Raw genomic sequence first — 144,179 nt, 5'->3', positions numbered from 1 at the left:
AAACTGAGTTTGACTTCATCATGACTGTACACATCTCAGTAAGGGCGAATATTTAAACAAATCTGCTGGATATTATACTGTAGCAAGAACATAATACCTAGTGAAGTAATTTTAAGGGAAAGATTAAACCTTTTTATATTTTTGTTCAACTAATTTGGCAATCATTATTATAGAAACAGAAGTCCTTATAAAATAAGTACAAGTCAGCTGTTATTTATCAGCTTAATTTTCTTTTCTACAAACTGTTCGTAAACACTTTGTTTCAATCATTTTTTTTTTATTAAGTTTTTAAGGATTTTTCAAGAAAAACATACATATTTTAGAAGGAAAAACATCTTTTGACCAAAATTTGCTTTTAACCAGATAATTTATTTTTAATTCTACCAAACAATATATGCATGCTTTTAAAAATCCAAAAGTAAATATATCTTAGCATCTCACAAATCTACAATGACTATACTTGCAGCAATTTACATCATCTAATTAACATAAAAAACACCTTTCCTTCTTGATTAGAGTTACTGAGTGAAGCCACCTTACTGTATGTCCTATGAGAAAAGTCGCCAAAAAAGGCCAAGTTATTGGGCGGCATCAAGCAAGAAAAACAAGTGAAGAACTCGAATATATCCAATACAATTGGGATATTGTTAGGGAGCATAAAGATTAGACTTTGGAGTGATGGAAAAAGGTCATGTGATCTGATGAGTCCAGACTGAGCCTATACCAGAGTGATGGTATACCAGAGTCAGGGTGAGATGAGAAGTGCATGAAGTGATGCACCCACCTCATAGTGCATAGTGTCCACTGTACAAGCCCCTGGAGACAGTGTTATGATCTGGGGTTGATTCAGTTACTCAGGTCGAGACTCAGCAACGTTACAGTATGTGACAATAAAATGAAGTCAGCTGACCACCTGAATGTACTGAATGACCAGGTTATTACATCTATGGAGTTTTCCTCTAAGCTATGGAGACTCAGATTGTGAAAGAATTGTTCTAGAAGCATGAGCAAGAATCATTGGAACACATGAACTGGACACCACATAGTGTCCACCACAAAGCTAAATGCTTTAATATATATCTCCTACAGTAAAACCCAGTTTTGGGGAACCAATGGTATGGACAGTGTAGTTGGGAGAAATCGTCATGTCCTTGGGTCTCAAGAGCTTAGCATGAAGTCTATTTTGTTTCAGTTACTGTTCACCGTAGGAAACATGAGAGCAAAATTTTTCAAACTTTTTGCAGAACTAAAGCGGTTATGACAGTTTCAGTTATAAGACACCAAAGTAAAAAACATCCACCTCAATGAATTCCAAGTGTATCTTCAGGCTGTCCACACGGGGCCGTCCTCTGTAGGAGTGAGCGATTCCTAAGTGATGAGAACTCCAAGCAGTAGGAGGACATCAGCTTGGATCAGACAGGTCAGGGAGCAGAAGTATCTCGGGAGGTGCTTGTATAGCCTGATGGAGAGAATGAAAGACAGAGAGACAGCAAGCAGGGTCTACCGCTTCTAGCTGTGATGGCATGAATAAAAAGCGAGAGCTAGCAGGAAGGAAACACCAGCATGAGGGCATGGGCACACAAAGGATGAAGCCATGGTTACTCTCGGGTACAGACTGTGACCTAAGAAAGTTAAATGTGAATTGAGTTTCTCTGTTATGACACATGGTCACTGGTCACTTAAACAAGAACATCTGAACACCTGCTAATTCATGCAATCGTCAAGTTGTCCATAATGTGATACGGTGTAATGCAAATACAAGTCAAGAGCTTCACAGATCAGAAGAATAAGAGGAAAAATAATCAGTATGTGGATTTGGTATAAATATTTCCAAAAAGATTGTGTTATTGTGCATGAAATGAGATGTTCATGCACAATAACGATCTCAGAGTGGAACAAAAGAATCATGCAATGAGCAGCATATTTGCAGCCACAAGCTCTTTCATGATGATGATGATGAGGAGAAGGAGGATGATAAAGGTTAAAGAGACGAAGCTGACAGACAGGCTTCACTTTGTTTATCTCTAATAATCACTCTTTACAAGCATGGTGAGCAGAAAATTGAGCATCTCAAAATACACAACATATCAACCCTTGAGGCAGTCGAGCTGCAAAGGCAAGAAGACCAAATCAGATTTCCATTCTATCAGCCAGGACCAGCAAGAAGATGTTTCAGAGATAAGGAAAACTCTGTGCCTGTTTTTTGTTTCCAGTCTTCAACTGCATTGAGTTATTTTCTTTAGTTTCGACTCAGATTCCTTCCTGTTGAAGTGAAGTTTAGGTGGAAAAAGTGTGTGAACACTGCATAAAAATATTGTATGACATCTTAGGACGTGACGATATCTGGGGTGTAGGTCAGTGTATCTACAGTTTGGTAGCCCTTAAAGCTCAAAGCATTATTTTCTGCAGTTTTGCTGTTTTTTTTTTCTTTCTTAATAAACATATATAGAGCTCAGGATTGTGCAGGACAGTACAGAGTGATGTAATCTTTTATTCAGCACAGAATAGGCAATATGATGAAATATGATGAATTTATTGTTGATTTAGGTTGTTACTATAAATAAAAAAAATAAATAGAATAATAATAATAATACAAATAATAATAATATGCTCATTTTAAGTTTTCTAAATTTTTGCGATGTCAAGCGGCACCGAACCCAGCCAGGCAACAATGCATAGGTCAATAACAATTCAAATATATATACAGTATGGGCTTATATAGAAGCCATATTGGTGTGTGTTAACAGGAAGGCTTCAGACTTTGCATTTGGGTTTTCAGATATGTCAGATAAAACAAAAGTTATCATTAGTTTCATAAATGGTCAATTTTACCAGGACCAGAATATAGAAATGACATCGCAAAACTGTAGAAATCTGAAAATGAGCATATTATTATTATATAAAATAATAATTAAAAAAAACTATTTAAAGTTTTAACGGTTTAAATAGGAGTACAACAAACCAAACCTAACTATTATATTGATTGCTTACTTTTAGACAAAAAAAATTAACCATTTCTTTCTTGAAAAAAGTGAAATGATCTGCCTGAAGAATCAAATTTTAGTATACTTTTTATGCGTGTACTAAAATAAGCTTAATAATACTGTATCTGGTTTGTTGTAATCTACTTCTCTGAAAATTGTAGAAACATTTGACTACATTGACTCGTTCATCGTCTATACCGCTTTATCAGGGTGGCTCGGGGCCTGGAGCCTGTCCCAGGAGACATAGGGCACGAAGCGGGGTACACCCTGGACAGGGTGCCAATCCATTGCGGGGTTCACATACACTAGAAGCAATTTGGAAACGGCAATTAGCCTAATCTGCATGTCTATGGACTGTGGAAGGAAGCCCACCATCATGCATAAGAACATGCAAACACCATGTACCTGAGGCAGAGGCGGGACTCGAACCCCGACCCTGGAGGTGCATGGCGACAGGGCTGACCACTGTGCCACCCATTTAAGTAGATGCAAGATATTTTCACTTCCAGTAATTTTTTTTTTTTTTTTTGCAGTGAACTGTGCTTAGTGTTATGAATTTACCGCACCGATTGGTCTTGTATTACCAAATCATGAAACATGACAACATCTACTGTATGGCAAGAAGTAAAATCTGTCATTCCTGATTAATTTGTTGAAGAACAGTTTTAAATTCCATAGTAATTATGTTAGTAGTGAGATATTTATATGACGTCGGTCCCTAATTTAGTGTCGCGCATGCACACACTGTAAAGCGTTAAATAAAGCATGTGTATAAAAGTCTGGAGTTCAACTCCACAACCCTGAATCCTCCAAATTACTACATCGAGCGCAGACCGGAGTCCCTGGAGGTACGAAGTGCAGTGTTTTGAAATGTAAACATCTGAGGAGCTTGTGTGTTTATATACAGAGCTTTGACTGCTGAAAGGCTCATTTACCCTGGGATGTGTCTACAAACTCCCCTGGGGTCGATGGTTTGTGTGTTAGTGGGAGAAAAAGATTGCACACAGGAGCAAAGAGGAGCTCCGCGGGGCTGCCGAATGTTTACAGCGAAAGGACCTTCCGACACATCCGGCTGAGTTTGGAAGCAGGAAAGCAGGAGCGGTCAAGAAGGACCAGAGTCGTTATTCCGAGATCAATCCGAACCGGACAGTTGCTCGGTACAGCCTTAGGCACCTTGTTCTCATTTCTTTTCACTGCTGACTCGTGCAGGTTCGTACCAACAGCCAATTAAATCGAATGCATTCCCGAGATCGGCACCGTTTGGAGCTTCATCTCATTTCCAAACTTTCCAGTTGATTGGACATGACTATGTTGTGTTCAATTACATTTTGTGCTGTTATTTCCTTATGGAGTGATTTTCAGCACCAGTGTAAGTGTGAGGTATAACCTGCCATGTAATCTCAAGTCTGAATAATCGAACAACTCTCCTCACTCAAGTGAGTTATTTGTTTGTAGCGTGTATAGACACTTTAATCATTGAACCGTTGTTTTGGGTCCACTGTGTTAAAGACCATTGTTTAATTCCAAGTTTTCAATCTTTGAAATGTCTTCTAATGACACCCGAATATGTTCTTACACACAGGCTGTGCATATAACTTTCACCACCAAGTTCTTTAGTCACTACTTTTTTTTCCTTTTTTTTTTTTTTTTTTTTAAAGTGTTAGTACATTTTTCTACAGTAATTATCCCCAGGAGAGGGTACAAGGCTGTTTAAGATTTCGCTATGTGGAAGACGTTCCTCTCACTTGGGCAAACTTATGAAATCTTAAAAAAAAAGAAGAAAAAAACAAAAAGAAAAACAGAAAAAAATATATATATCTTTTGGCTACAGTAATATCACGCATGTTGGGGATGTTTAAATGCCGGCCGGACCGAACCAAAGTATCACGCTTGCCCAGATATCCTGAGCCGAGCCATATGGGTGAAGCGTAGGGAAAATAGCACAGATGCAGTCTTGACAAATTTATTCTGAGATTTGAAGTAACATCTGTACCAGCAGAAAAGTTTTTTAGTAATGTTGTGACAGTCTGCCAAAGTTTCATAATCTTTCCAAAAAACGTTGCTTATTGCAGATTTACGAGGCACTAATCTCTTTATAATTTGATTTTACAAAACCAAGCAACATTTTACAACTTCTTGTTGAGGGCTTGTCATCAAAACCTGTAACTTGAATCACTTCAGAGATACGGAGTTCGGCGGCATGGTGGTGTAGTGGTTAGCACCGTCGCCTTCTACCATCAGGGTTGGAGTTCGATTCCCACCTCAGAGTCCGTGTGAGTCTGTGTACTCTGGTTTCCTCCCACGGTCCACATATCCTGTATAGAGGGTCGCAAGGGGCCCGGAACACCCTGCGAAGTCACTAGCGCAGACGTCACTTCCTCCGTGCGTTACCATGATGACATAAGCACCATGTCGCTGCTGCCATGGATATTAAATATTGAATATTCATAGGGGAAAAAATGATTCCGTATTAAACCATATACTATTAAAACGTTTTTAACTTGTAAATAATTTATTGATTGATAATAATAATTGATTAAAGATCCATTTTTTTCACACTCCAGCGCGATGTCCCATAAGTCATAAGACGCAATGCCTTATGGGACATTTTTCATTCCCTTTTCCGGTGAAGTGATCCCTACATCGTTCACAGTTCCTTTGAACTGAACATTTTCGCTCCCTGCACTTTGAAATCACACTTAAATGGCTGAACACTCTGTGAAGTATACTTCACAGAGTGTTTTTGACCAATTGGAACACACCTGTGCTCATTCACACACTATGGGCAATTTAAGAATGCCAATTATCCTGATCTGGAGGAAACCTGGAGGAAACCCACCAAGCACAGGAAGAACATGAAAACTCCCAACATGCAACCTAGAAGCCGGAATCGAATAGCGACAGTGCTAATCACTGAGAAGAAGCATTCCTTAGTAGGGACAGTGATAGCCGTTACTATTCCTAAACATCTTACCACCTACTGTAGATACCTCGACATACAGTAAATAAGCAGTTTTAGAAAAAAGGTGTGTTCCTTTCTTATACTTTTAAGAAATTATGGCCAGTTCGCCAGTGTTTACTGTAAAAGTTTGTACAAGTTTATATGTTTGCAAGTTAAATTCAGAATAAAATCAAAAGAATGTGCGATGTACAGTACAGTACTTACCATAGCGAAACAACGTTCCTCCAGGACCAAAGTGCTGCATGCAACATAAATTAACAGAAACTAACTAGCTAGCTTAGCGACCTAATTAGCCAGCTAGTTGGGACAGGACAGATTGACAGGGAACTATCGAAGTTTTTTTTTTTTGTTTTTTTGTTTTTTTACAAAAGAGACAACATAAAGTGCAAAAATGTGCAAACCTGCACAAATTTGGTGTAAAACTGATTCACATTCTGAGTGAATGCAGATGGTCTTATACAGTTTCCTGGGATTTGTAACCAAGCTATGCCAAGCTACAAGAAAAAAAAACTGCACTGCGAAATAGACTTTTATTTATTTCCATGTTGAAGTTTATTTCGCATTTCAAAGTATCATGAAAATACAGTATCAGATACAGTATAACCCACTCCGGAACCGTCTCAAAAACCTTTTCATAAACAAGCACTAAAACTGTTCGGACTCGACAGTCTTTTTTCCCTTTCTGTTATTTTAACATCGAAGGACTCAATAATTCATTGATTTGTTTGTTTAAAATATTTCGAGACAATTTGGAGGTTAATATATCCAAGCTTAGCTGTTGACGACCTTCACTCTCTGGCTTTGGCGGAGAGGATTTGTCTTTAGCGTCTTTAGCTCTGGTGTTCTCAATTGCTAGCCCAGCGCTGCTGACTTGGACCTCACCTAAAGCTCAGCCAGCAGGAAGAGTGCAGTGCCAGAAGGATTAGAAGAGCTCAGTAACAAAGACTGGCACACACACTGCTGGAACAGTCCGCTTATACCATGTCAACTCCAGGACTTCTGCTGGAAAACGTTCTAAGGAGGATCTGTCCATTATTAACTGAAGGACGGATTGAGGCTTTTTGAGGGGTGGAGAGAATAAATAAAGTTGTAAATCATGGTTTCTGAGCTTGTGAATGCGTGTGTCTGGTGTGTGTGTGTGTGTGTGTGTGTGAATCGCAGGATGAGCTGGATGCCAAGGAGGCGTAGCTTCTCTTAAAAAAAAAAAAAAAAGTTTATCCCGACCAGTTTCAACCGGTTAATGCGATGAGGAACGAGATGATGCCACTTGCAATATATTGCGTTAAAGCAGAGCAGCTTCTGACCTCTACTGGGATTGGAAAAGTAATTGCAGTTGGCTAAACACTCAAACTCTGAAACCTAATAAAAAATAAACTCTCAGGAGCTTCCACGCTTTTATTCCTTCTGTTTCGCCAGCTCTCATTGTTCATTGACCTTTTGATAGCTGTGTGTGTTCAAGTCCATAAAACCTGGTATAAAACAGGACTCAGTGATGTTCCACCTCCCCCTCCAGGGCGAAGAAAGGCTAATGTGAGAACTGCAGGGAGAGAGCGAGCAGGGCGTCGCGAGGGCGAGACGCCAAGCGCTGCAGCCGCTAATGGTGTACATTCAGTACAGCCTCAACCGCACTCCGATTCCTCCAATAAAAATCCCAGTCCTCCATTCTTAGCCTGCAGAAAGTGACACTTTATTGACTAGCCATCGACCGCTAGGTGCTGGGGATGATGTTTCTCTCCATCTCTGCCTTTTTCCTCACATGCCCAGGGTCTCTCGTCTCAGAGCACCACCCTCTGCCTAGGCATTGGTTTCATGTTGACTTTTTTTGGGTTCGCTTTGTTTCTCGACGTCTCTGTGCATCAACTTTTCTCTCTCTCTCTCTCTCTCTCTCTCTCTCTCTCTCTTTCTCTCTCTTTCTTTGTTAACTTACACACTCGTCCCAGTGTTCTAAAGTGTTGTGAACATAACATGTGATCTTATTGGCTATTTATATCAGTACTAGGTATCTGGTATCAGTACATGCAAGTTTGGGCAACTGGGCAGACATTTTTATGTGCTTGAACAAATCACTTAAGCATACCACTAGTGTCTATGACTACTGATATAATAACACAACTATAAAACACACAAATAGCAGACTATAAAAGCCATAACCACTACGACATAAAAATAAAAAGCATCTTTGTTAGCCGGCCCAGTGGCTTAGTGGTTGGCACTGTTGACTTACAGCTTCAGGGTGAGGGTTCGATTACGGTCTATGTGTAGGGAGATTGCATGTTCTCCCCAAGCTTGTTAGGTTTACCCTGGGTACTCTGGTTTCCTTCCACATTCCAAATACATGCAGATTAAACATGCAGAGTTCCAGTAGTGTGAAAGTGTGTGCAATGGATTGGCCCCCCATCCAGGGCACCCTAAGTCTTCGAGGATAGGCTCCAGACAGGATACAGAATAAAGCAGTATAGACAATGAGTGAGAGAAGAATTTTACACAGAAGGGGCTTCTTCCCCCTGTTATACCCAACTGCGAGCTTTGCATCAGCTTTTCTCGGGCACACGATCTGCTTCGCGGTGGAACACGAATGAGGATTTCATTTCTCTCCTCGTTCTTCCACTCTAATCCAATCGATGATGATATCCCTATTTCGACCTCCTCTCCATGCTCTGAGTGTTTCTGCCTGCATTTTGGCAGTTGTCTGCCATTTTGGAGCACTCCACAAGAGCCGCCAGCCGCCGGCCTCAGGAGCACTCCACAAAATGAGACGGCCTCGCTCAGTGACTCTCTTGTCAGCCGATTGCCATAATTACATGTGCAAATGGATTATTGGCGACATCCTTATGGTGTGTCAAGCGTGGAAAGGAAACGTGGAAAGAAAAAAAACGGTTTCCTAGAATACTGTATCTTGCAGAACTGGGCCACTTGTGAAACACTGACTGGGTCAAAAAGGACGTCGTCTGTGCTCGGGAATTAGCAGTGAGAACCAGATTGGAGTGTACTAGTGCTGTTGGCATTCTTGTCAGTGTACAAAAGTTTAGAAAGTTCCAAAGTTTATTTTATTTAGTAATTTTAAATAAATTTTCTGCATGAAAGGTTGCATGAAAACTTGAACTTTTTCTCTTATTTATTTATTCATTTATTTTTTAAGAAATCTCCCGAGTTTGAGCAAAGCAGTTTCCAAGCAAACTGTGGGAGAAGATTTCCACTTAAGTTTATCAGAGGGTTCTTCCGTGAGTTTCCTAAAATCACATACGTGCATTTAAGCCTCCAAGGACTTTTCTTGACAAACGAGACATAGCGTTCGGTAGGGTCCAGACCATGAACCTTAAACAGTCCGGGTTCGATTCCATTCTCAGGGTCTGTGTGCATGGAGTTTGCATGTTCCTACAGGTGCTCTGGTTTCCTCCCCAAAACTAGTTTAGATTAATTGCCATTTGTAAGTTCCTCATAGTGTGTTTATATGTGTGTTCCTTGCTATCGATTGGCTCCACATGCAGAGTGTACCTCGCCTTGTGTCCTGAGTCTCCTGGGTTTGGGTCCAGGCCCTATAGACAGTGAGTAAGTGAACGTGGACTGCAGAGAGAAATTCCCTTGCTTTGAATTGTAAAACATGAACACCTACAGTACTAAGATTGTGGTATTCTGCCTAAATATCGTTAGATCAATAGGCTGAGTTGCAGTTACTACATTGATCAGCTATAAAATTAAAAAGATTAACATTAACATTAAAACTACCTAGGGTTTAGACTTGTGCCGTTTGTGCCGCCGGGGCATCTCTGTCCTCCAGCACGTGGCTCCACAAGACCTCTTGGACTGTGCTGCAGAGGATCTTTGCGCCCTTGTGGATTGGACTGAGTGATGGAGATCTGGGTGGTTTGGAGGCTGGGTCAGGGACCTTGCGAAACCTTGCCTGCTGAAGGCCGTGCATGAAAGGCTTTGGTGCACTTTGTGTTCTGGTGACTTTCTATCATGGTCAGTGTTGACTTTTTTTTGCTGCATTGACTTTTCTGTAGTATCCGACTGAATGGGCTGGACTTTAGTATCCTGAGTATGGGTGCATAATTGAAAATTTATGTTATTAAATTCACGTGACTGCTTACGGCTTATCCACATATTCATATAGTACAGCACTATATATATATAGCTTCCTCATATTCCTCATAATTATATTCTGTTTAAAAATTTGTGATAATCAATGTCTCTGATTAACCTTTCCATTAATTGATGGTTGAGAAGGGAGTGTAGTTCTCAAATGTTAGCATGGGTTAAGAAAAATGCCCTTCAGTTTTTAAGATCGGAGTTTAAGATGTCACACTCTACTGCATGCCAGAACCCATCAGTGTACAGTAGCATGACCTACAGGCACAGCATCCTCTCTCCTGTGTCAGCATTGTGCTATTGATCGTGCAAAATATCCTGCCCTCTTCACTCTGCCCCAAAGCTTTTGACCCCTCCATGTCCATCAAGGGCTTGATTCTGTTGTAATCACAAGTAACACATCTTGGCATATATATTATATATTTTTCATAGTCGGATATAAAATTCCATCATTTGGAATTAGTGAAATCATCACTAATTCACTCATCGTCAATACATCAGCTTTATCCTGTATTCAGGGTTGAGGGGGACCAGGAGACTTGGGGCACGAGCCGGGGTACACCCTGGATGGGGTGCCAAACCATCGCAGGGCACAAATATACACACTCACATACTACAGACAATTTGGGAACGCCCTTTAGAATAATCTGCATGTCTTTGAACTGCGGGAGGAAACCGGAGTACCCAGAGAAAACCCGTCAAGCACTGAGAGAACATGCAAACTCTAATCGCGACAGTAGCTAGCCACTAAGCCACCAAGCCATGGCCAGGGAAAATTAGCTACGCATGGGGGTTGCTCAGTGGTTAGAGCATTGGACTACTGATCAGAAGGTCCCAGGTTCAACCCCCACAACTACCAAGTCGACACTGTCGGACCCTTCAACACGGCCCTTAACCCTGTATAATGAGATACAAATGTAAGTCGCTCTGGATAAGGCTGTCTGCCAAATGCCTTAAATGTAAATATCCAAGTTCATTAAGTCCAGTTAATGACCTGCAGGGAGAGTAAAAAGTGAACGTTGCATCGATTGCTTGTAAAATTTTATCCATGTTGTTGTCAAAATAATGCTTAGTGCTTTTGACCACACGGAAAACCTAGCCTCTCGCTCTCTCTCTCTCGTTATGAAGGTCATTTTTCTCCAAACAGTGTGTCTGCCAGATAGGTAACCACTATTCATCATATATGTGACAGGTTTTGTGAAGCTTTATCATCTGTCACTCTTTGTGCCACGCTTCCCCCCTCTCTCTCTCTCTCTCTCTCTTTTCTTCTTTGTTTCACCTGATGAATCCTGTCTCATTTACAGCAAACCATTTTTACTTTTTGTCCGAAGACGGTACTAATGATTTGGAATCCGGTGCTCATGTTAGGAGAGTTGAAAGCATCATAAATCATTAAAAGAATTTTTTTTTTTTTTCCTTTCAAATCTTGCACATTTTTAAGGGTATGTTCATTACTAAATATAAACCACGGAAGCAATTATCTACGGCAAGGTTTTAATCTCTAATGAGCATCAAAGAGTGTTGACCTAAATGTTAAATGCAGCTTAGCGTAGCCTAGATTGTGAGTTGCACGGCTTTTGCAAACCCCTCGACTCTTAATTCTTAAATGGAGCAGTGTGGGATGAAAGCAGCGGGGGTGAGCGATCGACCACGCTTCTGGTCAGCAGAGATCAATACGAAGAGAGCAGCCATCTAGCAGCAAGGAAATAGGGATAATTGTTACAGCTTCTCCCTTCCTTCTTCTTCTTCTTCTTCTCATTTTCCCCCCCGGCCCATGGGATTTGCCCTGCCCTTGGGGAAAGACACCTATTTTAATACGCTCCAAGGCTCGAGGTGTAGATTAGACGCTAATCCTATGGCGGCTCAGTTCTTGTGTCAGACAGGCCACTGGATGCGTTAAGCTTTAACTCCGAAATGGATCGTTCAGCCTCGCAGCTCGCGCGTGTACCGCTCCGCACGGACGTATCGATCCCAAACTTCAGTTGCCACGAGTGTCTGCGTGACAAACAAATCATATCGAGTCATTCCGAATAATACCAATATCAAATTTAGTTGCGAATCAATTACCGGCCACTTTCTAATAAAACAATACAGCGTCCAGAGTTTAGTTTCAATCCCAGCTTCAAGGACCTCTCCGATATCGTTTCACTGGAACAACGCTCCTGTGGTTATTCGATTTGGTAGAAGAGATTGACTGCCCGTTATTTGAAACAGTCTTTCTTTTATTTTCTCTTCTATTTTTTTTCCTTGTGATGGTGATGGATACTTGCCCTTTTGACCAGAAAGGACAATCTGAGGTATTTTCAGCCTTGTGGTTATTTCAGTATCGTTTTCATGGCTCGAGGTCTTTCTGCTTGGTGATAAAAAAAATAATAATAAAAAAAAGATGCAATAACACTTTTGAAGAAAAAGTTTATTCACCCTTCGGAATGTTATTAGAGGAGGTTAGTGCCCTTTTTCTCGGATACTAAACATGATTACAGGTTAATAAATCAGCACCTTTAATCACGGTTTCTGGCTCAAGAGATTATCTTGATTAACTGTTAATTTTTTTTTCATTTGTTTCCTTTCCTTAAAGGAAGCATGATGTATGTATATACTGTATATTATCTGTATGTATAGATATAAATAGTTGACTTTCTCGGGTGTGTGCCGTTTTGCACGCTTCTGGTTTGACCTTGTGACCTGCTGGAGATTCGTCCCTGGTCGGCATCTCATCAGCAGACAGACATCACGACACACAGGTCTCAGTTTACAGCCAGAACAGGGACAGATAATCCTGATCATGATCAGGGTCTTACTAAACGTGTTTGCTCTGCCAAGTCCTGGAGATGCAACAAGAGCTGAAAGAATAACACAGGGTCAGAGAATAACCTCTAGACAAAACTGAAGTGAAGGAAACTTTGTTTAATCTGGAACTTTGGTTTAAATCTCACCGTCTGGAGCACACATCGGCCATGGACACATAGACATAATGTAAAAAAAATATATATGTACATTTTGAAATACCAAAGGAGTCCGAATATTTTTAAACTTGCTGATCAGTGATACAGGTTTAGATGCAAAGGTGAACGAGGTTGAAGAATAAAATTCCGGCAGTCGATGTACTGATGTGGAACTCAGACAGACACTTCAAAAGCTTCAAAAGAAAGAAGCTTGTCTTCTTCCAGACCAAACAAGTGCACTTTACAATCCAAACAGACAAAACTTCATCGTTACAGACGACTGGCAGAAAAAGAGCGCGATCATCCAAAGGTCGCTTGCGTCACTCTCTTTCTCAGACTTCGATCCTTGAAGAAGAGAAAACAATTTAAATTCCACTGCATGCGGGATTGCTTTTCTGCCCGTCCACTGATGGGGGCCAATATGTGATAGTGAGCGGCCTTAAGCTCCAGCCACTCGCGGGAAGCCGTCGTCTGAGCAGCAAGTCAGAACTCATCAGGAAGGAATGAGGAGAGAGGCTAGAAAAAGATCAGTGGGGGATTTTGACCAGACTTGAGATTGCTGAGAAGAGACAAAGAGGGAATTGGAATTGTGTCGTGCCGCATTGTGTTGCTGTGCTTTATTTTTTATTTTTTCCCACTGCACTTATAAACGTCCTGCCATCACTTTCTGGGTAATTATTACCCCGTATTGCATGTACCTTATTCGATTCCTAAAAATTGCCTCTTCTCAGCAGGGAACGAGGGCTCGGCCGAGAACGGACAGAAGGAGACGTCCACCTGCGATATCTGCCAGTTCGGGGCTGAGTGTGACGTGGATGCAGAGGATGTATGGTGAGTTAAGAAAAATAATAAAAAAAGATCATATTATAGCAGAATTGTACATCTGTGATTGACAGTGTTGTTTTACTCATCTTTGCCAGAATGTCTAATGATGTTGTGTCAGGAGTAAGTACAGCAGAAAGCAGTTAGTGTAGTGTTTGTTTTTCCACAGTGGTGACTTTCTCTAGTTTCCTTGATAGGGTTGATGTTACAGTTGGCATTGGAAGACTTTGCAAAGCACCAGAATGTAATCAAATCCTCTGCGTTTGCTTATCTCGGGGCAAACTGGACCAGTGCTTTGTATTTACAGGTCACACTCAGGAGAAAGCAATTTAAAAGTTACCTCATGTGGAATTGTTTTTCAGCCCATTTACTGTACTGATGTAGACTAATAGGTGATATTGAGCCGCGATTGTGGGAAGCCATTGAGGTCAAACTTGGTCATGTAACAAAAAAAGTGATGCGTTATACAGTAATTTCTATTGTATATATAATACCTTTATGATTATTCTACTGTATAGTCAGGGTGGGTTGAGCTCAAGCCAACATTATATCGTTTTTTTGTGTCGTTTTTTTAAGTCTTGTGTTTAAGCACCTATTACAATTTGATTCGAATATGCTTGCAAGTAAAAAGTAAAGATTGTTGGTGATGGATTTTCACCCAAGCAGACCAATTTACTGAAGCAACTCGGGTACCGAGCCAGTAGTGACTCTGTCTAATCAGTGGGACTCCAAGGGCACCGACTGCTTTTCCAAGTACTCAGGACAATCTGCCCCAATCTGCCATTAGCCCCCGATTTGATATGCCACAGCAGGACATGCTGGCTTCAGCTGGCTGACAAATAAATCCTCTGCACTTAAGGAGCCAATGGTCAAACCGGGGACAAAAATAACTGCAGTTCTGAGCAATGGTACATCATCGACCAAAAACAAAAAAGATCTGTTTCAGCAAAAACAATTGAATTCCAGTTTTTCTTTTTTGCAATGTTCATGACTTTACAAACAGCCTCTTATTATATAATAATTTACACTATTTTCACCAATCAGTCATAGCATTATGACCTCTGACAGTTGAATTAAACTCCAATTATAGGTCAACAAACCAGTATCAGGATCATGACCACTCAAGCCTCACTCGTGCCTGCAGGGCCAAAAACGAGCCGCTCAGTCCAATCCCACAGAAAAGCCAATGCAGCAGAAATCGACAAAACAGTCAATGCCGGCTGGCCACAGTAGAAAAGTTACAGAACACCCAGAGCACAACAGCTGACCATAAATGGGGCCCAGCAGCAACCAACCCAGCCTACAAACTCCTCATAAAAAAATCTATCAAGCATTATTTTCTTAAGTACACAGCGATACCTCGACATTCAAATGTAATCTGTTTTAGAGGCGAGTTCTTAAGGCAAAATTTTGTAATGCAAAACGGATTTTCCAATGGGAAATAATGTAAATGCTGATAATCCGTTCCAACCACCAAAAATATTACCAATACAGTTAAACCTTGGATTACAAGCATAGTGCTTTTTTTTTTACATGCACAAAAAACACGGTCATGGTCACAATGTTACAATAAACAGAACACGCATGCTTAGCTGTTTTTTGGCTCTAACAAATTTTAGCAAAATGTCAGTTTTTAAGGCAAATATTTCTTCGACAAGACATTTGTATGGCGAGATACTACTGTACTTGAGTTTTGCTAGAGTATTACTTCTTCCTTTGAGTTTATGTGCACTTCATGCAAGACCACTGGAAATGTATAGAGAGGAAATTAGGTAGGGGGAAAAAAGTAATATAATTTATTTTTTTTTATTTATTGTTGTACATTTTATCATGGCAAAACAGCTTTACAAAATAAAAAAAAAGGTATAGAAATAGTATAGAATTATATAGTATTATAATTATCAGTCTGTCCCTGATGAATAAGCCAAGGTGATAGTGGCAAGAAAAAACTCCCTCAGATTACAATAGAAAGAACAGAGAACCCATAGTAATTTGGGTCGAGCTTGTATCAGTCCCAGGTACAAACCAGTTTGTGAGAATTTCAGTCCTATCGAATTATTGAGTGACTGCAGTCACACACTATTACAGAAAAACTGCCTGCATCAGCCGCGTCCAAGACCATCTCCATGGTCAAGTAGATCCGTCCTCAATCACCACAAAATTACTGATTACTGCCAGACCTGTTGAATCAATAAATCACTTAAGTAGAACCTCTCTGACAAAGTGAACCATGCTAAAATATCTTTTTTTTAAAAGGCAACACGATCTAAAGAAATTTCAGAACAGATGAAAAGCAAAATAATTTACATGTATCAGTCTGGAAAGGGTTACAAAGCCATTTTTAAGGCGTGAAACAATGGTGAACCTTCCCAGGAGTGGCCGATCTACCAAAATTACCCTAAGAGCACAACAGCAACTCATACAGGAGCACATAAAAGAATCCAGAACAACGTCTAAAAAACTGCAGGCCTCACTCACCTGAGTTAAGCTGAGTGTTCATGATTCAACAATAAGAAAGAGACTTGGGGGCAAAATGGCATCTTTGGGAGAGATTCAAGGTGAAAGCTACTGCTGACCAAAAAGAACAAAAAGGCTCGTCTCACATTTACCAAAAAATCTTATCTTGATTATTCCCCAAGACTTTTGGCCAAGTTTCTTTGGACTGATTGTCCTGTTACATCTGGTATAAAACTAATGAAGCATTTCATAAAAAAGAACATCATACCAACAGTCAAACATGGTGGTGGAAGTGTGATGGTCTGGGGCTTTGCAGCTTCAGGACCTGGACGACTTGTCATAATTGATGAAACCATGATTTCTGTGCCTTACCAGAAAATTATAAAGAAGAATCATGACCTCAAGCTCAAGTGCACTTGGGTTATGCAGCAGGACACTGATCCGAAACACACCAGCAAGTCCACTTCAGAATGGCTTAAAAAAAAAATAATAGAAGTTAAGAAATTATGTCTGGACTTAAATCCAATTGGGAGCCTTAAACAGGCCGTCCATGCCCAAAAACCCTCAAATGTTGATGAATTAAAGCAATTCTACAAAGAAGAAGGGGCCAAAATTCCTCCACAGCGATGTGAAGGACACACAATTGCAAATACTTGATTGCAGTTGTTGGCGCCAGGGTTGGCGCAATCAGTTATTAGGTATACAGGACAATTACTTATTAACATACAGCCAGACAGCTTTTTTCCCTTAATAAATGAAATCATCATTTAGAAAGTGTATTTTATATTTACTTGGAATAACTTGATGTAACATCACTTAAGTAGCATTTTGCCAAAAAAAAAAGTGTAAAAATCAGGAAGGGGACTTTATGGCACTGTACACAACATTTAAATGGTAATTAGATACTATAATAACTAAAAAAAAAATCTCCTTGAGAAAAATCAGGCATTAGTGTCGTCGAATCAAATCGAAAATCTCAGTGCCTGAATATCAGATTGCGAGTCTTTTTCTGATTCAAGCTCTAGCAATAACCGTGTGAATTGAATCTTTTGATGAGATACTGCGATGTTCCATGTGTGCTATGCAGTTAACATTTCAAATTGGTCCCTGAATGCTTCTTTGAAACTCAAAGACTGACATGAGATGGATGATTGATTCGCAAGCGTATCACATAGGATGCAGGAATGAGGGAGATAATGACAGTTTCATCTCCGTTAATGGAGCCAACTTTGCTCTACATCATCAAGAGCTCATTGATATTCAGCAGGTTTCGCAGGGAACCCTTGTCTCGCAACAGCAGGCAATCAGCACAATCAAGCCCTGTAGAGGTCATCAGACATTCTGCTTTGCTAACAAAACTTGTCAATGGGATTTTTGTACAACTAATTATTTTGATAGTTAAACCAACTGATTTGTATTCTGGCCCCCTGGCTTGGAGATAGATCAGCTAGATGGTTCATGTCACTAAACAAAATGGATTGACATTTCAGTCAGGGGCCGTTTTCCAGATTTTAACCCAGTAATCCCGCTGTCTTTAGAACCCTGCTGATTTTCTCTTCTTTAATCAAGAAGTATGTCTGTGTGTGGACTTCCATACAGAATAGAGACAGAGAGCTAACTTCCAGTTAGGCCTTGTGAACCTCTACATAAGAGAAGTCTGACTTACTGCCTGATGCATTGTTTATATAGATAGATAGATAGATAGATAGATAGATAGATAGATAGATAGATAGATAGATAGATAGATAGATACAGTGGAACCTCGGATTATGAGTAACGCGGTTTACGAGTGTTTCGCAAGACGAGCAACAATTTTTAATAATTTTTTACTTGAAAAACGAGCATAGTCTTAGTTTGGAGTGAGCCAACGGTTTTTCTCTCTCTTGCAGCGGAATTGTAGGTAATCGTCTCTCCTGCTTCCACGCTGTGTGTGTGTGTGTGTGTGTGTGTGTTTGTGCACACATTAATAGACAGACCGTTTTTAAAACCGTTCAAAAATTAGCAAGGAACATCGCTAGTCACACTTACGTGAGCGCATACTAACAGAATCACTACTGTAAAGTAAAACAACAACAACAACAAAAATTAAACATACACCCTGCCTGCACAAACGAAAACCCTTATCTGTCGGGATTTATTTTTACATTTTTTTAAGGTAAAGTACAGGTCAATTTGTTTTATTTTTACTTTATATTTTGTATTAATTATATTTATGTATTTATTTTTTTGGGCTGTAGAACGAATAATTTAAGTTTCCATTATTTCCTATGGGAAAATTTAATTTGGTTTACGAGTGTTTTGGAATACGAGCCTGCTTCCGGGACAAATTAAGCTCGTAATCCGAGGTTTCACTGTATATATTTGTAAACATATTAACAAGTTCCGTTCCAAGAGCTCGTTCCAACAAATACTGTACACTATGTACTAGGATACTGACACAATTTCCTATACACAGTATAAAATGAACATGTTCCATGATCTTGTCTTTGTTCTTTAGGATCGTGAACGATTCATGTTAAAAGAACATGCTTTCCACCTTGCTCCATTCTCTCAATTATTTTCACTTTTTAGCAGTACCAGCTTCATCACCACTGCTGTGCGCTAAGTTCCTAGCAGAAATTGCCGTTGGTCTTTCGGCCGGTTCGTACCATCCGATCCACACACCAATTTTATACCAGATGCCCTTCCTGACACAACCCTCTCATTTTATCTGGGCTTGCACCAGTACTGCATCCATTGGCTGGGAATTGAACCCTGGCCTTCTACAAGACAGGTGAGAACCCTACTGTACGGTACCACTGAGCCACCAATGCCCTAAATTCGTCATGGAAATTAATGAATGATTAATCATCAGCACCCCTAAAGTTAAGTCTCACTGCAGGCAATCAGAGAGTCTTCATTGATCAGGTCTAATGTTTTCTGACTAACGATAACGTCACAGGAGTCTAAATTCAAGGCCGTTGTGAGTGACTTAGAGTTAATAACGGATTTTTAATAGAAAGTTCCAGCTGATGAATACTGAGCATTGTCAATGGCAGAAGTGCCCCTGAAGTGCCTGAAAGGATAAGATGTGGGCATGGACCCCACCTTCCTCTTTATTAGGCCATTAGGGGAACTCCTGCGTGTTCTCTGATAAGCCTGTTGGCTCTATAGGGCTGTTTCTCGAACCAGCAGCAAGGGAGAAAAGCGTTTATTCTTAATGGGAATGGGCTCGTTACAGACGCCCCTACACACACACACACACACACACACACCCCTAGCAGCCTCTCCGCTCATAGCTCTCCGAGGGGAATTACATGTTGGCCTTGGCTAAGATTTAAACTGTTATAGAATTAAACCGCCAAGTAGCAGCGCGAGAGCAGAGATATTACGCCTCACTGGAACGAGACGGTCCCTCCCCCCCCCCTCCCCCCGCTCAGAGTCTTTCTCTCACTCGCTCAGTGATCACCCGATTCCACTCGTTTATACCAGATCCGTAGGGATGGTCCCACACCAAGCGCTCACTCGGTTACACTCCAGCTGAGGATGACGCACACACACCCTTTTCCCCTACTGTCTCTCTGCCTCTCTCTTACTATACAGTATATATATATCCGACTCCCTTCCATTTCTCTCATCTTCTCTCATTTTTTCTTTATTAATTCTTTGATCTTTTTTTCCTCCCCTATATTACTTTTGTTTTTTACTCTCTTTTCATTCCTCACTTATTTTGATCTCTTCTTTTCCCCTATAAATCTCTCTTACTTTATCTCACTCTCCTTCTCTCTCTCTCTCTCTCTCTCTCTTTCTCACTCCCACAATACTCCGATCCTTTCACACCTTCTCTTTATTAATCTCTTGATTTCTCTCTCCTTCTTCATCATTTTGTTTCCCTCTCTGTCTCTGTCCCATTGTTCTCATCCCTTCTTTTATTTATTTCTTTTTGTCTGCCTTGTCTGTCTGTCTGTCTGTCTCTCTCTCTATTTATGTGTCTTTTTGTCTCAGCCATGTTTGGTTTTATAATTTTTTTTCTCTTTCTCGCTCAGTCCATCATTTCCCTCCTCTTTTCTCACTTTCTTTTTTATTCATTTATTCATTGATTTAATTTATCATTATTATTGTTATTTTTTCCAATCCCTCCTTATTTCTCTCTTCCTCTCTTTCTTCTCTCTCTCTCATTTTCTCAGTCCATCTCCCCTTCTCTCCATCCTTCTATGTCTCTCTGTCTCATTCTCTTCTTTGTTTTTCTCTTGTTCTTACTCTACCTCATATTCATCCTTTTTTACTTTCTCTTTCCTCTTCTTTTGCTTTCTCTCTCTCTCTCTCTCTCTCTCTCTACTTCCATCATTTCAGTTTCCTTGTTTATCTGCCCGTTTGTCTCATCTCTTTCTTTCCAATTTCTTTCATATTCCCCTCTCTCTCTCTCTCTCTTTCTCTCTCTCTCTCTCTCTTTTTCCGAGTGCCCTATGACAGGATTACGGCAGAAAACAATGGAGCGAGGGATTAGAAATGAAATCAATGCTCTAAGCTGCAGTAATAATGTTTTATGTGTCTGTTCACACACAGCTCGAGCCTCACAATGAGCGCTTTGTAAGACAAACCAGACTTTGTTTACAAAGATGACACTGGTCAGATAGAGACTGTGTGTGTGTGTGTGTGTGTGTGTGTGTGTGTGTGTGTGTGTGTGTGTGTGTGTGTGTGTGTGCGTGTGTGTGTGTGTGTGTGTGTGTGAGTGAGTGGCTGTAAAAGGACAGGTGGACCAACAGGAAGCCTGCTGGCGAAGTTTAGATAACAGGGAAACCACATGGCTCTTACAAATCAATAAGACATATCCCTTCACTCAACCAGACAAACACACACACACACACACACATGCGCGAACAGATACACACAAACACAGATCAAACTGCCACACAAGTGCACTGAATTACCTAGGAAATTTAAACTCTCCAGGATTGACAGTTTACGTGTCTCACGTCTCACTCAAACAAAAAATTCTCACCCGTGTGTGTGTGTGTGTGTGTGTGAGAGAGAGAGAGAGAGAGAGAGAGAGAGAGAGAGTTGTTGACGCAGTGCAGTTGCAGTAGCACTAGTGTTTCGAGAAAGTGAAAGGCAGCATTAAATATTAATACTCCAGACACATTATCCTTTATGACCACCACAGACGGTCACTCTGGAGAGCAAGAGTCTCTTAGCCTTGTGTGTGTGTGTGTGTGTGTGTGAGAGAGAGAGAGAGAGAGAGAGAGAGAGAAAGAGCTGAAGCCGTTTATGACATAGTCCACCTTTGATTTTTTTTTTTTGTGTGTGTGTGTGTGTGTGTGTGTGTGTGTGTGCCTTCGATACAAAAATAGAGTGGTGGGAAATGCAGCAAAATAAACTACTGTAGCTTTACAGATTAGACTTAAACACCGGCGCTCAGTCACACAATGATTCCGTCTGCCAGTCATGTATCAGCAGCACAGTGCTTACAATCAGGTCAGGAGCGCTAACAAAGGGAACACCCAGGCTGGTTCGAGCTGACAGGAAGTAACTCAAATAAGCCCTGTTTACAAGCGCGTTCAGCAGAAAAGCATCTCAAAAATCGCAAGACGTTGAACGTTCTGGTGTACAAGATCATGTCCATTACTGTCCGCCAAGAGCAGAAAGAACTGGACAAAAACAACCTGGTCTCGAGTTTCTGCTGAGACACACAGATGGCCGGGTCAGAATTTGGCACCAGCAGTAGCTGACCTCCCTGGTGGTAACAGTCCAGGCTGGTGCAGGTGGGTAACAGCGTGGGGAATGACTTTCTGGCACAGCTTTGACATCTTCATATCAATCAATCAATCGAAGCTGGACTTTTGAGTCTTGATGCTGACCGTGGGAACAGATCCATCAAAACTGGATGAGGAACATCACCTGTTTTTTCCACTATCCAGAGTCGGTGCCCTTCCTGACAGCTTTATTGATAGGCGTGGAGACCAACATGGTCACTAACATCACGTGTTTCATGTACTGATATATGTATCTGCCGGAAGCTCTTGACCTGTATTTGCACATGTTTGGCTGCTTGGATCATTTTAGGAAATGAAATCAGAGGTGAAGTGCAGAGAAATTAGTGTGTCTGGTGATTGTGTGTCACATTAGATATCTGGATAATTCTCCCACTATCCTTGCTACAGATCTTTATTATCACCATCAAGAAATTTTACATCAGTAATTCTGTTCTGTACCCGAGTACACGTTGATATTTAGATTTATCTATAAAAAATAAAACAACTGTCTGTCTGTCTGTCTGTCTGTCTGTCTGTCTGTCTGTCTGTCTGTCTGTCTGTCTGTCTGTCTGTCTGTCTGTCTGTCTGTCTGTCTGTCTGTCTGTCTGTCTGTCTGTCTGTCTGTCTGTCTGTCTGTCTGTCTGTCTGTCTGTCTGTCTGTCTGTCTGTCTGTCTGTCTGTCTGTCTGTCTGTCTGTCTGTGTGCAGCCAGGTTATATTTAACACACCCCTGCCTGGGAAGCTGTTATGCTAAAATAATAGCTAATAATGCTGCTAGTTCACAGTGACTTTCTTGCATAGCAACAAGGCCCTTAGTGAAGGAAGTACTATTTTTTTTTATGAAACTAATGCATAGTAACTCTTCTTCTTTGTCTTTCGGCTGTTCCCTATCCATTTCTTATCTATACTGTTTATCCTGATGATCTACAGGATTTATCTTTACCTTGTGTCTGCAATCAAATCACAACCATGATGCCGTCCTAGATAAAGCAATCCTCCGCATGCTATACTGCTTAAAAACATAACATACAGACACTACAGGTTTTGCAATATCACTGATTTGGTCTTTTGTACTATGGACATCTGGGACACTCGCATGGGTTCAGTGCCAGCGCAGCTCTAATATCACCATAATGCAAGAGCAGACACTTTCAGAGATTCACTTGAGATCTCAGATCAACAAAATGAGCTGTCCAGTGATGGGCCGACAGTATATTAGTATCATTTTGAAAATAGGATTATTTCTTCCCTTCAGTACTGTATATAGAGACTAGATGCTGAAGCACACAATAGTTCCAATGTCACTGTATGGAGCAGTGGTGCAATTTCCCTTCACTGGAGCTATAAACCTGTTCCCGCATGACAAAGCGAGCTCCATGGTTCATTAAGATCAGAATGGAGGAACTTAAATGCCCTGAACAGGTCCCTGACTCTCTCTTCCCCACTTAACATCTTCGGGATGAACTGGAACTGGAGCCTCTTTGACATCACAACATCAGTGCCTGAGATCACTAATGCTCTTGTAGCTTTAGCTCCATTTCCATGTTCGCCACGTGCTTGGTGGGTTTCCTCCCACAATCCAAAGATTCCGAATTGCCTGTAATGTGTGAATGCAAGTGTAAATGTTGACCTACCATGGTTGTAAAAATGGAAATAAATACAATGGTCACCATTGGCCTTCTCAGTGCCTAGTTGGACTACAGAGGTTCCTGGATGGATGGATGGATGGATGGATGGATGGATGGATGGATGGATGGATGGATGGATGGATGGAGTAGCTCATTTACATGAACACTCCAGAGACGAAGGTGTTAAAATGTATTATCTGAGGGGTATTTCAGCTGGATCATTAAGAGACATGCCTTAGAGAGCTCTCATACTTCTGCTAACTTGTTAAAAAAATAGAAAAATACGGATTCTTTACCAATCTAGCTGTTGTTGCTTCAGTGTTTCTCGGTAACCCCTTTCTCTCATGGTGCATTCTGTTTTCTGAACTGCACCAGACTCTTTTAAAACAAAACACCTCCATGACATGGTGCTGCCACCGCCGTGCCTCACAGCTGGAATGGTTTTCTCCAGGTTAACAGCCTGCAGCTTTTTCCTTAATACATTGTGCTGATCATTAAGACCAAACAGTTCAATTTTCAAGTCTATCTCCTCCAAACAGCTGGTGATTGCCTGCAAACTTCCCCTTAGGCTTTTTTTCTCTGCTGCTCCTGGATCACTGCAGATATACAGTACACCCATGGTTACCTGATTCCTCCAGCTCCTTCGCCTGTTTCTCAGGTGTTGTCTTGGGGATTGGGTTGGACCAAGGCTTAATCATTCTTGCGAGTTCATTTGATGTAATGTTTCCGTACTAAGATTTTTATAGCATAAAGCTACGTCCATAATTATTTCTGTGTTTGGACGTGAGAAATCATTCCACCAGAGTTTAAGAAGATGATGTAATGTACATTTCTGAACAAGTGGTATGCTGATAAAGTGAATTGAATAAAAGAAAAGTTTTGTCTGTCCATTGGTCAGAACTCGCTCTTCCAATATGAAGAGTTGAGGTGAAGGTATGAACAGTTTTGTTCCAGATTATTAACCGCAAGTTTTGACAGCGTACTGCGCATGTGCCGCAACTATGGGCGCGTCTTAAATCGGCAGCTGGACAGAATTTAATGAAACTTTTGCAATTAACTTAAATCTCTGCCTATACTGTAGTTTAACCTGCACCATAAATGAAATCTAAATGTTGAGTAAAAGTGATGTTATGAACAGTTATGTGCCGGATTTAATAATCTACTTTTAAAAAATGCGCTACTTGCTCAATGTAAACAAACACCTGCACCAATAGATATTAATTAGAAAAGTTAAACTTTTCTAAATAATATATTATTATATAATATTTTTTCTGGGATTAGTTCTTTTAATTATTTTCACTTTGGCTGAAATAACAGCGCTGAAGTGGTATATGTTAATTTTAACACGCTGGAGTAATTTTTTTAACTATTTTCAACAAACTCTTTAACCATCAATATAAGTTAGATTATATCATGTATAGTGTTGTGACGTTGTGAAAGTGAAAAACTCAGGATCGCTAGGACACGGCATTTAGCGGCGCTTTATGTAAACTGTACTATTTAATATGTGGCAGTATGTGGTTCAGGAATAAGAACCGGACAATGTCAAACAGTCCTAAACCTTTAAAGCCCAAATAATCCACACAGAGATAACACAGAGTAACCTTCAAACCCCACAACAAAGTCGCAACCTACACACACATCATGGATTAGAGTACTATTAATGGAAATTGATAAACATCACAGACTCAGACCTGGAGAAAGCTGTCTACGGAGTTTGCCTTAGCGATGACTAAAGAGCTCAATATGTCAGAAAGCAGGCTCACCGCCGTCTGTATGAAACCCCATTAAGATGATTCATTCACTACGCTAAGCCATGACGTTATACCAGCATGTGTTTAAGACTTAACATGTCCCACACATCAGCTGCTGCATGTCGGTCTCCCGGGTCTGCAACCAGACGACCTGTAACTGTTGTTTGTTTTTCTCTCCAGCTTTTCCATGTTAACACGATTATTCCATTTTATTATCATGATTGTCTCCTATAATACGACCCCATCATGGGCGGTCTCCTTCGCTCAGGTTCTATGGCATGCATATGTATGTATCATAACAAAATAAGTGACTGAATCAAAGTGACAGCTGTGTTTTTGTTCACAAACACTCGAGGTGGGTGATATAACAGCTGTTTTATTTTCAGAGGTCGAGCTGTACAGTATGTGAGGCAGAGGTGGGTAGGGTAGCAAAAAATTGTACTCAAGTATGAGTAGCTGTACTTCAAAATAAAGTAAAAGTAGTCATACAGAATATTACTCAAGTAAGAATAACTGTTTTAATCATAATGTCTGACTGTAGAAATTTAGTATATTACATTATTACGTATATACATTATATGTTATATGCATATTATAGTATAATTATAATAATGATATATGCTAACATTGTAACATTAAATGAAACAGCTAAACTATCCGCGACGTTTCTTCAGGTTGGACGTTGAGTTTTTATATGCTGAAGTGTCTGTTTTGGCCGACGGAGAAGACAGTGTACGTGAAACATGCTTCGTAAATGAGGCCAGCGGTGATCATTTTCGTCCGGTGTAGCTTTGGCGACAGATACCTCTGCTAATTTAATGTTTTCATTCCGCGTCTACCACACCTGAAGATATTTTGTTCCGCTATTCCACCTGTTTGTGTGTGGTCATGTGACCACGGCTGATTGGTCAAACGGAGTCATGTGATTATTGTTGCTACATCTGATCGGTGAAATGTGGTAGATCCACCGGCTGCATGTGTAGAATAAATTGTAGGAAAAATAACGAGTCGAGTGGAGTCGAATGTAGCGCAGTAAGAGGAGCCTTTCTTCGTCACAAATCTATTTAAGTAAAAGTAAAAAGTATGGTGCAGTAAAACTACTACCCACCTCTCTGTGAGTTTAATCAGAAACATGATAAGGTCAAGGGAATTCTGGATATTCCATAACATCCGTCCATCCATTCATACAGCCACACTCATACACACAATCATGCACTAGGGGTGATTGGGAAACACCAATCGATCTAGATTGTATGTCTTTGGAGAGTCACTGAAAGAAACCCACCAAGCACAGGGAGAACCCACAAACTCAGGTGACATGACTAACCACTAAGCCACTGTGCTGCTGAATAGAATGTAGCTATAAATGAGTAAAAACTACAACATGCTGTGTTGTAACAAATTAAAGGGCACCTATTATGCTAAATTTACTTTTTAGTCACGTTTAGATGTTCAGATCGGTCTCCAGTAGTGATGGGTCATACAAGAACGATTCGTTCTTTTTGAACGAATCTTTAACGTGACTCAGATGGACGAGTAGTCTCGGCGAGTGATTCGTTCATTTTCTACTGGAGGCGCATGTGCAAATCATCGCAAAACCTCCGTAGGTGATGTACAGGAAACAAAATTAAGCGGTTCTTTCTCAATGACTCTTCTACTCTGTTCGTTCTTTTGTCACGTGACTCCCATAGACGCTATGCGGTGCGATAGATTCAAAAGAACGAATGATTTGGAGTAGAAGATATAAGAGGTGAGCTACTCATTCTGTTTATTATAATATGTCCTTAGCTGCAGTGTTATATTCTCCTTACTGGAACTATAGCCAGAATTTGTGTATGTAGACGTATTGGGGGTCTTTTGATTGAAAATGCAACATTTTATTTTATTTCTGATCAAAAGAACGAAATGAACTAAATGTTTCGTTCATTTTGATGAACAAGAGTCAAAGAACTGAGTTACTAAAATGATTCAAACTTTCCATCACTAATCTCCAGTGTGTGTGTGTGTGTGTGTGAGAGAGAGAAAGAGAGAGAGAGGGAGACACAAAGCAAGAGAGAGAGACATTTCCAGTTTTTTTTCCATTTTTGCACTGGATGGTGTTTCAACAAGTCATAATGTGACCTCATAGAAGAATATGGATTGTCCTCCGCTGGATTGTTGCTCAGCTCTGCTGTTCTCGGGGGTTCATTTGGAAGACGACTGAGAGGACATCTGAGACCGATGTTAGCTGAAGATTTAATATGATATGGGACCTTTAAAATTCCAATTATTGATAACTGAAAGCCTTAGTGGTGGCACAGTGGCGTAGTGGTTAGCTCCCGGGTACTCCAGTTTCCTCCCAAAGACATGCATATTAGGTTAACTGGCATGTGTGTGGCCCTTCCATGTGTGTGTGTATACCCCTTTGACCCTGTACACAGGATAAGCGCTATAGACAATGAGTGAGTGAATGAATAAAACCTATGATTGTGGCGAACATACTGTACTGTAGCCGTAACGGTAGAAATGTTGTTGTTAAAATGACATGGGTGATGGCTGTAGTTTAATATTAAAGTTTTAGCAGCATCAAACAGCAGAAGGCATGACTTACAAATGGTTAATTTTTTCAGCCGTGCCACCCACACGCAGTGTCTATAATGTGTATTAGTCATCGAGCCCACTTGTTCCCATGTCTGAATAAAACTCACCACTGTTCGTGTCAATGCCAGTAAACACTGAAGCCTTTGAAAGCCTCAGCATCCATTTATGAAAGTGTTTAGGTTAGCATTTTCTCAAACACTCTCAAAGAGTACAACAGTAAAATACATGTATTCCAAGCCCCCTTTAACAACCACCGCCCCCCCCACCCCCACCCCAAACCGCCTGCATTAGCGAGCAGTGAAATGAATCCCACAACACAGGGTGTGAAATAATGGCTTCCACACACCACATAGTGCTTTAATGTCCATTAGTGTGCCATTTTCAGATCCAGCTAAAGGTGATGTGTCACTCGTAACTCCACCGGGTTTGCATCTACGCGACGCAATGTTTGCTCACATAAAGGGTCGTAACGTTAAATATTCGGCAACATAATTCGTGTTAATGGACAGAAGTGGACGCGAATTGAACAGGATAAAATGTTGTAATGGAGCTCTGATGAGGTCATCAGCTGAGGGCAGGAGGATTAGCGGAGAGCAGAGAGACGGAGAGCAGTGGCTCATGAGTTCTGCTGGCTCTCAGGTCCCAACACTTGTTCTGGTGCCTGTTCTTATTCACACAAGCCTTCATTAGTAGTGGATGTAATGAGTCCTTGGATGTGTGTGTGTGTGTGTGTGTGTGTGTGTGTGTGTGTGTGTGTGTGTGTGTGTGTAAAAGAGACGGAGAAAGAAATGGGGCAGGAGAAGAACAAAAAGAAAGAATTGTAAATGCAAGAAATTTAGTTAGCGTTCATGGCCACGCCCCATGGCCATATTATAGCTTAAAGATATAACTGAACCGACCGGACCCAGCATCTCTCCTGGATCGAGAGAGTCATGCATATAGACTGTTTTCTCTTCTGGCACTTGGGTGATGGAATGAACCTCCTTTATGTGTCCCTTCGCCAGCAATCTTTAAATGACGACTAAAGACTAAAGTGTCTGTTTCTTCGATATCTGGGTTAATACATTTGGCTTGTTTAAGCCCTGGGAAATACAGAAAACCAAAAGGACGTTAAAAAAAAATCAGTGTTCATGTTTCCTATGCTTTTTTGTTTGTATACATACATTAAAGAGCCAACTGAATGTCTAAATATAAATAAAAGTTAATTTTGCATAATAGGTCCATTTTAGAACATATTCAGATTAGATTAGATTAGATTAGATTAGATAAGACTTTATAGTCATTGTGCAAAGTATCAGTACAGAGCCAATGAAATGCAGTTAGCATCCAACCAGAAATGCATAAATTGGGTATTTACAATAAATAACAGTGTGTTATAACAAACAGAAGATGCAGTTGGTAATAAAGTTTTGGTATAAACTGTATATGTTGTAATATGCAGAATAACTGTGCAACATTGCCCCATGAATGTGCTATAATAAACAGATGGTGCGGTAGGTATAAAGATGTGGTTATATAGTATAATACAGTATAATAGAGCGTAACTGTGGAAACATTGTGCAGTAGTAGATAGACACATCTGGGTGACACCATGCTAGCAAAGCAACATGATATACATTTGAGACTTGATCTTTCAGCAGAATAATCATCCTGAAGTCAAAGTGGTTTGGGACACAGCCCACGGAATTATTGATCAGGATGGCACTATAGATTATTTCATCTATCATCAATAATGGTCAGTCCGAACCAAACGGTCTAGTGTGGCGAATGTTTTAAGATAATATATACATGGAACAGTAAAATGCAGCTTGGGAACCGAACCGAACAGATCTAAGGTCAGAGTAGGCTCTAATCCTCTGGGTGTGGATAAATACTGACCAGTACGTGTGAATCTGCGTCCACAGGTGCGTGTGCAACATCGACTGTTCACACATAAGCTTCAACCCGGTGTGCGCGTCAGACGGCCGCTCGTACGACAACCCGTGCCAAGTGAAAGAAGCGTCGTGTCAAAGACAGGAGCACATCGAGGTTATGGACTTGGGTCACTGTCAAGGCAAGTGATGTCATGCTTTACTGTTCATACTGTAACCTTGAGCTTATATTGTCCTGTATACCTTATCTCGTTTATAATAATAATAATAATAATAATAATAACAATACAGAGGTACCTCAACACACAAACTCTCCGCTTCACAAAGTTTTCGCCTTAAAAACTGAAATTTTGCAAGAAACATATTTTATTGTTTGTTTTTTTGTTTTTTGCATTTTGTGCAAAACTTGGTAAAGACGTAGCAACATCGGTCCCAAGAATGTTAACAAGGACGGTAGCAAGAAGAAAAGCGAGCCGCTTTCATTTTGGGTTTTAAAGCGGCCGGTGCTGAAAGGAATCATAGATTAAGGTTAAGTGAGGTTTAGTGTCTATTAATTTCATATTTTGATTCATTTCTAAATGTTTTAATTGTTTTTATATGCGAAAATAGGATTAAAGTGTTGGAATCTGGAACGGATTATCTGCATTTACATTATTTCCTATAGGAAAATGCGTTTCACAATATAAACTTTCGCCTTAAGAACTCGCCTTCAGAACGAATTAAACTCGTATGTCGAGGTACCGCTGTAATAATAATTATATGTGTATGAGTTGAGCCGAGCACATACAGCAAAGTTGCATGCTGAGGGAAAAAAATGGGTCATTTTGACCTGAACAGATGCAGGTTAAGGAGACAGACGGAGTTCCCGATGCAACACACACACACATATATACACACACACACATTTACTTCTGAAGTGTTGTCATGTTATGTTATTCGGTGGCCACCTGCTGTAGCGGGACAGTTGGCCAGATGTACAGTTTAAGCAAAAAAAACTCCATTAATGAGTGCAATAACGTCAGCCAGTGTACAGCAGCTGCCGCTGAGATGCTGACGGTTTAAATAATTTCATTCAAATTACAGTTTAATGACTTTCTGACAATTTCTGCTTGTGCACTTAAAACTTTGTTGTTGCTCTTCTGTCTTAACCATTAGGTGGCAGGATAACAGGAAACAAACCCGGGGATGGACACTACACCAGAGCCGAATTGCCAGGTGTGTGTGGGTGGGTTTGTGGGTGTGTGTGTGTGTGTGTGTGGGTGTGTTTTCAAGGTTTTTCTTCATGATTCCTCAGTAGTGAGTGTAATACGCCACAAGCTGCTGACTGACAGTAATTGGTTGAGTTCTCGCACGTTGCCTGAAACGTTGTTATGGTAATCTGCAGTCGTGATGTTTTGGCATCTGTGCTGATCCAAATAAAAGTATTGAAGTGTAACTGCGTGCTGCAAAGGGACCAACAGAGACGCATGATCGGGTTAGAGACATTAGAGACAAAAAGGAAAATGAAAAGAGAGAGACGGATGCAGATTTTAAAAGACGTGTGTTGTGTTGTGTTGTTTAGAAGTGAAGCCAGAAGTGTCGGAAGTGGCACAAGGGATCTACATCCCTTGTCCAGAACGATTCAAGAACTACTGCATACACGGAGACTGTGAATACCCGAGCAAGCTTTCCACACCGTCCTGCAGGTACACAAACACACGCACATACACACACACACACACTCAAACAAGAAAGGAAGGTAATGAAGATCTCAACTCAACAGCTCCCCCTGCTGTGTACATCTTACACAGCTGGATGAGTCAAGGATGTGACGGCACATAAAGTGAAATGTTCAGGTCCAGAGAAAACTGCTGTAATTCAATTCAGACAAATTACTGATATCACTGTTTTCTATTATTATATCACTGTATTATATCATAACTAGATTGCTTACAGCGGCACAGTGGTTTAGCCCTGTGGCATCGCACTACCGCGTTCCAGGGTCGATTCCCGGCCTCATGGTCTGTGTGCATGGAGTTTGCATGTTCTCCCAGTGCTTGGTGTGTTTCCTCCGGGTACTTCGGTTTCCTCCCACAATCCAAAGACATGCAGATTAGTCTGATTGGCGTTTCCAAATCCCCCATAGTTTGTGTTGACCGGAGGTCCAACCACAGTCGTTAAAATGGACATTATTGGACTACAAAGGTTTCTAGATGGATGCATGGAGATCATTCAAATAATTTGATCATTTAAATGAAAAATAAAAAAATAGTGACTAAGAAAATAATCCTGCCCCTTTGTCATGCACTAACGTGAGCGCGCAAGAGAGACAGAGTGAGAGAGAGAGAGAGAGAGAGAGAGGGAGGGAGAGAACGAGTGCAAGTGCAGAGGAGAAGAGAAGGAAAAAGTGTTTAGGTCTAACAGTTGCTGCTGTCAAGACTTAGCAGCTGATCCTTAGCAAGAGAGAGCGCGAGGGGGAAAGGAAATGGGAAAGAAAGAGGTACAAGGCAGGAATCGAAGAAATGGCAGATGGAGAGGGAAACAAAATCAAGAGATTAATGGAGAGCCAGTGGGAGAGGATACGGGGAATGTGAAAGAGGCGGATGGAGTAGGAACGAGAGAAAGGTGGAGAAGAAGAGAGACAGATTCTTAGCAAGAATCTCCCCAAAGGCATGATGGAAAAGAGAGAGAGAGAGAAAGAAAGAAGCGCCCCTCCCCACACACACACACACACATACACACAAGTGTATCTGTCAAATGATCATATTCACCTTTTTTTTGTAGTGCACTCCATCGTGTCTGAGACTCCATCCTGTTACACCCTGAGCAGTGAGCAAATATAGAGATGAGATCTCACATGGCGGTGTCCCTGTTGAAGACGGCCAGGAAATGTAAACCTAATCAAATATCAGGACGAGAATATATTACCCTGCATAAGTCAATAAAAAGGGAAGTTTAAAAAGCTTAAGAAACGAATCATTTTTGCCCTTTGTGGGTCGTGAAGTACAAACGCAGAACTCCGAACGTCTGTGGCAGTTTAACATCACAGGTTCATTAATATTCAAATGAATTCAAATGAAGACCAAATTTATTCCATTTGAAATTCCAATTTGAATGTCATTTTGAAAATTTAATCGAGTTTGACAGCCCTTAATGCACAAACAAAAAAAAAAACTAAAAACTCACCTGTGTCCCTGAATGTTCATGCGGTTTTGGAGTCAGCCAATCAGGTTGCAGCAGCACAATGTACATCGGCTAATCATGCGGATACGGTTAAAGAGCTTGTCTAATCTTCACACAGAAAATGCTACATTAGGTACATTATCGGCTCAGTGATACCTGAAGACAGTTTGTCTGTCCAGATTAGTGATGGGACGTTTTGGATCATTTTAGTGACTCTGTTCTTTGAATCTCGTCCATCAAAATGAACGAATCTTTTTTTTAATTAGTCATTTAGTTTATTTTGTTCTTTTGATCAGAAATAGAATAAAATGTTACATTTTCAATAAACAGACTAAGACTATAGTTCCAGTAATGAGAATATTACACTACAGCTAAGGACATATTATAATAAACAGAAGGAGCAGCTCATCTCCTATATCTTCTGGTCCGAGTCGTTTGTTTTTTTGAATCTATCGCACGCATAGTGTCTATGGGAGTCACGTGACAAAAGAACAAACGACTCGGACTAGAAGTCTCGAGCGGTAACTACTCATTTCTGTTTCCTGTACATAACCAGCGGAGGTTTATCGATGCTTTGCGCATGTGAACAAATCACTCTCTGAGATACTCGTTCTTCTGAGTCACGTTACAGACTCGTTCAAAAAGAATGAATCGTTAATACGTACACTGTGCGTTCATTCTCTATGCAGAACTGCCACATGCTGGATGTATTTCAGTACCATTCTGTATAAATTTATGAGAATGTGATGTGAATTTAAAAGATGATTGGTTGATTATATATAATAAAATACATTGTTGAATGAGGGGGTTCCTATTAAAATGGCTGGTGAGCGTATATCTTTCGTTAGACGTATGGTCCGATCCTATGTAGCACTAATTATCTTTGGATCATTGCCTTTCCATTACTGGTCAGATTCACTCCTTTGTCTCGTTCATTGTATTGGTCCATTGTCTCTCGCTCATCCATCGCTGCACTCTTATTGGTTTAACCTCACTGGCCTATTGCTCATATTTCTTCTTTACTGGTGTTTTGTTCCACTTTAGTGCACCGCTCTATTGTCCCTTTGCCATACCCCATATTGAATCATTGACTTGTTTTTTGAATGCACTCTCTTTGCTCCTTTCCCTTCATTGGTCTGTTTCCGGTCGTTGATTGATCGATTTTTTTGTCCCTCGTAGTTGTCACTCAGGCTTCAGCGGCCCACAGTGTGACACCAAGGAGTACAACGTGCTGTATGTGGTGCCGGGTTCCGGAAAAGCCCGCTACGTCCTCATCGCCTCCATCATCGGAGCCCTGCAGGTGGCCATCATCTGTGTGGTGGTGCTGTGTATCACCCGGTAAGTCTACACACACATGAACACATAAACACACACTTACCAACACAAAATCAGACGTCTTCAGTGTTGCATATTGGAAACCTTTTTGGTTTAGTGTACATTGAATCAAATCCTCGTTAGTACAGTAGGAGTTTAACTGGCTTTCTTAAGGGGGGAACAGCAAGCACGGGGTAGCAAAAGTCAGTGCACGAAAGATATCTGACGAAAAAAACCTGTGCCAAATCAAATATGTAGATGTTCTACTCTGGACATTGAGATACCCGCCGAGAGACGAATAGGAACACTATTATTTTGAATCAAATTCATTATTTTGAAGTTTCGTGTCGTTTATGGTCAAAGAGTTTGTATAAATAGTTAAAAGGTTAGAGCTAAGAATAATCTGAATCAGGGATATTATTATTTCAGGCTAAAAGAGAAGCCCCTCTCTGTCTAACTCCTTAATACTAAGAAATCCCATTCTGTAAGGTTGAGTATCTTACGCCTTGTTTACACTAAGTTGTCTTTATTTCGTCATCAGACAAATACACTCCCTGTTCGGTAATCGGAGAGTGAATCACAGATGAGAAATGGGAAAAGTAGATAAAAGGATAAAGATGAGGTTTTGTCTTAAAACCACTCCAGCGTGTTAAAGTTCACTTATACCACTTCAGCGCTGTTATTTCAGCCAAAGTGAAAAAATGAACTAATCCCAGTCAAAATATTCACTTTATCTTTTCTAATTAATATCTATTGGTGCATTAGCAGTGTTGGGTGTAACGCGTTAGAGTACTTGGATTACTTTTTTAATGTCACGAGTAATCTTGCGCGTAAGGTCCTCCATTAAACTACTCAGTTATTTAGTTATATTTTTGAAAATGTAATCTGTTATTCAAGCAATTTATGTACAGTAATCCGTGAGCCAGACAGCAGTCATTACGTATTGATAACCCGCCCCCTCTGTTATTCCTGCTGTTATACCCCTATCTCAGCTATGCAGTTTGACTCGCGGTGAGAAGCGGTGTTAGGCTCCATGAGCCGCCGCGACTGAGTGCCCGACGTTCCGCGAAGACCGACAGCGGTAAAACTCACTAATTTATGATGAACCGTACTTACGGCCCCCTTGCGAAACCACGTAGGTGAGATAGGGGTATTAGTAGTTAACAGATTATGGACCAAACTCGGCTGAGTGATGATGGTAGAATAATTATAAAGGTCTTGACTAAAACAACATGCATGAGGAATCACAAAGGAGTTTTCATTTTCTGCAATGGAAAAGTACTCGAACTAGTTACGTTTATCAGAAAGTAACGCCGTAATGTAACTGATTACTTTTTAAAGACAGTATTTTTGTAATTAAAAAGCACATACCTGTTTATGACATCGCTTTTACTCAACATTTTGATTTTGATTTCACTTATGGTTAAACTTCGGGCAGATATCTAAGTACTGCTAAAGTTTCACTAAATTCTGACCAGTCAGTTTTGCGTGATGCTGTGACAAAATCTGTCTGGACAGACATACAGACATGCAGACAGAATTTTTAATGAGACTGGTTTCTGGTCATCGAATGTACGAAATGTAAAGATATCACTGAAAGAGCGAGTTCTGATCATATTTTATTTATATAGGTAACTGACGCCATCATAGACACAAGAAAATAATCTCATAGTAACTGTCACACATAAGAACAGTCATAAGAATGCAAATTGCATTTGCAACGAACTCTGTTAGACAAGGAATCTGTAAGTGATGCTATGAATGATTCTGCAAAAGTCACTACACTGTGCACATTTGGTTATTCAAGGTGATTAGAGGAGCAGTGTTCACAAATTACAACAAAAAAAAAATGTCTGAGTGCTGCACTTCTACTGACGAGACAGGCTTCAGGGAAGCGGATGCCCTCACGCAGACACGTACCCTCACACACCTCATCACGCTCCGACTTCCGCTGGGAGCGCGTGCGGTTTCAGAGGGACGGCGCTGAATTAACACTCCGTTAAAGGTCAGGAGATTGTGGTGCCTGTGCGGGGATCAGTGATTAAAGTTTAAATCCGCTCCACTCCTGAATAACCTTCTAAACGAACGTTCAGAGACGAGTCTGGAGCGCACCGCACAGAGCAAGAAGAGCCAGCAGGGGGAGTGTTTACTTACAGATCAATGATAAATGCAGGAAGAGCAGACCAGCCATCTGGAGCATCTGGAAAATTCCCAGTGGGTTTGTGGATTCTGTGCGCAGGCTTATGCGAAGGCGTGGTCAGCAGAAATCGAGGCTGCAAAAACATTTAATACAAAAATACAGCGAGATTTGGAATGATGCATTACGTACAAAAAAATTCAGATTTTCTTATTATTATTTACAGAATCTTTAAATATGATCTTCAAATATGATGTAAACAAATTATGTCTGAAATCATGTATGTCCACCAAATGAGAACAGAACTTTATTTAACTAAACAGTACAATCAGGAATATATTACAGTTATTCGGTAATACGTGTAAGCTACAAGAATAATAATATGTTTAAATCAAGGTCTCTACAGGAGTGTGTTGTATTTCACGCTGCCCTGTCCTGGAAGAAAAGAAACACAACACTGTGATAGTGAAAGACACTGTGTCGCCTGTAATCTAAATCTGCCTCGACGTGTCAAGGGAAAGTGTTCTTACAAACGCACAGAAGTGTCGTCTCACTCTTACATGTGGTTTAACTGGAGAAGCTGACCTTTAACCCAGAGGCGAGACATCTAATACTCCTCCTGAAGGAAAAATTGATCTTTAAATGCAGTGTTGCCATGTCATCTTAAACTCCTTTTTTTGGAAGAATGGTTTGATTAGAAATTATATACAGTAGAAGCAACTAAAAAGTACTTTGGTTAATAAAAAAAAATAATAATAATAAGATCATTTTATGGATAACGATTAAAGTGTAAAATACAATTATATACAGCGAGACCTCGGCGTAGGAATTCAATCCGTTCCAGAGGCGAGTTCATATTCATATGACGAAATTTCATGTTGGATTGCATACATGATTTTTTCTCATAGGAAATGATGTACATCCAGATAATTTGTTCCAGCCATTCAAAAATATTGCCAATATTACCCTGATCGGAAGGTCGGGGGTTCGAGCCCCAGCATCGCCAAGTTGCCACTGTTGAGCCCTTGAGCAAGGCCCTTCACCCTATCTGCTTTAGGGGTTTCCTAATTGGGATATGTGAAGAGGACATTTCACTGTGCTGTAAAGTACATGTGACAAATAATTGAACATTCTTCTTCAAATGAATAAAAAAATAAATAGACAATAAACCTTAATCTATGATTCCTCTTGCCATCGGCTGCTTTAAAAACCAAACTGAAAGCGGCTCCCTTTGCTCCTTCCTGCCGTCCTCGCTAACATTCTTTGGACCCTTTTGCACAACATGGCAAACAAATGTAACAGCTTTCCACTGACGCAGACTAGTTTTAATCGGCAACCGGAGTTATACGCAACCAGCTTGGTCACTCGTATGCTGAAAATGCTTGTTGAGCAAGCTTGTTCTTTAAATTATTTGTCTTTCTAATTGTTTAAGTAAAGCTCCCATATTTTATTATTTATATAACAAGCTATCACAGGTCTCCTAAGCTGCCTCCATTTCACTCCTCTTCCGAACGCACCATTTCCGTGTTTATGTAAATGAGCTACTACTGAGCCACGCCCCTCCAGAGAACACCAGAACTGAGAAACAGGTCAGGGGAGGGGCTTTTACAAAAATGAAAGCAGGGAATTTTTTTTCTCATGTTTTTTTTGTAGATGCACACTGGAGACCCATTTAAAACTCTAAAAATAACTAAAAAGCAAAAAAAAAGAAATTTACATAATACATCCCCTTTAATGTATTTTCTAGAGTTAAATAAAAGAGTTATGTAATAGATCCCATTTGCAAAAGATTTAGAGGCATTCTTGCTTATAAGTAGTTTATTAATGAACCTTAAATTAAAGTGTCTTTTTGTCTTTTTGTACCAGCTTCTGCTATTTAATATGTTAATGTGCAAAAAAAAAAAGCTCAGATGTACAAAAAATAGCAATCAAAGAAAAACAGTCAGCCTGAAGGCATGGTAAAATTAGCATGTTCAGTCTCACTTTAGATTAATGGTGTAAACATATTTATGTAGTTTCCTTACTCTGACTAAATAAATAAGTGCATTTCAACCTTTAAGGTCTCCTACTTAATGAAAAATGGACCCTGCTTCCAGGGTCTCTGGAGCCAACATGACCTAATTCATGGCTGTACTGATAAAATGCCACAATAAACACCACTATTTTTTTCTGAAGGAAAAAAGTAATAAAAGGAAAGAAAAAAAGTTGACTCTGTACAAAAAAAGTGTTGTATCTGTAATATTACTTACTTAAGTTGGTGGTGGCTCATGCGGCTAAGGCTTTAAGTTGTTAATTTGAGGATCTGGGTTCGAGGCCTGCTGTCTATGTGTTGCCACACCCCATACTACCCAACCACTGCATGCGGCGCCATCCCAAGCCTGGTTAGAAAAATTGGAGGGTTGCACCATAAAGGGCATTTGGCGTCAAATCTGTGCCAAAGTTGTTTGCGGATCGGATGGTCCACTGTGGCGATCCCTTGATGGGAGCCTTACTGCATCATTTACTCAGTATGAACATGTTATACCACTAGGTGGCAGCAAAGGACGAGGGTCTATAAGAGTCATCTGCTGTGGTGCAAATCCAGATCCAACACATACTTGCACTTATTGTAATAATCTTGTTAAGCTTAAAATATACACTAAGCCTTCTTTGTCATTTCTCTCATTCCTCCAGGAAGTGCCCACGGACTAACCGTATCAACCGTCAAAAGCAAAACGTCACGCACTACAACTCGGAGAACACCCTGCGCGCCTCCACTCGCCTCATCTAAGTGTCAAGGAGAAGCCTCACAACCGTGGGATCTGTAGAAACAAGAGATTAAAGATACAAAAACAGCCACTTCTTCCTGCCTCCTGGTGCAAAAAAGATGGACCATACTGGAGCGTACGACTGGACAGAGGGGAAGGGGTGATGGTGGGGGTGTAGGTGAGGCTGAGTGGGGTGACACGTGGTGCCTTCTACCTGTGGCACAGGACACAAACTGAGAGCATCTTAGGACATTACCTTAGGACAAGTCCTACTATTTGGTTACGTATGGGTAATATTTCCACTAGTTTCTTTGTTTTGTCTTGGTGGGGTCTTTTTCTGTAAATGTAAATAAATAATTTATATCACAAAACAGATAATAGCATGCAACTGTATTTTTATGGCGGGTGCCAATTTGGCAAGAATAGGGGTTCTTAACTTTTTTATAGACGACACTACATCTGTGGGTTAATGTAAAATTTTAGAGTAATGATTTTGCTATGGACACCGTCTCACAGCCTGGTATACGTTATGTGTTACACCTGTTCTGACCACTAGGAGTAGATTTGTGCAAAATAATGTAACTTCTTGTGCCTTAGATCAGAGCTTATCAGAACTGACCCATTAAATGCAATTACAGTTGTAACATCGTAACCGACACTGGTAGTCCTAAAATATATCTATATATATCTATATATATTTATGCATACCTCACGTTGAGCTGTCCAGCCAGATCTTCACCACAAGGAGCCGGTATTTGACCCATGTACATGTGAATATCACTCAACATAGCTGACACACTGATTCACAAACTGATGCATATAGAGTACTGGTCCAGAGTTGTTGTGGAGGTTTTTTTTCTACATCCTAGGACAATACTGAAGCTCATAAAACTGCATATGGGAAATTGTTACAACTTTAAATATACAGTATACAGTAATAATACAGAAGTGCAGTCGCTAAAGCCCGTCGAATGCTATGATGAGACTGGCTCTCATTAGGTGCATCCCAGGATAAAAAATAATAATAATAAGACCAAGATTAATCTCTGCTGTAGAGGGGAAGTTCATTTAGAGTTAGCAGCCCCAGAGATGGCTAATTAGCAGCACCTCAGATTAGAGCCTGCGTGAATGCTTCACAGAGCTCGATTAGCCGGCACATCTCGACATCATGTTCACCTGTTCGGAGGAAATTATTTTATATTTTGGATGCCTTCAGTCTTGTTCTACAATGTAGAAAATAATAATAATAATAATAATAATTTTTTTAAAAAGGTAATTTTAGTAAAGGTAACTGTAAGATGTGTCTATCTAAATGTTTAATTGTTAGTGTATTCAGTCAACACTAAAGAGGAGGGAGGGATATTTATAATATCATTATAATTCATTTAATTTGTAGCTGATATTTTATAGTAAGAAAACAACCTTCCCATCCTGTGCACCGTCCCTCCCGAGGACGGGTCTGTTATCGTCAGATAATGGATAGAGGCTTTCAGACCAGTACTTGATATATACTGATTCTGTAGACCAACTGCAAGGTCATGTTTGTTGTAAAGCCGGCCCTCACTGACACTTTTATATCTATATTTATACATCTATATCAGATTCTTGGCGGTTTTGGTCTAGACACTCTAAAATGAAACAATGCATAATTGTACTAAACATTAAAAAAGTTCCAGTCACTCTGAAGCTGTCCTCACATTAATCAAACACACTGAAATAAAGTTTTGAACAAGTTACAAATTGGAAGAGGACCACAACGAAACCAGAACATGTGTTTAGTTAGACCACAAATATATAAGTGTGATTCAACGCACATAAAGGGCCCATAAGGAAGGATTCTCCTGACTTACCTATTTCTCATGGTTCATGGACACGTGGTTTGTACATATTCATATGTAAATACGTATTTGTTAGAATGTTCCACATGCATATTCCACTAGTATATTTAATCTCTGGCAATACAGTGGTCCTCCACAAACCCTATGAATATAAGCTACAGGTAGAGCAAGATCAGTGTCCCTGATTGTCATGGGCAGGGTCGGTGGGAGAGGGACTGAGACTGGGGAAGGATTAGTGACAGAAAGCGAGATTGGGTGGGATCCATGACAGAGTCTTAACAGTGTGGAAACAAGCACAAAGATTGAGATTGGGGTAGGATGAACTGAGACTCAGAGTTTGGTGTGGGGTCATGGGTGGAGTCTAAGGCTGAGGCAGGTTCAGGCAGGTATCGAGACTGATGGGGGATTAGCAGCACAGTGTTAAGTTGGTGAGGATCAAGGGCAGGATCGGGGCAGCGATTTAGTCTGGGGCGGGATCAGAACCTGAAACTGAGGCAGAAACTGAGATGGAGGCAGGGTTAGAACCTGAAACTGGGGCAGGAACCAAGTCTGGAGTAGGGTCAGACCCTGAAACCGGGCAGAAACCAAGTCTGGGGCAGGGTCAGACCCTGAAACCGGGCAGAAACCAAGTCTGGGGCAGGGTCAGACCCTGAAACCAGGCAGAAACTAAGTCTGGTCAAGAATCGGGACAGGAGCAGAACCTGGAACAGACTGGTACAGGATCAGGGCAGGATCATGATTGAGACTAAGCCTATCAGCGGAAGATACTGGGTCAGTACGAGAAGCTGACACTGGTACAGCATCAAAGGTCAGAACTTAATCTGGGGCAGGATGAAAGGCAGAGTTAGAGACATGGACAGAGCTGGAGACCAGCAAAGGGAGAGATTGAGATTGAGAAGGATCGGGGGCAGAGCCTGAACCTGGACAATCATTAGAGACAAAACCTGGGGCTGGGGCAGGATCAGATGCAGGGACCAAGATTGTGAAAGATAAGAGATGTACCCCAAGTCCAAAAAAGAGCAAACTGGGGCAGGATGAAACTGCGATGATCCTCAGTGCTAAATGTTTGTGGACACCTGATCATCACACACATATGTTTGTTTTGTGCCATTTCAGATTTCTTGCCTGATTGCTGTTATAATTACCTCCACTATTGCCCTGACCATAGTTTATTTAAGCCAGGTGTGGGAGAGTACACACCATGGTCTATCCTCTGCATAGTAAAGTGTGACTCCACCAGAACCCAGATGCTGAAGGTACCAGAGACTACAGGGACAAACGTGTAGAGTTGTAGCAATAACAAGACTTTGCAAAAAAAAAAAAGAGAGAGAGACAAACAAAATAGTAAACACTTGTACAAAATTGGATTATAACACCATTGAATCTAATTAAAAATGGAAGCCAGCTAACGAGAACAGCTATAAACTCAACAGTATCCAAATGATAGTTCTCTCATCACAGGACCTACTCCTAAACCTGTTTACATTTAGTCAAATACACCTAATATTACTGCATTCATACAGTAATAACCTGAAGTCCTGGTGAGAACAAGCCCAGCAGCCCCCGGGATTCCTGACATTCCCCGTCAGCTGAGGATTTTCTCAGGTTTATTTGTGACAACAGACGTCAGACTGCAACCTTGTCTTCAACTGTCTCAACTTATAAGAGGAAAGGTTGAACAGGAAGCCTTCAATGTGTGTGTGTGTGTGTGTGTGTGTGTCAAGGATGTGTATTTCCTTTGTGGGAACTTTAAAGACTTATCAGTTCTCCATTTTCTTTTATATTATGGTGGGTTATAGAAATGATACACAGGAGAGACAAAATTCTTTCTTATTTATAGAAAGTCCTGTCTGAATCCAGTTTCATGTGCAACAAATAGTTGCCTTAGGAAAGTTCTAGCATAACATTAGCCTTGATTGATAGTGCAGCATGAGTATGAAACCACGACAGACGTGTCAAAACGTGTAACTGGCATATTTAATAAATGTTAAGATGATAATTGGAAGCAAATTATGAAATTGTTGTACACGTCAATTTAGTGATAGACCTTTAGGGACAATTTTGGTGAACCATCTTTTCTACCCACATAAGGTTAGAGTCACAAAGTGGACAATACGTTTTTGTGTTCATCAATGAATTACAGTACGGGTATACACTTGAACGCACAAAGTGACAATAATTAATGGATCCGCAGATATAAGGAAGTGTACCGATTAGGTAGGGTCGAGGGTTCAATTTCCCCCTTTGGGTTTGTGTTATTAAAGTTTGCATGCTTGGTGGGTTTCCTCCAGGGGCTCCGGTTTCCTCCCACATTCCAAAAACATACAAATTAGACTAACTGACGTTTCCAAATTGCCCGTAGTGTATCTGTGTGTGCCCTGTGATGGACTGGCGCCCTGTCCAGGGTGTACCTTTCCTTGTACCTCCTGGGATAGGCTCCTGGCCCCCCACGATTCGGTATACAGGAAATAATGAGATGATGAATTAAATTCATTGTTTTAATTACATTTTGTTATTAACACACACTCTTCCATCTTCTTGATTTTAGTTCAACAATGTAAATAAAAAAGTATTAGTATTTAGTATATAAGTATTTATAAGTACGAATAAAGTGTTGGTGGCTCTGGCCTTGTACCTCCATGGTCGAGGGTTCGATTCCCACCTCGGGGTCTGTGTGCATGGAGTTTGTGTGTTCTCCCTGTACTTGGTGGTACGTGTACAAATGGGAATAAATACAATACTAATCATACCATAGTTGGATTACAGATGTTTCGAGACAGACATCCAGACAGATGGGTTGAGTAAAGTATTATTAATATTTAATAACATTACTAATTATCACTGCATAAATAACCATGATTCTACTGTTTAATTCACTCTCTCACTTACTCACTCGCCCTATAACACGTATCCTGTACGGGGTTGCAGGAGGTCTGGAGCCTATACCAGGGGACTCAGGATACACCCTGGATGACGTGCCAATGAATCGCAGGACACAGAAGCACATAGACACTCACACAATACACTCATACACTTCCGGCAATTTGGAATCAGTCTAATCTGGATGTCTTTGGACTGTGGGAGGGTTGTGTGATTCATCATATTTTTATTATTTTAGCAATCTATTTTAGTGCCTCTAATTCAATGGAAAGATTTTGCAACAGTATGTTAATATGACCCTCAGATGTACAGTACATACGAGTCATTCTGTCATTGGGTGTACTGTACATTTCACATAAGTATGAACGAAGTTTTTTTTTTTCTGAAGTTAATTCAAATACCTTAGAAACAGATAAGTCTTTAGTCGTCACTTTAAGATTCCCAGTGACTTGACCACTACCCGTCTGAATAATGTGTGCTGTGACATATGTAGACTGATAACAGGAATGATGTAGGACACTACTGGGTAACCTAGTTAACACCTTCCTTACTGTGACCCATCATTTCAGTGCTAGGACTCACCTTTCTATTTACATGATCAGTTTAATAGCATATTTGAACAAATCATTGAATCTGAATCTGTAGAGCATAGCAGTGCATGTGACACTGTTGAAAGTTAATCAATAAGCTCAGTGATAATGAGTTATTATACAGTAGTGAAGTATTTAAAAAATAGGAGAAAACACAAAATTAGCATTTAAAATGTTTAAAGAATGTACATGGAAGATTGAGATCATGTGATGTGGGTTATTTGGAATTGGGACAACTCATTTTTGAGTTACTGGACAAGTTCTGTTTTAATATTTAAAAGAGAAAATACATTTTAAAAGGTTTTATTTGAGTTTTAAAATAAATGGTTTAAAATACTTCTTGTTAGCTCTAAAGATTTTTATAGTTGTTATTTTGAAGCAGACCGCATGGTGATGTAATGGTTAGCACTGTCGCCTCGCACCTCCTGGGTCCGGGTTCGATTCCCGCCGCAGGGTCTTTGTGCACCGTGTGCATGTTCTCCCTGTGCAAACTAGCAAGTTAGGCTAATTGGTGTTCCCAAATTGCCTGTAGTGTGTGAATAAGTGTTTGGTTGTGATTGTGTCCTACTCTAGATTCGCACCCTGCCTTGTTCGCAAAGTTTCCTGGTATAGCCACCAGTCCCCCCTGTATAAGATGCACAGTATAGAAGATGAATAAATGAATATTTTTAAACCAAGAAAATGGTCCATTTAAACATAGCAACGTGACCATTTTCAACCTAAGTGAAGCATAGGACGCACAATATGTTTGCGTGATATTATAACACACTTTCCCTGAACAGGTGAAATTATTTGAAAACAAATGGACTCATCAATCAACTGACATGGAATGTGCTCCGAATTATACAATGACTCCTGTGCGATCAAGTGCTGATTATTAATGGTGCAGTGACGCCATCAGTTCTGGCTGATCTGTACAGGCATGTCTATCTGCGCTCAGGAATTTTCCCACGGCAAACAAGTACAAAAGTAACAGCAGTGCGCTGTGAACCGAGCAAAGTAGACAATAATCCTCAAATCCAGAGAGATCAACTACAGGATGTTGCTGGGTTCATCAGGAGCGATATGCACATGTCACCTGGTGCGGTTCAGCTCGACACAAGTTCGCACTGGTCTTGACAGCAAACGGAACAGTTAATTTTTACTCAGAGATAAGATCTAATCTGCACAGATAGGCAGAAGGAAGCAAATGATAAGATCAAATAATAGAGGCGAAGTATTTTTGTTGTTATAATAAGAAGGTGATCCTCTTGTGAACATACTGTATTTTTCCTGGAAAGCTCACACCCCTCCAGCAAGTGCTTTATCCATGTTTATGCTTCTTATTGGCACAGAATTGTTCCATACATCCTTTGTTTACATAATCATAACCACCCCGACTGAAAATATAGATTATCTAAATCAGAGACAATTAGATTAGGGTGACACTAATGGTTAGCCCTGTGGCCTTGCACCGCCAGGGTCTGGGTTTGATTCTCACCTCGGGTCTGTGTGCATGGAGTTTGCATGTTCACAGCCCAGGGTGTACCAGGCCTTGACTCCTGTGATAGGCTCCAGTCACCCTGTATACAGAATAAAGTGTTTAAAGAATTGAATCCAAAAAATTCATGCAGTAACTACTTTTGGCCAGCAGGGAGCAGACTTTCACATTGTTTAAGGATCCAGCAGTAAAGTGGAAAGATAAACATTCTCTACTATAATCACGATAATTAAAAATCACTTGGCTTGATCGAATAAGAGGGAAAATCATTGATGTGGTTGTGTGTGTGTGTGTGTGGAGAGAGAAAGGGGAGGGAACCACAGGATGAGAGAATTCACATCACAGCCCTCGACAAACCAGACTTGTTTGGTATTTTCTCCAAAAATCATGAGCCTTTATTCTTTAAACATATACATTATTGCAGAGCGAGATTCTTTATTCTTCACATATCTCAGCTTCTTGTTAGAAGGCTGATGCCCAGGTGTGGGGTCAGCACCCCAGGAGCAGATAGGGTTAAGGGCCTTGCTCCCAACAGTGGCAAGAGCTGGGATTCGAACCACCAACCTTCTGATCACTAACTCAGAGCCTTAACACACTGAGGCAATGCCACAAAACAACACATGGACACAAAACAAACTGCTTCACCCAGATTCATAGAAGTTTATTGTACAAAGACGTCTGAAATCCACTGGCTTGAACATGATCCTCTGTCTTGAAACGCACACAATGTTCATGTTATGTTGATAAGAATTCTCCACATTCTCATTACAGAAGGCTAAGTCACATATTTCACAATGTTAGCGCTGCGTTTTGAGATGACCTCGTGCTCACGATTTTGGTGCCCCAGCCGGAAGCAGGGTTAAGTTTGCTCTGAATCAGTGTGTGTGTGTGTGTGTGTGTGTGTGTGTGTGTGTAATACGAGAGGTATGAGGTATGGGCCTATGAGAACGTGTGTGTGAGATTAGGGATCATCCTGGCATGGTGCCAGCCACATATTGTACAGATATTTATTTCTAGATCTGGAGACATAGAACATTAGAGCTGAAAGAAAAAGAGAGAGAGAGAGAGAGAGAGAGAGAGAGAGAGAGAGAGAGAGAGAGGTGTATTTTGGGTCTGCTTAATGCAGGTGCAATGAAAATCATATCACCTGCTACCAAGTACAGCATCACAATCACACTGTGTTACTTCTATTCCCTGCCATATCTCTCCCTCTCCCTCTCTCACACCCACACACACAAACACACACTGACACTCCGGCTTGATTTACACCGATGGGCCGGACTAACTCCTAGGCAACCTGGCTCCTCCTCTGGGTGTGTAGGGAGTTTTTAAGTGGTGTGTCGGGAATGTTGTTGTGTTCAGGAGACGTGGGAGGTGGTGAAGCTCGTCCATGTGACAGACACACTCCAAAATAGAAGCACTTCACAGGTCGAGCCAAACGGGTAGCAGGAGCCATTACACCTGCCGGTCAGAGATCTTTTAAAACAGGAAGCAGACTTTGAACATACCAGATCCTCCGAAAATGGGTGAAGATGCTACTCGAGCTGATCAAAGCTCCTCCACCTTGCCCGCTCCAGCCGTGTCTGATTCCCCCACCGCTCCAGTGGTGGACGCCCAGGATCTCTTCGTCCCCAGTTCAGTTCCTACCTCCCCGACTCAGACCCTCACCCGTGCGGGTAGCAAAACTCCAAGCAGCCCAACAGGTGCCGGGAACCAGGTGAGCGCCATCACGGTGGTGGCTCTGCTCGACCAGCTGGTGGTGATGATCGAGGCCGTGCAGGAGAACCAGCGGCGCATGGAGAAACGCCAGGCTGACCTGGAGGGCACGGTGCGGTCCGTGCAAGCTGACTTGACCCGCCTGAGCAAGAGCCATACAGTTACCTCTGGTGGTGTCAACAAGCTGCTCGAGCGCTCACGCAAGACAGGCATCTATGTGAAGGAAGTGCGCGAGCGTCTGGATCGCCAGAGTGGCCAGGTGAAGCGTCTGGAGGCCAACCATTCACACCTGCTCAAGAGGAACCACTTCAAAGTGCTCATTTTCCAGGTAGGCTCTGGTTTCTACTCATGGATCGATGATTTGTCTGAAATCATTTATGATATATGTTTATATCTACAGAAGTTTAGCAAACTTATAGATAATAATTATGGTGAAAGATCTTCTCATGCTTGGAGATGTTCCTCATGGTAGAGCACAGAACTGAAACAAACTTTATAAAGTGGGACAGGTTGGTGCAAAATGGATGTGTGTGAAGCAGAAGCAGGTTGTGTGTGTGTGTGTGTGGGCGTAAGAGAGAGTCAGAAAGTGCACACACCCGTGTAAGACCTAGAGAGAGCTAATTACACCGAATCCATAATAATACCCCGTCCATATTCATCATCCTCACCTTTGGCCAAATAACTGAATAGCCACGGCGTGTTTTTACTCCTAACTGAAAATGACTAAGCGAAGTCACGGACGTTAGGTGTGCTCCCTCAACCAGCTCAGCAGCCTAGTGGGTGTGTTTGGTTTAGTTTGGGCTTAATCCGTGTAATCCGAAGGAGAGGTGCATTGTATGTTTAATACGCTTTTCTATTATGTATATCTTAAAAAAAAAAAAAACGTGCTACTCTATTTGCCTTTTTCAACGGCTGGATTGTGTCGACCTGCACCGCAAACAGAGAGCTTTGGGTTTTTTGTTTTTTTTTTAGCCCATTAAAATGGCCTTGGGGTTAGGTACGAGTTAATAAGCGTGCTCTTCTTCTTGTGGGAACATGCAGAAGGTTCCTTCAGTCGAAAAACATCTAGTTCCACCGATATGTGCACATCTTTTTATGTCAATTTTTAACACCATGCTTAAGGAGGGTTAAGGCTTGTAATTCAAACACCTCGATCTTAGCACACACAAAAAAACAACTTTTTTCGCAAACACGGACGTCTTCATCTACTCTCTCTTTTCTGGAGCACTCGTGATCTGTAGAGTGCCTCTAACCTCGACACTCATGCTAAATGCTGTAACTCAGGTAAGAAGGCGGGAAGCGGAGGGTGGGGTCGCGCCCAGTTTATCACTCCTGGCGTTATGGATTCCTGCATGCCTCGCAGTGAGGGCAGGTAGAGGTTTCCAGAGTCACTAATGCTAACTCCATCCACCGAGAGCCAAGTTAGAGCGTGTGTGGACGTGCAGGAGCTGCAGGCTGGGGTATTTGCGCGGTTCGTTTCCTGGTTAATACAGAAGAAAAGCATGCACAATCTTATGCAAGTCTGGAAAAAAATTCACCTCATGTAATATAATCGCTGAGACAAACGGCTTTATGACTGCAATCAAAATTCTCTGCAGTTTATGTCGAAGGGCCGGTCCGTGTCCTTAGGTAAAGTTTGATTGTAGTCGAGTTGAATGTGTGTTTGTTACCGCGTGAGTCATACCCTGAGTATGTCAGTGCACCAACAATCGAAGAATCAACCTGCGAGTTATTTATAAATTACATTCAGATTATTAACTGAGGTTGGAAATCATTGACGTGCAAAACCAGTTCTTGGAGTTTTTTTTTTTTTTTACCCCATAAAAACCCCTAATACAACTTTTAATTGAATTAAATTAATTAAAAAGGTTTGTTCAATATCAATAGGTTTGGTGCTAAACTTGACCAGAATCTAGCCAATTGTGCAAATCCAAGCAATTACCGCTGATGCTAACGTTTATTAGACAACTGTGTCTATCCAATGTTGTATAACATAAAAAATTATTTGTCATCAGTTGAATATTCAATTGCTTGTTAGGCAAATACTAATTACTTACAAAACTCAATACATTTGGAAGTCTTTGCCATGTTGTAAAAGACAAATAGCGCCGTGCGTTTGTCTATGTGTGTGTGTGTGTGTGTGTGTGTGTGTGTCTGAAGCTGCTATCAGTGGGGTGTGTCTCCAGCTACCGTACGTGGTTCTTCTACACGTGGCAAAATGGTGGCTTGCACACACTTCTGAGCTTAGAATCCCAGGCCAGGTGTGGCGTTATCAGGTGTGTTAATGTTACACCAGGTGAAAGGCTACGGAACTGCGCTGCCTACAATTATCATGGCCTCATAATTATACTGTATTTTATTAAATATTTGATTAGATTATGTTCAAAACATACAAGTGTAGCTATAGCACCTGTCAGCGGTCTGTACTGCACGAGAGCGGATATTTTATATAAAACACACACACACACACACACACACACACACACATATGCAACAGTGGTTTGGAGCAGTCATTCTTTTTTTAGGTAGAAGGTGAGTTTAAAAAAAGAAAAGAAAAAAAAAGAATGTGTGTGTGTGTGTGTGTGTGTTGATTGATTCACAAGAACGAAGACTGCCATTCTCCTTAACATGTTCTAACGAGCTCTAATGAGTGTCACGTTAACCAAGACATGAATTACTGTCTGCTTGTCACTTCTGACTTTGATTTCTATTTTCTGTCTTTTGTGTTTTCCTCCCATCACTGTCCCGGATCTTATGACATTCACACACTCGTGCACAGCTTTCGCATCTTTTGCACTTTTCTCGTATCAATTCCTGTTAAAATGTTAAAAGTTGTGTCTATTTTTTCACAGCACGTCTGCATTATTGAAAGAAAAGCCAAAGTGCATTCAATCCTGTATAACGTGTTTATAGTTCAGCTGAGAACTGGCAAAGCCGTCTCTGGTGATGAAATGTTACAGATGGTAAAGTCCACTGGCTTCCTCACATTAACTCATCTACTCATATTTAAGTAGAACAAATGCCTTTAATGATGATCTACATAGTGGAAAAAACAAATGAGGCAATAACTGTAAAAGGGTTTTTATATTTTTTGCATGCAGTGAACACTACAGTAAGTGTTACTAAGTAGGTTATAGTGTTATTTTATTAGATTGGAGTCACACTAAAAACGTACTTGTATTTTTTTTTATGCAACGGATCTCTAATCTGATTAATTGACTCTAAAGTTGTACTAAATGTTGAGCTGGTGTCTGTAAAAACCGCATCCATACAAAAGATCTGAGCATCTCACCCATGTTCTGCTTTTCCCCCTCTGAGCACACAGGCCTAAAACATAAAGGTGGCCTATTATGGGGAAAAAAAACACTTCTTTAAAAGCATTTTTAGACTTTCACCTCGGTCCTTTTTCAATTTTTGTATGGACTGGAGGTTCACTCACTTACTCCCTTGTCTATACCACTTAATCCTGTATACAGAGGCGCGGGGGGGACATTTTGGGCACATGGTGGGGTACACCCTGGACAAGGTGCCAATCAATTGCTGAGCACATACACACACGAATTTACACACCACAGGCAATTTGGGAACACCAATCAGCCTAATCTGCATGTCTTTGGACTGTGGGAGGAAACTGAAGCACCCAAAAGGAAACCCACCAAGCACACACCCCCATGCAGGAATCAATCCCGAGACCACTAGGTCCAAGGCGACAGTGCTAATCACTACAGCACCGTCCCACTCTGGCTGGGGCTTAAATAACCCAATACATTTTTTCCCTATTGTGACCTCATATAAGGAGATCCCCCTTCCCAGGCTTGTTGCTCAGCTCTGCTGTTTTCTGGAGGGGTGTGGCTCGGCAGTAGCGTTCTAACACTAGAGCAGAGCATTCTAAAGATGAGTGAAACAGAGGGAGTAAAATATGGGACCTTTAAGAGTTCCATTTTAAGTGTTTTCTTTAGATCATCTTTAATTAAGCAAGTTTAGATTGGTAAGTATGAATACATCAGGGGTGTTTTCACTTTTAAGGCATGAAGACATATATATCCCATACAGGTCAGCTGTCCTGAAGTCCTACCTGGAGAGACAGAGCTCTCTCTCAGACAGAACAACACTGTGTCTTGTAATTACAGACATATTTAGTTGAACAGTTACATCAGAAGTTTTTATTTAACCGCTGTTGTTTGGAACGGCTTCTTCTCAGACCAGTAGATCAGGTTGTTTTGGTGCGTTCTCTGGGTGTGTGTGTGTGTGTGTGTGTGTGTGTGTGTGTGTGTGTGTGTGTGTTTGTCTGCACTGATAGCTTGTTGGTATTTTTGCTTCGTGGCAGTTGCATGCATGTGGCAGAATGTAAAAAGTGGGAATGTTCATGACTCCTTCGGGTCACTACGAAAGGAAGTTCTCTGATAGCTTCTGTTTACAGAAACGTTCTCTCATCTCCGATGCTGCAGCAGGGCCGACTCTATCAAAACGTATTCAGACATGCAGACAAAAACCTACGAGCGGACCACAAAATTTCCTAAGAATGTTCTTTTTTTAACTGAAAGTATGCAAGTCTTTTTTCTTTTCTTTTGTTGCTTCCTCAGTTTGTTTACCTTCACAAAACCCAGAGTTACTCTTAACGTTGGAATCAGTTCCTCGGAAGACAACAAACTTCACCGGAGCGTTACGACTTGGCACAGTGTACTACAGATGCCATGCTACTCACGATCCCTAGAAATAGACGCATAAATAACTTATAGTATAAAATATGCTTCAGTTCAGATCATACTTTTTAGGACTACTGAAAATCTACAACGTAAATGTTTTAAAAATGTTGTTAATGTTCAGAATTACAGAAGACGTTTAGATACGTGTGTTCATTCCTACCATCTCAACTATTTGTTTGTGCTTGGCTCCTGCTTATCTCACTCCCAGAGCTCCAAGGCAAAGCTGGGTTACACCCCCCCTGAGAGACACAGAGTGAGACAGAGAGACAGAGAGAGAGAGAGAGAGAGAGAGAGAGAGAGAAGGTTGCAGTGAAATTTTAAGTAGAGAAAGCAGAGGAGAGAGAGAGAGAGAAAGCACTAGGTGAAGTGCTTAGTGAGAGCGAAGAGATGATCGCAGAAGATCATATCAGATAGCTAAGAGGAGAGAAAAGGAAGTAGAAGCGATGGAAAAACAAAGTGATCTACAAAAGAGAGAGAGAGCGAGAGAGAGAGAGAGATTAGACCTGATCTTACTTAACCGACTCATATTTGTCAGTTCTGCTTCTTATCTCGCTCGCCTCCAGTTAGCTGGAAAGACATCAGGTGAGAATAAAAAACGTAAGCAAACACTAAAGCACATTGTGTGTTTGTTCACGGATCGATTATTAATCAGGGCGCCAATAATATGAGCGCTAGTCAGGCTTGAATACAAAAAGCCGACTCAACCATTTTGGTGGTTTGGAGTTAAATGTGTGCTGAACTTATCCGGGGTCTCGATGCTGCATCACCAAAGTCAGACGTCACAATCATATTTTTTGTAATTTTTGTTGGTTAAGAACCCATCATGAGTTTTTAGTGTACTGTGGATATATATATTTAATTGTGCACTCAGGACTGTCCAGTTATTAGGATCCTGAAAGATCTTTAAATACGTTCATATGTCTCCAATGTGCTCCACAGCGAAGTTAAATAATGTCAAACAATTTGCTTAAAACACAAAGAGCAATATGTCCAGCCACACACACACCATAATGGCTACCTTATACTAGCTGGTGTAATTAGCCTGACTCATTGTTTACTTAATATAGCCGAGGATTTAGGCAAAGTGTCCCGCGAGAGCCTGAGCGGTTCCTGTCCTGTCCCGGAGTCTCCGGTGACTCAGCAGCCACCAATGGATTTACTCTTTTGTTAACCGTGCAAAGATGCCATAAATCTAACGCGGCAAGTGCATTACCGTGGATTGATGCCAAAACTAGGTTTCAAAAGACGCTGCTTAAACACTCTCTTTGGTTTAAAAAAAAAAATGTGCGAGTGTCAAAGCTCTGGGATCCTTTTGTACTTTTTGAATGTCGCTTTCACCTGGAAAAGTGGTTGTATTGTGCTGGTTAAAACTCATTTTATAAAGCACAAGGGCCTAAAGGCCAGAGTCGTGCCACTCCAGTCATGTGGTTTAGTACCAGCAGGAGTAGCAATGAGTGTTTAAACAGCGAGACATTCAACTAAAAAGAAACTGACTGCAACTGCTGTACACTGAAAATAAACAAATGTTAACTGAAAAAAAAAACGGTTATGTAAGGAGTTATCATGTGACCAGATGCGAAAGAGGGTTACTGTTGCCACCTTTTTATTACACCACATCCCAAAAACGTATCTTTTTATTATTATTATTATTCTCATTGCCGTCAAAGACAATATTTCAAAGTTGTTAAACTAACACTAACTTCATAACTTTTATTCATTCGCTAGACAACTTAGTACTGTAATAACTTTATTACTTCCGTATCGTAGCAGCAGCTGGAAACCGCCGCTATCTCATCAGCCTTACCTTCATTGCTCTCTTTTCTCATTTTGAAGGTAATAACTTGAAATAAACAAGGCTCTTCATGTGCAAAAGTTCTAAACCAAATCAACTTTTGATCAAAATTTTATGAAGCACCAATACTGGAGACGACCTCCTTATTTCACCGTATCAATAAGTCACAATGGCATTGGTTCCATTAATGCCTGCTTAAATTGGTGGATTGCACGGTGGCTCAGGGTCCGGGTTCGATTCCCACCTTGGGGGGTCTGTGTGCATGGAGTTTGCATGTTCTCCCCGTGTTTGGTGGGTTTCCTCCGGGTACTCCGGTTTCCTCGCATCAGTCCAAAGACATGCAGATTAGGCTAATTGCCGTTTTTAAATGTGCGAAGCAAATGTTGGTCTCACAACAGTTGTAAAAATTGGAATACATATAATAGTCGCACAGAGGTTCCTAGATGGATGGATGGATTAATGGTTGTGGATACCACATACCATACAATACTACAGAAATAATCATGTAATATATTTATTAGTATAAACCTTGATATTAAAACTACAGTCAGAGAAATTGAATCAGGATTTCAGCACGGGGAAATGAAAAATACAAATATTTCAAACCACAGTAAGTTTTGCTGTCTCAGTGCATTAGCAGTTAAACACCACCCACAGTTTTCTGCTCTGGCGTAGGCACTCCTCTCACCTGCAGTACAAAGACATTTATTGAATGTGTTCTAGCCAACTGACTGTGTGTTCTCTCGTCTTGGAAAGATGCCACTGATTCTATGAACATGTTTCATGACCAGGCAACACATGGATGAAAAACATAATGTGTGCAAACAGAGCATCAGTATAAGCCTCGGTTCATGTCACGGTGCTCGCCATTTCTTTCAACCAGAGGAAAGTCGACATCCTTCCTTCCTCACATGTGGTCACACACCATCCATACATAGTATTTTTTTCTTTCTTTTTTTTTTTTTTTTTTTGCATAGTTGTGAGAAGCCTTCGTTGGTTGTTTTGCAGAAGCCCTGTCCTCGACTACAGTCCGTCCCAGTGTCCATTGACTCGAGACGAATTATATAATATGCAATGTGCTGTAATAATAACTTATGTGCTTTACATGTGCATTGAAGTTGAAGTGCAGGTTTAACTAAGTGATATTTCATGTGATTTTTTTTTTTTGTTTGTTTCCCCATAAAACACACACACACACACACACTCAATAGCTCAATCTTTCGGTTAGTCAAAGTAGATGCAGATGAATCAGCGTTGCTTTCCAAGTCAAATATTACCAGGGAGAGGCTTTTAATACACTGGGGATTTTCGTCCCTGAATGAGTCATGTGCAATCCAGGGGGGAAATGATTTCCCTGCAAAACTGGGTATGTGTGTAGTAAGTAATATTCATCTTAGGGAGTTTTCCTTTGCATTGTGTTTTTACCTCGGCTTGTGATAACTATAATTTATACACATTCCTAACAATTAATTTCCATCATTTTTAATTCTTTAAAGCTGCTTTTGTGCAATACCATTGTTTAAAAAGTGCTATACAAATAGAATAGAATAGAATAGAATAGAATAGAATAGAATAGAATAGAATAGTACAGATAAAAAAATATAAGGATATAAAAGATCTTTTTCCTTTCTGCATACTTATATACACAAGTACCTTTATTAAGGTGGACATTCAGTACCGCAGCATAATATGTAAATATGGCATAATAACATGACTACTAATATGTTATACCATGTTGACAATAATAACATGACTACGCGTTCCAAAGCAACAGGAAATATTCCTGTCTTCTTATGTGTACATGTAACATTTTACATGACTCCACAAATCTCCTACATGTCTGTACACAAATCTGAGACTCGCTTCTTGTTGGTGTTTTCTTTCCCTGACTAATTTTAAAAAGTATCTCATCATCTGGTCAGTATTTCAGTAGGATCTTGAGTTTTGTCGCTGCTTTAAGTGTGGTTTCACAGTCGCTACACAAACCTCACCCTTTATCTGGTCCTTCCTGTGGAACCACCTTTAATGACTTTTCCTATATTGTTCTTTTTACATTTGCTTTTCCTCTGCTTCATTCCTGTAATTTTTTTACACTTTTTTTTCTTGCACTACCATTGTCTTGTCTCACACACTCTCACACACACACATCCTTCTTCCACCCAGTGTTTCCACTCCAATAAGTCTGAGGCCTCCACTGGGGTGCATTAAGTTTCTGGGCTCTGATTACACGTTGAAGCAAGGGTACGAGCGTGTGACACGATGTTTTTTCCAAGACATACACTCTTTGTCTTGCCCTCACCAAATGCCCACCCCTTTTTCCGTATCGCAATTCTGTTTTGCACTTGTTTGAAGGTCAGAATCGAAATGGCAAATGTCTGAATTTATCAAACAGCTCATGAGGAGAATCTAAAATCAGGTTGCTCAGGTGCTCAAAACAGAAAGGATCGTACAGCGTTTCTAAAAATGGGCATGTTTAGTGCAGTCTAGGAATGCTAATGCTAATATACAGTAGATGCTAATGTTAATTTCTGTATCTGCTCAAGGAAAATCAGCATAACGACAAATTATTCCTAGGAAGTAAAATCTTCACCATAAAGAAAACACAGTTTGTATATTCAGTTCGTGCAAACGATCAGAAGTCCTTCAAGCCTTTGATGATGGTTACATCATGAAAGATCATATCGTGCAGTGCATGATCCTTAAAACTGCATTGGTACAGAACAAGACATTCTTTGGAGGAGAGCCTTACCTTCATCTTTAAATCTGTGATGATCCATAGATTAATAGCAAAAAGTCTGAATTGTGAATCTATTAAATCTAGTAATACAAGCAAAACCAGTCGTACATGTTGGTTTTTAGTTTTTATCAGTCCAGAAATCTGGTCATTCAGCCACGGGTTTGTATGCGTCATCGATCTGGCTGTGCTGAAAATATTATATTAACACAGCCGATCTACTTGAAATGGCACGTTTTTATTGGCTGTTGAAAATATACATGCAAAATAAATCCTATTAGACCTCAAACTGTACTGAGGGTTATGATGTCACTGGTATGTTCTGATTTGGCCTGTATGGGAAGCTGCCAAGTCACCTCATATCCCTTCGGCTGGAAAGCACATCATGTGTTTATTATGTGCTGGTAAAAAACAAGATCCATCCAATCCAAGCCATGTAGAGTAAAATGCCCAGCTGGCATGGCGATCTTTAGTGTTTGTGTCCAGCTGATACTACAGGGTCATATGTCAGGATAGAAACGAGGAATATAAGCAAAACAGATGCAAATGTTTGAAGAAATCTTGCAAACCTCAGGGCAGAGGCGAACACTGTGAGGTGAAACTGTACACCGAGAGTATTTCATGTATCGATACAGCAATATAGCAGTTACTTTAAATCTTTTGAAACTCTAACTATGAATAGTTTTTAGAGCATTGGTGGTTTAGTGGTAGGTTTCTCGCCGTCATGCAGAATGGAAGGCCCGGGTTCAATTCCCACCCTAAGTCCAAACCCAAACCTCATCAGCCACTGGATGCAGTGCTGGTTCCAAGCTTGGATAAAATGGAAGGGGTTGCGTCAGGAAGAACATCCGTCGTAAAACGGTTGTGCCAAGTTGTGAGTGCGGATCGGATGGTCCACAGTGGCGACCTCTCGACGGGAACAGCTAAGAGCAAGAACAACCAGAAAATAAATTCACACTTTTTTAGAAAGATGATCTACAAAAAATTGGCATGTATGATTAAATCCAGGATTCCTAAGGTGAGGTGCTGGGACAGCCATGCATCTGTGAAGCACAAACTGTCAGTTCTGACAAAGTTCTGACACCATTGATAAAGATATCATGTATTTTTATAGGTAACTAATTTGACTGGTTTCTTAAATTGAGTGGGGTTAATGTAAATATAGTCTAAATTCATTATCCTTATCCTGTCTAAGGTCTGGAGAGGTGAAGGTAGCTCAGGGAACTCAAAGGCACAAAGCTTGGTGCAACCTTGGTGAGGCGCCAACCTACTGTATCACACACACTTATGCAATCAACAAGCAATTTCGAGCCACCAATCAGCATCTCTTTGGACTATAGGAGGAAACTGGGGTACCTGGAGGAAACCCACCAAGCACAGAGGCCTTCTTATCTTTCTGTTTTTCAGCTAAAGGGATCCGTGAGAGGTCCTGATTCAAGCGGAGCTTTTAAAAGTGTTCGCAAAAGCATGGTGTCTGACTCAGTTGTGTGAAACCTACACCGAAACAACTGATATACTGTATCTAAAGACTTGCGGTGTGATTTTCTAGCTGGTGTACTGCTCTTTCCAGTGGACGGTGAAGTCCCAATTGTGTGTCCTAGCATGCTCGTATGTCATCTACCTAGCAGCTCATTGTGTGCTCTTGCTCTCAGGTTGAGGCCTGACTTGAAACAGTGTTTCATTTCGAGCCAGACTCGCATTGTGTGAAACATGACACTTAAAGCTCACCTCCTCGTCTCTTGTTGTTTTATTCTCTCTCTCATTAAAACACACCTCTTAGTTCCTCATTCACCTGGGGACGAGTGTGAACTTACGAACTGTACAAGGCGGTTTAAAAAAAAAAATGCAGTAAAGGCGTGATTTCTTTAGGAGGTATGAATTTTGAACCGTGCGCTTGTTCGTATTTTTAATCCCCTCTGTGCTTGTTATTTTCAGTTTAGCACTGTTAGTTTAAAAAGTTCACCAAGCTCCAGCTCAGTTTTTGGGTTTGATCTTGTTTACGAGTGACATGAGTGCCTCCGTGTGTGTGTGTGTGTGTCTCAGTGCCGTAAAGCCAGAGGCAGTGGAGAAAAACTGGTTTACCCAGAAAGCATGCTGGTTTAGACTGGAACTGAGCCTTTGGGGGATTTGTTGCACAAAAGTCTTATGGTGCAACAAGAGAATTCAAACGGCTCGCAGAAGATCTAGTACATTCGTCTTTATGCAAAAAAAAAGGCCCCAAAAAATCTGCAGTTTGTAAAGCAAGCACTGTCACAAACAGCTAAGAAGGAATGCAAACTGTTTCAAGGATTTCATTTGTCCACAGCGTGACAAAAATTCTTCAAAAGTTCACAGCGGTGCCATAATAAACTCTGAGCTTAGTGAAGAAGGTGTGTGAAGTTCCTTTATGATGCCTCAATTCTTGTTTTTGGCCCTGGATGTGCATGATGGCAAAAAATTATGGGGGGAAAAAAACAATAAAGAAGAGGATTGAGATTTAAATTTGAATAACAAAGTTGAAGTCAGCGTAAAACTGTAACAGATCGTTGTTTTTAGATCCGAACAGCAAATTCTTTAGCCTGGATTATTTGCACAGGTGCGCTGGTGTGGATTTTTTTAAATCTTGCATAATGAAATAAAACACACGGCAACTCTTCAGTTAGGTCATGGCTGGATAAAAGTCTTCTCTTTGATCTTGGAAGATATCTTCTAAACCTTTACGTGATCTGAAAACGCTCAGATCGCATGCCGACACTCTTGAAAAATGTCGACCTCTTACTGTAAGCAATCTTCTGGGGAAACCCTTGAAAGTTCTTTGGTAGCCTATCTTGATATCCAATGGAAACTTTGTAGAACGATTAATTATCTGATAAATGCTTTCTCTAGCAGTGTACCAAGTTGCAGGATCATTTAGCTTCATTTAGATGGCAGGCAGGTTGTGGCACCAATGCCAAAAGTGAAATTTTATACCTCACACTCATGTAATTCTCACATTATCCTCTGAGCAAAAAACAATTTTGATTTTTTATTTTTATTTTTTTTATTTCCTATTTTTTATACAGTATGTACGGATTCAGAAACAACACTAATGCACAAATGCATCACATTTAGATGCACATAAATATAGCAGGCGTTGTGTTTGAACATTTTCCTGAGCAAGTTTTCAAAGCTTTGTGCATGTATATACATGTCTGTGTGTGCGTGTGTGTGTGTGTGTGTGGTGAGGAAGTTGATTTAGTGAGCAGGTGGGATTTGTGCAATGTTGCTCCACCCTACCCTCAGGATCAACCCTACTCCAGTGGAAGAGAATATTTCTCAAACTCATTTTTGTATTTAAACCTGGGTATAAGAGAAGAGCCATATTGTATATGTGTGTGCATGTATATAAGTGAGAAGGTGTGCTATAGGGCGCCAGAGTTGGAACAGAATGGCAACGTAAATCGACCATGACATTCGTGATCTGTTCATGAATCCTGATCACAGCTGGAAGTTGGATTAGAAATAAATATGTATATATGCCAGGTTGCAGGTGTCGCTTCCCATGGTCTATTGGTGCTATCACGAACCACATGAAACTTGCTCACCCTGCTCCAGTCTTTCATTAAAAAGCCAAATTCAGGTTGTGCATTAAATTATGGCGAATGTTTCAACTTTTCACACCATCAAGTACTGACATGACTTAAGACCGCCTCTTTAGGATTTATCTTTCTTTTTTTGTTTGTTTGTTTCTTTTTTTGGTTCGAAATCTGTTTCTTTCCAGGGCAACACCCACAAAGTTATTATATAACCATAAGGCAAGTCATAACAACCCACATTTGTGCACCTTGTGAGAAGATCCAGAAGAAATGTGTGTGTACCCATGCGTAGTGTTGATCTGGGGTCAGTTTGTACCCTGCAAATTCTGGTCTGATCATGAGGGCAAATCAAGCCACATTCATAAAAGGCAAGGATGAAACAACAAAATACTAAATACAGTGGTGCTCCAAGGCATGTATTGAAAAAAAAATGTCATGGTATGAGTTTAATGAAAGTTTTCCTCATGTAGACTCATCTATCACTCTCTCTACCTTGCAGGAGGACAATGAGATCCCGACCACCTTGTTCACTAAGGGGTCCACAGGAGATATTGCCTCAGCATCTGTTCAGGATGAGACTGCCTCTGCCCGTGCCTCTGTGATCGATCCCAACTACCACCATGAAGAAGGATTGCAGACCATCAGCCTTTCCTCTGATGAGGAGGAAGGAGCAGCGAGCTCCCCACTGGAGGGAGGCACATTGCCCAGAGAGGTGCATGAGGATGAGTTCCCAGGCATGGCAAGTGAACGTCTAGAGTGGTCTCGCACTGACAAGTTTAAGCGATCCAGTCTGAAGAAGGTAGACAGCCTAAAGAAGGCCTTCTCACGCAGCAGCATTGAGAAGAAGATCAACAAGATCGTTCCCCCAGAGAAGCGTGAAAAGATCATGAAGAGCTTCTCTCCAAGCCATCCCAAAAGCCCAACCAGCAAGAGCTCGTCCTATCGTGTATCACCGATGACCTTTAATGTCAAGAAGGTGAGAGATGGAGAAGCAGAGGGTACGCCAGCCGTGGGTGAGAATGCCACAGTGGAGCTGCCACCCATGGGCGGACCAGACGGTCAACTACCGCTGGCAGAGGTCCATAACGAAGAGGAAAAGTTTAACGGTAAGGAGCACAGTCCGTCCCCTACGGGCAGCGCGGATGGGGCCGCCTCGGCTACAGAAGATGTAGAGCTTGAGAATGGTCCCTCAAACAAGGTTATAGAAGAAGAGGAGTCACAGGAGCCCAGTGAAGCTAATAATGGAGCTGACGCTCATGAGAATGGCGATCATAATGTTGAAGATGAAGTGGAGGACAAGTCCATGTCGGCACCCGAATCTCCCCCGTCAGCTGCAGTAGCTGTCGAGCAAGCGTCTTAGATTTACTGGCATTCCATCTTTCGCAGAGATCTTGGCACAGGAGCACACCATCTGTTCAAAATCAGTTGTGTTATGTAAGTGCTCGTCTGATAGAAAACAGGGCACGTGTTAAAAAAAAAAAAAAAAAAAAAAACATTTCTTCTCGAACTGGGCTCTACATGGTAATGGGTGATTAAACAAACTGAATTATTTCTTATACAAAATTATATTTTAAAATTCCTATAGCTTCTTGTATATAGTCTTGAACTTCTATTGCATGCAATCCTAGGTATACTGCACCTTCTGTATTATCCTTCCCAATATACTGTTCTACAATAGATAATCAACTCAAGTGTAATTCCATAGAGGGATTAAGAAATAAATAAATATATAAGAAATGCCCTTTTTCTGAAGAAAAAAAAATAAACCTATGATGTGGATGGTCTCCCTTCCCCAAACACTGTTTACTGCTTTAAGAGCTAAATGCTTTTTCAGTATAACTGATAACACTGAAAATGACTTTTAATAAAGTGTTTATCTGAGATTAAACAGCACATGTCTTTTTTGAAACAATGGTTCTTCACTTTATTTATGCATACTTACCAAAAACCCGAGTCAATACAGAAAAACAGAAAAAGCGACTACACCAGGCATCACTATATGATATTTTCCTGATATATAAGAATAATTAATATACAGTAACCGAGCGCTTTTTCCCTTGAGGTCGGAATAAAAAGTAGATTCACTAAAGATTGATAAAAAAATTTAAGTTTGTATTTATGTTGTTTGTATTTCATACAAAGAAATACACATGGCCATCAAAGTTCAAACTGTCTACCTGTAACTTACAATAAATATGATTAAAATGCTATAAAAATAGAATTAGAATGACTGCATACATAAAGAGAGAGAGAGAGATGTAAACCGTACAACAAACATGAAATTCAGAACTCAGATCAAAGAAAATTGTATTGACCGGACCTTCATAAATTTTTATTTAGACTATACAGTAAATGCTCGTCCATACAGTATCTATCTTTATACTTTTAGGCCTGGAGCCAATTCCAGGAGACAGGGCACAAGGCAGGGTACATCCTGGACAGGGTGCCAATCCATCGCAGGGCACACACACACACACACACACACATGTAAAGGCCAATTAGCCTAATCTACACGCCTCTAGACTGTTGGAGGAAAACGGAGAACCAGGAGGAAACTCGCCAGACACAGGGAAAACATGCAAACTCAGACCCCGAAGTGAGAATCAAACCTGGACCCTGGAGGTGCGAGGCTTTTAGCCACAATGCCGCCACAACTGTAATGATTTATTTATAAATTTCTCATTATATTTATTGTTTAACTATTTTATGACTTTACCTAATGGTCTTTTATTCCTTTAAAACCAAGCTAATGGAGTTAAAGCTCATGTACATGTGTGGGTAATTAAGAGATGAAAAAAATTAGTCACTACTATTGCCTTTTTATTTGATTTAAAAAACAACAATGATTTTAACACTAGGACTCTGTGAGCAATTTTCGAACATGTTTTTGTATGTATACATAAGAACAAGCTTTAAAAAAAGTGCAATACAGTGATGTAATAGCACAGACAATGATGTAATAGTATGTAATAGCACAGACAGTGATGCAATAGAGAAATAATATACAGTAAAGGAACAGAAAGTACAGAATCGCTAACAAGAGCAGATTTAAAGACCAGTATGTATACCTATTTACAAATTGGTGTGTACAGAGTATGGGGCCCCAACACAAGACATGGAGGGCCTGGGTACGCATCCAAAGGGCACAGATAAGTTATCACATATCAGTAGGCAATAATAACATCCACAGGAAGTTCAGTAAGAGGTATAAAAGTAGAAATGCATTTGTTCATAGACGGCGCCATAAAATCGGTTTGTGTGCCAATGGTAACACTATCACCAGTTTGTGTACTGTCAAAATCGGTCAGAATGGCAACATCATCAAAAATTGTCAATAGATCAGCGCTAAGCTCAGACCCTGCGGTCGAAGGGACATGCGGGTACGGTGTGGGTGTGCAACGACGTTTGGTGGGACCGGGATTGTCATCGCCATCCTCGACGTGAATGGACCCATTCTCCTGAGGGTGCTGTGTGGAGGACTGTTGCACCCTGATTCCTGACTTCTGCGGCACCCACGGAGGCTCGATCCTTGACATGGTGTTCGATATCGCTGTCCGTGCTGTCTGGATCATCAGCAGGGATGCGGAGGTCGTTTGAGCTGGCACAATTAGCTGCAACAGAGTAAAATAAGACACATTAGCATGACATAAACAAAATAAAAGACAATAACATTGAAAACAACACATTAAGGAGTGCTTACCCATGGTCTGTCTTTTAAAAACTGTACAGTAAACCAGAAAATACAGGAGTTAGATAACAGGGTGTATGACATGAAAACAACAACCGCTGTCTTGTTAATTTTTTTTTTTAGATCGTGTGGGAGATTTTCCTTCCACGTATTAATGTTGCCCTTAATTTAACTATTTAACATAAACTGTACCTCTAGTCAAAAGAAACAAAGAGACTCTGGACTTTGCAGCAATAAAACCCAAGTGAGCCCAGCAATGCCTCGGCTGAAAGCCTAAGCACTACCCAAAGCCGACTGCCTGACGTGCTCATTTTATACAGTTTGCAAAAGGGCGGGGGGACACCTAGTCCTTTATCCAGTCCTCAGTCAATTATTAACCCACTAGAGTCCGGCTTTGTCCAACAACGTCACCCGTTATAACTACTTTTTTCCCTACCATGTTCCATTACTTTATGTACCCCGTTATCTGACTCCTCCTGGTACTCATAACTTTTTCCCATTATAATTCATTTTTCTTGCTAATTATTTTCCATTATTTTTCACTTTTCTTTGTTTAATTAAAAAAAAATATTAGGGTGGCACTTATTCTTACTATTCATTCCAAGTTTTTTTCCGGTTTATTCTACAGTTCTCAAGAGACAGGCCATGGGTAAGCATCTCCGTTACACTGTTAATTATTTGTCTTTATTTTTCCCAATTTGTTGTATTTACGCATTTTATTTAAATCTTATAGCTAATCATAATTGCTTAAGAGCTGACAGAGAGACAGTCAGGGTAGTCCGGATGTTACCCCTACTGAGGTACAATCCTACTGAACCTGTCATGGATCGGGCCTCGGTGAGTTCTATCCGAGATTGAGTCTGAGCCATCTGTATCATTAGTGCACTATCTATGGGAAAAAGGGCTCACTTATTTCAGGAAGGGTGATTTCAAACCCGGTCCTTTTAAAAGATTGCATCTGGAGACCTATGGCCCTCCTTCTCGTGCTTTTAGGCCCGTAAGGCCAGAGTCCAGCACAGCTCCAACTCCGTCGGTTCTAGAGCCTGTTGTCATGTAAGTGTTGGCACTCAGACCAATTTTAAGGTGTCTGTTGGTACCCAAACGGATTTTCCTCTCGTACCTACGCCACTCCTAAATTGTGGCCTTTCTGCTCTTATTACCGTTATTGATATTCTTATTGGTGTTGTGCTGGCTCATAGAACGGTTGATATGTGATTTCTTATTTTATTATTGATGCTTACCCAGGCCCCCTATGTTTTTTTGTATTTTTATGTTGGGCCTTATACTTTGTATTTTATCCTAGTCATCATGTAGATGCACATATTATTCCTTCTTGTGTCTACACCTATTAAACATATCATTTATACAATCGGTTGGTTGTCTCCTGGTTATTCATCCACTGCCCTTTGTTAAAACATGTGAGTGTTGCATGGATACACACCTTGCATGTGTGTCCAACCCATGTTCCTGTTAATATTATACCTGCTGGGATGGTGTCCTTGCACGGTATATGTTTGCTGTTTATTGGCTATGTTTATTCCTTACTCCATTTCTATATTATTTGACTAAAATGAATATTCTGTCGATTATATTACTGCATACACAAGTATATTTGATTAAAATATGCTTATAATCGAGCAAAATAAGTTAATGAAAAAATGTGAAGATTAAAAAAAATATGAAGGTAAAATGGGATGAAATCTAGGAGTCAGATGTCAAGGTGTACTGTTTTTTTTTTTTATAAACCAAATAAAAGAGGTTTAGAGATAACGGGAAGTAAATAGTAAGAAAATTAGGACTGCAATCGGAGTCAAAGTATGATATAAAATCTAAAGAAAATCTGATTATAATGGGAGTCAATGTTGGCAGGAAATAGAAAATATTCCTCCCCATTTGTAAAACTGTACTGTACGGTACATAAGGAATGTGCATACATTAGTCAAGTCAGTTTGCTCTTGAAGAGGCTTGCGTTTGCCACTTAAGCATTTGAGTACAGCTCACTTGGATTTTATTGCTGCAATAAATTCTGCTTACTTCATCCAGATCTATGAAGTTTTGGTTTGTTCTTTGATTCTATTATTTATTGCTATACATTGGTATTGCTTGTTTAAAGTTTAACTGCAGGATTAACATATATGTGGAGGACCTAAAAAAAATCCAGACAACACGGTTACATATTCCTTCTTTATCTTTCTCCTAGACAGGTTCATTACACTAACATCATGTTTGGAACAGAAATCAAAAACAAAATGAACGTTTTTTTTTTTATTATGACCTAAATAAATGAATGAATGAAATAATGAATAAATTAATAAATGAAGTGGTTTTGCTCCAGTTTTTTTTTCCCCAGCTTTGTGCTGAGGGTTGGGATGTACCATGAGATGAACCAGGCAAGGAAAAACAAAACACACACACATTCCTGATCCTGATAGATTGCTCCTCTACAGTGTATTTTCCATGGCGTGTAGATGTGAGAAGTGGAGGTCTGTCTTTCCAAATGGATTGATTGCATATTTTTCGACTAGGAGGCCAGGGTATGCAGGACCCTCATGATCCACAGGTGTTCTGCCTCTAAGCTCTCTCAGCTGTTTGGCTTCGCAGTAGTATGCTTAGATTCATCACTGTTCACATCGGTCAGCTCGGTGTGAAGCCTCATGTTATCATAGGAATTAATTATATATAGTAGAACTGCATTTTTTATGATATGAGTTTATAACTAGACACAACACTCTTATGCAATGCGTAGTTATCTGTAAGTAGTATTCAAATCAAAGGGCATACAATGCAAAACTGTAATCTTACCTAAAGGATGTTTTTGGAGATATTGCACAGACAGAGTGTGTGTGTTCCTTTCACACCCAGATCTACCCACATCTCTTTTTTAACATCAACCACATGTGAGACAGGCTTGGAGTCTGACTTTGCTCCCTCTGTTCTTGTGTTAATTTGACAATAAAGTTGGACTCGGACTCGGCTGATGCAGACAGATATTTTCTGATGGCTCGGGACTTCAGTCGATTCAATTCTTACAAACAGTTTTGTATCTCCAATAATGAATGTGGACTCCATATTAACTTAAACACATCTCCTGTTATCCTGAACGTCCAGCCTCCTAACACTCAGTAGGACTGCAGATCAATCCCTGCTAAAATGAGGATGGGTTCCCTGTTGAGTCTGGTTCCTCTCAAGGTTTCTTTCTATTGCAATTTCAGCTAGTTTTTCACTGTCGCTGATCATTATGATTTATATATTCACACATCAGCCATAACATCATAAACACCTGCCTAATATTGAGTATGTTCCCTCTCTTGCCGAAACAGTAATACCTGGCGTGTTCCGACACCTTTCTGCTGGAACCAGCAATAACCTTTTCCTCAATTTGAGCTACACGGGCCAGCCTTCGTTCCCCTGCAGCACACATGACCCTGTTGCCAGTTCACTGGTTTTCCTTCCTTGGTTCACTTTTGGTCTGTCCTGACCACTGCACATCAGGAACATCCAACAAGAGCGGCAGTTTTGGAGTTGCTTTGAGGCACTTTTCTAGCCATTAAAATTTGTCCCTTCTTATGGCGATTGGAAGTGGCTGGGATATATTACGCAGCAAGTGAACCTATTTTTCCTGAAGTCGATGTGTTGAAAGGAGAAAAAATGGGCAAGCGTAAGGATATTATTGACTTTGACGAGGGTCGGATTGTGACTAGAGGACTGAGCAACTGTCAGAGCAACTGCAGCTTGTGTGGGATGTTTCTGGTCTGCGGTGGTCAGGACATACCAAAAAGGATCCAGGGAAGGAAACCCGTTGACAGGGTCATGGGCGGCCAAATCTCACTGATGCACATGGGGAGCGAAGGCTGGCCCGTGTATTCCGATCCAACAGAAGCGCTGGTGATGGAACAGTTTATGCTAGTTGTGCTAGAAAGGTGTCAGAGCACACAGATTGTTACTGTTATGGTGGCATATGGGGGGACCTACTACATTTTAGGCGTCCATAATGTTATGGACGATCTGTGTATTGTCTCAGATTTGCGTATTATCTCATACATTTCATACTCATTTGCCTCATTTCCTTTTAAATCTGCAAAGCTGCTTCACAACAATGCAATATAAATAAAATCTATTTGAATTGAATTAAATTGTTAAGTGTGAATTGAAAGTTTTGTCGTGGAACTTATTATAAGAAGAGTATTTAGAATGGGTTTTAGTATACAGGAATAAATGGACACAGGTTTTAAGCTCATAACCTGCATCATGTAACTTATTTGTAATTCATCTGGATAGAGGGTTCTCTGGAGTTTGCATAAAATGTGGCTTGTAATGTAGAAAATATTGGACATTTAATGACTACTTGTATGCTACTGTATATTTTTAAAATGTAATTTTAATATTACACACACACACACACACACAGAGCGTAAGTCTCTCAAAGCCTTAGCTGCTGTAGGCGTGCCTCATTCATTTCGACTGAAGTTTAAGGAGTCAGATTGTCACTGATAAACATGCATTTCTGGATTACAACATAACATGAATAATGAGACATGAAAAAATAAAGATATCTTGGCTAGTATGTCATAAGTCACTTTGTAGATTGTTCCTAATGAACAGGGTAAATCTTGTGTATAAATAAATGCATAATTATATTTCTAAATATATGGTGCTTAAATTCTATTCTTATAACACTAATTACACTAAAATGTCATCACAGGGGACAATGCTGGAGGGTTCAGTGACGTGTGGAATTTGCTCAGAATATATTGAAATTAAAGTTTATATGTTTGGTCTCAGGCAGTAAAACCCTTCAAACTCAGGCGGGCAGATCCGTGTCCTGGCTACACAGCATAGGTCAATGACGATTAAAAAATATATATGCAATATGTGCTTATATGGAAGCCTTATTGGGGAGCCTTCATACATCAAACTGTACGTGTGGGTTTCAGATATGGCACGTAGAACAAAGGTTATCATTACTTTTTACTTTTATCATTTACACTTTTTATAATGTGTCATTTTACCATTACTTGAATATGAAAATGAAGAACTCACAAAATGAGCATATTATTATTATTATTATTATTATTATTATTATTATTATTGTCATTATTGTTCTCAGAAACCCAAAAATGAACCATAAAAACACATGAACATGTGATCATGTGAATCTTTGCCTTTGCGACCCTTTTTTCGTTTTTGCTCAGTTTGTTTTAGAATGTTTTTATAATTAGTTAAAATTTTATTTAATTCAGATTATCATATTGCCTATTTTGTGCTAAAAAACAAACTATGTGTCACTCTATACTGCATAATCCTGAGCACTATATATGTTTATTTTTTTTTTAAAAACAGGGTCATAAGACCCATTCTCTGGGTCATAAGAGCTACACATAGTGAGTGTAGGAATCAAGTGCAAAAGTTTGCATTCAGCAAGGAAAACTGTATATTGAATATTGCAAGTTACAGACATGAGAGGAGTTATGCCTCATATAGCCACATAAAAACACATAAGGATTTTTTTGATACACTAGGACTAGTAATAGGACACCATCAAGGTAAAACGTTTTTTGGTATGTCGGAGTCATGATCAGACTACCTGCTTCATGTCTGAAACGTTGGCCTCCCAGGAACTCCTTAAATATGGACAAAAGCTCAGAGCAAGGTCAGGACAGTATGTGGGATGTGGCAATAACTTCCAGCTGAGTTCCTGTAACATAAAGGTTCCCACAGACAAATGTGTCGCTTCCGGATTCATGGATGTACGGTTTGCACAGTTCAAATGTTTTACTAGTTGGTACATACTGTATATTCCCATCATTTTGTATCAGCCTGTATGGCATCTCCTTAACTTTTTAGACACTGTGGCAAGATAAACAAGAAAGAAGCGAAAAGTGTATTGAGATTTTGTTCACTTGTTTTACACTTTTTTGCACTAACATATGTTTTTATTGTTGAGCCACCGTTTATATCATGCCATCTCATATTGAATGGTTTTGTTTGTATTTTTTCTATATATAAAATCTTTTTACAAGTTTTAACACAAAATGGTTGGATTATGACTCCTTAAATTGTAAATTATACTTTTCAGCACAATAAAGATCTCAGAACATTTGAGTGTATATACATGTATTCTTATAAAACTTATGTTACAAAAACAGACAGACAGGTAGATGTAAGGAGAGCGTGATGTATCAAGTACGACGTGTCCACTAGGAGGCGTTCAGGATCAACCCAACCCTTAACAGACGTTTACCTTAATGCTTTATTTCGAGCGCCCCCTGCCGATCACATTTATTACCCTGCCGAAACATCACCGAACAGCCAGGTTCAGTTTACATCGAAATGTAAAGGTTAATGTAATACAAAACCTGCAGGATTATGTTTTTTAAAAAAACGTGTATTAGTGTATACAGCCAGGCTTAAGTCGCCATAGTGTGGCGCTGCTTATATTAACTGTCTAACGTGAGGAATGTCGAACTTTAGGTTTTATTTAGGGAAGTTGTGAGTGAACCCGGGCAAACAGTGAAGATAAATGTTGCGAACTAACCTCTGAGGAGTCCCCTACAGATGTATTAGTGTGATACTGAAACTCAAAAATTAATAATAAAAAACATAATAATGCATATTATAAAATAATTAAATCGTTATTAATCGTATCACGATATTTTAGGGTTTTTTCCCTTGATTTTTACTTATTAAACTACGTCTGTGAAGCGAGTTGTCCCAGCGTCACGGTGGCCGAGAGGTTAAGGCGTTGGACTCGAAATCCAATGGGGTTTCCCCGCACAGGTTCGAATCCTGTTCGTGACGGGTTCGCATTTTATTTTTTCACAGACTCTGCAATCGATTCTAAAATACACAAAAAATACGCAATAAATTTTACTGCTTTTTATATCATGTTTTATGAACGACACTGTAAACAGCAGCCATGTAACACAACGCAGGTCTGACACACAGCCCAGATCTTCAAACAGAAAATTTTATTTTGAAATCTTTGTCATTATTACATTGTTATATAAACAGGCATTACTGTACTCATTTATTAAAGCCATTACAGCTCATTCATTAGTCCCTGAATTTTCCGCCCACCCACACCCAAGCCAGATAATATGTTTGAACAGTTTAAACAAGAAAGAAATAAGAAGTCAGCACTTTCCCAAAGTTGTTTTTAATGAGCATTGCTTTAGAGACGTGAGATTTATTGCCACCTGCACAGTAAAACAGGCAGTTACACTGTACAACACATTTCTTTCAATAAACCATTGACGCTGTACAGATCTAGTTGCTGAAAATTGCACTGTGGTGTGAAGTGTGCGGGTGGGGTGTGATAACTGCTACAGGATTGAAATGACAATAACGCTGTACAATAAAGGAGTCAACAAAAGAGTATATTTTATGATGCAGTGCAAGATCCTTTGTCCTTATACAAGGTATATAAAAAAATTGAGATTAGTAGGCCACACATCTGGCTGCTTTCGCCGTACGTCCTCCCTCAGACGCCTTAAAAGCTGGCAGTAGATTTCACTATTTGACAGTCTCACCCCTGGGCACATACTCTCGATGCCCAATGCCACAAATAAAAATAAAAAAAACTATGAGCATGCATTCGGTCGAGCTGCGGACCTGCCTAGCCTTTTTCAGTCTTCCACTGCAAAGACTGTTGATTCGTCTCAGGGTTGTTCTTGTACACTCAAGTTTCTTCAATAGTAGCCTCAATATGAAGGATGGGTCATCCATGGCATGCTGACTGAGTTTTCGGCAGACTTCGGGATGAACTCAGCAGCAACACGGCACATGTTCAAACCACACGTGAGGATCTCCTGGACTGTTCTGTATCACACGTCAATAATGGCAGCATTGTTGTGGATTGTTCCCTGACACTCATCATGCACAAGTTGCGACTGTTTTTAACATTTTCGGGGGTTGAGCTTGTTGATCTCTTCGTCTTCCAGCGATGTTCGTCCGCTCTTGAAGCATGTGTGTGCCACTCAAAAAAACTCAAACTACTCATTGCAACATCCTTTCAACATCCATTCAAACTTATTGAATCATGTCAAACGTCTCTGTAGCAGATTTGCCCAGTTGAAATGATGAAATAGCACACGTGGTACAGCACATGGTCAGAATAGCACAATTTGCACAAATCCTGATGATCAGTGCTCCCTGTGAGTGTGTGTGCAGCATGTGCTGCCATCTGTTGGCGTGTTACAAAACAAGTCTCCAAACTTTTTGATAATACCTCATACAACACATTTCTTCCAATAAACCACTGACTGTATAAACCTGGTGGCTGGAAATTGTACTGTGGTGTGAAGTGTATGGGTGGGGTGTGATATCTGTTACAGGTATAATATGCAAAGAGTCAAATGTGAACAAGCAGTATAATAACAGACCCTATCCTTCATCTTTAATATACAACTGCGTGTAAAAATGTGAAATGGCATATGGTTTTTTGGAGGGTGACAAAACGAGCTCTGCAATGAATGGCCCATGGTATTTATACTGTTGTGTGTGTGTGTATCCAATGTTGTAAACATTAAAGCACTTTTTGTAAGTCGCTCTGGATAAGAGCGTCTGCCAAATGCCTAAATGTAAATGTAAATGTGTGTGTGTGTGTGTGTGTGTGAGAGAGAGAGAGAGAGAGAGAGAGAGAGAGAGTAACGTTAATGTTTTCACATCATGATGATGTGCAAGATGGAGGACTGCTGAGTAAAAAAGCTTTGGATGATGAAAGGAAAACTTCTCAGCAGGTAAAAGATACAGCGGAAATATATTTGGGTTGGGTGTATAATCAAATCATTTTACACAACGTGTGTGCGGGGGTATTTCCTTAACATGTGGACACAGCGCTGGCTCCGACCAATCAGAGGCCGAGATCAGGGGGGGATTACCGGTGCTTTAGTAAATGCTTTCCCTGTAACCATGAGTCGATCGATAGTTTTGTTTGTTTAATATTTAATCATCAATTTAAAGTAACATCATGCGAAATATATAAATTTGCAATGATTATTTAATTAACCGTAACCGAGCTGATTTTTTTTACACCCCCCTTATTTAGACAGATTATGGTACGGCCCGAGTCGTATAAAAACCGCCGCGCACACACGTTGGCGTTGTTCTCAGGCTTTTGTTCGGGTTTAGTAGCGTTAGATAGTAATGTCAAAGGGAATGGCTAGATTATTTTCTTTTTGTTTTTAATTTAGTATTTTTGGGGCGCGATTAGGTTTTTATTTAATCATTCACTGTAACCGTGTCACCCATAGATAGGTCACGGATTAAATCAGTTCCATTAGAGTTTATTATGAATATATTCATCATGGCAGAGTTATTAAATTTTAGCTCACTAAATCAAGACACCGGTACGGGAAATCATTGTTCGTTTTAAAGTTCTCACGGTGTCGTTCTCCCATTAAGACTGACTAGAGGAGGGTTATAAAAGCTACTTTTTTAAAAAGAATTATAAAGTGGTTTTTGGGGTTAACTTCAGTGTGACTTCCCCTTTTTTTCCGAGTCGAGACATTCTTTTAGTCAACATTTCAGACCAAAAGTCTCGTACACGTCATCAGGACTCATAAAAAACCCGTTCCGCTTTATTATCAATATTGATAGTAATAATAATATACACCGTATAAGTGTACTCGGCTAGCTTAGCACGCTAGCTAATACACTCCAGCTAATGTAGTGTTAGCCTGAGCGCGAGCGCCGCTTGCTGCTGCTGCTGCTGCTTCTTCTTCTTCGCTCCCTTCCTGTTCTTTTATTTTTGTTTAAACGATGTCGAACCTTAACAGCGACTCCACGAGCCTGATCAAAGATGTAAAGCCGGGATCTAAAAACCTGCATATCGTCTTTATAGTTTTGGAAATAGGTAAGTTGTGATAAAAGGAAGGAGAATTCTTCCTCCTCTCCAGGACCTGTGTGTGTGTTAATGCATTTTTTTTTTCATTCTGTTTTCTGTTGCGTAACTCACTTCCGCTGTCTGTTACACACTAGCTTGATGGCGCATGCGCATAAAGTCCCTTGTGTGGTCCGAATTAAATCAGAGAGGTGTGTGTGATCTATTTCAGGTCGCGTGACCAAGACAAAGGATGGGCACGAGGTGCGCTCGTGCAAAGTGGCAGATAAGAGTGGCAGCATCGCCATCTCAGTGTGGGATGAACTGGGCAGCCTGATCCAGCCTGGGGACATCATCCGCCTCACCCGGGGGTAAAAGTTCTTACAGAGCTTAACTAAACACTGGAGGTCTCCAAATTCTGCAAACTAAAAAAAGATTACTTTTTATTAAGAGTTCAGGACGTTTTAGTGATCATTAATTATCTGCGTGGTCCCCACCACTTTTGCCACCATAACAGTGATGCACTGTTGTGTTTTGACACCTTTATATCACAACCAGCATTACTCTTCAGCATTAGCGCCTCTATTGGCTCGGACTACACAGACCAGCCTTAACCCTAACCATCGGATTACACGGACCAACCTAACCCTAACCCAGCCATGTGCATCAGTGTTCCTCTGCCTGCAGTAGTTGGGACGTACCAAAAGTGAGCCAAAGAAGAAAAAAACGGTGAATTGGTGACCAGGTCATGGGCGGCAGTAAGCCTGCCTGTGTAGTCCGATCCAATGGAAGAGCTTCCTCAAGTTGAGGAAAATAGGAATATAGTTCCAATATTAGTTGGGTGGTCATAATGTTATGGCTGATCAGTCTGCATTTACATTTGTGGTATTTGGCAAACACTATTATCCAGAGTGACATACACTGTCTCCTCATACATCTGATCAGTTGAGGGTTAAGGGGCAACTTGGTGACAGTGGGGGTTTGAACCTAAGATAATCTGATCAGTAGTCCAACTCCTTAACCACTGACCGATCAGAAGGTCGGAGGTTTGACTTTCTTCTATAACGGGTTTCCTCTCAGTATCGTTCAGCATCTAGTTGGAGTTCTTAACCTGAAATATTATCTTTTTACATTTTAACACTTTATTTATATAAAAAAAAAAATTTATATAGCGCTTTCAACAATGATCATTTTCATAAAGCAGAATAAAAAAAGAAAAAAGTATGAGGTGTGTGAGGAAATGCATATAAATCAAGATCAGATTGTCCCTAATGAAAAAGCTTAGTGCCACAGTGGCGAAGAAAAACACCCTTAGATGGCAATAGGAAGAAACCTTGAGAGCAACCAGACTTGACGGGGAACCCATCCTCATTTTAGTAGGGATTGATCTGCAGTCATACTGTGTTTAAGGAGGCTGGAAGTCCAAAATAATTGTGTTTACGTTAATATGGAGTCCAGTTTCGTTATTGGGGGCTCGGGTACAAAACTGGAAATGTTTTCTTTTTGCAGAAAACACCTAATCAGTTAGGACATTTTTTTTTTTTTAGATGTCACGGATGGTTTTGATGCCGTGTAAGGCATAGCTGTGCGTGCCCCTTTTCATCCGGGGCGCTCAAATCAATCACTGCACTACAGCCAATCACGACCCCTAATGGTGCGTCAGCGAGCTGTTTGAAAATGTAATGGTTATCTAAAATGAAGATAAATTGCATGAGGTTAAAATCTAAATGGTGTACAACAGCCATTCAGTAGGTTTGTATCTCACACCTGTTGAATTAATTTGTGTCCTGAACGAGAGAGGTCTTTAAACAGGGAAATGACGAGTGAAATCAGTAGGCAGTGTTGTACATTTACTGCATTTCTAATGAGCAATTAAAATACAACATCTTTACTTACCTGAACACACTACAGTGATGTACGGTGTTTTTAAAATGCTGGCTTGTAAATTGGTTCACCCCTTTTTGTTTTATAGCTATGCCTCAATTTGGAAAGGGTGTCTTACATTGTACATGGGCCGGGGTGGAGATTTGCAGAAAATCGGAGAGTAAGTTTGAGTTAAAATTTTTTTATAATTAATTATTTAAATAACTGTGTTGCTGCCTTTACCCTTTAACATTCTTCATGCAGTCTGTAATACTGATATTATATTTAAAACAAACTCTGCAAAGGTTCTGCATGGTGTACTCTGAAGTTCCAAATTTCAGCGAGCCAAATCCTGATCTGCTAGCCCAAGCCAACCAGCAGAACAAAACGGTAAGACCAAAATCGGCCGCATGGAAGTTCTGTACTGATTTCGAAAATCGAGGGGGGGGTTACAGCTGAACTTAATTGATCTAGGTCCTGATAAGGGGCAGACGGTTGTTTTTGTCCAGATATTTAAAGTGTCTTGTCTTTTCATCTTCCCACTGAAATAGGGTAAAGAACAGCGTGGAAACTCCCCACCTAATCAAAACGCACCTCCTCCTATTCAAGCAGGTATGAAACCCATCAGTCAGTCATGATGTAATCTCCATATGTAGGCAGTGCTGTACAAAGCTCTGTACCATGCTCGAAGATGTTTTCACTGACAGAACTGACTCATTTGGATGTTTTAAATGGCAGGAAATGGCACCATGCAGACGTATCCCAATAATATCGCACCCCCAGCTGCCAACTTCCCAGCTCCCGGGAGAACAAATGGCCGTGTTCCTGGAAACGGCCCTCCATTGGCAGTCACTGTAGGACCGCCTGCACCTCCCAAACCGTCCGTCACCATCAGCAACGGCAGGGACCCTCGACGTGCTTCTAAGAGATGAAGCACACTCAAAACTTGAATGTCTTGTTTGTTTTTCTTCTTCTCAGAATAACTGCCAATCAAGACACAGAGTCTAATATTACAGTGCAATAAACTGAGTATTGGCTTTGTCCTCTTTCACCTAGGACTGTTAGAGTAGAGTTTCTGAAGAACCAGCTCTTTTTTTTTTTTTTTTTTTTAAGATCACAACCCCTTGTCTTGTTTTCCCCTTTTATTCCAGGTCTCAACACGTGCCCTCATGATATGGTGTTTCAACCATCCACCCTTACTTGAACACTCAATGCACTTTCTTCACTTAATTTTTTTAAAGAATTGCTGTCAAAGAAGTTCAGGAACGGTAAACTGCTGTCGTAAACGCGCAGACGGAGCCCACTGGCTGCCCTTTATTTGTGTGGAAGAGAGGTGAAACCCTTCAGCCAACAACATACCAAAAGTGACTGTGCGAGAGAGGTGATGGTTCTAACACGTAGGTTTATTTAATTAGAAATAAAACTAGAAATTTAACAAAAGTTGTCCAATTCAAGCTTGTGTGGTCATCCTTTGTTTTTGTTTTTTTAATTAAATCCATGCTGATCACAATAAAATGTCTTCATGAGCTGCCATACTGTAATGGCAGACTGTCACATTCACTACACACACTTAAACTGGCCCTTTATCACAGTTGCCACTGGTACCTATCCAACCCATTTTTTTTCTTTTAATGGTTCAACAAACAAGTCAGAAAGACTCCAATCCAGCTCTAACACTTAAGACTCACCGTCTTGCTTTCTTTTGCCTCCTTACATTACTCAAGTGCCCAAGACAGTGAATAAGTCCTATAAAAACCCCGCACACATTCCGAACAAGGCTGTGCTCACTTATCCTGTGCTGCTAAAGGACCTATGATAAGTCACAGCACTGGTCCAGTTTAGTTTGTTATTGTAATATGATGAAACCCTCTTAATGTGGTTAGAGATCACACTGCAGCTGCCACACCCATGAAAAAGCATAAAGCTGTTGTCACAAAACACAAACCTGTCAATGAATACACACCCTTTTTTAAAAAAAAAATGCTTAAAATAATCCATTCACGAACAGAAACCACTGACAATGGGAGGGGGTGCAAACTTTTGCAATGAACTTTATTAACCTGAGAGTGTGTGTAGTTAACAGGAATTTATATTATCAATTATAATAATGAAGACAGTGTGTTTAGAGCTGTTTTTTTTATTTATTTTTTTCTCATCCTAAAGCTACTGAATGATCAATATGTCCATAAGCACAGTAACTCCATGAGGACAGTGTTTATATTCCTGTCTCATTGTCTACATGCGCACTCCATGTAGCTCCTTCCAGAACTCTCCGATATCCTGAGACAGCGCTCTCTCAGCCAGTCTCTTACACTCGAGCGGTGTGAACCCGATCAGCGCCGTCCCTCGTGTCGTCACACCCTGGCACCCGGCCAGTTCTGCCACCCGGGTGGCAATCAGTGATGCCGGAGCGTGGCAGAATTCCTGATTTCCAATTCGGAATGCTGGCCATGAGTCACAGCCTCCAGCGGCTGGACCTGGTACACTTTCTACGTTGCAGGCGATTTCTACAGTACCTTCATGAGGAAGAGCTATGACCTGCACCCCAGGGATTCCGCCCAGGCTGGACTCTCGGATGCCCGCTGCCACGCCCCGTCCTAGCGATAAATCCTGGGTATCGATGGTCACGTTGCAGTTCATCACATAAGGGCTTGCACCGATACCTTTAGAGAGAAAATAAGGCTTTGTTTCTCACATTAGGCTTAAGGAAGATACCTGAATAAGTACATTATTTATAAAAATTTTCATCCAAATCCCTGTTTGGTGCAGAAAACACGATTGGACATTTAACAATTTAATTTCACCTTGGCCTGTATTGGATGTATGTAATTAAAAAAATATATTATTTAATAATTACATGCAGGCAAAATTAAATTTTGAATAGTTTCTTTGCTTCATTTTAAACAGTTTGTTTTAATCTGAACTTTCTCAATGCCTTCAGAAAGATCTAGAGATGTTTAACCAGATGTTTATCTAAAGCTATATGAAAAAAAAATTATATTGCTAATGTTACTGATGTTGTTATTAATGTCGTCCTGGCTCATCAAAGTCTACTAGTGCCTGTAAATAATGAAATCTCTCTGTGTTCAGAAATCTCACCTGTTAATCCGTATCTTCTCGTAGGCGTTGGTCCAACATCTGGCCACACGGCAGCCATGTCGGGAGCCTTCCTGAACCAGCCCAGCTCTTTCCTCCTGTGTGCAAGGCCACGGTGCAGCGGGTTATCTGCCCAGCCAAAGAAGAACGCACTGGTGCCTGGCACTCTCTCGGTCAGAGCTGTACCTAAAGCTGAGCGGGGGAGATGCCACTAATTTGTGAATGCTTATGAATTTTTCCATTTACTCCAAAATAGCTTGTTATAGATTACATTGAGCCTCTTTTCCACAATCCTCCAAGCTCACGTCCTCTCCCAGAGGATAAAAGGGCACGAGATCCACAGCTCCCATGCAAGGGTGAATTCCTTCATGATCTGTCATGTCAATCAATGAGAAGGCTCGCTCTGATGCTGAGAGGACCGCCTCCCCTGTAGCAAAGGAAACACGACAGCCATCTGAAATCTTAAAAATCCTAAAAATTATTAAAGTATAGAGTAAAAACCCCCCAATGCTCTGCAGTAAGTTAGTGTCCAAAGGACATAGGCTTTAAAATGACAATAGGTAGTGGTATGACATTTTGAATTCATGGACAGTGCTGTACATTAATAGAGGACTTTACCGATTAGCTCAATACCAGCAACGATGGTCAGAACCGAACGGTTGTAGTCATGATCACTGAAGATGTTTAGGACAGTTGTGCCTTTCCGTCTTCCTCCTAAAATTGCTCACACAGATTTTCAGAGTAAAACCAAGAAATATAATATATTAGGAATTAAACTACTACAGGCATGCTGTCATAGAAAATAACCAAAGACAGGGTGGTGTGATGCAGCCTGGCACAAAGCAGTTACTTTAAACACCCCAAAGGTAAAAAACACGGGATGATCAAGTAAAATTACTTCAAAGCAAAGTAAGATCACTTGTGATTAAGTTTTTTTTTTTTTTTTAAACACCTCATCCTTGAAAATCAATAGAGAACTTTTCAACAACTTGTGGAAGGAACAGACACATCAGTCTATGTGAATTGTATACACAATCATTCACCAACACCACTTGCATACTACAGGAACTCGGCTGGGAGTCCTCCATACTGTCCTGACCTCGCGCCGAGTCATTTCCACACTGGGAGCACTTAAAGGAGTTCCTGGGGAGCTAGTGTTTCAGAGGTGAAGCTGGTAGTCTAATCATGGCTCGAGAAAACTTTCTACCGTTATGGTGTCCATGTACAAATGAAACGCTGGGATAAGTGCATTAGTGTAGCAGGGGATTACATACAGAAATAATCAAAATTCCTAGTTCTAACTTGAATACCTCTCGGTCATGTGTCCTATCAAGATTTATACAACAAGGGTGATGAAATCTTGATTCTGAAATCTTAATTAATCTTTTATAACTGCAGGCCCCGGGGTTTTATAACTGCAACTCCCACCTCAGGGTCTGTGTGCATGGAGTTTGCATGTTCTCCCCGTACTGGGTGGGTTTCCTCCTGGTACTCTGGTTTTCTCCCACAGTCCATTATGCTAAGTGGCGTTCCTAATTTGCCTGTAGTGCATGGATGGTGTCAGTGTGTTTGAACTACGATGGCCTTTCCAGGGTACCCACCTCGTGCCCTAAGTCTTTTGGGATAGGCCAGGCCTCCCATGACCCTGTATACAGGATAAAGTGGTATAGACGACAGTGTTCAGAGCAGGTTCGGGATTTTAACAGTATTAAAGCTTACCATGGTGGTCGCTGATGGCTGCCTGTGCCACCTCCTCCACCACGTCTCTTTTCCGAGACTCGGAGATGTTCAGGAGACACGCAACCAGGCGGCGCCCCAGGGCAGAGGTCATGCCTTAACACCAGGAGATCTACTAGAACAAAGTGATAGTGACAGGTGTGTATATATATATATATATATATATATATATATATATATATGAGACACATGACAGTGTATATACAGTATACATTCCTTATATATATATATATATATATATATATATATATATATATATATATATAAAAGGAATGTATACTGTATATACACTGTCATGTGTCATGTGCTTCTAGAGGACCTGAAATCTATGAATTAAGATGAAACAGCATTTTGTTTATTTGACTTCAAACACCAAACCACGGTAGGATTTTGTTTCGCAAATCTGCAGCAACTGTCGCAAACACAGTCGTAAAAACAAGCAAGACTTTTAAAATAGCTTTACAATCCATCGAATATTATCAAACACACACACACACATATATATATATATATTATCAGAGAGGACTTTGTAGCTTACTTTAAAACAACGTGTCTATTTTAATTACATACAGCCCCGATAGCGTCCTTTAGGACTGTTGATTTACAAATCAACAGTTCAATCAAATATTTAAGCGTACGTTTAGCGCATGCGTTTACGATCAGTTCGGTAGGTATGCATAAACTTCCGGGTTTCTCTGGCATTCTGAGTCATTTTGCGCATGCGTAGTGTATGATCTACGAAAAAAGAGCTTTTCGTTGGCGATGTAATAATAATAATAATAATAATAATAATAATACACATTTATTGTAATTTAAGATTTTTTGCGTTTGAAGATGCTAAGTTATTATGTAGATATTTATCTATTACGTCTAACACCTGCGACAGGTTTAAACATGGCGGAACGAGCTCGGTAACTATAGCAACAGTTTAGCGCTCGTGCATGGCTAACCTGCTGTAGCAAGATGGTGCCTGTCTAGCTGTGTGTGTGTTGTTTATGGTGTGGAGGTGCAGAGGGTTTTTATCAGGCCGGCCGCTGTGTGGTGTGGCGGTGATGAGCAGCAGTACAGCGAGACACGGTGCAGGTTCGGGTCCGGAGCCGGGTCCGTCTGCGCCTCCTCCCGGCAGTCTGCTGCGCCTCTCTGCGGTCCCAGGCTCCGAGCAGCACCGCACGAACGACGTGTTGCTCCTGCGGCCCGACCCGAGACAAACCCGGGCGACACGCAGCGAAAATGCGCACGTCGTGTTTTTCCCCGGAGACATCCAGGTGAGTCTGAGGCTCTAGAGCTTAAACACACACACACACACACACCTGTCACACATGTCTCTGCACTAACACTGTGTTTATAATCTGCAGCTGTTACACCTAGTGACTCTAAGTTAGAACAGGTAATAAACAGCCCCATTTGTACACATTTTTACACATTTCCTCCTAGATACACTCCATGCACTTTTAATAAGATATAAACCCACCATTTATGTCACATGTACACCGATCAGCCATAACATTATGACCACCTGCCTGGTCCCCACCCATTTTGCCACCATAACAGTGATGCACTGTGTCTTCTGACTCCTCTCCTTCTCTTACCCAGTGTGCATCAGTGAACCTCGCCCGCCCATGACCCTGTCGCCAGTTCACCGGTTTTCTTGCCTTTGATCACTTTTGGTGTGTAATTGTCTAATTAACCAATCACATGGCAGTTGCTTCAATGCATTTAGGGGTGTGGTCCTGGTCAAGACAATCTCCTGACTTCCAAACTGAATGTCAGAATGGGAAAGAAAGGTGATTTAAGCAATTTTGAGCGTGGGATGGTTGTTGGTGCCAAACGGGCCGGTCTGAGTATTTCACAATCTGCTTGGTTACTGGGATTTTCACGCACAACCATTTCCAGGGTTTACAAAGAATGGTGTGAAAAGGGAAAAACATCCATTATGCAGCAGTCCTGTGGGCGAAAATGCTTCGTTGATGCTTGAGGACAGAGGAGAATGGGTCGACTGATTTAAGCTGATAGAAGAGCAACTTTGACTGAAATAACAGAAGACCCCACTGGGTACCACTCATCTCCACTACAAATAGGAAAAAGAGGCTACAGTTTACACGAGCTCAACAAAATTGGACAGTTGAAGACTGGAAAAATGTTGCCTGGTCTGATGAGTCTCAATTTCTGTTGAGACATTCAAATGGTAGAGTCAGAATTTGGTGTAAACAGAATGAGAACATGGATCCATCATGCCTTGTCACCACTGTGCAGGCTGGTGGTGGTGATGTAATGGTGTGGGGGATGTTTTCTTGGTACACTTTAGGCCCCTTAGTGCCAATTGGGCATCGTTTAAATTCCACGGGCTACCTGAGCATTGTTTCTGACCATGTCCATCCCTTTATGACCTCCATGTACCCATCCTCTGATGGCTACTTCCAGCAGGATAATGCACCATGTCACAAAGCTCGAATCATTTCAAATTGGTTTCTTGAACATGACAATGAGTTCACTGTACTAAAATGGCCCCCACGGTCACCAGATCTCAACCCAATAGAGCATCTTTGGGATGTGGTGGAACAGGAGCTTCGTGCCCTGGATGTGCATCCCACAAATCTCCATCAACTGCAAGATGCTATCCTATCAATATGGGCCAACATTTCTAAAGAATGCTTTTAGCATTATGGTACTGTATACGGCTTGTATGACTGATGATAACATTAATATGTATTTACACGATAAATAGAAATCGCCTGTGTTGTGTTAGAGATAACGATGGGTTGTGGTTCTGAACTGGTTGTGGATGAAGTTATCAGATGTTGCCTGATGGTCTGGTGATCATTGATTGTTGAGAGCGATGGTGATTTTAAACATCAGCTAGTGTTCATCAGTAATACTTTTGCTCACCACTTGAACCTTTTTTTTGAAAGGACGTCACCAAAGGAGTCTAAGAAGTTGCCAAATCTAAAGCCACCAAGTTGGTCAGATTCCTCTACTTCATCCATTATTGTACAGAGACCAAATGTTATGTATGTGGTGTTCAGCAGTGACACTGATATGACCGTGTAAACACATCCGTCTCATTTCAGAGGTTAAAACCAAACTAAAATATCCAGTCGTCAGCTTCCTGTGATTAGACACTGACCAATATTAATAGTCAGAGTGATACAAGGGGCACTAGGAGTCAAGCCTTCAGCTCACCAGGAAATGAATATTCTATTGTTCATGCGCTAAAATCCCATGATGGCTAATTTCTATTATTTATTTATTCATTCGACTTTGACACACACTTTATCCTGGTCAGGGTCATAGTGCATCTGGAGTTTGTCTTTAAAAACACTATGTACAAGGTGGCAATACACACAGGATGGGTGTGCACACACGTTTTTACAAAAGGGCAATTTTCTATTTTTTTTTATCCTGTGACTTTTTAACGATTTTCTCTCTCTCTCTCTCTTTCTCTGTGTCCCCGTCATACTTCCAGAACTTCCATCAAGAGATGGCTGTGCAGCCTGATGCATCTCCATGGATCTCATTCAGTCTGGAGCGAGTAGCCTGGATGCTTGGTGCCCGCTTCCCAGGCCGGCATGTGTGGTTGGTACGGCCATCGCGCCTCCACCTGCAGAAGTTCAGCTGCTACTCCAACTTCGTTTTGTCCGATGTATTCGGCGCACCTAAGCACTCGCCCGACTACGGGGCCATGCGCCACTTACGCGCCCTCCTCGGTCACGCCACAGAGCAGGCAGCCATCGCCGAGCCTCTGCCACCACTGGGGAGTTCCTCAGTGCCAGCTCCTCTCCCCACAGGCTTCTCACTCATTCTAGTGGGCTTCAGTAAAGGCTGCGTGGTGCTGAATCAGATCGTTCACGAGTTGGCGTCAGCCCGCACCGACCCCCATCTGAGGCAGTTCCTGAACAGCATCTCAGACATGTACTGGCTGGACGGTGGACACCCAGGCACCGGGGACACGTGGGTGACGGATAAGCAGGCGTTGCGCGAGCTGGCGTCCAGCGGAGTCGCCGTGCACGCTCATGTCACTCCCTATGAAGTGTGTGACCCAGCCAGGGCGTGGGTGGGACGCGAGCATCGGCGCTTCGTAAAGACGCTGCAGGAACTCGGCGCCCGCGTCACACAAAACCTCCACTTCAAAGACGAGCCGGTGTGCATCGCAAACCACTTCCGGGTCATCGAGGAGTTCTGAGCCGCACAGAAACGCGTTCAGGTCGCACGGTTAGATAGATCTTCGTTTGACTTTAAGCTTTCTCAACATGCCTTTTTTGTTTAGTTTTTTAATTCTTGGCACATGACAAAGTACTTAATGATTTTAGTACATATTTTTGCACATACTAGGAGCTTTCCAAAGCGTTGACATAATTTTAGCACCTTGAGTCCAAAGTCGTAGTTCCAGTTTGGTATCCTCGTCACACACAGGACTGATAAAAGTGAAATATTTCGACCAAACGTCTGGACGTCCAGTTGTAATGTACGCTGTTGCTTAGCACCGTTAGCTTCTTCTGCTTCATATTTTTATGAGCCGTGTCTGTAAGTACTTAAGTATAGACGTAACACACATTATTTATTATAATAATAATGTTTAAATTGGTTACACTGAGAAACATAAACATTAACATTAGTACGTAGACCTGGATGCTAGACACTGGAACATTGTTTTATTCCCTCTTCTATTTGGATTAATACTTAAAGAGTTTATTGTTTAATCGTTGACTGTAAATGAGCCACAGCTGACCGATAACATACTGTCTCGCTGGAATGTGTAGCAAGGTTGATAAATATTGATAAATCTAAAATAAATAAATAAAACACAGTAAAGCTTGTACACCCAGGGAAGTAAAAACTTCTCTCTCTCTTGTTGCACTCAGCTGGAAATCTGCTTGTATTCGGTTATGTGACATAACAAGCTAGTTCTTTGCACAAAAGTAGAGATCATTATAGTTCAACAATATTTTATGTCTTATGAGAGCCGTTTGCTCTGATTCTTCTATACAAGCTGTGTTTAAGCATAAAAGTTAATTTAGCTAGAGCACACCTTGACCCACTATTATGTTAATATAGACATATAGAAATGATAAGTTTGCTTTGTGAAGGTCAGGTCAAGGAGCTTGGCCCAGGATCATGATTTATCCTCTCCTTGTAACTGTAATGTTTACAACGATTAAACATGTAATGTGATTTAAGCAGCTTCAGCGTACAACGGCGTACGACTAAGATGTTTTAGCTGCCGCGATTCCGGTTTGTCAGGCTGAGAGCAGAAATGCCGACTCAGCAGGACGTGTATGCACTTGTGGCTGGCTCGTGTTAAATCGAAAAATGTTCTGCTTAACTGCAGCGAATGTCGCCATTCCATGCTTTTATAACCAGCTGTTTTTTTTTTCTTTAAGCATTCGTTTTGTTCTGTTTACTCGCTGAAGTAATAAAAGGGATGCTTCGCTAAATTATCAGGCCTGGTGTTGTCTGTGTTGTGTTGCATCAGTTTTGTAGCATGTAATGTTCAAAAACGTATACAAAACAATTTACTACCTGACCCAAAAAAGGTTGCTCACTTTAAGATTTTAATTAACCACCTTTAACTCAGTGGTGTCCAGTTCATGTGAAAACCACTCACTCGCAATTCAAGGCCTGGAGTATGGACTCACCATCGGAGAAGAAAAACTATCCACAGATGTGATAACCTGGTCATTCGGTAAATTCAGGTCGTCGGCTGACTTTATTTTATTGCCACATAACGTTGCTGTGCCTAAATCTGAACGACTAAAGCAACCCCACTCAAGATTATAACACTGCCTCCAGAGGCCATCCTGTGCGTTATTCTTTCTTTCCCTGACACGCCCATCTCTCTGGAATAGGCGCAATCTGGACTCATCAGGTCACATGAACTTTTCCATTGTGTCTAAATCTAATCTTTATGTTCTATAGCAAACTAAAGTCGTTTTCTTATGGAGTTTAGCGTTTCCATCACACTGTGTGCATGTGTACATGGAAATGCTCTTACTTTTACTAATTAAACATAGCTCTTGTTTTTACTGTAGATGTTTTTTTTACCATGCGACTTCACCAAAATTTACACAATCTCCATTCATGATTTTTTTTTTTTCCCAACCACGTTCCTTCCACAAAGTTGACGGTTCAGTACTGTCCTTCCAGGTTTTGATTATATGAATTCTTAACCCATTTCCAGTCATTTCACATCTCCTTAGTTCTTTTATTTGCTTGATGCAACCCAATAATTTGACCTTCCTGAAATGGTGACTTGTTTTTTTTTTTACCCCCAGGCAAAATATTGTTCTGGTTAAAGAGTGAACAGGAGATAGAACCTCATAATGTCAGAGTAGGATCAGGAAAAACTAATATCAATATCCTTTTAAAGTGTTACACTGAGACGTGCAGAAATGCATCACGAGTTTCACTGGTAAAAGAAAACCAAAACGAAATATTATGGAATGTTTGAACCCTTATCAGTGTTTGTGGTATGTAGTTTAGCAGGTTTATCATATTTACATGTCAAATGTCCGTCCAGGAAATTTATTCAGGTAAGACGAATACAATCCTTTTCACTATCTCAGTAAAAAAAACACAATGCACACTGGAAAGAAATTTGAGATGTTTATTTGAAGCCCACAGAATTTTTTGCTTAGTCATGGCACTTGAACACGGACCGATCCGTTCTGAGGTCAGATCATAACACCTGGTGTGGACCCTGATCTCACATACACACACGACCTGTGTAACAGCATTTATTAATCTCTATTGATCATTCATGTTAAAGAATTTTATATATATATATATATATATATATATATATCACTAGACAGGAGCTGGATGTTGTCACAGGACGTCCCTGAGGTGTGTGGATGTGGCTGGAAAACCTTTCAATCGCAGCATCGTTGTTAATTTTTTTTTTTTTTTTTACTTTTGCTGTCCATTTTTAAAGACAACAACTATTTGAAGCATAACTTTTCTTAAGTGTGACACCTCACAGCGGCATCTCTGCCGTAAGCATGAAAGCCCCAAAACAAACAAAACACATTTCGGAAACGTTCTTAAACCGACATGGCACGTCATCTTGAACATTCGAGGGCCAAAAAAAACTACCATTCAAAGTTCTCAAATCAAGACAAGATATACTGTATGAGATTCTGGTCCCAGACATTTCTAAAATCCCTTATAGTTTGTAAGTTAATACTGTATCAATCAAACAAATACGAGTTTAAATTAACCTCGGGCAGAGAATTCCTTATACCCACATAGCCTTTTTTTTTTCCTTACCCCTTTACAACAATCTCTCTCTCTCTAATAACATGATTTTATCTCCAATTATCAACATCCAACATCTTTAAGATGAACAGCATCTGGAATTTAAACATAACACTTAATAACATGAAGTAGTTAAAGTAAAAAAAAAAAAAAACATACTTTATCCAGTTTTGAGTAGAGAATCATTGTACATGGTGAATAGAGAATGAATGCATAGATTTGTGGTAAAATCTCAGGCATCTGAAATAAACGAGCGCAATAAAGTATTCTATTTACAGCATATATATATATATATATATATATATAAAGAAATACAAATATTAAACCTGGACTGGCAAGTTGTGAAGCTAACCCCTGAGACACAAAGGCACAGAATGGGTAAACTCTATATACAGTATATATAAATTTCTTTTTCAGCAGAAAATAACACACATGTCTGACCTAACCCAGATCAGATGAGATGAGAGCGCAGATTACAAAACCTGCTAGAAATTAAATCACAAATCACAAGCTGTCACTACACAGCTGTCCATTTTCCTTTCTGCCTTCATTTGCTTTTTATTTAAGCGCTACAAAAATCTATTTAAAACGAGCTCAGATTAAAAGTTATCTTTTTTTCTTTTTCTTTTTTACTTCTCTTCATATTTCACCGAAGCGGACAGATGTCAAGGGATTAAGTGCTTTATGGCAGTCCTCCAAATACATGACTAAGTAGAAGTGAACTTCCGAAAAAAAGAAGATCTAAGTAATTTAGGGTGCAGTGTGTGTGTGTTTGTGTGACTTGAGAAATATGCACCAAACAGGGCAAACACACACACATGCACACAGCACTGCTGGCCTGAATAATTACATTACTACTGCATTAATATAACTAATTTTTGACCAGTGCCCTGTTTCTATACATTGAGTTCATTCTAGTTTTCCCTGCAGTCCAGCATATTGTGATTTGGAGCACCAAAAATAAACTAAATTATTTAGGACAAAAAACAAAATAATAATAATAATAATAATTCATCAGAAACTCTAAACCCAACATCCCTACTATTAAAACACTGCTGGTTTACAGGAACCATTGGCCTCTTTTTTCCCTTATTTTAAAATCCACACTTTATCTTATCAAATAAATATTCTCCAAAAAGAAAGAAAGAAAAAACATACATAATGGAGCAAATTTAAAAACAGACATAATAAAACTACGTACAACAGAGACAGAGCGGTGAGATGAAACATCTGAGATGAATAAAGACGATGGTGATTGAGTTACAGAAACCCTATCACGCATTGTGCAGCGGTAATTAGCTTTCTCATTCGCGTCTTTGGTGTGGTCCCGGAAGTGATTCGGAGGATAAGGACAGAGAAAAAAGGGAATGTGATTATACAGAATAGAGGTTTCAGATGCTGCTGGTGCTGTCTCTCGGGGCCAGCATGTCCTCCTCGAAGCGGAACCTCTTGGACTGCGGTGAATCCAGAATGTTCTCCTTGTCCTCCAAGTCCTCAGGAGCCAATGCCCATTTGGCACCGCCGCTGCGCTCTCGGGGAACACGTGGCGTCGTCGGAGGGGGGGAGAGTTCGGCTCCCAGGCACTGCTGCCACAACCACGGGTGACTCATGCAGTCTGCGGCGCTCGGCCGGTCTCTGCGTTCATAGTGAGAGATAATGTGGAAAACGCTCAGTGACTGATAAAAAAAAGAATACGTGCGCACATACGACCAACAAACTTTTGGCCATATAGTGTAAATCGCACAGGAGACCAATAAATTGGTAAAAATGTGTTGCTAAAAGCATGGCACTGATTAACACTGTGTGTGAGGAGAGTTCTGCGCAGATGGATGGATTTTATAAAGGAAATGAATCAAACTTTATAATCAGAAATATCATGAATTTCAGATGAAAGATTTCTCAAGGTAAAGTCTTTCTGAATTTCATGTGCTACTACTATTACTTGGTAAAACTACGACTAGTATTAATATCATTAATACTACCATTATTAATACTACTACTGCTATTAATACTTCAGCTACTATCATTACTACTGCTATGCATCTATTAATACCATGACTACTAGTACTACTGCAACAGTTACTATTACTACTGCTACTACACCTATTACTACTACCGCTATTACTAATAATATTGCCCTCACTGCTATTGCTACTATTAACACTACTACCACTACTGTTTCTATTACTAGTACTACTGTTAACAAGGTCACTCCTGATACCATCACTATTACTAATACTACTATCACAATAATTATTACTACTATTAATACTACTCCTGCTGCTATTACTATTATTAATACTAATATCACAATAAATATTACTACAATTTAATACTGCTCCTAGTCCTGTTACTATTATTAATACTACTATCACAATAACTATTATTACTATTAATACTATCCCTTCTGCTATTGCTATTATCAATACTACTACTAACACCGTAACTACTATGAATACTACTGCTGCCACTAATACTATTAACATTATTAATACCTACTACTATTACTACTACTATTACACTTACTCGTTAATGCTAATATTACCAATACTGCTGCTGCTGGTATTACTAACAGTATTATAGTATATTGTTTATAATATTGTATATACAGTATATTAATACTGCCACTTTTAAAACTGCTACTATTACACTTGTAATTGCTATTGCTATTAACACTACTATAACGTCTGCTCTTACTATTACTGTTATGACTTCTATTAATATTATTATTACTACTACCGCTACTAATACTATTACCAGTTTTTACTGCCAGCACCATATTCAAGATCTTAACTTTCAAAAGATCCAGCGTTTTTTATTCTATAATAACAGAGGGCAATTACTCGTACCAATAATAATATTAAAAAGAGGACATCCATATACACACGTCAGGTATATACATAAACTGTCTTCTTGTATTAGTGTTTGTCGAAAAGGGAAAAACCTAAATAAAACAAGCAAACAAAATAAACTGTTAGGGGTTTTCCTCCTTAAAAAGAAATGAAACAGTCAGTGTGTGCGGGAGGGATTTTTATCGCTTGTCTCTTTTTTAAGCTATCCAGTAACATCAGAAAGGGTGAATCAGACCAGAAATTTCTGACAAATGACATTTCTGTAATGACAGAAATGACTTCTGACTTAATATACAGCGTCTGAGTGAATCAGTAATAAAACTACTGTTCCTGAAATGATCCCTCAGGATCATAAAAACAACTGCACAGAGAAAACTTTACAGCTTTTACAAAAACCAATGGATCTGGCAGAGTCCTAGGGAGAACGCCCAGGAACTTGCTGAAACTTTCCACAACAGGAAGTGAGCAGTCCTGAGTGAGCTCATATCTAATCAGAATTTCACTATGCAAAGGAGGGGCACTTTTATTTTTTTGACTCTCATGAATATACTTGTTATGGTAGACTACTTTAATTTCCTGAACTCTATATGACCTTCTGGATTTATACAGTAGAGATCAAACTGTACTTTGTACAGAATTCTTAATGGACTTTTAAGTGAATTACAAATCCTGATAAAAATCCTGACAAACTTCTAATGCTGTGACTCCTCTCACTCTAGAGACATGTCTGATTCACCCTGATACTTCTTCCATCTCTCCTTCTGTTTCATTAGAGACCAAAATCTTAATCTAGATTCCTGAAAAGCGGGCTTTATTTTAATTAAAATCGAAATCTTGACACTGAACTCACTCTGGTGCTTTGACTAGCAGTTTTCGGATGAAATGCACAGCGAGCTCGGATACTCGAGAGAAGGCCTCTTTGCTGTAGTCCACGTTCACTTGCGAGACGTTCAGGAAGGTCTGTTGTTTGTCCTCACCAGCGAACGGAGACTCTCCGGTGATCAGCATGTACGTGATTACGCCAACGCTCCTGACATCAACACAGATATACATCATCATCCTCATCTTTAGGGCAGGCTCTGACTCAGCAGTGAAATGTTTTCTTGGAAAATGACCAATGTGTTTATTATGGGTGTAGAGCAGAGCAACGGTTAATCATTACTAAAATATTCAGCCATAAAGCATGATATCAGTCATAAAAACATTTCATGAATAACCTCAGCAAACATGAACACACTTGAATGCTTGTATACATGCATGTTTTTAGGTTGAAATGTACTGATACATTTCAGCGACTTTCTCATATCCCTGTTTGAGCTCAGATCGATACGCTAGACAAAAGACGGATGAAACGTGACATGTTTGCATTATAGACGTACCAGAGATCTGTGGCGGTAGTAATGGGCTCGTAGTTCAGGATTTCTGGAGCTAGAGGAAGAAATAAAACATGCATGTCTAAATCAAGGGGTATATATATGATAGCATAAAAAATTGGTCACTATTTAAACAAAAAAAAATGTAGAATCTGGTGAAATAATCTACTGTTTGAATGTAAGAAGTGAAGGCATCGTTACTGGAATCACCTGATCGACAGTCTGTTTGGTTCTTCATTTCAACACTTATTCATCAATATTCTTAATGTTATTATTATTATATTATTATTAATGTCTTAATAATTATTACAGGGGAACCACATCATTTACGAATGTAATCTGTTCCGGAGGCAAGTTCTTAAGACAAGAAAATTTGTATTGCGAAATAATGCAGATAATCCGTTCCAGCCACCCAAAAAATTTTAAACAATATTACAAATTTCCAAGATTGTTGTCATATTTTTACATACTGTATAAAACCAATCAAAACATTTAGAAAAGACAAGTAAAATATAAAATACATTAGACGTTAAACCTCACTTAATCTTAATTTATGTTTAAATAAATGTTTTGCTTGCCTTTTTACTGATGCACTGATTTTGAACGGCTCCCGTATGTACGCGCAACTTTGAGGAAGCAAATTTCTTGCAGAATTTCTAATTCGTAAGGCGGAAATTCGTAAGAATGTGCATCTATATGTCGAGGTTCTGCCATCTTTTACCCCACCACATGTACAATATCTGCACTCCTGTCATTTCCGCTGCTACTAGATGTTATTATTAGCTACTACATGCTTCCTCCATTACAAGTAAAGTCAGCCAACCACATCGTTTAGAAGAGGGAAAGTGCTATATCTTTACTTCTGCTTGCCCGAACCAGTGTCGCTGTAATTCATATGGGAGTCTAAGTATTATACTGTAAAATTGCAATCTTCGGATTCATTTTGTTGTCATGTCTTTATGTTTTTTTGTTTGTTGAGTTGTACTGAACCAAAGTGCCACCAACACGGTCACATGGAAACGAAGAGCCTTGTGGTGTTGCGGTACCATGACACGCCACTGGTCTACTTTTAAAATGTCAAGAATCTACACATTCTATACAGTTTATTACAGCATTTAAAGTTAATAATTACATTTTTCTTTCCAGGAATCTAATGATGTTATAACACTAAAATCTACTGAAAGAGTCATGTTACAGGCAAACTAGGACGTACCTACATACTCGGGCGTACCCACGATCTCTCGCAGCTCTCCGATGGAGCCGAGCCGCCGCGCCAGCCCAAAGTCCACAATCTTGATGTCTCCGAGAGGACTCAAACTGGTCAGGAGAATGTTCTGAGGCTGCGAATGATGAATAACAATCACGTCTCTCAAAGCTTATCACTTTTTTTACTCACTTGTAAAAACTACACACTCACATTCCTGCCTCCTATGTGGATGTACATTTACAGGTTAACTGGGATAAACCTGTAGAGCGAACTGTACAGTTAGTCACAGACGTACAAACGAGTGTTCCGTTCCGGGGGGCACATTCGTAAGTAAGATTTGTTTGTAAGTCTGACAAAGTCCAGACTTCAGGACCAAAAAAACCCTTTCCCCCTAAAAAAAAAAACGGAACCACACCTAATGAAATCAATCTCACACTTGAAATATAACAGTGTTGTCTCAGCGCCTTTAAATAGCAAGGGAAATCCTGGACACCATTCAGTCAGTTGTTTTCCTGTTGGACTTGTATCTGTCTTGTTGAGGATTTTCCGAAATTAGGATTATTCAACTGAATAAATAAAACCAATGAGGCTGGCTCATTTCTTCCAGTCCACCACACACACAAAATATACCGGACATTAGACATTTTATACATTCACTTACACACTAAAAAGATTGTATATAATTGTAAATATTGGTATCTGGTGCACTGCAGTGTCTATGTTTTGTACAATACACGTGAGCTACGTCTGTGATTGAACCGGAAATAAGAATATATTCTTTATATTTGTATTCGTAACTCGGATGTTTGTAAGTCGGGAATGACCTGTACTGAAATTCAAAGATGCCCGAGAACCTGGACGTGGTACTTGATCTGAAGGAAAGTTCATGTTAGCATTTATGAGGTCAAAAATGAATTTGATTAATCTGGACTAGGACTGTGTTTTGGCCTAGATTGATTGCTCATATGATATGTCAAAGGTTGATACTATAAAAAAAGATAACATATCACACAGTTTAACCAGCTAGTCCCTTCTGGCTTTTAATCAGGTTCATAATCAGAAGAACTGTGGAGTTCTAGTGTTTGAGTGTAGTGTTTTAGTGTTCAAGCAAACCTTCAAGTCAAGGTGGACGATGTTGCTCTGGTGCAGCAGATGGACGCCTTCAAGAATCTGTCGGATTAAACGGACAATCTGGCCCTCGGACAGGAGCTCGTCAGACACGCAGTGGTCAAATATCTCACCACCTGCCGCACTGGAGAGAGCGACAAAGACGAGAATCAACACTTTTAAACCAAGATATAAAAATCTTTAAATACGTCAGATTTTCATGTAAAATCACGCTTTTTTCTTTTTTTTTTTCTGATTTATGTCCCACTCACTACTCGAGCAGCAGGATGATGTCATGCTCGTTCTCGTAGGCTGCGTGCAGGTTGATGATGCGCAAGTTCGTCCGGGCCACCTCCAGCACTGCCATCTCGTGGATGACGTCGGCCCTGCAGTCACGACCTCGCCGGCGTTTCCGCACAAACTTCGCCGCAAACTCTTTCCCGGTCGTCTTCTCCACGCACTTCTTCACCACTGCAAACTTCCCCCTGAAAAAAGGAAGACAACACATACAGCTTAAAGTCAGGAATTCTGTGTCTAATCAGAGTTGTGTGTGTAGGCAGTTAGATGCAAGATGTTTTTTGTAAATATTTGCATCAAACCACATCCAGTTCTCCTGAATATATTACACGCAGACCTGCTGACGTGGCTCGGTGTGACTTCGTGTCAGAGAGATCGGAAATGTCGATAGTTTTTAAGATAGATAGCAAATTTTAAAAACAGTACGCTGACAATATATTAGGTTCGAACACGAGGCAGACCTGTGACTTCCTCCACTAGACGTGTGACTCGGCGTTGTCGAATATCACACGGCACAACCGCCAGCATCACTGTGTCGTGAGAGCTACGAGAATAAACTCATATTTGTTTGCTGGAACATTTCAATAGTTCCCCCTCTCTTTCTCTCTCTTTTGTTCCATCATGACAGAAGCGCACATATGATGCTGCCTGAGAGCGTTTCACAACGCCGCAGGCTAGACGCCTAAACCTCTAATTACAGTTTACTGTATAATGACAGCTTGGCTAAGCGGGTAAACACACACACACGGTCAGGTCACTCAACCAGCAAAAAAAAATCTAACATGAATCGTGTCTGAAAAACAAATATTTAAAATATTCACACTGGAGATCACACCGAGTTTTGTGCTGCGTCCTGTTCTGAGACAGAAGACACACAGAGAAACAAATGAGTTGTGAAAAGAGCTTCCTGTATAAGGAAAGATTCCCTGTACTGCCACAAAGGCATGTAGAGACTAAGCTTAGGTAATACAATGAAAGAGAAAGAGCGAGAGAGAGGAAGTACCCATAGCAGTTCTCTTTTCACACTGCTCTCATGGTACTGCTTCTCATTTTAGCTTCCTTCCTCCTAATAACCACAATAAGACACTCACACACACTCAGAGGTCTTGTCCATAAGACAAACAGTGATCTGTGTATAAAATCACCGGTGCTGTGGGGAAACTCACACACCACAACACACACCACTCAACTCACTCCACCTTAATGGAAACCAGCACTGGTCCGACTATCTGGATGTAACAATCATCATCCTTTTTTATATATAAACCTACACACACCGTTGCTGTAAAATTTCACTCTCCTTGAAATCAAACTATGTTGACTTAATATTACACACAACCATGAGAAATTACAGAAGTAGTCAGGGAACACTGGCCATTTTGTTCCTGATTAATGACTCCGCCCACACCCACAAAACACGAGAATCTATGATGATTATCTTGTCCTTTAAAGTCACCAGATTTCAAACCAAACTCAGGGGTAGTAGCTCAGTGGTTAAGGCATTGGACTATGGTTCGGAAGGTCTCAGGTTTAAACCCCACCACCATCACCAAGTTGCCAATGTTGGGACCTTGAGCAAGGCCTTGAACCCTCAACTGCTTAGGTATATAACGAGATAAAAATGTAAGTTGCTCTGGACAAGGGCATCTGCCAGATGTGTAAATGTAAACTAAACACAGAATAACTTACTAACACTCTTTGTGATGTTTTTTCCTTAGCATAGCATCAACAGTACGATATAAAGTGAAAGGCTTATACAAGGAGAGACTTGATGGTTTTTCTAGGTCGGATTGACTTCCAATCATTTCCTATTAAATGGAAATCCCAATTCCCAGTGTTAAATGAGTGTAATGGCTTTAGGTGCCTATTGTTACTGGCTATATTAACCTCTAGTGCAAAAAATAAGAAAGAAACTTTGAAGGCATCACTAGGCTGGACCATAATCTTTCACTAATAATGAGAATATCATTACAATCAGAATAAAACTGCATCGTGTAAACGCCTTGGTCGGAATGAGTGGGTGGTGTAAACCTTCCATTCAATGAGTAAGAATCAGCCATTAATCTGAGTTTTTTCTCTAATTGGAATATATATATTTTTTCTGCGCTCGTTTACCACATTAGGTTTCATGACGAGTTTCTAGTAAGGAAAATGATGCATTTATTCCTGATCTGTAAACTCTGTGAGATGAACCAACGTTCTCCTATGTGTGTTTTTACTTCTGACTTTCATCCATTGTCTGACTGGCTCACATTGCACATAAAGCAAAAACTTCTGACCAATCAGAAATGAGACTGAATTCTGGTTAACAGTCATTATGCAAAAGATTTATCGGACAAGATGGGAAACCTAACTTGACCTCAAAGAAAAAAAGAATGATTTATATATATATCAATATTTCTTCTTTCTTGTTCTGGTATATTTCCAGCATATTAAAAAATTTCCAGTGAGCACAACTGCTTTGTCAAACAAGTTTAATTCAGAGCACATCTTTGAAGAAACACACACATCTTATCAGATCAGCATCTATCAACTTAAGCACTTATGTTGGTTTCTCGACTCGAACAAATTGAATAAATGTCGTCCATGTAAACATCACGCTGATGTGACGGTGCTAAAAGGTTTATCTGAGGTGTTTCTTCTGGTTAAGGAAACAGTTACAAGGTTACATCACAAACATAAGAGCGGATGTTTAATGGTAAACAGTAGAACACAACAGGGTGTGCTGTTTTATGAAAATAATGTGGCTAGAGGCAAAGCAGAGATACTGTTACCACCCAGAGGCAGATTAAACGACAGCACATCCTGAGAATCGCTTTATTCTTATAAGCTTGCCAAAAGTAACAGCCTTTTTTTCTTTTTCTAATGACTTGTCAATTGCTTCACAGCTACACTACTGTCAGGGCTGCATTTACAGAAAATTAATCAACACCCTCCTTTGGCTTTAACAAAGACATGCCAATGCATCAGTGTTTAAAGCAGTCATACTGTAAAAACATGAGCTATGATAATGACAGGTTTGTGTTTTACAATCATCATAAATACTTTAACACTACATAAAACTGAAGTCCAATTTTCAGAAACCTTTCACAGTTTAGTGAGAAGCAGGAACCAAATAACCACGCCTCCTCAATCTGCCTTGTTTTCATATGTCTAACAGAAAATATCAATAGGGTCATCATGCTACTTCCACAGAATTCTAGTGTAGACTTGAAAGCGCAAAGGTTATCACCAACATGAGGATCTTAAACATTTCAGATGTAAGATTTAATGCGATCATGACACATCTGCTTATCACTTGTGATGCACCTTCTGCTCCTATAGATGGTCTCACATCAGTATGCTTAAGATTTCACTTCCCAAAAACAGTTTATGCCCAAACACAGCCTCTTCCTTTAGTAATCAAACCCATTATGATACTGTAGACTGGTACCTAAGAACTGCTGCAGTAATCTTAAAGACTTCAGGCTTTGTAGTTTACACCAGCTAAAGTGTAATAATGTATGATAAATACAAATACAAACGAGATAAAACTAGCCAATACTAGTTTATCTCTTATGTTAATCAACCAAATAATACTTCTGCTTTGAGGTTATGGCTTTAACTATTATCTTCAATTTGATCTATAGACACAGATCAGCCGTAACATTACAACCACCCTGGTTATGTTAAATAGATGCCTCTTGTCACGCCCTGACCCATCATCATCATCATCATCAAGTCCTCGGGACTCCACTTGACCTTTGAAGGTATTCTGTGGTATCTGGCACCAACCGGGCTGGTGAAGTGGTGCCCCCATGGATCGGGACTTGTTTTTCCAATCCAATCCCAGAGACGCTTGATTGGAAAGAGATCTGCCAGCAAGGAAGACTCTTTCCATGATGCAGCAATAGTTTTTAGATAAGGTGCTACAACGTATTTACAAAAGTATTCACTTGCCTGCCTTCATATGCATATAAACTTGAATAACATCCAATTCTTCATCCATAAACATTATGATGATGTTTGGCCATGGAAGAACCTGAATGACCTGCACAGAGACCAGACCCGATAGAACACCTTTGACGAATTAAAGAAGGGAGACAGTGTCCTCACAAAGGGAGACCTCACAAATACGCTTCTCGAAGAAATGGTCACAGAAGAGTTGAAGCTGTTATAGCTGCAAAGGGTGGGCCAACATAACATAAAACCCTTTGGATTAAGAATTGGATGTTACTCAAGTTCATATGCATGCAGAGGCAGGCAAGCAAATACTTTTAGAAATATAGTGTACATGTCAAAGCTCGACATGGATGTCAGGACCCAAGGTTTCCCAGAATGACACACCGTCTCGCCTTCTTTCCATAGTGCATCCTGGTGTCATCTCATCGACCAGGTACACGCAAAAACACACCCGGACATCGATATGATGTAGAAGCAAACGTGATTCATCAGACCAGGCCACCTACTTCCACTGTTCTGTGGTCCTCTAGTTCTGATGCTCTCTGAAGATACGCAACAAACACTGATGCGCTGTGTGTCCTGACTCTGAGCAGTTCGAGATACCGTAGGTCCTTCTATTAGATCGGATGTGTATACATATGTGTCCGTGTGTGTGTGTATGTGTGAGAGAGAGAGAGAGAGAGAGAGAGCTAACCTGCCGAGTTCGCCGGTGATGTCGAACAGCGAGTCCAGCGGCTCGGGCAGTAGCGGGGTCTGGATGTCCGCCAACAGCCCGCAGCGAGACTCCGACCTCCTCCGGGCCATCATCCTGCAGGAGAGCGAACGGAAAAGCAATGAAAACACAATAAAATTCCAGTTTTAGGTTTCTACACCGTCATGAAAGGGAAATAAATAAAGAGGAGGAAGTCAAACTGTGTAAACAACCAGCCTCAGGAAACTTCTAGAAGGAGTTATAATAATACCAACAACGTCTTAGATGACTACTACTAATGTAATAATAATATTTATTATTATTTTACGTCTGTATGACTTCCTACATTAGTTTGTAAATGATCCATGAAGCAGAGACACAGCAGAGTGACTTACCGAGAGTAAAGCTAATGCTAACAGAACGGAACGGGTGAGCTCGCGCGCTCGCTCTCTCTCTCTCTCTCTCTCTCTCTCTCAGAGTGAGTGAAGCAACTTCTCTTCCTTGTTTAAGCGCCTGTCCTCAACAGCAACATCATGTTGCATCTCCCCTTTCTGACAGAAAACACCGGCACAGGATGAAGATTAATCTTACTTTCCCTGGTTCTCCAGTTCACTTTCTATAACTCACTCCACTAACTCTTATTCCACACTTCTGATATTTACTATAAATATATATATATTTTTTAACTTATGTAATCCGTGTAAAGATGTGTGTTTTTCTTTTCGCCCTCCCAGTATTCCTCTCAGCTCTCTTCCTGCTCACAGATTTGAAAAGTGCAGTTTTTTTTTCCTCCCTTGGCACGGACGGCACGTTCCCACTTCCGGGTGCGACTTTACGTCATGACGCACATCCCGACGTGCCTCAAGCCGCAGCACGTTGTAAAACTGTACAGTGGTAACTGCGGTGATGATCAGGTTCATAAGCCTGCTCCTGAAGAACCCCCTGTCTGGTGTTCCTTCCAGATGTAATGTTTCTGGAGGATGATGTCAATCAGCTGAATTGTTACATCACTATTAAAACGTGCAGGAGAGAAGGTTTAAGGAGATCAAGGGTTAGGAACCATCTCCATCCATGCATTACATCATCATGAACAGTTTTTGATCAGATCGGCAACTCAACTGATTGACAGGGGTAGCTCAATGGTTCAGGTGTTGGGCTACTGATTAAGAGTGATCTGATCAGAGTGATCTGATCAGAGTGATCTGATTTCTAATAATCACGATGAATGCGGAGTGATCTGATCAAAAACTGTTCTCTCATAGAACATGGTTATGGCTTCTTCTCTATGTACATCCGTCTCTATATAATTCTTAATCGCCCGTTTATAATAAACAATGCATTAAGGTGATTGTCTAGTTGCAAACTGTGTACGTAGTCGGAAAATATATGCTATATTATGCTTACCTTTGTAACGTTAGATGGTTTATAACGATGTATGTCAAAGATTAAGAAGTCATGTAAACACATCAGTAAACACATCGGGTTCGTATCTCTCTCAGTAAGCTTCTCCGCTTTTGTTGTTATTGCTCGCGGCAGTGTAACAGCCCGTTAATTCATGCCCATGCAGTGATGAGAAAGACAAATCGAGTCGATGCATGTCCATTCTTTTAATTTCTGCGTTGTCAGGCGATATTGCAAAGTTCCGAGTAGGTTCCGTACTTAAATCAAACCAAAAACTACTTAAGAAAACAGGCTCAGGCTCTATATTCCAGCGTTTTCCAGTTTGGACTGCATTACCCACAAAGCATTGGCTGCACTGCGTTATGGGCAATGCTTTGTGGGTAATGCAGTCCAAAACATTGCCCGCACTGGACTACACTCCCCACAGAACTGGGGGGGCGGGCTCAGCAGAGATCATAAGCATTTAAAGAAGCATGTACTAAAACAGGTTGCTGAGAACAGAGCTAGTTTTTACCAGTTAAAAGTAGTGTTTTTATTTTACACAACCATTGGGAATTTTTAAGTAAAAATATTACAAACTTTTCATTAGGACCCTGAAGATCATATTAACATTTAATGAAAAATGTGTCTGGATGACCCCTTTAACCCTCAACTGTGCAACTGTATAAAGAAATAAAAGTGTAAGTCTGTCTGGGTAAGGGCACCTGCCCAAATGCAGTAAATGTATGTAAATTATATCAGAATGCTTAAGATTTGAATTCCCCAAAACAGTTTATGTAGAGTCTACAATCCACTAGGAAACTCATCCCTAAGAACTGCTGCAGTAATTATGAAGACTTCATGTAAAACTGCATTAAATGAGACGAGCCAATACTAACTAGTTTAACTTATGTTATCAGTTTAATTGTTTCATCACTAAAATAGGCAGGAGAGAAGATTCTCTGGATCAAGGGTTAGGAACAATCCATCCATCCATCGTCCATCGATCCTTCCCATCATCATGAGGAGTGTTTGACCAGACTGTTTGCTGTAAGGTAAAGTTAAGGTGCATTGCAACACATTCACTATCAGGCTACATCAGGGGAAACCCTCTAAGCACAAGGAGAACATGTGAAGCATAAGGATTTGAGCCTCAGTATATATGAGAACAGGAGTTGGATAAAGTTTAAACTGGTATAGTCTTTATTCTCTTAAAGAGGAAGTCTGACTTTCCTCCCAGTTCACAACTAAAATCAACAAGCCGCTTCTGCCTGCTAAATCAAATGCTTACTGGTTGTTTTTTGCACCATCAACTGCTGTAAAAATTCCAGAGATAAGCGATTTCTCAAGTTATTTGGCATTAGCAAAGTCACTGAGATCACATTTTTCTACCATTCTGAACACTGAATAGCGCTCTTCTGTATCTGCATGATCTTATGCATTGCACTGCTGCCGCATGATTTTCTTAACGATAAGATGTTCCTATTAAATTGGCCGCTGAGTGAATATTCAGCCTATATAAGTGAAAAAATACATATTGGTCTTTCATAGCTCTTAAACTGTTTAAACTGTTTTTGATAACTTTAGACAGAGCTGTCAGGGAATTTTTCAGTTTCTGTTATCTGATCTGTAATTTCTGGATTTTTTTTATGAGGCCCACTATTACAAAAATGACATCATTTGTAAAGGTCCCTGAATTCCAGTAAGTAAAGAACATAATTAAGCACAAATTGCTATATATAACTATGAAAGTGAGATGAAGCTGAAAGTAAAAGTTTCCAGAGTAAAAGATGTCATTTAGATGGGAAAAAACCTAACAAAATCCTGCAGAATTTAAAAGGTATTGAACTCTTTGGTGATTTTCCCACAGCATTATAAAAATAGAGAAATACAGGAGTTGCATTTTGACGCAAGTTCCTAATTTCATTTTATCTACAGAAAGTAGAAGATCTCTGAGTGAAGTACATGCCTCTTGTGCTGATTGGATGAGGGAAAGGCAAGGTTTGTTTTGATTAGACAGTGCACTTTTGGTCCTGTTTATTGTTACACTCATGTCACATATACTGTACTATACTATATGCTCATCTGCAATTAGACCTAAATTTGAACTTTGCAGATGTTCTAGAAATTTAAATAGATAAAAAAAAACAAAGACACAAATAAAGATCACCAATAGTCAGAAAACCTTTTGGTACATTCAGTGCAAAATATATTTTGAAACAAGACAGGCATCCATATAATACAACTATATACAAACATGGACATGATTGTGAACAACATGCATGAGCTCAGTTTCACCAAACCAAGTGCGTTCATGGACAGTCTTTACCTTTGTTACATAAAAAAAAGAAATCCAAATTAAGACTGGTAACTATACGATAGATGATGTATATATTCTCCTTTAACCCCGTCCGTTGTTAACAGCAACGCCTCATGCAAATAAAACTAAATCAGGACCGGAGTCAGGTCCCTATTTCCAGCATGCAATATCAAGCTATGACACCTAAGGGTCAAGGAATTCAGGTACTGCATTTTAGACCCTGCATGCATTAGTTTAACCATAGATCAGTTTATACAGAGAACAAGAGCACTGCTGCTCTGGGAACATGTATAAGAAGTGGAGACAAATCATAAATATTCTTGTTTAAAGATGCAGATGTGTGGATTGGTAATAGGGTGCCAGTACAATAGGCACAATTTCCCATTTCTGCAAACCAGTTCATGAGGAAAAATATCAGCATTGAGCTTGTTGACAGGTGGCCCCTGGATGATGTCATATGTTAACATAAAAATAATAAGAAACCATATGTAATTGTACCTAAAGAAAAGAATACTTAAAATGCCTGACTTTACATTCCAACTACAAAATGCCATGTTTAACATGCTTCCCTTAGCACTTCCATTAGTAAATATTCATTCCATCCATCCATCCATCAGGGAACCTCTGTAGTGCAACCATGGAGGCCAACGGTGTCCACTGTATTTATTAGGGCCCAAGCACTATGATGTCATAGCTGTTACATCGTCATCATTGCTATGATAGTGCTGATGTCATACCCAGAGAGGCGATATCGCAAGGTGCTTGGGATCGTCACTTGCAACTATATTTTCCATTTGTATGACCGTGGTAGAACATTAACACACTACGGGCAATTTGGAAAAGTCAATTATCCTAATCTGCAGATCTTTAGACTGGGTGGAAACCGGAGTACCCGGAGAAAACCCAACAATCACAGGGGCAGAACATGCAAACTCCATACACCCAGACCTGAGGCGGGAATCAAACCTGGGACCTGGATGTGCAAGGCGACAATGCTAACCACTAAGCCACCATGCCGCCAAATATTCATTATCCAAATATTTATTGTGAATTTGATTTGATTCTACAAGTAGTAATAAATTGTGTCTTTCCCAAAGAGGAAAACAAACTCTAGTTATTTCGCTAGAATATTACTAATGAGGAGTCACAGTCTTGCAACAAAGCACACTAACCTCTATTATTAACTTCAGCTTGCATGCTAATAAAACTTATTCTACAATATCATGTTGAGTTTCTCTGCTCTCATGAAGTAATTTTCTTTACCAGATTCCTTACACAATGGGTTTTGGAAAAAACATCATCCAAAGGCCGATTAAGCATTGCTGCTTACCTCTCCGAACCACAAACCACAGATCAACACTTTACAACTGTAATGCTGCCATTAATGTCATGGTGCACATAATAAATGTGATGTTAAACGAGGCTCCGGAGACACAGTGACATGCAGCTTCAGCATCAGGATATGACAAATATCAGGACATATTACCTTGTGTGTGTGTTTAATAAAGCACGGGATCTGTGCAACATTTAATTACAATTAATGCAGGGTTAGAAATGTCAAAATGAAAAGCACAAATCTTTATTAAACTACTTTCACATGCCTTTTTGTCCCTGGAAAACAATGAGCAAAGATTTAGAATTCAACAATAACTTGAATTGCACTAGGTTTTACTTAACTTTTTCCTATTATTGTTTGTCTTTTTCTTTTCTACATCACCCATAATGCTTCTGGATTACCATTTACTTTTAATAGTGGTGCCTTCACGTGATCTATGTCTAAAGAAAGTAGTGCAGTGGGGTTTTAGTCCTTTACCCTCCTCAGCACATTTATCTCCTTATCTGTACATTCTGCATCCAGACCTTCATGCAGATACCATCATCAACAACATTGCACTCGCCAATTAGACTAATCCACATGTCTTTGGACTCTGGGAGGAAACCGGAGTACCCTGAGGAACCCCACCAATCATTGGGAAAACGTGCAAACTCCACACACAAAAGTGTGAATCGAACCCAGCGTCATTGCTGCCTACTCGTCACCTCATACATTGCCAACTAGATAAAGCAAGTCTCTACTTTAACACAGCCTGTCTTATAGCTGAACTGCATTCTGGGATTTGAGTACCAGTGTTTGCACCAGTGTCTCTATTACTTTTAAGCTGGAATTATAATGAGTCATGAATGAGTTAAGTATTGCTCTTTTCTTTATGAAGCCAAACCCGACTAATTTGTAATTTCTACTGTTTTGGATCTTTTAACACACACCACTAGAATGACGTTAGCAAGTCACTGTGGCAAACAACCACTGAATTCTCATAGAAGTAATATAAATACAGCACCAACCAACAAAGTAGCACCAGAATTGCTAAGCATGTCATACAATACAGTGCAAAAGTCTTGACCCCCCTCATTTCTTCATATTATTTGTATTTTTTTATGTAGTCTTTAGGAATAGTTCTTCAGGCTTCCTAAAGGACTTTTTTTTGTCTCACAAATAAAGATGTTCAGTCTAGTCCCTGTACCTGAGCAGTTTCAGAGGAATGGTTTTGTTTGTGATTCTAACTTAAGGCATGGACCAGTAAGAAACAATTGCAGATGATGACAGATGGTCAGCCCAGTGATTAGTACACTACTGATGCTGAATCCTGAGTGGTTGGAACAGATGAGAGGGAAAATGAGGTCGCTGCTGAGGTTGAAATACTGTATAAAGAACCGATTTTTAAACTGTATCTATAGGCACTTTGCAGCCTGTCGCAGTAGGACGTTTGTTTTCATTTCTTTCATTTATTCTACACCATTAAATTAATATGAAAAAATACGGAAGGGTCAGGACTTTTGCAAAGTACTGTATATATTTCGGTAGAAGGGTGGATTTTTCATTTTCAAGTTACATAACATGGCCAAAAGTATGTGCACCCTGACTATCACACCCAAATCTGCTTTCTCCCTAAACTGTCTCTGCTAAAGCTTGAAGCACAGAAATGTACAGAATGTCTTTGTGTACGCTGTAGCTGCACAGTTTCTTTTCACTGGAACTACAAACCCGTTTCAGCATAACAATACACCTGTGTACTATGCCAGCATCATAAAAATCCTCAACACCCCAACATCAGTCATTAATGCACTTGTAGCTGAATAAACACAAAACAACACGGTCACACTCCAAAATCTAGTGAAAAGCCTTTTCAGAAGAGAAGAGTGGAGCTTAAAGGAGGAATACATCCCAAATGAGATGTCCAACAAGTACATACAGTGCCTTACAACAGTATTCATACCCCTTAGTCAGCAAAAGACAGCAAAAGTCAGACTGGAGACTGGGGTGGAGGGATGTAGGGCAAAGAATTTCACTCTGTAGATGTGCAAAGCTGGTAAAGACATACCCACAGCTGTAATTGCAGCGAAAGGTGGTTTTACTCAGCGGGGGGTGAATACAAAGGCACACCGTACTTTTTGGATATTTATTTTTAAAAAGATTAATCATTAACCATTTATCACTTTCCTTCCACTTCAAAACTATGTGCCTCTTTGTGTTGGTCCATCACATAAAATCCCCATAAAATACATTTACATTTGTGGTTGTAACCTGACCAAATGTGGAAAAGTTCAAGGGATATGAATACTTTTGCAAGGCACTGTATAGTATAGATGATAATCTGGGGTGTGCAAACTTTTGGTCACATAGGTTAGGTTGTTACAATCTTCACCCAATCTTCTAAAGCTGAAGGGACATGGATCAAGGTACGTGAAAGCAGCGAGAAGCAAAGTGTGTAAAAGAATTGTAATTAAATATCGCACAGATTCCTCACTGCTAATCCACAAGTGTAAAAAATAAACATAAGAACACACAATATCCACACAAGTGGATTCAATGACTCATGTCTTTTCTCCGTGGGATTCATCTTTAAATGAAGGTCTCTCATGAGAAACAAGCGCTACAGTTACACCAGCACTGAACGACCCGCTGTAACACCAGTCGTTCCCCCCAATCAGTGTAATGTGAGAAATGTGCATACAGTTTACTGTATTTACTGTATATTGTGGGTTTGTCTCCCTTTTAGTGAAAATAGTGAGTACGCTTGCTGAAGATTTTAGTGTAACCTTTATTCACCGTGTCAGTAACGTGTTTACGTGTAAGAAAGTATTTTTTTTTCTTTCTAGTAGCATTAAATACTAATGAAGTGTTTATGTTCCTATTCAAGATCTAATGCATTCACAGTATGTTTGTGTGTGTTTGAAGACCCAGAAGGAAGAAATCCCAGAAAGAGCCGTCATGCTTTAGTCAGATAATCCTGGTTTCATAGCAGAGGGGAGAAAAAGTCGGGGGAGTCCAGGAGACAAGGCCATCATTAAGACTGAAGATGAGGACTAGGGTACAGAGTAAAAGGCAAAAAAGGTTTAAGATTTTTGAAGATTTTTGAAGCCTCACTCTAGACCAAACGTGCTTGTTTCCTCCACAGCAGTGAGCACCTTCTCATACAGCATGGAGAAGGAGTGGTATGGGGGGAGATCCAAACGATTAAAGCAGGTGTGAGCCCTGTGGAGACACAGATGGAGGATTAAGCTGTGATGCAGCTGCAAATCTCAATAGGGGATATTAAGCCAGCTCTTATCTTATCTCATCTTATCTTATATAAAAAGGCAAATAAGAACTTGCTTTATGTATAAAAACCATTCAAATGCTATACCATCAACCATCCTGCAATATACCAGCAACCATTCAAATGCGTCTCATCTCCGTATTATATGCTTGAAATATTCTGTAAATGTCAATCACTTATGAAAAGTTTTATCATAAATCCCAGTTCGACTTGAACAGCTCAAATCATGGCTCATATAGTGATAAATATTATTATAGCATCCATTCTATTTTCTGCTCATCAACATTAGGGGTTTAACAATACAAGCCGGTCACAATTCAATTTCATTCATGATACTGCATTCATACCTGAATTAAATTTGATTCTCAATAATTTAAAATTTAAATAAGGAAGAATTATTAAAAAGACTTGAAAAAGATTGTTTTTTTATTTCTGTATAATATGCAATGCAATACAACATGTATTTTTTTTTTTGTATTTCATAAAGCTCAGAGTATTTTAGGCCATTTTGCATTTCTATGTTTTAATAAATACATGTACAATCCTGAACTACAAGAAGAACAGTTTCAGACCAACATCTAATAATAGTACTGGTATATTATATATATTATAACTGTACTCCAAGAAAATAACACACCATGTCATATTCCAAACTGCTGTTCATTACAGTCTCTTTGTTGGGATTTTAGTGAAAGCTGCCATTACTTTGAAATGAGCTTAAAAATTAATAACACTAATCCCTAGACTGGCTAGACATACCTTGGAAGGGAAGTAACTTTGCCCCATTTTTCGACGCAGAAGCGTCGCGGCCCGTTGCTCCCCCGAAGAGAGGCGAACCCTTCATAGGGAACACTCGAGGTGCCTGTAACAAACTGCACCACAAAAAACAGAAGTCAGACAGAAAATGTCACGGCCCCAAAGTGACAGGAGAGAAAAATCTATGTAAAACATGTATGGTTGAGTTTAGCAAGAGCAGCAGATCTGGTTTGGTGTACCTGAAGAAGTCTGAGTCTCTGCTCGTTGTTAAAACGCTCCACCGCTGCCCAGAACCATCGGATCACGATGTGACCATCGTGATAACCTTTAGAGAAAGATCCATTCATATTTTTTAGAAAATGCCAAAGTAAAATGATCTAATCAACAGTTCAATTGCTTTACAAAACCATTGCCAAGTCATTCCTACAGTACCTCCTCGATACTCTGTGTTGTTTCTCCAGTCAGCCAGGTCGATTTCTGCAGTCCCAGCAATGACAAGCTCCAGCTCGCGAGCATCAAACACAGAGACCAGCCGCACATCCACAACCTGCAGTGCCACCAGTGAGGGATTACATCTTAAAAGTTTCAGAAGCAAATTTGCTGAAAATTTGCCAGGGGCTTGGAGCTTATCCCAGGAAAACTTATGGCACAAGGCAGTGGCCTCCCGGGATGTGGTGCCAACCCAATGCAGGGCACAAGCACATTCACACCCAATCCTACACCATAGGCAATTAAGAAATGGCAGACAAACAGTGTCTATGGTAAAGACAATCTGTCGACTGTGGTAGGAAACCGGAGTACCCAGAGGAAATCACTACACACAGGAGAAGGTACATGCCATGTCCACGCAAACACAGAATGGAGGGGAGATCTGAGTCTCCCATAACAACTAGGTAAAGTGTTATACATATAAAATGAAAAAAAATATCACAACATTTCATGCAATAATGTTTTTCAATTTTATGCAGTGTCACTGACATCACCAATGGTGCCATACTCAAAGATGATGATGCCGTACCTCATAGAAGCCTCGCACTAGACTCTCGGTCTGCTGAGCCACACCCCTCTCGATGCGCCACTTCACCATGCGCTCAATGTACTCCTTTTTATTTTTCTCACACACAGGGACACCAGCTCCTCCAGGTTTCAGCTCCCGCTCTGTAATCTATTACATTGGAGAACAGTGAAAACTCTACTACATTACTCACACAGTAAAATCTCCAGCATTTATTTACTGTAACACCTTCAGAGTCCAGCTGGACCTGTGCACGGTGTTAAATCAACACTGGGGATTTTGCTGTGCTTATGCTATATGAACAGTTTTCTAATTAAACATAAAAATACATGACGCATAACACACCTGCAAAAACTACTGGAGGTGCTTTAGGTTTTTTGGACAAGGATTAATCAATGAGCTAAAATTAATAAAGAAGTTGTTTATTGTAATGCAAATGTTAACTCTATCAAATTGTAAAAGGGGAAACCTGCAATTGGTAGAAGAAAACATATAATTAAAAGCATAATTGGCATTTTTGGCTAGGATGAGAAGAAACCCCAAAACTATAACCCCAGATGTCTTGTCCTGAATATGACTGATTAGCTTTAACATTACTGTTGAAGGTAAATATATTTAGTCTCCACTTTTAATTCACATTATCATAGATGTCTTTTGCCACATCAACTAGGGTGTCCAATTGATAACATCAGAGACCATATTAAAACAGTTATTGAAATACAAATTTAATTTACTATACAGTGGTACCTTGGCATACAAACGCCGCTTCACAAATTTTTGCCTTAAGAACTGAAATTTTTCAAGAAATTTGTCTCGGCGTACAAAGTATTTTCAGCATACGAGCGAACGAACCGAGCCGCACTGAACGTCAGTTGTGCGCACATCCGGGAGCTATTCTTTATTTTTTCTGGGTTTTTTGCACTTTGTACAAGAGTTAGTGAAGACATAGCACCATGGGTCTCAAGAATGTTAGCAAAGACGGTAGTAGTTTGGTTTTTAAGCAGCCGGTGCCAAGAAGAATCATAGATTAAGGTTAACTGAGATTTAATAACTATTTATTTCATATTTTACTTTATTTACATGTCTTTTCCAAATGATTTGATTGTTTTTATATTTAAAAATATGATTATAGTGTTGAAAAAAAGGTAATATTTGTAATATTCTTTGGGTGGCTGTAACGGAGTATCTGCATCTACATGGTTTCCTATGGGACAATGTGTTTAGCCCTTTTACGAAATTTCACCTTAAGAACTCGCCTCTGGAACAGACTAAATTTGTAGGCAGAGGTACCGCTGTATTAGAATTCCAATGAGTAAAAGAGCCAGAGCCTTTCTCTGCATTTCACACCGTGGGAAAATCCGAGCAACTAAAGCCAAGACCTCAGGAAAAAAAAACTTGTGAACCTCTACAAGTCCAGTTCAGCTGAACCCTAAAAGGCAACAAAAAAGTCTACATCGCTATGACCTGAAAGGCTGTCATGTAACAAAAAGCCCCCACTCCAAGACCAGGATAAAGTGACGTGTGCTGCCTTTTGGGGAAGTCTCAGTCTTAGATAAAGTGACTTCCCTATGGGTGCCAGAAGGGGGAGCAGCAACCACGATGAGGCTGAAGTCGAACAAGGAGGGGAAGCCATGATCTCAGCCAAGCAAGGTGATGTAACTTACTTGGCAGATCAGAGAGGTGGAGACATGTCCCAAATGAGGGAATTACCGATCTGAGTGGGAGCCCTCCACCCTAAAATGCATCTTGTGTAAAGCTGAATCAGCAAGCTGACTCCACATGACGTGGATTATCTCAAGCTGCCCCTGCTGTTTAAAGTAAAACATGTTCAATGCCCAAGTCGTTCTCAATAAGCCTGCTGCATCCATGATAACGCTGTGTAATGTTGCACAAATCCAGGGAAGTGGATGCAAGCTTTACTAAATCAACAACTAAGAACTAACAGCCAACATGCAGGAAAAAGAACCAATAATTAGCTAAACAAACTGATATCAAGATGCCAGGGGGAAAAAAAATCATAACATGGATACAGATTTCTAGGGGAAACAAATACCAAGAAACAAAGGAGAGAAAAACCAAGAACTTAAGGAAACAAAGGCAAAAAAAAGTTTAACATTTGAGTGACAGTGAACACGGTCCCAATTGTAAAGCATCACATTATGGGGAAGAAACCGGTACAGGTCAGAGAAAATCATGAAGAAGGAGGATTAGCCAGAAAGTTCAAACTGGGGTCTTCCAGGAGAATATCCTGGCACTTCATTCAGAACTTTCTATACTGTATGATATAAAGTATGTGACAAATAAAGGCTTTTCCCCTTGTAAAAGCACATTTAAACTGTCTCAGGTACACCATTATTGTTATTTTCAAAGCGCAAAAAAATTCCCAGTCTGGGAATAACTCCGATGGATGGTTATCCCAAAATTACTGTTTTTCCTATTTGGAACTGGACCTGAGTCTCTTAGGTTCAATGGAACAGAAAAAAAATGCACCAAAAAAAAGCACACTGTTTTTGGGTTATGGAGATCCGTTTGGTACTTCTGCTCCTCTGACTCCTAACTAACTCAGTTTTGGTCCGATTGGAAAAACGAGACTTGGCATTTCAAAGGGCTTGAAAAAAAATCTTGCGTTTGATAAAAGTCATGTAGATTAAAAATAATTCATCCCTTAAAAATGACTCCACAGACTATAATGGGTTTTGTAAAGTGTGCATACTGGAAAAAAACAGCACTTTTGGACCTTATTGCATAAACTGTCATTTTGTGCTTAATTCTTGAAATGCACAAGGTGAAAGCCTCTACTGTGAAACAATCCACAAACCAACCACCTACGATTTTTCCGATATAAATAAAAGTATAACAGGAGGGCTGTTGGCTTTAAAGTTAATGCTGGATACACTTTCTGCCATGTCCCCTTGACCTTCACATACTCACTCCCTGATATCACAGGCAGTATACAGACTCTTATTCCTAATCACATGGGCCAGAAATGAGGAGTGTCAGCATTTTTCTCAGTAAAAGCACTGCAACCTTGTGGTCCTACTTTACAATTTCTCCATGAATTTTAAATATCTAGTTTTGGAATGATCTCTTATGGGAATTAGGTTTGGGCTTTAGAGAGCTGACGTGTCAGAAAAACATGAAACACAGATTTTATTTTTGCACAGGTATTATATTATATGTACAGTATTCTGACACGATCAAAAGTCCTGCTTTGACTTGAACACTCATATTATATGAATTGCAGCAGGTTTCACTTTTGTTAACTAATCTAGATGGTGGCTGATGAATACTGCTAAAACATAAAAGCCATGAGCACACAGCTGACCTGTCCAAACACCTCCTCGTTCACAGTGAAGGTGAGATCCAGCATGTTCTCAATGTCGTTATCTTTCATCCACTGCAGGCTCTGATGAAACTCTTCATCCAGAAACTCCAGATCACTCAAATCACAAGGACTAAAAAAAATAAAGGTCAACTGCTCTTACACACATTAGATGTATAGAGACAGAGATGATTTGTGGTCTGCTCAAAGAAAAAAGATTTTTAGATAATACAATCAGATGTAAACCTGTAAGTTCTGATTTATATTATACAGTATAATAATTCAGCAATCAGATCATCAATAAAAGCCTTTTGTGTTGTTTAATAATAATTTGCACTGTGCTTAAGGCATATCAGAAGGTCCCCGGTTTAAACCCCACCCCCACCAAGTTGCCACTGTTGGGCCCTTGATCAAGGCCCCTAAACTTCTCTGATTATAACGAGAACAAATTGTAAGTTGCTCTGGATAAGGCTGTCTGACAAATGCCATAAATGTAATGCAATAACTATACAACTACTGCTTATCTTTCTTTTATAAACTAAAAAGTGTACTCATAGCCAAATTAAATTTGAGTTAGATAGTAAGTTAGATTTATTATTCATTTATTAAGCTATAAATTCTTATGCATGCTATTCTCCATATGAGACTTTTGTCACTGGTAGTGTTGACACGATAAAAAAAAAGAGAGACCAGAGAAAATAAAAACATGTACTGAATATTTAGAACTGAAGCAGAAACACATATCTCAGTAGAAAGACTCACTCACATTCGCAGCAGTCCTTTATAGAATGGCCGGGTGAAGAAGGCATCCAGGAGGTACTGGTGAATCAGAGCGAGGCCCAAAATTCGCCCACTGAACCGGAACCTGAGTAACAAGTGTTTCTTTGATGAACTGGTTGTAACATTAGTTAAAACAGCACTTCTGACTATCAACCGGCAGGAGGAAATTGAGGAGTTGTCTGGAATTGACAGATTATCTGCTGGAAGACATTTTTTATCACTACAGTTTGACTTACTGGACGTTTGTCTGCTTCTTGTCTTTATCTACCTTGTTCCATTCCTTAGATGATAGCTATCAACTGTCAGCCATAAATGCACAAGTGACCGGCGTCATATTGAGTCCGATTACCGAATAAGAGGGAAAATGGTGTGTGAGGTCACGTGACCACAAGCTACGGTACTGTGCATTATTATTTGTGAATAAGCATGAATTGAGCAATGCATAGGAGTAGATCACATGATTGATGACATGGTGAATTTTTATAAAAGAACTGAATGAAAGTGCAATGATTTTTCATAGCGGTTTTCAAAATGTCACCCAAATGGCGAAAATCGAGAGCTTATCTCTACCGGTCAACTGTTTATGGTCATCAACCGTCAGTTGGTATTTAGCTCTCATTATCTTCGGCTTATTTGAATGTCAATCGTTCTATTGCCTTTTTTTTTTGTGTGTTATCTGCTAACTCACCAATCGTGGTGGTTGTCCACAAAGGCCGACATCGGGCTGATCTGCACAGTGTAGGTGTCATTGGCTGAGTATTCGAAGAGTCCGTAATATGGGTTAAAGAGCTCGCGGGACACCAAGAAGAAGAACTCCCTCGACGGGCCACTGTAGTCCAACCTGAGTGGGAAAGATAAGAGAAGTTGATGTACAGTACAAGTGAGTTTTAATTTGCAGCAGTGAAAACACTGTAGTGATGAGTCTTGTGATGTACCGGTCTTATAAATGTACTGGTATAAAGAAATCTGAAATACTTTTATGAATTTATAAATTTGATCAATTTGCTTCAAACTCAAACAGTTCAATCAATCAATAAATCAATAAATATCCTTAACCTGCCACTGAGGTGAAGTTGTCATTATCTCTTTTATTACTATTATTATAATATCCGAGTAGACTCTAAGTCATTAAGTTGTTAAAAGGCTGTAAAACATTTATTAGTTTAATACACTAGAGAAATTTAAATGATTGTACGTCTTTTGTCTCACATCTGGATAAAGAGGGCATTAACTATCCACTGCATCATCTAAAACAAGTACAATATAAGCACATTATAGTAAAATCAAACTAACCAGCCCACTCTGAACAAAAACCTTTATCCAATCTTGCAAATTTGTTTGCGGAACATCTGAGATGAGCCCAACATTAATAATCCAGACCTGAAACTGGAGTACAATCCAAACCACTGAAATGTAATCCTCTGGTCGACTCACCCTTCCTCTCCTACGAAGCTGACGTACAGTTTGCTTCTCTGCAGATCCTTCCGTGAGTAGCACATGATCTGGTTGAAGGCATCTTCCAGTAGATGATCTCTACGGATGATCAGTCTGTGAATGAGACCGGATATAAAGGAAGCCGGATGTTAGGAATTAGTGAATAACGTTTCACTCTTAGGACCCATTCAGGACATTTTCTGCACTCAAACCCCTCATTCCAGAATTATTTAGGACTTGGTCTATCACACTTAAGTATTAATGGTTCTGCTGGTTCCATATTATACTAGGAATTAGTGCATTTAATATTCTAGTGTCATACTTGATACATGGAACTGAGCCACAAGTGAAAACCACAACCAGTTAACATTATCAGTTATGGTACTTTGGGTACATCCTGGCATATGGCCGAGTCATCAGGATAGATAAATCTGGTAATTCAGTACATTCAGGTCGTCAGCTGCCTTCATTTTATTGCCACATAACGTATCTGAGTCTAAACTTGACTGAATTAAGCCTAGATCATAAGACTGTCTCCAGAGGCTTGTACAGTGGACACGCTTCATGCGCTTCCCTTCTTACTCTGACACGCCCATCACTCTGGAATAGTCTTAGTCTGGGCTTAGTATGGACGCACAGCTGTTTAGGCCCAATCCTGTGAGTTCTCATCACATTAAACATAGCTCTGCTTTCTGCTGGCCATGTTCTTGTACAATGCAACTTCACCAAGTCTTTAAATGAAGTTTTTGACCACATACAGTATCTACTAGAAAACCTAAAGGGTTCAGCACGGTCATTCCAGGATATGATAAAGTGTTGGACAGGTCTAACCCAATTCCAGTCAATTCAATTTTCCTTAGTTGTTTTCTTTGCTTAATGCAGCCCGATAATGTGACCTTTCTGAAACACATTCTTTGTTTTCGCCAGACAGGGTATGTGTGTATATAAAATCAAGGCATACAAAGAAAATTCAAACTTACTTCACTTTTCCTGGGCCCTGGCCATAACCCTTTGTCTCCAGTTTGCGGTAGAAGTTTCTTAGTTTAGCCTCGAAGTCGCGTTTGTAAGGAGCAGGGGCGCGAGCGTTCGCACGAGGAGTCCCTTTATGTCAGTGTGCAAGAGGAGAAGGTGAAAGATAGAGAATGTAATTATCATAGATTAAAAATACATTTTTACAATGTTAACATTCCGTCATTGCATTATAGGATGAAATGTAGGGTAATTAATAATAATAATAATAATAATAATAATAATAATAGAAAAGTAAATTTAGCTTAAAATATGCAAATCATCATCTGACGCTGATACCACAGAGAAGACGCAGAGGTAAAAGAAAAGAGGAGGGAGACTGGGTCATGTGACCTCTCACCAGGGGAGCTTTGTGGGGACGCATGACTGTAACTGGGGTGCAGTAAGGCATGGGGCGGCACATACGACATCACTTCCTCTTCAAACAGACTGCAAGGAGAGATGGGGTTTGTATCGTACAAACAAGTCTGCCATACACACTATGGTGTCAACCACACACACACACACACACACACGCACGCACGCACACACATACAGAGTTACGGACCTGAGCAGCATCACCAGGTCTGCATCGCTCGAGAGCCGAGCTAATCCAGGCGCACCTTCGTTACGAATAAACTGGACCTTCTCTCTGCAGACACAAAGCTTTCAGTCAGTCCTCTTTTTATTCGATTTCAGATATCCCCCCCCACACACACACACACACAGAAAATACTGAAAATCATTTTATCATCATGTTATTGCAGTGAAGTAAGATAATTCTTTAGCTCTTTGTGAGCTTCAGTTTTTCATGTCTAAATGAAGCGTGGCTGATAAAGAACCTACTGTACCTGAGGGAATGGTTTCTCACAAGCTCTGGTTGTCGCTCCTGAAGGATCTCAAAGATGTTTGGTTGTCGCAGGAACGCCACAATTTTCTCGTTGTAAGCTGCAGAAAAACAGAATATACTTAGAATTCACAAGACGCTCAGCCGCAGGGATTAAAAATGCCTCGGGGTCAGCACACACCATTACTGTTCTCTCTTCTCACCATACCTATGGAGTTTCTTCACTGTCTTTTCAGTGTACAGAATCACAGTCACTGATCATTAGTTTGTGTTATGATAAACAAAGATTATTATTTACTAGCCACAAGAAGGATGAAGCAATGCGCTTTTTGTAACGAGTCCTAAATCAGTGTGTTCTCTTGTGAAGCCAGTGGTTTAGATGTGAAGCAGATCATGGCTTGGTGCGTTTGTTAATCATGGTTTAAATCCCGATCTTACTGTACACTAATAACAATATTCATAGATCAATGTACAAGGCATTCAATTTAAACCAGGATGAAATAAAAAAAAGTCTGAAAGGGTTAAAGGGCCCGTCTATTTATCATCAGACACATCAGGTGCCGGAAACACCCCACCGTGGAGATATATCTGTCTTTACTTATGGAGCTCGGCGTGAAGGACCATGCTCAAGGGTCCAATAGTGGCAGCTCAGCAGCATCGGGGCTCGAAACCGAGATCTTCTGATTGGCAGTCCAAAGCCACCCCTGCCGCCTGTAGAGTTCTAACCAAGCCATTTCCACATGTTTCGGCCATTAAAGGAGTTCCTGGGAGGCCAGCGTGAAGCAGGCAGTCTGAACATGGCTCCAGGATACTGAGAAAACTTTCTACCTTAACCATATCTGAGCGCTAGTGAAACTCTGGATAAGTGCATTAGTGTAACAGGGGATTATATAGAGACATCAAGGGAGTTTTTACTCTCATAACTGTGTTCTCTTATTTGGCACAATCAAAAGTCCCAGTTTGACCTGAACACCCCTCAAATCCATTGATTAATCATTTACTTTTTTATTGCATAATGTGGTTTATACATTACATATACTTTTCTTTTGGAGTTTTTTCTTCCAGCTTTCAGCAAGCATTAGTGGGCTAGAGGGTCATGGTAAAGCTGTAGTCATGGCAACCCCTGTCAAATCCAGAACAAGGTCAAGAGCAAAAATGTCTGACATTAAGTCGCAGTGAAAGCAAGACTGAGGGAAAATTAAGACTGAAATCCTGTCAGGAGCCAAGCTTTACTTTAACTCCTTATGGATTGTAACAATAATCAAGTTATGTGCTTTAGAAGAAGGAATAAGACTGAGACTGAGTCCAACAACAAACCTCTGGAGACATATTTAATTCAAGACAGATAATTTCAAATCCTACTTTATACACCACATTGGATTAAAGCCTTCTCTCAAAAGTGGTCTCAATAAAAAAGGCATTACTCAACTGGACAAATTATTTCCCACTCAGTGGGGATGTAGACTGAGGTTTTCCATTCCACTTACCCATAGGTACGAGGTCATGGTACTGGTTACGACTGGAGCCAGCGAAAGTGCTGGAGGGCCGAGGTTGCATGGGTGGGCTCGGGGAGCGAGAGTCTTCAGCCACCTGAAGCAGAGACATAATTAACTACTGTATGTACATTTTTCAACTAAGAACAAAAGAGACCTAATACAACATAGAGACAATACCTGAACCTCCCCAGCGCTGTGGCTCCTCTGGCGGCTCAGATGCTGTCGGTGGGCCAAGAGGCCGCTGGAGCGAGAGCTCTGCAGGGGTAACCGCGGGTCAATGAACGTCGTCGCACGACAGTTGTGATCCACAAAGAAGAGCTGGTGAGAGAGAACGAACAGGAATCACTTCTGTTTACAACATCCAACTGATATGGAGAACCTCAGACAGAGAATACTGCACAAGGAGAAACAAACATGACAAGATGTTGTGATTGTGTTTTATTTTTTCTTAAATTACAGCAACTTGTCAAGGATTATAATGTTTTATGTATTAATGAACAGGATATCCCATGTTTAACCATCTACAATTAAATTTCAACACAATTTTGTTGCAACAAGTCATCTCCTGTTGTTTCTTCTCTCTTGAAGTTCTTTGTCTAGTTACAAAGAGCCCAAAACCCTGACCTGAAGACCTTTCCATGGCAGATACTTTCTGACTGTTACAGCACTGACACTGGAGACTCCTTCCATAAACGTCTCCTTATAGAAAGTCTAACCATGTAAACGTACAGTATATACTGTACATTTACACAAATGTGTTTTAGACTTATGTGTGAAGGTTTGCCATACAGTACATCCATGTACTAGCTGTTGCTATAGAAACGCTAACGTACGATGGCCGTTCAAGTCAAACCACTTAGTCTTGTGATGAAACTTTTGGTGAATGAAGGTATAAAAGCGATCAACATTTACAGAAAGTTGTGATCATTGGAAATCAATGGCAAACTTGTCGCCAACTTGTCGCACCTGTCTGTGCGAACTGTACACACAATCATTTACCAACACCACTTGCATGTTACAGCAACTCGGCTAGGAGTTATCGTCACTTCTCCGTACACAAATGTTCCACATGTTTAAGCCATTAAAGGAGCTCCTGGGAAGCCGAGTCTCAGACATGAAAATCAGAAAAAGTCCTGGTTAATATTATTTCAGTATTATAATATTAATGGAATATTAACCTTCCATTAGTTTCATAATTCCAAAGCTCGTATTTAATTAATTTCCATATTATGATGCTATAAATATGTGACGATGAGCACCCAGAATGCCTTACTCTTCTTCAGAGTGTTAGAAAGTATCTCTTATATTTAAAATATAAAACACAAGCTGATTCTTTGACAGTTCAATATTAGACATTTTAATGTTGTTTATTGTTAAAAATGTTATAAATGGTACAAATGATGTTATAGACGTTCTAACCCTATAAATCTCTCCAAACTAATTAAAAAGGCTAATAAACTTAAATAGAATGTCAGCAGAAGTATGATAAACTATAGTTCTTATTCCTCCCATGACATCCATTCTCTCTAAATCAGATATAATGATATACTTTATGCTGCTGTACCCATATGTTTGCACTTAGGATATAATTCGCCATTCTGCTGAGCTGCTGCACAATTAAACCCCTCAGTACATGCTCATGATGCTCTCCTTTATTGTTTATTACAGGGCAGTTTATTACTAGTGTAAAAAGAGTTTGTAGAAATTGTTAAAAGGTTAAAGCTAAAAATAATCTGCTGATCTTTAATGTAATCAGTGATGTTATTATTATTATTATGATTATTATTTGAGGTTGAAGCCCACGTACATGTCTGTGTGTCTCTCTGTACAGCAGAACTCTCTGTCTAACTTATTAATACAAAGAAATCCCATTCTGTAAGGTTGAGTATCTTACGCCTTGTTTACACTAAGTTGTCCTTCTTTGGTGCTCAGACAAATACACTCCCTGTTCGGTAATCGGAGAGAGAATCACAGATGAGAAATGGAAAAAGTAGATAAAAGGATAAAGATGAAGTTTTGTCTTAAAACCACTCCAGCGTGTTAAAGTTCACTTATACCACTTCAGCGCTGTTATTTCAGCCAAAGTGGAAATATGAACTAATCCCAGTAAAAATATTTTTCACTTGCGTGATCGTGTCACTTGTTCTGTGTTTATTTTAAATTTCCTTTGTCTGTTTTTTGCCTGTGGTTTTACATTGGCTGAGCTCAGAAAGCAGCTTTATAGTGATAACCATATGGTCATGTGCAAGAGGGATCCCCATGTTATTATCTGTATGTGTGTGTGTGTTGAGTTGAATGAGAATGAGGCATGCTGAAAGATTTGCAGTAACATGCATCACTTAGTTTTAGAAGCTGAAATGAGTCTGATCTGTACAGTATGAAATACAGTAAACCCCAGCAATGTATAAAAAACAAGTCGAGCTGAACACAGGTAGCCAACCATCAGCCAATTTACAATTCTTATTTCAAAATTTGATATGACTGTGCATAACACATAAAGACACACACACACACACCTTGCCAGTGTGGTCGTGTTTCATCTCCCAGCCGCGTGGCAGCTCGAGCTGCTTGTTGGTAAACAAGTTGAGGAAGGTGACCAGGTCCCGGTTGTGCTGGTAACGTTCGAAGTGCTGCACGTCCCGCCGAACTCTACTGATCATATGCTTCAGACACGTGTTGCTTGTAAACATGCGATAGGCACTCTGAAAGACAATCACGTTACGAGAACAAGTTATTAACAGACATTTTTAATGGAATTAAAATAAATTATATAATACTAAAATGAATTATATAATACTCAAATATTGTTCTATCATATTACTATCATAATATCATATGTTTAGTCAATTCTAGTGATGTTTGAGGAAGAGGATGAGGGCCGTTCAAGTAAACCAGGACTTGACACACTTGACACACCCTGCTACACTAATGCACGTAGTTTTCTATTTTGAAGTTTTCTTAGTATGCGAGAGACATGATCGTCCTCACGTCTGAACCGCCGGCCTTCCAGGAACTCCTTAAATGACTTAAACATGTGTAAATGTCTTGGATCGAGGTCAGGACTATACTGGAATGTAGCAGCCTGTAATGTTCTGTAAGTGGTGCTGGTGAATGATTGTGTGTACAGTTCACACAGAAGACAGATGCGTCTTTTTCTGCAAGGATCATGCGTTTCACTCGCTAAATGATCACAGGAACGACTGATGTGGGCTCCGAGCCACATCGACCGAGATCATCATTTATGGCCTTCTTTAAAACATTTGTGTTGAGAGTCAGAGTCTCCTCACTGTAGGCGCTTAAAGTCTTTTGTAAACGTCAATCAGATGTATACCGTCTATATCTCGAGTCCTGGTTTGACTTGAACACTCAACACTTATAAATATATAAGATTATAAACATTAGCTTGTATACATCACTGTTTATGTATGATTATTATTCTCACATAATCAAAAGGAAGGAAAAGTGTAATTAATTATTTGACTAATAATGATTTGTTCTATTTTTCTGTTCTATATTGTGTTTTATTCTCTTTATGCCGATTCTGATTATCTGCGAGTGTGTTCTGTATCAGTCTGTTCTGACCTTATGCATCACACAATAATAATGATTAAACACAATGTACGGGAGGATATAAGAGGATAAGTGGTACACACTGTCAATGAGAAGACTTTTATAATACAATAAGCTGAGCACATCTGGATGTCGAGTCGTTTTGTTTTGATTCGAAAATGAATGTTAAATGACCTAAAAACGGGGAGGCCTTTACACTGTTGGTTAGACAAGAAGGGAGACAACAGAAGTACTACTACACTCCTGAAATTCTCCGTACGATTAACTTTTTGCAAATAAAATTTGTGCACTGTAAAGATCCCATCTCTAGATTTATACTTTTACACTTTGCATTTGACTGAAGCGTTATTCTCCATTTCCATTTAGGCATTTGGCAGACGCTCTTATCCAAGAGCGACTTACAGTTTTTATCTCATTATACATCTGAGCAGTTGAGGGTTAAGGGCCTTGCTCAAGGGCCTAACAGTGGTAAGTTGGTGGTTGTGGGGTTTGAACCTGGGATCTTCCGAACCGTAGTCCAATGCTTTAACCACTGAGCTACCCCTGTCCCCTGTCTGGTGTAAAAGAGAGCAGGGATCAAGTCTTTTACCATTTAGATGGGTATAAACCAGAAAGAGAAATGGATGAAGAATGCTCAGTGCTTAACACGTTGGACTACGGATTGGGAGGTCCCAGGTTCAAACCCCCCCATCACCAAGTTGTCACTGTGGGCCCTTGAGCAAGGCCCTTAACTCTCACCTGCTCAAATGTATAATAAGATATGCAAGATAGACAGATGTAAAATAGATGTAATGTTCTCTGGATAAGAGCGTCTGCCAAATGCCATAATAAAGGTAATTGAAAAATAAATAAATAAAATTAACCAGTTAATCACCTAAACAATTAATCTATGAGTGATTTAATCACTTGCAGTGAAGAAAAATCAATTAGTAAACTAACCAATCAGTAAAAAACAATCAATGCAATCATGACTGAATATAAAACAGGAGTTTGTGACATAAGGTGTGATAATAAAATCCAGTCAGCAGGTAGTAAAGCAAAAACACATCTGCTTATGTTTAATTAAGAAAAACTAAATCCTGATCATAATTAAAATGACGATAATTACTTTACTACAAATATAATACAGTTCCAACAAACAGAAGAGTATTTTCTGCAAATTGCTCATCAGGATCAGGCGTTCCACTCGCTCGAAGCTCTGAGACGCCTCGACCAGGCCTTTCATTTACAAAAATACGGCTCCCTTTCGTTACCGCAACTATAGGTCTCATCAGCGTACTACGCTTGAAGTCTTCTGTGAACTTCATCCCGGTTTACACATTCATGAGAAGTTTCATCATCTTCATCAAGTCCCGGTTTGACTTGAACGCCCACCATATAAATTATTCAAAGATGAAATATTTGCGTTCATTTATCCTCATTAAAATCTTCATCGTGGTCTGGAGCGCCCAGTGTGAGGTGGGAATACACACAGGATGATGAGACACAGGGAACCGTATCTGATGATACGTATCCTGATGTTCAGACACAAAGAGAACGAGACAGACATTAAACCAAACGCAGCCTGAAACAGGGACCCTGGAGCTACCCGCTGCACCACCGCTCCATCCATTATCTATTTCCATCCTGTTTTATCTACTCATCACGAGTAATAAAAATTCATCCATTTAAAACTGCGCTTCCTTCCATCCTCTGACAGGACGTCCAACAGATCGGTAAATTAAACCTGACACAATAACAAGAGATGACGAAGCATACGCCTTGCACTGCCATCTGCATTCCCCTTACATCACTGATTGGTTCTGTAAACTATATTAGCACTTTTATTAGAACAATGTGTTCCCAGAATTCGAGTGTGATATCCAAATGTGTGTGTATATTGCACTCACAGGGTTGGAATGCAGCACAGTGAAGAAGTCAGGACTGGAGAGAAACTTGGCTCCTGGAGACTGGAGCAGCAGGGCGAGGCGAGAGTGAGAGCTGGTCTGAGCCAAAGAGCCGTCTCTCCGGTAGTCTGGCAGGCACAAAATACGCAATTAGATGTAAGTGCTGGCAGAACGGCTTGAGCTCAATCCTCAATGCCAGGTCTTGAAGTCTCCTCGGGAAGTTTAGAAAACTCAGAAGAACATAATTTAAGCACTGCGTAACCCTATAACATCCTGCGCTTCACTCGTGACACAAAACCTCTTATCATGCTTAACGCCATCCGTAGCTCACCAGAGATGGAGTGGGACAGTATCTCCATATCATCAGCAGGAAGAATGTCTGCCCTTTGTTCCTCTGAGCTTCTCTCACTGGTCATCGTTCTGCGGATGCTCTGGTACCTGACGGAACACCAGACACAACCTTATGTTAATAGTATTAAACAATATTCCAAATATGTAAGATATTAAATATCAGGTCAGCATTGTGAAATCCAGCTAGGACCTGCTTTATTTTAAGCCAGCACTGTACAGTATAATTCTAGTTATTTTAAATCATTTTTGTGTCTTCTGCCACAGCATGTTATCTGCTAACAGGATGCTTTGGTTGCTAAGCAACATCACAGGTCATTTTCTATAAAAAGGGCAAAAACTGTAGCGTTTAATGCTGTATTGGTTTAAAACCTGGCACATCAATACAGAATTTATTTATCGTGATGACATCAGCAAATAAGGTTTTACATATAAAATGATCCTTTTAATACATGGTACTTTATTCCAAAGCAAGATGAGATGTAGATTCTTTAAGCAGTTATGAGTGTTCTGGTGTTCCCTGCCCAGTCACACAGCTCATCATGACTTCAGCTCCTACACACAAGGCTGAGCAAAACCTCTTCTCGCTTCTTCAGCAGATATGCGTGATGTTTATGGTGATGATGGAGTTCTGACCTGCGGTTGAGCTGCTCCATTTGCTGGATGGAGCTGGAGCGGGTTAGGCCCTGAGGAGCAGGAGGGCCTGTGGGTCTCTGCCACGTGGTGGTGCGGTTCACGTGATCAACAAAGAAGATACGGCCGTGACTGTCGATCCGAGCCTCCCAGTCTGTGGGATGTAGGTAGGCGGGATAAGGAAAATGCAAGGCAATGAGCGAGGGCTGAGGATTTCAACACGGTGAAGCATGTGTAGTAATACATGGAGCGAAAAGCATGTAATAAATAAAATTTCAAAAAGGATTAATAAAAAAAAGGATGTTTTTTTTAGTTTTGATAGCAACTAGCATTTTAGCTTTAGCAATTATACCTCATTTTTTAAATAATATTATTAATATGAATAAATTATACATCACGCTGATTTTCTTCTCCCTTTTTTTTGCTGACTCATACATAAGCATACAAAGAGACAAATGTATGCAGCTGTAAGAAACCAAACACACTTGGCAATGCGTGGGCATGCAGACAAACATAAACACATACACACACTCACTGGGTGGAAGCGGCTCGTCCACACGCTGGTACCGATGGATGTCTTGTCTTACAGAGGGAAGAGAATGAACCTGCTGATGCCCGTTTAGCTGAGCGGGACCTGCGGAAAAGTCATGCTCATACACTCATTATCAAAATAAAAAAAAAAAACAGATAAAAATGGATAAAGCACAAAATATGACAATGTTCTTTTTTTGCAGGTAACATACGAAAAATTGAGTTAACTGAGAAAAATTGAGTTAACTCCATTTTTGCAGTTTTGAGAAAAAAAAATCCAAATAATTTTGGAAAAAGTTGTGCAAACTGATGTTTTCTGGGTCTTAATGGTGTTTGAAAGAACAAATTCCACAATATAATGGCAGTTTTTTGGGGTATATAAGTGTGGATTTTGTTTGATTTTGCAAAAAGCTATAACTTCATCTCTCACAATCTCCGTTTCGTCACAATAGATCATTTAGCCTGCAGTTGAAGTTGTGGTTACTTTACAATGTCATTTTAAACTACGTTTTGTTGCACATTTTGTTTGCATATATAAAGTCCTAGTTCCCTTCCACTGATGATATGACAGAAATGAGAGATACGTTCTGTGTTCATAGCGTGAAAACAGGCAAAAGCTGACACGACGTGTTGTGGTTTGTCTAAAATGTGAAGCTCAAAGCTTCTAAAATAAAGTTATATAACAATTTTCAAATTAAACATTTTGTGACAAAAAATAAACTATTTTGCCAAAATGAGTTAATATGGCGTTCTTTCAGTTTGTTCTGTTCGTTTAAACTTCCAAAACCTGCAGCTAAAGTCTAAAACGCCCACAAATAATTTATTTTCATTTGTCGATAATGTTGGTGCTTTATTATAATTACATGGACATTTGATACTCCTCAAATGCTTATATACGTTTATCACTATATAATTCGATTATTTAAGTTTTGTTTTGTTACCTGGATCTGTAGAAGTGTCCGTAGCAAAAGTCTCCGAATCCACAGACCCACCCTCCCCTGAATGCAGTAGCTCCTCCTCCTCGTCCTCCTCCTGCGATACACCCGCTGTTGCCTCCAGGCTCCACCTTCGGGACATCGTGTCCTCCTCAACATCCTCTTCATCCTCATTGGCCAATAACTCTGGAGGAGGTGTGTGGAGTTCGAACTGATCAGCTGGAGGAGGTTCACCTCCAGCATCAGTGACTTCATAGGTTGTGGGCGGGTCATCGGAGAGATCCCCTCCCCCGGGATCTATAGCCGTCTCCGCCCCTTGTTCTGCTTCCTTGTACATGTAATTACAGAGAAAGCTGAAGACTGTTAGTTCTTCTACTGTACACCAACAATGGGTACAATTCAAGCTTTCATAGGGGAGTGTGAAATACTTGAATGTTTTCCCTTTGGGTATTTAGACCAATAAAGGGTGCAGATAAATACAGGGACAATAGCGCTTAAAAGACCGAACACTAGAAGGAACTCTGAGTGTTTTGTTTTTAATGTTTTGGTCCTAATTTTATTTGTATGATAAAACTTACCTGAGCAGCGGATATAGGCATGGGACCACAGTCCGATGCCATGGAGGAGATATCCACCTCTGTGGCCAACTCCTCACTGGGTCCCAGTCCTTCCTCTTCTTCTTCTTCTCCCTCTCCTTCACCCTGTCTCTCCATCAGACTTGCTGTCTCTACCTGTGGAGCCACAGAACTAGGCGGAACCTCTGGCTCCAGAGCCACTTCAGTGCCTAAACTCAAAGTCTCCACCTCTGACTCCAGCCCAACTTCTTCTAGCGGCTCCTCCAGTTCCTCGGGTTGTTCAGCAGATCTGTGAAGCATTACTGGACATCTAGTAAGGCCATTCAGAGTAGGTGTTATGGGATCGATTCCTGCAGACCTCTCCTCATCTTCATCAGAGTCGATGTGGAGCATATCGCTGAGGCGGGTATGGGTGGGGAAGCTGGAGCTCAGTTTTGGAGATGCCGCGCCCATTGGGCGCTCACCGGGTCCTTTGGGAGCCTCGATGGCATCGAGCTGGTCGCTAAACGTTCTCTGAAGTATGCTAAGTGATGGGAGAGCTTCTTCATCCAAAGCACTGGGGCAAATCTCGGTATCGGGTGATAGAGGACCACCTGAATCATCGCTGCGACGAAAACTCTGGGAGCGGGCGGGGTAGAGAACGCCAGAAGGGGGAGGAAGGGCATGAGGCAAATCTTCATCATCTGAAGGGGTACCAGGGGGTGCGTTAAAGGCTGCTGCCCCAAGTATTGACTCAGGGGTGACATCTGGGGTATAAAAATATGCATAGTTATTTAAAAAGTTTATTTAACTATCCATTACTGCAGTATGTAACTAACTTTGACACGTGGTCTGAATGGAAAAGCGACACTGGAAATATGAACCTATGCATCAGAATCTGATTCAGTATCCACTTAATTGTAATCGAATACAGTATGTGTGTATGTGTGTGCATATGTGTAAGCATTTGTAATCTTACCATCCTGGTTAGTCGAGGTGATATCCACTTTAAACTGCAGCTGACCGCTCACATTATCAGTAGGCAAGCGACGGCAGAGAGAGAAGCTCAGAGACTGGTTCCTGTGAGAAATCCATTTACAGATTAAAACTATTTTTATGAGACTTTCCTGCTTAAAAATGCTGCATCATGTCGTAAAAAATAAATTAGCAGGGGAAGAGCTGCACTGACCCTGATGCATGTCTTTCCAGCAGCCTCTGAACAGGAATGTTTAGCTGACCCAGAAAGCGCTTAATGATCGGACGACTTTTAGCAAACTTGTCCTTAACCTCGATCACCAGGACATCAGTTATCAGAGACACAAAAGTGTGTCTCTAAAGGAAACACAGGATCAAACAAAGAGTGAGACATAACAGGAAAACAAAAATTGTCTGTTTTTGGTGAGATGAGTAAGAGTACGTCTAGGTTATGGTAATAAAGGTTATCGTTCGACACATCATGCATATTTGCACACTGCCCAGACATTTCTATTCAAATTCTATTTCAATTTCCACAAACAAAGTTGTCTATATTTTCTATATTTGTACAGCTAAGTTTTTTATATTTTATATTTTGTTCTTATCTTCTCTAACTATATTTTCTATAGCTAAAGTTTTTCTATATTTTTTTCTTATTTTATTCCATAATTTATTTCTTATTGATAATCTTTTTTTAAGGTCACAGGCAGTCGTATAAGCATTTCACTCATATCGTACTGTGTATGTGACAAATAAAATTTTAATTTGAAGTACAATTTTGTCTTTTTATTTCTAAACTAAATTATAGTGGTTAGTGGTTAGCACTGTCGCCTCGCAACTCCAGGGCCTGGGTTTGATTCCCGCCTCAGGTCTGCGTGCATAAAGTTCGGATGTTCTTCCCATGCTTAGTGAGTTTCCTTGCACAATCTAAAAACATACAGGTTAGGCGAACTGCCGTTCCCAAATTGCCTGTAGTGTGTGTGTGTGCCCTGCGATGGATTGGCACCCCGGTCAGTGTATGCCCCGCCTCGTGCCCTGGATTAAGCTCCAGGTCCCCTGTAACCCTGAATACAAGATCAAGTGGTATAGACAATGACAGCGATGATGTCTTAAAAAAGATTATAAAACCTTACTCCTAAATTATAATTGGTTACATTAGGTACATATTGCTAGTAATGGGATGGACCTGTTTTGCCTCCAGAACCACCTTAATTTTTCATGCCTTATATTAAACAAGGTGCTAGAAACATTTCGTAGACATTGTGGACGATATTAACATGACAGCATCACGCAGGCGCTGCCGATTTTACTGTGGAGGCAGTTTTAATTGTTTAAAACCTCATATTTCATGCATTGCTACAACATTACAATAATTACTCATTATCTGTAAAAAAAAAAAAAAGGAAGAAAAAAAAAAGAAAATGTGTATGTGTGTGTACTGTATGTGTGCCCGACCTCTCCATGCCACACAGGGTTTGTAGTATTGGTCGTAATCCCGGATCGTCTTTCTTGGCCATGGTGGGAGAAGGTAGGGAACCCATTCCTTTTACCTGGGTGAATGCTCATCTTTAGGTAGGGGTCAGGATTAAAAAACATGCCTTTCTTTAAACCCAGAGCTCGGATATCTACAACGATTCAGATCACAGCACAGTCAAAAACGATGTTGAGTAACATACATCAATAAGGTCCAAAATCCCTCACCTATACTGAACTGTTTCTCTTGCATCGTCTAAATTAATACACATTTCACTTTTTATATATTTCGATGTTTTTGTAGATATATTTTAGCACTAAAAGATATTTTTTTGAATGCTTTTACAGAAATCTTTGTAACCTGCAGATTTAGACACAGTGTTATAATCAATACCTGAGACTGACTCAATATAAAAGAGATAAAACAATTCTAAGTAATAAACCATAATAAACAATATTTCAATACCAACATAATATTAATGTAGGATGGGATACAGTATATCACAAAGTAATGTGCAAAGTGATGTGGTATAATATAACAGTTCTATGTTATAACATTTTTGAAACAAAATTTTTATAAATATAATGCAGAATTTGTGTATTGTTTTTTTTTTTTTTATAACACAGACACACACACACTGTCCCGGACCCGGCTGACCTGACAGAGTGAAGCTGAGCAGTTTTCGGCTCGTGTCTGCACTCAGCTGTCCTTCGCTTTGGCTGTCAGCCTAGACAACACACCGAAATCAATATGTGAAACTTTCTAATGCTGCCTTCATCTCTCACTCCTTCTTTTCCGTTTACACACACATGCATGCTCTGACTACATACTGTAACACACACATTTTATTAATTATTTCATTGTGTATCACAGAAAGTTGTACATCTGGTTGTTGAAGCTAAAAAATACTTTGCTTCTCATATGTCTATTTATATGAAGATATAAATGTGAAAATAAGCCTGAAATTGTAAATGGCAGATACACAGGATGAAGTGTAATGCTTGTCTTGAGCTCAAACATTTACCAGGAATGCATAAATATAAATGAATGTATAACTATTACAGTAATTCCTTTTAAACACAGATTCTATAATCATTAACGCTAAAAAGGACAGACCGAATATCGAGGATTCTTGACAGTGATGCATGGCGTCGTGGCTCTCAAGGCTCCAGTCAAACCATGATAGTATTTGAAGCAGATTCTGGTCTCAGCTAAAAGTCAAAACATAAGTAATATATTTCTTAAACGACTTAACAAAAAAAAAATGCCTTTAAAAGTAAAATGCAGCCATACTGACCCTCCAGGAAGTACGGGCCAGGCTCCAGCCTCCAGACAATCTGACCACACTGTGTGCCGTTCACACCACGATTCTTGCAGTCCCAAACGTTTGATGGACAGGTCTCATCTAACAGGAAAATTATTAATTATAAGGGTCCACATGCTGGTGGACATGTTGTCTTTTATTAATTCATGAATTCAAGACTAATTACAATAATTTAAAAACTTGTTGATACTTATACAGTATGATAATCAGGAAATGTTCTATCATGGCTAGCGTTGACTTTTTATAGCAAGTTTAGCTGCCTTGACATTTCTGTGGGATCGGACTGGACGGGCTGGCTCGGCGCAAACATCCAGAACAGTTGTCTGAATTTTGACAAATACACTTTCGAATCGCAAAAAGTCGGTTTAACTGACTGAATAGAACAAACAAACCCGTGTTAATTAATAAACAGAAAATGTTTTAGTAATGTAAATGAAATTGATCCTAGTATACAGCCTTGAGGTGTTTTCAGCAACTGAGTTTTATCTAAAGTGCTCAGGTTAAAAGCAATCACTAAGACAGTTTTTTAATCACATGATAAGTATTTGCATTACAAATTATTGATTGTTTTTTATATAATACAGTAGGTTCCAGTCTAAAGAAAATAAATTGATACCAAAGCAATATGTTGGTATCAAGAATATAGCCAAAGAATATGTTGAAATGCAATGTCCTGTTTCTCAAAGAGCAAAAATATCAGAACTTGTCAACAAGATATAAGTGAATCCCAGCCTCTAGTACTTTTTATTTGATTTGTATCATTAACAACTTTTTCCATTAACAGTAACATTATTTAGTGATAGTGATAATTTGTTCTAATGGCTATCATGTAGTGCTAATAGAATACTAGTTACCTAGATCTAGCACATGTAATGATGTCACTTAAAAAAATCACTTAAATTAACAGGAAAACGTGTCATTTTTTTAACACGACTTTATTAAACGCACCCACAATTAATTAGAAAGGAACAGCTACAGTACATGATGTGGCCATGTGAATGTTTTAGACTTTGCAGATCGTACAGCTTTTACTAACTAAAGTTGCGGTAGATGTCAATCAACGGATATAATATAATAATATTATAATTATAATACTAACATAATAACATAGTAATTGCTAAACTGACTACTAGACTGTACTATAAGGGCAAAATAGCACAAATAAGAATCTCTAAAAGTATGATAAAAGAACAGAGTGGTAAAGATAAACTTAACCATACAGCCTGCACAAGTTATTAAAAATGCAGTGGCTGCATGGACACCTGGCTCATAATGCTAAATCTGCCCCTTATGCTGTGCCGACACCCACACATGCTTACATAAGTCTGAATTTATTGTCAATGTAAGAGGCAGATCATATTGATGCCATCATTGAATGTCTGCTTAGTTGCGGAAATGTAGAGCACCCTAGGGACGAGCCCCTTGTGAGGGTAATGAAGTTGTGAGGCCTACGGGTCAATAACCTACGGCAAGGTGCCCAGATGGTTGTTTTTGCTCGCTCTCTCTGCCCGCTCGTCCTGTTTTTGCCCACTCTTCTTTTTTCCCCCATTATGTTAGCGAGTGCGATTGTAGTATTACTTAAATTGAGAAATGGGGAGGGATTGAGTGTTCCGCATTCAAAGTTTGTCAAAAGTAGAGCTTTTATTATTTTGAATCAAGTCCTTCATTTCTCCTTCTCCTGTGAGGAAACGCTGGTTAAATGGCATCAGGAGAATGGTAGCTTTGCCAGCTCAGGGACATTCAGGCTTCCCATGAGTGTGATTGAAAGGCTTGAGTTTCAGCACTGAGGCTCCAGGATTGCAGACCTGATCTATACCCTGATCTAAAACTGAATCTCTGATGTCAAAGGGCAATACCATATAGGGTAAGCATTGTGACCAAGGTTATGGGTCACATTTAATCCATTCTTATCAAGTTTAAACCCAAACCAAGTTTCAGAAGGATTTCAGTCTTAACCAGTTCTGCACGGAACAGTACTATTTCATCAATCAACTTATTAAATTTACATTTGTTTATAACACGCTTCTTAAAGGTTCTGCAATGTTATGAACCTGAAGAGTAAGTCATAACTTCATTAACTCTCACCGATGTGATAGAGGCCGATCCAGTCGGTAGCATCGACCTCCTCCTTGATGTCCCAGGAGATGACTAGGTTCTGTCCACGCCCGAGGGTGAACTCCAGCGTAGAGGCTGTGAGAGAAGAGCGACTCTGTGAGCTGACCAGGTCCGTGTCACTGTTAGCTCTAGTCAGTCCTGCTGCTGCCGCGTCAGTGCCGCCACGCTCGGCTAGACTCCGCAGGTTTTCAGGGCTCAGCGTGTGGCGGAGATGTGGGCTTCGTCTTCGCGCACCCTGTTGCTGCTCCCGTGCCACCAGGTGCTCCCGCCCCTGGGGCGCCATATTGGGCGCCTGCTGGGAGCGGGGCCTGGATGGCAGGACCGCTGTGGCGAGAGACGGCCGAATGGTTGCTGGTGGTAGGTGGCCGGGGCCAGGAGATGGATGCTAGTTTTTAAGATTTTCAAAAAGGATTGTTGGGAGGTTGTTTGTCCATGAAGGGACTGCTCTGAGACTGTAATTGTGTTTGGACAGATTCTCAGAAAGAGCTTGGAATATGTTGACAGGGTGGACGTTTGTTAACCAGGTACACGGCTCAGAAGAAGCATCCACAACCTTGAGAGAGAGAGAGAGAGAGAGAGAGAGAGAGAGAGAGATTAGTATTTGTGGCATGCTTTACCAAACAACAAGAGCATCGATTTGAACAGGCAGCCGTCATTAGAAAGGACAGGAGCATTGCCCTATAAAGTCAAGCTACTCAAATACAATATGCTTACATCATTTCTGGGCAAAATCGCTCCACACGCCCATACTTAATCTACTGTGTGTATTTTGCTTTTATTTAACCATGTGTCAGACTTACTGAAGACATTCATAAATAGTATCACTAAGCAGTTCATAAGTACATGAGAAACAGGAGAACCCGAAGAAAACACAGAACAAACGTGCAGTAACTCGAGATCTGGAACCAACTCTGGACCCTGGAGCTGAGGGAACACTGCTACCTGCTGTACATGATCTCATGCACGTTAAAGACGACAACAAACAAACATCTTTTCTACAAAAACTGGTCGCTTTTTTCATAGTGGAGCCAAAGCATTGTTAACATCATGGACCTGGGTTGATGTTTTACGAAACAACATGGTACTGTAGTAAGGTTCCACATACTGGACACATCCATGGCTGAAACTTGAGCACAAGAATGTTTCTTCCTGATGTGATCTTCCAGCATGAGTGTGGTCTTGCTGTGCCAGTCAGAAGGTCCCTGTGTTACACCAGTGGACTTTACTGCAGCATCTGCTGCCTGAAACAATGGGCACCTTGGGGAGCTGCACACAAAATGGCACCAGGGTCTCTCGCCCTCCGTTCCAAAAGGTGTGTGTCGATATGCATAAGCAAGATTGAACACTGACATCACCCTCAAACTCACATACTGTACTGCTTTAATTACTTATCTTTATTAAATATAATAATCATTAATGTAGGGTAGCAGAGTGAACTCAAGCCAATAATGTATAAACTTTAACTGCGCTGCAGTGAACACAGTGAAAAGTGAAAGTCAAAGTGAAAACAGCAGCGTTTTAGCTAATTAGCTGAACACCATGCTTGTAGGAAAATGTTCCTGTAGGTTGGCTTTTATTTATGTGCAGTCGTGGGCATGTTGTAAATGTCGCTCTATTGTCAGCTTAAATGGTTAGAAAAGCAACGTCAGTCAGTCCGTGCAAACAATCAGTGATACAGATCCGAGTACCAAATATTTAGGTTTTATCTCCACCAGTTTGCTCTTTCTCAATTTATGAGTTTTCTAAGATAGTGCATTATTTATAGATTTTTTTTTAACAGAGTAGGAAAAGGAAAAGTGGTACAGTGAAATCTCAACTTTACAACTGTGTCACTCAAATCACTCTGCAAAGGTCGTTTATCTTAACTTGATCCACAGTGGTTCATATGTTCCGTGGCGATAATAACAAGCCGTCATGTGGAGCTCCACTATGAGATAAAACAGAGCAAACATATCCGCAGCAGTCCGGGGTGAGGGCGTGTACAACAGGTCATGCAACAGGGTCATGCAAGCAGGACAATGATCTGAAGCACAGCAGTAAATCTACAGCCGAATGGCTGAAATAGAAAAGAATCAAGGTTTTGGAATGGCCGAGTCAAACTGCTGTGGCGGGACCTTAAGAGAGCTGTGCATAAGTGATTTCCCAAAAACCTCAATGAACTGAAGCAACTTCAAGTTATTGCTGCTAGAGGTGGATCTACAAATTATTGAATTCATTTTTGTGAAATAAGTAATGGCACAGAGAAAAAAGCTGTTCTTGTCCGTCTGAAGTATTTGCCTATCAGGACCTGTTATGATCAAAAGACCTTTATTATAATTTACACAAAAACACATAGAACTAACTTTTTAACATGACTCTTTCTCTCTCTCTCTCTCTTTCTCTCTTCTATCCCGGTTCTACAGCATTTTCATAAGCCGTTTGAAAGCATCACAAGGTAAAAGCATTTCCTGACAAAATGCAGCAGCTGAACTTCACTCAGTGTCATCAGAAGTACAACATTGTGTGTGGTGGTCAGATTAAACCCCTCTTTTGTTGTAATTCATTCCATCAGCATGTTTGCCAACAAAAAAGGAAAGCAGCTAAAAGCTTAGTGTAAAATATGACACACATGGTTTGGCACAGGGTGTTTTAAACGAAACAGAAATGGTTAAAGTAATAAAAACTATCTCCATAAACTGGGACGTCCACACACACACACACACACACACACACACACACACACACACACACACACACACACACACAATCCTAAGAATAAAACAGAGCTTAAAATCTTCCTCATGATGTGACCTCTGTGGTGTGAGGCTCTCCCATGCAGGAGTCTTTAAAAAAATGTGTAATATTCGCAAAAATCTTTCTATTACAATTACAGTGAACCCTCGGTATAGGAATTTAATCTGTTCTGGAGGCGAATTCTTAGTGAGAAAATTTCCATTGTGATGCAACTTTTCCCATAAGAAATGCAGATAATCCGTTCCAGCCCCACAAAAATATTACCAATATTATAAACAAATATGCTTTTGAACGCAGGCCGAAGGCAAGGCCGATATTATGGGTTGACTCTTTCCAAACAGCTTTCGCTGACTAAAACAAATTCATAAAATTCAAAAACGTATTCACTTGGCTTTCCACTGACGCAAACATCTTTTAAACAGCTTCCAGACGTACACGCACCTTAACCCGCATTCGGTTAGGATCAGTTCATTTAAATGCTGAAAATGCTGCGCATTGCAAAGCAAATTTCTTGCAGAATAAAAATAAAGTTAGCAGTTTGATCTACTTTGGAACTACTTTTAGAAAACTATAACAGTACATTATATTTAGAATACAGAAAATTTTTATTCGCTGTATGCCAATGAAATTGTTCAGTCCCCTGCTATAATAAAAAGATATTGAAAATAAAAATTATATTCCTAATTACAACTATAAGACATCTTCATGTAATTTTTGTACTGTAAAGAGGCACAAATATAAAAATGAGACCTATAGCAGGTGCAAATGTATGTGTGTGTGTCCTGTGTATTTAAATTTTTTTTTTTTAATCCAACCTGATTTGGATTTTTTTAAAGTGTTTTTTTAGGTGCAAATGACTTTACACTGTGTTTGTGTTTTATACACACGATACAATACTGTTTATAAGTAATACAGTTTTTATTGTCATACTCAATACTTATTAATAATCTCTTTAAATATCCTGGATCATTTCATATTCAGTGGCGGCCGGTCAATAAGGGACGCTGAGGCGCCGCCCTCTTAAAGTTAGGCAGAGAAGAATGCTACTTTAACATGTTTAATAATTATTTATTTTAATAATGTAGGCACGTAAATTTTTCTCTAATTTTTTTCAAATCATCCTTGGGGCGCAGCACTGTGCACCCCCGAACCCTCCCACTTTTGTTCTTAGCGAATCAATATTGTTTTTAAATATTTGGGCTCATGTGATTGGACCATTCACAACAAGTCTTATTAGGTCTTATTACAGTAAGTCTGCAGTTTGTTAGTTAATGTATTGAATAGTGATGGACATGGAAGCCAGCTAAATATGAAAGAAAAATCTGTAATTTCTTTGCTAAAATACCTCTTTGCAAGGCGATCAGAGGAAGAAAGAATAAAAAGTTAAAGAGCTTGGACCAGATCCACCTGATCTTCTAATTAAGCAGCAGACGTGATCGCGGCCCGAGCTTACACTCTGTGATTTTCCAGCACTTCTTATGGCTATTTAAAGGCGATTATTAAAAGTTTTTAAAAAATTGTACCAGCCGCCACTGTTCGATTCTTTAGAGTGGTTGATATGAAGCTGCAGATAAGTTTCCACTTAAACCCAATGCTTTGTTTTCTTTTGCAGGAAAACCTAGCGTCTGGTTCAGTTACGCTTTACTGGATAATGCTGAAACCTATCCCAGACCAAATAATACCTTCAGTCACCGTGGCCCTGTACTGGGAGAAATTTATTGTCCTGTTCTTTGCTTAGTGCTTAACATTTTGTCATTTTCATTGATTTATTTCCACCTCGTGACCAGGCGTCCTGGGACTGGTTCCAGTTCTGCTGTGACCCTGACCAGGATGATGCACTTACCGAAAGATGAATATAATTTAAAGATGAATAAAATGAAATTTTCCAACCTTGTTGAACGTAATGTACAAAATATTGTATTCAGTCACTCACTCATCATACCGCTTTATCCTTTATTTTTTAGTGTTGCAGGGGGCCTGAAACCCATCCCAAGAAACTTAGGGCACGAGGCAGGGTACATTCTGGATTCGTGCCAATCCATACACTCACACCCACATGCTCATTCACACACTACTGTGACTGTAATTTGGGAAATCCAAGTAGCCTAACCTGCATTTCTTTTGACAAGCTCAGGGAGAACATGCAAACTCCATGCACACAGACATGAATAGAATGGAATAGAACCCGGACCCTCGTGGTGCAAGGTGACATTTCTAATCACTAAGCAATTGTGCAAGAAATTCTATTAATTTTAGGGATTTTTTTTATTTATTTATGTAAAAGCAGGTGATTTTTAATGTATGAAATTAAGACAATTAATTAACACAGCCTGTTCAGCAATCTATTTTAAAAAGATTTGTGGCAAGCATCTAAAAACATAAGCAAACGTGCAACTATTACAATGAATATTTATTTATCAAAGAGAAAGATTTAAAAGTCTGGGGGGGGTTGACTGTGAGGGGACCTATCACTCAAGGGGCCCTTGGAAATCCTCCTTACTTACTTCCCACTACATCCCACCAATAAATCTATCCATCAAATTAATTAAAATCCATTCAATTTAAATAAATTCAACTCAATTTCATTCAATTAAATTCGATGTTATTTGCAGAGCACTTTAAACAATCGTCATTGTCTCAAAGCAGCTTTACAGATTTAAAAGAAAATTATGAAAATGAGTATGAAAGGTGTGAGTAATTATGCATTAATCTAAATGATCCGTTTGTCCCAGATGAGCGAGCCAAGGGCAACGCCGGCAAGGAAAAAAACTCCCTTTAAAACCCTGACAGGAACCAGACTCAACAGGAAACCCATCATTTGGTCGATGCAAATCCATCCATCCACCAACCTGTAGTTTGCTTTAAAATTTTCTCAGCTTGATGAATTTTTTTTGGTTTGTGTTTGTTTCAACACCTAATACAGCAGTGTGCAATTGTAGTGATCCAGCATTGGATTTACAAACTGGGTTACATTTGAGCTACCATTTTGCAGGATAACAATAATAATTTAGTGGCTTAGTGGATTTAGCACTCTTGCCTCGCACCTCCAGAGTCCGGGTTCAATTCCCACCTTGGGGTCTGTTTTCTCCCTGTGTCTGGTGGGTTTCCTCCGGTTTCCTTCCACACTCCAGTTTAACTGGTGCTCCCAAATTTGCCAGTAGCATGTAAATGTTGACCGGAGGTCCCACCATGTCGCAAACACAATGGTATCTTCATTGGCTTCCACCGTCCCTAGTTGGACTACTGTACATAGGTTGAATGTATTAATAATAATAATAATTATATCAAAATATAATCAATTTAAAAAAAATGAAAGACCATGAAAGTGCACTAAAGCGAGGTGTTTTCTTAGGGGATACATGACGTCATAAGCAATGTGAACAGGATCCTCCTTTTAATAACGCAGCTTATAACGCGCCTTTACAGACGTGACACAGCGGCGCGAGCGTGACCAGCGCGTTGTTTTCTGCTGCGCATTATCTCGCGTGCTGCTCCACACGCGCAGCTGGGAATTCCCATGAAGCTGTGCTGTTTACTGCTGCATCACTGAGCAACACCTAAGCCCTGTCAACACATCTGTCCTGTCCTGTTCTGTCCTGTCCATCAACACATCTGTCCAGTGCAGAAAAGCACGCAGTAACGCAGTGCTGCAAAAGCCTGATGAGTCTGCAGAGATCTGCTTAGTCACAGGAGGAACCGCTGATTGGTTACGTGCGCGTGTTAGAAATGAGGCGCGAGGAGAACGCGGCTTACCTCGTGCGCATCTCGCTGAGGTGACGACGGCGGAGAAAGTGCGCATTAACGAGAGACCCGAGCGCAGCGCTGTCCTCAGGGTCCGGCGGCAACACCGGTCACTCCCCTGTCCTCCTGTCACGACTCACAGGCGGATTCACCGAACCGAGCCGAGTCGAACCGAACCGACTCGGCCAGTGTGTGTGTGTGTGTGTGTGTGTTACTCCGTCTCTCCGCCAGCGCTTGTCCCCCTGAGCGGAATATTAATGCAGGACAGAGATCCAGAGACACCCTGCTGATTCCTGCACTGCCTCCTGTCCCAGCGTCTTCCCCTGCAGTGGCAGCTCACAGCGTGCACACACACACACACACACACACACACACAGAGAGAGCACGGTTCAGCAGTTTGAGGAGCTGATGGGAACAGACCGCTCCTGCAGGGGCAAAAGTGTGTGTGTGTGTGTGTAGGGTGTTCATCATGCTATGAGAAAAATATGCGCAGAAACAAAGTACAGAATAAATACAATATATAGTGAGGTATAAAGACTGCAATAATAAAGGAAGTTCAACAAGGGAAGATTTTTGGAGGGTGAAAAAGAAGGCAGTAAAATGAAAGAGAAGAGGATTGAAGGGGAAAATGAATGGAAGAAAGAAGAGGAATGAAATGAAAAACAAAGAAAAGGGGAAAGGACAGGAAAGGGGATAGCATATAGTATTTCCTATCTTTTCCCCCCAAACACACAGTATCAGTCAAAAAAATGTATACACACTTCAGGAAAAGAAAAACGTGTATAAATATTTTTATATGATTTTTTTTGCTATACGTTAAATATAGATATATACAGTATAATAATATTATTTGTAGTATATTAATAAAATATACATCATACTATTTTAATTTTCCTTAAGATTTCCTAATACTGTGTTTGGAAAAAAGAAGAAGAATACACACACACACTTTAAATACCTAATGACACTTTACATTGGACATAACAGGAATATAAGAATAAAATCTTTACAAATAAAATAGTAGACAATTAAGATCCACAAGATTAACTATATTATAAAATCAAATAAAATAAGATGAGTCGATCAATGAGTTGAATTACTAAGGAAAATAATAAATTAAATAAATAAAGTTATAGAAAACAGACATTAAAATTGATAAGCTAATTTAAAAATATTGCTTGGCGCATATATATATGTATATATATATATATATTTAAGAACAGAAAGAATAAAAAAAGGTTAAGGAGACATAATGGACGGTAGATAAAATCTATATAAACAGAAGAAATGACAGAGGATAGGAAGTTAAGGTAGGAAGAGAGAAAGGCAAGAAAAGGATAGAGGCAAGTGTGAAAGGACATACAGTAAGCAAAATAAACTAACATAAATGAAAGAAAGAAAAATAGAAAATAATTCCTTCCTATTTCCTCTGTTTATTCCTGTTTTCCATTTCGTTCTTCTGTAATCTGTCATTTATTGAATCAAGAGTAAAGTAGGTGGAAAGAAAAAAGGCAACTAGAAAGGAACAAGAAAGGAAGAAAGGAATATATAGGAAGGAAGGGGGGAAGGAAAACATTCGGATGATAGATGAAAAGAAGGAATGAAAAGGAAGGGAAAAAGGAGAGACGGAATAGAACAGAATGGGAAGGGAGGAAGGGATGGAGGAAGGAAGGAATTGAAATGATATATGAAAGAAGTAAAGGAAGGGAGGGAAAGAATAAAAACAAAGGAAGGAAGAAATTGAATGGAAGATGGAAGGAAGACAAATGGAATTGAGAGCGATAAAGAGAAAAAAAAGAAGGGAAAGGCAGAATTGGAAGAATGAGACTGTGGGGGAACAGAATGAAAAAAGGAAGGTTATAAGTATAGGGTGAATGGATACCCGAGATGACTGGAAGAAGAAACTCGGAGAGGAAGTAGGAGGCTTAAATGGGAGCCGCTGCTAATTGGATATTGTGTTTATTAAACCATTAGCCTATATACTGTGATTTCAAACAGTACCACGAGCACTTAAGTGTGCTAAAAGGATGTTTTATTATATACAAGTCTACAATGTGCAGCTGAAAGTATGGACACGATGGGTGTAGGTGAGACTTGGGCACAAATCTCGGTTTGTAGATCCACTGGCATGCTTTGCAGTAAAACCCTGTCTCTGATTCTCTCAATGAAGCCCTTTACCACTACACCTATTAATGTTATATATCTATTTCTATTGATTTCTATTTTAAGATGTTGTTGAATGGGTCTACACTACACAGGATACCTGCACACCAGGAAATGAAGCGGATGGTCAGAGGAGAACATATCACTTCATCTCTCCCCAGAGCTGGCAGGGCTGTTTAACAGCAACACGAAGGATAAGAAGTGAACTTTTTCTCAGCCTTTATTTGTCACATATAAATTACTGCACAGAGAAATTTTCTATTCTACGCCTACGCCAGCTTTTTGTTAGTAAGCTGGGGTCAGAGTGCAGGGTCACCGTTATACAGCACCCCTGGAGAAGTGCCTCGCTCGAGGGCCCAACAGCAACAACCGGGCGGAGTCGGGTTGAACCACCAACCTTCCGTTCAGTAACTCAGAGCCTTATAATATAATGGGTTATTGATTGTTGTTATGCTTAGCCTATATGTTCAAGAATAATTACATTTTAATAGCTAACTCTTTTATTTGCTCTTCAATTAATTTAAAAAAGTGATTGGCTGCATATGAAATGAAACTTTAAACCAAAGCATTTTTTCCCATTCAACATTCCTTTGCTATAAACACCTGAAATTAAAATCTGAAAGTTGATGGTCTCCCATTGCATGGTTTGTCTTCAATGCTGGTTTCCCCTTCTTTAGCTGTGTACGTTGCTCTCATCAATAGTGTCATCTCTGTAAACATTTTGTAACAGTGGGAGAACATCAACTGCGACAAAGAAGATTTTAAAAGAGAATTCGAGAATTGGGTTAAGCAATGGCGCAAATGCATCTCTTGTGAAGGAGAATATGTTGAATTGCAATTTGAGCCACCTGTGTCAGTTAATAAAAGGGGTTGTGCCGGCCCTTGCAATACTTTTGGCACAGCCCTCATATTATAGCTAAACAGGTGACAAAGTAATTGGGACACTTTGGAGCTTTCAACCAAATAAGATTTATAGGAAAGAGAAATTAAGTAGCTGTTTTTTTTTAGTCTTACTTACATTACTTCCTATGCACGTGACATTGTGGTGCCTCGATGCCCTTGAAAGAATGCTAATCCTATATAAGGCGTGAGTAAAGGAATAATATGATTGACACGTGACCCAGCCGTGCTCTCTGTCAGAATACTACCATTACAAGCCTCAGTCGCTCTAATCTACAAGACATAACAGCGCATTATGATCCAAAATTTTGACAAAAGTTAAACAATTGACAAGAACTAAAACTTGAAATAAGAAATTAAAAAAATAAAAACTCTCAAACTTTCACTCACATTTTATTTTTTATAACAGTTCCCAAATGTAAACATTAGTTAGAATGTAGATTATATTCACATAAAAAAAAGCATTAAAAGCCATCTCCATAACACATTATTTTATATCCTGAGAAGTTCACTTGGACACTCGACCTTGGCAATCATCAGCAGTAGCCTTGAACTGAATTAATTACAGGACTAAATCAAGTCTTGACATTTTGAATATTTACTTTGTATTTGATCCATCGCACTCTATTAGATTTTAAAAATTCAAATTAAAACAAACGATTGACATTTAGTCCAGCACTAATTAGCAATAAATCCTTCATGAGAAACTGTTTAAAAAAAATAATAAATAAATAAAAAATCTACATGTTTACTTATTATTGGCAGCATTTCTGACAACACATCAAGTAACCTCTTTAAGTGTTCTTGGCTAATAAGGAATAATTCAAGGCTTAGTAACAGCATTAAGACAACAGTAACCACAAGTGCTTTAGCTTAAGCTTCATGTGGACCAAAATAATAATAAAGCATTAGTCAGCTTTCAATCATGGGACATATTACGTACCTTATATACAGATACTGTGTTAACACAGAGCGGCACGTGGAAAGTGTTCCATCAAGAAAAAGCAACTCATACTTTTAACCTGTGTCTTATTTGTTCATTAGAAGTACACATTACTACCGTCCTGTAAACATAACGCTTAAACAAGGTGCGTTCAAGGTGCATGAGGGGCGTTCAAGTCAAGCTGGGATTTTTCATTGTGCACAATAACAGAACACATATACGAAAGTAAAACCCACCTCCATTTCTCTATCTAATCCCGTGTTACACTAATGCACTTATTGCAGTGTTTCACTAGTGCGTGGACACCATCAAGGCAGAAAGTGTGATCACGAAAGGCAATCACCAAGCTGTGTTCTTTTATTCAGCGCAATCAAAAGTCCCGGTTTGACCTGAACACCTCTTGTGTATGTGAAAATTCAAACAGTAGCGTAAGGAAAGAATGACCAAAAAACTAAAATAAAAAAATTATTTAAAAAAAATAAAATAAGTACAGAAGGTACAGAAAAAAAAACATTCAGGATAATATTTAGGGCGAACAAAAAGTCTGGATCTATAGGCATTACTTCTTATACCAAATTTAATATAAATGTTTTTATTTCGGACTCAAAATGGTTTCTGAAGTAACCTAAATCAGAACAGTACACCTAACATTACTTGATTTTTCTTCTGTCCAGTACTAAAAAAAAATCGCAGCACTTAAGGACAATATCAGCTCTGACACATTAAGAGTAAATGCTCATTGTTCATGTTTTTTAATGCCATCATGAGCATTTGCTCTCTTTTTTTTGATGTAGCCAATAGATTCAGACTTTATATAAAGCCGTGCTTAGGGCAGGTTTTGCCACAACAGTATTCTGGTTCAGGAGGCAGTGATCTGCAAGTTAATAAATAAAGTTTACTATACTACCTCTTCTTGGATCTGGTTCAGGCTGAAAAGCTTGTAACTCTTGGAACCCTTTATGCCTGACCTATATTTTTACCTGCTTGTAACATGAAAAGTT

The 144,179-nt window shown here is 40.0% G+C and overlaps 7 protein-coding genes and 1 non-coding gene across 14 annotated transcripts in view; 5 read left to right on the top strand and 3 right to left on the bottom strand.

The window, feature by feature from the left end:
* tmeff2a (transmembrane protein with EGF-like and two follistatin-like domains 2a) overlaps positions 1 to 39,885 on the top strand; it is a 115,472-nt gene extending 75,587 nt beyond the window's left edge. Inside the window, exons 5-10 of one of the 2 annotated variants that reach the window (XM_053496824.1) lie at positions 13,715 to 13,811; positions 29,857 to 30,005; positions 30,979 to 31,038; positions 31,385 to 31,508; positions 34,165 to 34,323; positions 39,110 to 39,885. In XM_053496824.1, coding sequence (XP_053352799.1) covers positions 13,715 to 13,811; positions 29,857 to 30,005; positions 30,979 to 31,038; positions 31,385 to 31,508; positions 34,165 to 34,323; positions 39,110 to 39,206 — 686 coding nt within the window. In that variant the 3' untranslated portion in view covers positions 39,207 to 39,885. Of the gene's footprint in view, positions 1 to 13,711; positions 13,812 to 29,856; positions 30,006 to 30,978; positions 31,039 to 31,384; positions 31,509 to 34,164; positions 34,324 to 39,109 lie in introns of both variants that reach the window. The other variant, XM_053496823.1, reaches the window with a different exon arrangement.
* Positions 39,886 to 47,336: 7,451 nt separating this feature from the next.
* Positions 47,337 to 62,354, top strand: cavin2a (caveolae associated protein 2a). Its single transcript, XM_053495958.1, has 2 exons — positions 47,337 to 48,015; positions 60,973 to 62,354. Exons 1-2 carry the CDS (start codon positions 47,494 to 47,496, stop codon positions 61,831 to 61,833), a joined length of 1,383 nt encoding a protein of 460 aa, XP_053351933.1. The 5' UTR covers positions 47,337 to 47,493; the 3' UTR covers positions 61,834 to 62,354.
* An 8,523-nt stretch (positions 62,355 to 70,877) lies between these two features.
* trnas-cga (transfer RNA serine (anticodon CGA)) lies at positions 70,878 to 70,959 on the top strand. The gene has a single exon. It is a non-coding gene; the product is annotated as a tRNA-Ser (tRNA).
* Positions 70,960 to 73,280: 2,321 nt separating this feature from the next.
* Positions 73,281 to 77,298, top strand: nabp1a (nucleic acid binding protein 1a). The gene is made up of 6 exons (XM_053495940.1): positions 73,281 to 74,014; positions 74,214 to 74,352; positions 75,954 to 76,025; positions 76,150 to 76,234; positions 76,396 to 76,456; positions 76,583 to 77,298. The coding sequence occupies exons 1-6, from the start codon at positions 73,921 to 73,923 to the stop codon at positions 76,774 to 76,776; spliced, it is 645 nt and encodes a 214-aa protein (XP_053351915.1). The 5' UTR covers positions 73,281 to 73,920; the 3' UTR covers positions 76,777 to 77,298.
* A 579-nt stretch (positions 77,299 to 77,877) lies between these two features.
* Positions 77,878 to 81,719, bottom strand: ftcdnl1 (formiminotransferase cyclodeaminase N-terminal like 1). Of its 6 annotated transcripts, none has more exons than XM_053497418.1 (6): positions 81,628 to 81,719; positions 80,660 to 80,789; positions 79,559 to 79,654; positions 79,212 to 79,367; positions 78,944 to 79,132; positions 77,878 to 78,507 (listed from the first exon to the last, which is right to left on the bottom strand). In XM_053497418.1, exons 2-6 carry the CDS (start codon positions 80,769 to 80,771, stop codon positions 78,080 to 78,082), a joined length of 981 nt encoding a protein of 326 aa, XP_053353393.1. In that variant the 5' UTR covers positions 80,772 to 80,789; positions 81,628 to 81,719; the 3' UTR covers positions 77,878 to 78,079. The 6 variants fall into 6 exon arrangements, with proteins under 6 accessions (XP_053353393.1, XP_053353394.1, XP_053353392.1 ...); XM_053497419.1 differs by having other exon boundaries at positions 80,660 to 80,792; positions 81,628 to 81,714; XM_053497417.1 differs by lacking the exon at positions 81,628 to 81,719 and adding an exon at positions 81,216 to 81,351 and having other exon boundaries at positions 80,660 to 80,792.
* Positions 81,442 to 86,115, top strand: c5h2orf69 (chromosome 5 C2orf69 homolog). The gene is made up of 2 exons (XM_053497414.1): positions 81,442 to 81,942; positions 84,141 to 86,115. Exons 1-2 carry the CDS (start codon positions 81,673 to 81,675, stop codon positions 84,855 to 84,857), a joined length of 987 nt encoding a protein of 328 aa, XP_053353389.1. The 5' UTR covers positions 81,442 to 81,672; the 3' UTR covers positions 84,858 to 86,115.
* A 2,351-nt stretch (positions 86,116 to 88,466) lies between these two features.
* stk17b (serine/threonine kinase 17b (apoptosis-inducing)) lies at positions 88,467 to 100,170 on the bottom strand. The gene is made up of 8 exons (XM_053496740.1): positions 99,793 to 100,170; positions 99,401 to 99,514; positions 94,740 to 94,952; positions 94,474 to 94,612; positions 93,367 to 93,493; positions 92,160 to 92,208; positions 91,631 to 91,810; positions 88,467 to 89,563 (listed from the first exon to the last, which is right to left on the bottom strand). Exons 2-8 carry the CDS (start codon positions 99,511 to 99,513, stop codon positions 89,320 to 89,322), a joined length of 1,065 nt encoding a protein of 354 aa, XP_053352715.1. The 5' UTR covers position 99,514; positions 99,793 to 100,170; the 3' UTR covers positions 88,467 to 89,319.
* A 2,809-nt stretch (positions 100,171 to 102,979) lies between these two features.
* Positions 102,980 to 139,461, bottom strand: hecw2a (HECT, C2 and WW domain containing E3 ubiquitin protein ligase 2a). Its single transcript, XM_053497207.1, has 30 exons — positions 139,185 to 139,461; positions 132,669 to 133,251; positions 130,557 to 130,664; positions 130,376 to 130,470; positions 129,917 to 129,986; positions 129,241 to 129,410; positions 128,000 to 128,142; positions 127,790 to 127,890; positions 126,835 to 127,577; positions 126,263 to 126,584; positions 125,326 to 125,424; positions 124,794 to 124,944; positions 124,141 to 124,247; positions 123,813 to 123,937; positions 120,870 to 121,055; positions 118,531 to 118,671; positions 118,345 to 118,447; positions 116,862 to 116,958; positions 116,579 to 116,662; positions 116,372 to 116,460; positions 115,983 to 116,103; positions 115,003 to 115,116; positions 114,257 to 114,409; positions 113,555 to 113,653; positions 112,792 to 112,921; positions 109,470 to 109,616; positions 108,884 to 108,998; positions 108,691 to 108,776; positions 108,455 to 108,567; positions 102,980 to 107,631 (listed from the first exon to the last, which is right to left on the bottom strand). Exons 2-30 carry the CDS (start codon positions 132,979 to 132,981, stop codon positions 107,520 to 107,522), a joined length of 4,437 nt encoding a protein of 1,478 aa, XP_053353182.1. The 5' UTR covers positions 132,982 to 133,251; positions 139,185 to 139,461; the 3' UTR covers positions 102,980 to 107,519.
* Positions 139,462 to 144,179: the final 4,718 nt, after the last annotated feature.

Source organism: Clarias gariepinus, chromosome 5, assembly GCF_024256425.1.
Source record: "Clarias gariepinus isolate MV-2021 ecotype Netherlands chromosome 5, CGAR_prim_01v2, whole genome shotgun sequence".
Taxonomy (NCBI): domain Eukaryota; kingdom Metazoa; phylum Chordata; class Actinopteri; order Siluriformes; family Clariidae; genus Clarias; species Clarias gariepinus.
This window is presented reverse-complemented; position numbering and strand designations above follow the sequence as displayed.

Excerpts from the sequence above, each read along its gene's own strand:
- cavin2a (XM_053495958.1), top strand. The coding sequence starts at position 47,494 with ATGGGTGAAGATGCTACTCGAGCTGATCAAAGCTCCTCCACCTTGCCC. Across the intron at positions 48,016-60,972 it reads TCAAAGTGCTCATTTTCCAG|GAGGACAATGAGATCCCGAC; the intron begins GTAGGCTCTGGT and ends TCTACCTTGCAG.
- nabp1a (XM_053495940.1), top strand. The coding sequence starts at position 73,921 with ATGTCGAACCTTAACAGCGACTCCACGAGCCTGATCAAAGATGTAAAG. Across the intron at positions 74,015-74,213 it reads CTTTATAGTTTTGGAAATAG|GTCGCGTGACCAAGACAAAG; the intron begins GTAAGTTGTGAT and ends GATCTATTTCAG. Across the intron at positions 76,235-76,395 it reads CCAACCAGCAGAACAAAACG|GGTAAAGAACAGCGTGGAAA; the intron begins GTAAGACCAAAA and ends CCACTGAAATAG.
- ftcdnl1 (XM_053497418.1), bottom strand. The coding sequence starts at position 80,771 with ATGACCTCTGCCCTGGGGCGCCGCCTGGTTGCGTGTCTCCTGAACATC. Across the intron at positions 79,368-79,558 it reads TGCTGGTATTGAGCTAATCG|GGGAGGCGGTCCTCTCAGCA; the intron begins GTAAAGTCCTCT and ends CCTTTGCTACAG. Across the intron at positions 78,508-78,943 it reads GAGAAGATACGGATTAACAG|GTATCGGTGCAAGCCCTTAT; the intron begins GTGAGATTTCTG and ends TTCTCTCTAAAG.
- c5h2orf69 (XM_053497414.1), top strand. The coding sequence starts at position 81,673 with ATGGTGTGGAGGTGCAGAGGGTTTTTATCAGGCCGGCCGCTGTGTGGT. Across the intron at positions 81,943-84,140 it reads TTTTCCCCGGAGACATCCAG|AACTTCCATCAAGAGATGGC; the intron begins GTGAGTCTGAGG and ends TCATACTTCCAG.
- stk17b (XM_053496740.1), bottom strand. The coding sequence starts at position 99,513 with ATGATGGCCCGGAGGAGGTCGGAGTCTCGCTGCGGGCTGTTGGCGGAC. Across the intron at positions 93,494-94,473 it reads TCGTCCACCTTGACTTGAAG|CCTCAGAACATTCTCCTGAC; the intron begins GTTTGCTTGAAC and ends CATCATTCGCAG. Across the intron at positions 89,564-91,630 it reads CTGCTAGTCAAAGCACCAGA|AGACCGGCCGAGCGCCGCAG; the intron begins GTGAGTTCAGTG and ends CTATGAACGCAG.
- hecw2a (XM_053497207.1), bottom strand. The coding sequence starts at position 132,981 with ATGGCGCCCCAGGGGCGGGAGCACCTGGTGGCACGGGAGCAGCAACAG. Across the intron at positions 124,248-124,793 it reads ATGGAGCAGCTCAACCGCAG|GTACCAGAGCATCCGCAGAA; the intron begins GTCAGAACTCCA and ends GTGTTCCGTCAG. Across the intron at positions 115,117-115,982 it reads CAGGGCCCAGGAAAAGTGAA|ACTGATCATCCGTAGAGATC; the intron begins GTAAGTTTGAAT and ends TCTCATTCACAG.